This window comes from Lepisma saccharinum, chromosome 23, assembly GCF_977018435.1.
Source record: "Lepisma saccharinum chromosome 23, izLepSacc3.1, whole genome shotgun sequence".
Taxonomy (NCBI): Eukaryota; Metazoa; Arthropoda; class Insecta; order Zygentoma; family Lepismatidae; genus Lepisma; species Lepisma saccharinum.
Window position 1 is genome coordinate 33,772,894 of NC_139251.1, and position 121,896 is coordinate 33,894,789.

The 121,896-nt window shown below is 38.8% G+C and overlaps 2 protein-coding genes across 4 annotated transcripts; one reads left to right on the forward strand and one right to left on the reverse strand.

Annotated features, from left to right (window-relative positions):
* Positions 1–53,959: 53,959 nt before the first annotated feature.
* Positions 53,960–83,506, forward strand: LOC145977816 (uncharacterized). 2 transcript variants are annotated; one of them, XM_083110129.1, is made up of 6 exons: positions 53,960–54,027; positions 55,097–55,189; positions 62,599–62,655; positions 66,506–66,532; positions 75,951–76,093; positions 79,663–83,506. In XM_083110129.1, exons 1-6 carry the CDS (start codon positions 53,979–53,981, stop codon positions 79,864–79,866), a joined length of 573 nt encoding a protein of 190 aa, XP_082966255.1. In that variant the 5' UTR covers positions 53,960–53,978; the 3' UTR covers positions 79,867–83,506. The 2 variants fall into 2 exon arrangements, with proteins under 2 accessions (XP_082966255.1, XP_082966256.1); XM_083110130.1 differs by lacking the exon at positions 62,599–62,655.
* A 5,359-nt stretch (positions 83,507–88,865) lies between these two features.
* LOC146005327 (zinc carboxypeptidase-like) lies at positions 88,866–118,643 on the reverse strand. Of its 2 annotated transcripts, none has more exons than XM_083144492.1 (10): positions 118,537–118,643; positions 116,465–116,636; positions 104,535–104,665; positions 103,786–103,864; positions 101,653–101,803; positions 100,737–100,897; positions 98,968–99,058; positions 95,050–95,252; positions 91,494–91,578; positions 88,866–89,240 (listed from the first exon to the last, which is right to left on the reverse strand). In XM_083144492.1, the coding sequence occupies exons 2-10, from the start codon at positions 116,621–116,623 to the stop codon at positions 88,921–88,923; spliced, it is 1,380 nt and encodes a 459-aa protein (XP_083000618.1). In that variant the 5' UTR covers positions 116,624–116,636; positions 118,537–118,643; the 3' UTR covers positions 88,866–88,920. The 2 variants fall into 2 exon arrangements, with proteins under 2 accessions (XP_083000618.1, XP_083000619.1); XM_083144493.1 differs by lacking the exon at positions 118,537–118,643 and adding an exon at positions 117,345–117,398.
* Positions 118,644–121,896: the final 3,253 nt, after the last annotated feature.

The following is a 121,896-nucleotide window of genomic DNA, read 5'->3' on the forward strand; positions in this document are numbered from 1 at the left end:
CTTCTCCTCTTTTGCTCTTGTCTTCGGTTAAAGAATTGTGCTTGCTCAAGATTAATTTGTGTTTGCCTTGTGCGCCGGGACACGAACACAATTAAAGCGATGAAAAATCGCCTATTGTCCTGTTTAGCCTTTAGGCACTGAAGGAATGGATCCGACGTCAAAGGAAGGGTTTTGAAACAGGTTAAATTCAAGTAAAGTGGCCTTTTATTTTGCGTTCAAAATCGAGGGAAAAATTGACTTTGGCAAAGCAAGTGAAGGCTAGAACCACGTCAGGTGAAGGAGTGGCAGGAATCATCTTTGCTCTTTGACAGTGTAGTATTCACTTCAGAAATATGAAGCAATTAACTTTTGCGAACTAGTAAACTTATTAATTATATTCGTGCAGACATGAAGGAAAACTTCAAACATTCAAATTCCAAATTGCTACCATACCAGCCTTGTTTTGAATTCCAAAGTATCCTACGCTAGAATGAGATGGGTTTTATATAGTTTTGTACGGCTTTTAAAAGTTTGAATTCTTTTACCCTGTTTCATACTGTAGAAGATCATACATCAGTCACGTCTCGGTACACCCGCCTCACTTAGTGGTGCTGCATTTAGCTTTTTTATACAACATTGTTGTCCAAGGGACATTTCGACTGACATTGGACAAACGAATTATGGTACTACTGAGGCAAGTGTTATCCATGGCGATACACCCCAATTTGGACCTTCCTCTTTCTTCTATGCCTCTTCTTTTCAATTATCTACTCTTACGATTTCTTTTTCTGCTTCCTGCATTCTACATTTCCATCTGTGTCCTGGTCTCCCAACATCCTTGCTGTGTCCATTCGGGTTACCTGTCCTGCCCGTTGAAATTTTCTAATTTTCATATTTGATGCTACATCTATCTCTTTATACTCTTGATAAAGTTCCATATTGTATCTTATTCTCCATTCACTTCCTTCTTTTACTGCTCCATGTGTTTTTATCTAAAATGCGAACAATTTGTTTTCACTATTTTGTGTCAATGTCCCCTTCTCTATAACGTTAAATGTCAATGGTTTTCGTAAGCATTGTTTGCAATTTGAGAGCTCCGAGCTTGAGTTGTTCTTTCCTTCGCGACTACAGATGCCCTGGACAGAGCTGCGAATGGAGGGAGGAACAGACCTTGAACCAAGAGCGTGTTAATTTCGTACTGTGTGAAAGGAAGAGTTTTGTTTTTGGTTACTTGCCGTGCTACTTCTTTGTGTAATTGTAGTGTGAGTGTGTTGTGTGTAAGTGAGGCGATTGAAATGCGGAAGAAGAACTTTTGCGTGTGAATCAAAATTTCATCAAACGATGCCAGGAATGTGTGCATGTAGGTGGATATCACTTTGAACAACTTTTATAACTCAGGTTCGTGCTCGTTTTGCAATATTAATATAAATATCTGCATGATAAAGATACTCGTATGTCCATAACAATAAGCGGGACGTTACTGTTCGAAAATGTCGGCATCTCCGCTAGCGCCGCCCGCCACACTTCTACCGATCTCCCGGTCTCGCAAGGAGCTGGACGCACGGTAGTATACTTTATTTGCTAATTGCAACTGTCTTTGCATTTCTTTTTCTTTGTTCTTATTCGTTATTAATGTGCTCAGGGTGCGAAATCTCGGGGGGACAGGGGGATTCCCCCCCCCAGCCTCAAAAATCCCCCCACCAAAAATTTCCAGGTGGGAGAGATATTTTGTTGTAACACCAAAAGATAAGCAATTAGTTTTGACTTCAAATATACATTACTAAGGATAATATCGAAAACACACACACAAAAGTAATGTGTTTTTGAGTATTGAATGTTTTTCTCCCTCTCTAGATATCATTAACATCTCTACACCAATAACAATATGTGCACAATGAAAGTAAAACAAGAATGCAGGACAAAAATAACTGTGAAATCTAATTGTTTTATGTTAATTGAAAGCAGAAACTGGACAAAAACTTAAAAATAATAAAACTATTTCAACTATTTTGTAATCTATTAACATCTTTAACCAGTTAGTAAGGAAATTAGTTTGTTACTTTTTAAATGACTGACATACTTATACTTATAAAAGTAACAAATTTGTTCCTTTATATGTATTATTTAATAATAATAATAATGTATTTTCAATTATTTAGTAATTTTTACATGTAATAACATAAATATGTATATCATAATAATTTGTATATAGACTGATGATAAGAATGTAGCATTTGGTGTAAGCCAACCCCTGTTTACTGTCCCCAAATACCCTTTAGAAGAGCTTTGCATATTTAGATATTTCCGTATAGAAAATTAATGTCCAAAAAGAGAAGAAGTAAAGGCGTAAGGAAACGCACTGAAATGATCGGAATATCGTTTAAGCTGAGGGTAGGCCCGTAGAGATAGTTATGCTAACTCTGCGGTAAAGGAAGTGCCAATGGTGTAAGCCATAGGTTGATTTAGAGTTATGTTGATTTGGTCAATGCACGACACATATGGAAATGCTATGTAAATTATGTACATAAAAACAGCATATAATAAACCCATGTAATCCTACATAATAATGTTCTGATTTAACGAATTGACTCCAAGAACTATAGTAATGATATTTTACCAGATATTTATTCACTTTCTGTACTTCTTAAAGAACCTAGGAACTAAAAATATAAATGTTATGTGAACCCCCCCCCCCCCTTCGTAATTCCGGCGTTACTATAATCTGCTCGCCAGACACCCAGGGAGAGAGGTGTGGAAGGTGAGAGATAGAAAGGATTAAGATGGGAAGTAATCCAGAGGGCCGGAATTAAACCAGGGAAGCGGGGGCCGCTTAACAGACATACTATTTATGTATAAAGGGTGTCCCAGAAATATGTGGCATAACTTCAGGAGCGTGTTTCTTACATGTTAACAATGAAAAAAGTTTATATGAACATAGGTCCGGAGATGTTTGGTTTCTGAGTTATAGGCTGTCATAACATGTGCTCACTGGAATTTGTCTATCTTCCACAGGCGGTTTCCTGTAACACAACCAGCTATTTGATGAGTGGTACATGCTGAGTGGGCCTTGTTGAGACCATGTACACCAATCAGGAACGAGCAGATATGCACTTCATGTATGGTTTGGCAGATAGCAATGCTGTAGAGGCCCGTCGTTTGTACCACGAAAGGTGCCCACACCGAAGATGCCCAGGAAAGTTAGGAGTTGTAGCACATTGCTGCAAAAACCATTGGCAGAACACGACACGCGCAGGGTAATTTGCTGGTGACAATGCCTGTACACGTTGCAGATGGTAGGGATACAACTGTTGTTCTCGCAATACTCTCCAGATAGTGGAACGAGGAATATCCTCTTGCATTGCTAACCTTCGTGTGCTGATTTCAGAAGTTGCAGTCACAATATCCAGAATCTCCTCTTCTTGCACAGGAGTCGTAGATCGAGGTCGTCCTCTTCCAACAACACGAGGTGCAAAATTGCCAAATTCACACTGGCGGCGGTGGATACTCACAAATGTTTTTCTATCTGGGCATCTTCGATGTGGGTGCCTTTCGTGGTACAAACGACGGGCCTCTACAGCATTGCCATCTGCCAAACCATACATGAAGTGCATATCTGCTCGTTCCTGATTGGTGTACATGGTCTCAACAAGGCCCACTCAGCATGTACCACTCATCAAATAGCTGGTTGTGTTACAGGAAACCACCTGTGGAGGATAGACAAATTCCAGTGAGCACATGTTATGACTCGGAAACCAAATATTTCCGGACCTATGTTCATATAAACTTTTTTCATTGTTTACATGTAAGGAACACGCTCCTGAAGTTATGCCACCTATTTCTGGGACACCCTATATATATTTATATGTGTGTGTTTGTAGATTAAGATATCCTCCCGCCTCCTCTTCGCCAGTCTTCAAAGATTAGCACCCTGAATGTGCCTACGTATATAAAGTGGTCCACCTTCTCCAGATTTAATTGGAATTATTTTCCCTTTCTTTGTTTAGGTTACAGTGTATTTATTTGTATCACATGTGCCTGACTAATCGTATCTTTTCCTTCCTTACAGACAGCGCTGCACTGGGCTTCGAAGCACGGCAACCAGGACATCATCAAATTGGTAGCCGGCACTTACGGGGTGAAGGTCAACGTCAGAACGGTAAGTTATGTCTTTGCCTTACGTTTCTATTATTTTCAATGATTTTACGTCGCTCTTCTGCCTTAGAAGTTAACGTAAAATTGACAATATTGTATCGTTACAATTTAATGTTCCTTCTTTTCAAGTGGCAGTAACTGTAACAGTTACTTTCTAAAATGACGAACTGTAACTCGATTGCTGTTAAAAAGTAACTTTCCGGATACTTATTATGTACCAGGGACATAATTAAAACGCATGTAACAAGATGTCTACCAGTCTGGAAATCCTGGAAAAGTCATGGAAATGTCAGGGAAATTTACTGTGCTGGAAAAACCAAAGTATCTGTAGTAGTGCACAAAAAGTAGGTTTTCGAAGAAAGCAAAAAAAAGGGCAAGCAATACATTTTTAATTTGTTGCGGACAAAGTATACTTCACTTTGATGTAATGAACACTACCAGTAGTTACAGTAGAAATTGCACATTCAATACTCTGGGAAAGGGGTCATGTTTTGAACTTTTCAAGTAGAAGTGCTTTTGCCATTTACCACTTTCCAATTTTTGGCTTGTGTTTTGCTGATATTCGGATTAATACATATATCAGTACATTTTACTATAAATATGTATTATTTATGCTATAATGTTATTGTTTTTTTTTTAAAGAGAAATAATAATTTCTTTATCGTTAGTCAATACGTTTCAAGTATTATGTTATTATGTTAATCCTCACCCCTGACGCCTGTATCCAACAGTCAATTTATATTCAATTCCCCTTCTTGTTATTATTTTTAGCTTGTTTAAGTGGCATTCTAAGTGTCATGTTGTAACGCCTCGGCTACGGCTACTTATTTAACGTGCCTGACGTCGATCTGGTTCTACATTACATTGGTAATGTCAAACCCACAAAAACAATTAAACAAATAAACAAAAGGCAATCATTAATAACCTATTTACCTTTTGTCCCAGGGTAAGTGCCATCAGTCGGAGCCCAAGAGATTACATAGGGTAGAACAAATCACACCACAGGGTTAGTTCTATATATAATGTAATTTCTATAAAAGAGCACATGCATAAACATTACATCATTGCCCCTTTCACTCATACATTCACTCACGCATTCATATCTCGGCAATCCAATAGACATGAGTAATTAGTACAAAAATAGTTCGGCGGCATGTTTAAAGTTAGCTACATTGATTTAAACTGTTCTTAATTTGACATTTACTTTTGCTTTCCGGGAAAACCATGTTCCGGTAGGAGCTTAACCTGTACGACAAAACACTACTCCTTTTATGTTGTTGTAATTGAATGTTAATCTTTATATTGTTACTTTTTGCGGTGAACTTGGATCACTATTATATAATTATATTGACAATTTATAGCGTCGTACAATCTGAATGTTAAATACTTTGGATAATTGAATAAATGAAAGCTGTACGGTTTCACATGTTAAAAATATAGTTTATGCAATTTAATCACCGTAATAAGCAATGTCTTGGTAATATTTACGTAATTAGCGAGTTCATTGGATGTCACGACGGGGCTAACGAAGCTTATCCATTTTCACGTCCATTCCGGCTTACCTTTGTCGGCTCAGGCTAAAGTCCTCGTGGTGGAGTCGTGGATGTTTGCGGCGTGGTCAATAGATGGCTTCCGGGCGATAAGATTGGATCTCCGCATCTTCAAGGATTGGCAACTAGGTCGGACGCCCCCCCCCCCCCAGCAGGGCCTTTCTCTGTCTCTACTCCATCTTGATAGTAAACAGACACGTGCGAAATAAACACAACACGGAACGGTGCGACACACAAAGCGGATACTTTAAGCGGGTGGTTCGCGAGAGATTGTGCACGATAACACGTCGAAGAAAATCTGAGTAAAACTGTGTCTTCCGCTTCTCCGCTCGTCTATTTATTTGCGATTCAAAAGGTTCGTTACGGTACCCTCTCTGTCCCAGCGTTGGTAAATCGTCCTCAAGTCGTAGCCTCTTTTCCTGCTATCTTCACCCGTGTATTTGGAGTTCTTTGACCCTTCTCCAAAAGCACCTCGAAGAGAGGTTACCCAAAGACCGGGCCTATTGTAACCTGCACGTTCGTTCCGAAGACAGTGCCAGGGAGTCTGTAGTTATTGTTATCCAGTCTCGTTGCTTAATCTTTAATATCTGGCTTAATTTATCTCCTATCAAATTCTGCTTTTGGGATTTCGTCGATTATAATCTGCTGCTGGGCTGTCTTTAATTTCAGTTGAATCTGACCATTGGTAATAAAGTTGTATTTTTATATTTCTTTAACCGAGGCTCGGCCTCTTCTCTCGGGAAACAGGCTAGTCCTCCGCGCTCCGCCGTCCAACCCCCAGCAGGGCCTTTCTCTGTCTCTACTCCATCTTGATAGTAAACAGACACGTGCGAAATAAACACAACACGGAACGGTGCGACACACAAAGCGGATACTTTAAGCGGGTGGTTCGCGAGAGATTGTGCACGATAACACGTCGAAGAAAATCTGAGTAAAACTGTGTCTTCCGCTTCTCCGCTCGTCTATTTATTTGCGATTCAAAAGGTTCGTTACGGTACCCTCTCTGTCCCAGCGTTGGTAAATCGTCCTCAAGTCGTAGCCTCTTTTCCTGCTATCTTCACCCGTGTATTTGGAGTTCTTTGACCCTTCTCCAAAAGCACCTCGAAGAGAGGTTACCCAAAGACCGGGCCTATTGTAACCTGCACGTTCGTTCCGAAGACAGTGCCAGGGAGTCTGTAGTTATTGTTATCCAGTCTCGTTGCTTAATCTTTAATATCTGGCTTAATTTATCTCCTATCAAATTCTGCTTTTGGGATTTCGTCGATTATAATCTGCTGCTGGGCTGTCTTTAATTTCAGTTGAATCTGACCATTGGTAATAAAGTTGTATTTTTATATTTCTTTAACCGAGGCTCGGCCTCTTCTCTCGGGAAACAGGCTAGTCCTCCGCGCTCCGCCGTCCAACTCCCGGTGAACAGCCACAATACAATGCATATTATTGCTTATTACGATGATTAATTGATTTACCTGATAATTAGCAAGATTTTATCGTTATAATGTTTACCTAAAATGTAGTGATCTTGTGTGTAAGTAAATGAATTGCCCTATGACTTGGTCTGGATAACCTGAATAAGTCAGTGATTTTTGTTTTTGCGGAATTGTAGACATCCTGATATAAGTCTTCGTATATTTATTTTATTACAGATTAACAGTGGTTAAAAGACGAAACAAGTAAACACACAAACAGGATATTGGCATCTCTTAAAAATATACAAATGAAAATGCAATATAACGTTATGTTGATTATTAATTATGATGAATGCGGCGTTGCCACCTACCCAGACCTTGGAAACCGTTATTAGTGATTTAGATGTGACCTGGATCCCTCTTGTTGGGGAAACCCAGGCCATATTTCTCCCAGAGACCCACATTTGGATTCTGCAGGAACTTCCATTGTCCGGCAAAATTGTCTCGTCACGATTTTGGCACACTGCTTCGTTTATGGAGGGGACAGTGTAGTGTAATGAATACATTCATGGGTACGATAGGCACTTCAATGAGTTTTCCTATCGTCTGGTGCTGCAAGAAGCCCATGGTTACACTACTATACGGTTGGAACAGTTAGTGACATTTTGTATTGAATGTTGTTGAAAGTATGATAAGCAAACGTTCGTCACTCGAATGGATGGAAACGTGTAAGTGTATAGGGTGCACCTCGTTTACATCTTGGATGCAATTTCAGTTCAAGAACATGTAAACTCACCGGCACTTTTGGGTTGTAACAATCCCATTAACTTTGATTGAAATCTTCACAACTCAGTTACTTCATGCGCTTCAATGTTAAAAAAAAAACCTCTGATGTCTTGTAGAGCAACTTTTTCCAACTGCCGGACGCCGGTGTCGCTTCCAAAGGTCACGGATTCGAGGCTCGGGCTGGACATTGGTGTTCTTTGTGAATGTCCCTTCCTCACTTTCATCTAATCATCGCCTATTCTCATCGTCACGATTATCCAAAAGTGACAGAGAGGTGACGCCAGATAACAAAAATGTATACTTCCAACCTCCGCGGCCTGACATCAAATTATCTGGCAGAAGAGGATAGAGGGGAGAATTGACATGACTAGGAATGAGTGTGGCCGATTGGAATACAATATCAAAGAGAATATTTTGGCAGAATTGTCGTAAAATAGCCTTAAAATCAGCAATAATAATCAAGCGTCGGTGAGGAATAACTATGTGTAGTAAATGATAAATTATGATTTGCGCCTGGTTCGGACTGGGGGATGGACACAATCTAAGGCAAACGGGATGAGTACCTTGGAGGTGAGAGGGTACAGGCTGCCGGGGCGTGGTGCTGATCACATCGCCTCCACAATGGCCCATCTCGTGTATCTGGAGCCTCACCTCTGTGCCTTCACGGTACGATACAGTGAGCACTGGGTGAGTTTATCTATTCTTATTTTGAGATTCGACACGATTTTTTTTTTACTTCGCATTTCTGCCACTGTTGGCTAATCGCGAAGATGGGGATCAGGGATGATACGATGAAATTGATGAAGGGACACAAAGGGACGAAGGGATTCAAACTCGCGACCCCTGGCATCGTAGCACGCTGTGCTAACCACGGAGCCCGGCGAGAGTCGAGACGAGATCAAGCTTGTTTGTCCACTTTATGCACAGAAAGGCTAAACGGGACTAGACATAGTTTAAAATGAGATCCGAACCACTATAATGTGCCTCCACCGGGTATCGAATCCGGATCCCCCCCCGACACGAGATCGAGACTTAGAACTCGAGATAAGACCGAGAACAAGATGAGCTCTAAGCAAGGCTGCGCCATCTCTCGTCTCGCGAGCAACGATACTCGTAAATCCTTATGGAGGCCATCTTTCTCGCTGGTATCGAGATTGGCCTCCATTCCTCCAGTTTCGAAAGTGAGGCCCAGGAAGGGGGCACAAAAATGCAAATGAGCTTATCGGAGCTCTCCTGTCAGATGCTTAAACTCGGGCGCGGAGTTACATAACGACCCCCGTCCCTCTGTACCCAGTGATATGTCACGAGGAAATGTTTCAGGAGCTACGTCACACTATAAGCCCCGGATTTTTGAGCCCAGTGTAGAAAATCCTCTTACAGCAAGGCCCCCGTCATACACGCTGCTGAGATAACGGGGGGAAGGGGGGCTGGCTACACACGCTAATCGGTTTTTCGCCCCCCCGCTCCCAGCGCAGGCGGATACATGTGTCTCGTATGGGAGAAATCTTGAACGCGTTTAAACCCCATTCGCCTCTTCCCCAGTTTGTTTTCCCCCGTTCGCTGTTTAAGCCGGCTCCGAGTCTCGAGATAAAAACACAAAAACGCACTCCCGGATCCCCGGAATGATGTTGCAGATTACCGGAGCCGCTTAGCCACGCATATCTGAGCATCCGATCTGCAGATTCGACAAAAGTGGAGCAAATGCCTGGGATGTTTTACGCTCAGCTAATTTTCCTCTTCTCTCGCTTCGCACTTCATCGTTTGACAGTTTCGTGTCCGGAGCGTATGTCCTTGCTGCAAAACTAATTCTGATCCCATCGTGTTTTTTTTGTTGTTTTTTTTACCCGTGTATGTTTATGTCAGTGTGTGCTGGTGACGTACACGATTTAAGTTCACCATGACAATTAGTGCCGATTCCGAAAAGCATATACTGTATTTACCCGTGTGTACGCCGTACTTTTTGCCCTAACTTCCACAATACGGGGTGCAACTTATATTCGAGATAATTGAGACTTGAAGACTAAACCGGTACGGCGTTAGGGGTCCCGTGTTCGAATCCCGGCCCGGGCATGGCTTCTTTATGAGTGTCCCTTTCATCAGTTTCATCACATCAACGCTCTTTCTCATCGTCGCGATTAGCCAGAAGTGGCGGAGAGCGAAGTAAAATAAACCAAATCAATCATTAAAGCTAAACTCCATTGTGCAACTGCTCTCTCAGTCAGATAACGCAGGGTCAGCGCATCGAGGACCTCTGTTTTCTGGCTTTCGTGACCGCAGCCCGCTCCTTCTCTGCAAGTAGCTTCCCAGTTGTCCTCACGACGCCGGGTCGACGCCAAAATTTTGAAGGTTCCCAACGGAAATCGAACCCAGGACCGCTCGCACCAAAGGAGAGAGCGCTAACCTCTTAGATACGTTGGAGCCCAATTAACACAAACATCTTGCAAAAACTACCAGTACAATCAATATCCCCCTTTTTATACGAGGGGTGTAAGGGATGACCCTTTCAAGGTTGTCACCCAAATATCAACCTCTCTTCCACGTACTACACCGTGGATATCTTTTCGCAGACTAACGCGGCTGTGGCGACTGTACCTGCTGTCAGGATAATCATCTGTGGGGCTCGAGTTGTGTATTCCATAAATGTTTGTAATTGTCCGTTCTTCCATCTCATATTATAATTCATCGTAATCTTCGTATTAGCCAAAAGTGACAGAAGATCAAAGTAAAATAAACTATATCATATAAACTCAGAAAAATCATAGTGATTTCGTAACCACAGGGTGAGGCTAAAGTCAGGTTACATAGACGAATGGCCACCACTGTCGCCAGACTTATATTTTTTCTGTGGGGACACGCAAAGGCCATCGCGTACACCAAGGAAAGAGCGTGGACCACCTCAAAGAAAGGACCGCAAGCACCATCTTCCCCAGCACACTAGAAGCGTCGACTTGACTCATGAATTCAAACAGATTGTGCGCATATTGAACATGTACGTTAACTGTATCTGTATTTGTAATCAATCCTGTATGTTTGTATGCACGTATTTGTTTTCTGCTATGTAACCTCACTTTTTGCTCACCCTGTAATAGGCGACTAACTGTATAGAACAGAAAAAATGATTGGAACCTCATTCTTTTTTTGGGTGGTTGTAAAACAAAACGATTTATACTTTGGACGTGCCTATAGCTACAGAAAAGACAATGTGTTGTTGCAATTTGCACTGCAGCATAATAACCTTCCGTATACGAGGGGAGAGTGAAAAGTTTTGAGCCTCACAGGGAAGGGGTGTTTGAGCTACAGTTTCACATTATGATTTCTCTACATAATCACATAATCTCTATAATCACCCCGCAGATCAATGCACTTATGCATTCTGTGCTGCAATTTGTTTAGTCATCTGGTAGAATGATTTGTCCTGAGTCTCACACCACTGAATGACCCCGCCTTTGTTCGTGTGGAACTGACGTCCTCGAAGTGAATTCTTCATAGCAGGGAAAAGATGAAAATCTGACGGGGCAGGTCGGGGGAATAAGCAGCCTGTGCAGTGAGGCCTTGCCGACAGAGGTACCGAATCACAACCCTGTTGGCCACTCTCTTACACTTCATTCATTTTCAACCTGACAAAAAAAAAAATAGAAGAAAACATGTGAATTTCATAAAAGTTCGCACAGGGTGTCCTAAAACTCAAACCTTACATCCTCCAAAATTTTAACTACCTAGCATCACTCCTTCAATGTGAGGCTCAAAACTTTTCACTCTCCCCTCGTATATTCACTAATTTCTGTTATTATTAAAATTGAGATGAAAATGGGGCGTGCGAAAGGGGGTCCTGGCCTGATGTAAGGGGCCTTTCTGCAGCACCCTTGTGCCACCTATGTTTATACTACACCCTGTCCCTGGAATCTATGGAGCAGTAGCGAAGCGTAGTCTTACGAAGGAGGCAAGCAATGTTTCAGTACAACAAAACATGTAGTACAATGGCACGCCAAGAGGGGGATTAAAGGTTTATAGCCTCATTGGCCCGGTCGCTGGATTTGTCAAAATATCATAATAAAATGACGGTTCTAAAAAGAAACCATATGATCCTCAAACGTCACATTTACTTTCGAAATTCCAGGTAACGTTATTCGTATGGTAGTAAACGTCTTACATATGCGAACTTTCCGCATACGACTAAAGGGGTACGTAATTTCTTATTTATTTATTAGTACTTTTATTTGTTCATTATTTTTTAATGTAGGCAAACGGTGACCAAACGGATTTAGGTAAAATAACTCATTTATTTAATTTACACTGCGTGATTGTAATTTAGGATTTGTGGGCACCCTAAAAATCGCATTCGGAGTCAAACATTAAAATAAAAAGTTAAACACAAACTTTAAAAATTTCATTTCAAACCAAAGAAACACATGCATAGACGATGTACTCACCACAATAAATTCCAAACTCCTTTACATATATAGGAAATTTCCCGCTATCGAACAATTCAACAAATCTTAGGTCCTCAAGGTTCTCAAAACGTGAAGACACTCCCACGCTCTTTCCACAACTGGAAAGCATCCACGCAAGATCACTTTGGAAATCTCTGAAACGACCGAAAGTGATACCAACCTATTTCCTTAATTTTATTCATCATGGGAAGGAAAGATATATCAGTTTGGAGATAGAAATTAAGCGATGGAATCAGAATCATTACAGCAGAAAGAGTATATACATAATATTTAAGTAATAAAGTGAAATACAGAGGCGTGTCCGGGGCCGGGGGAGGGTTGGCCCCCCCTTTGGCCCAGTATTCCTATGGAAAGGAAAGTCAAAGGCAGGAAAAGATGACAAAATGAGGATACTACTACAAAAAATCCTGGGAGCACCACTTGTGTCATAATAATAAAACTTAAAACATGTTCTTGTGTTCATAATATGTACAATGTATACGATTTAATTGTACTGTGTAAATATCAGTAGAGAGTTCTTTTTAGATAGCTTTATTTTCACCCCAAGTTTTATTCAAAAGCAGTCAATTTATTGAATGTGGTTGTAAAATTTGTGAAACAGCTCACTTGAATTACTGTGTAAATAATTTGGCAGTTGCAAACACTGGTGCGGTCAACACTTTTGACGTAATTTGAGCTGGACCGAACTGGACACAGGGTACAGACCACGGTCCGTCGAATCTTCCCTCCCTCCCTGGGGAAACTCTTCACGAGGGTGCAGACATTTCACTTACTGGAAACACAAACCCCCGCCCTTTACCATCTCGCCCGAACTCCCAATATCCATTTTTTTACGCGTTTTACAATTCGCGAAATCTAAAATAAATTGTAATATAAAATGATATATATATATATATATATATATATATGGAATTTAGAACAATGATAATAACTTATTTTAGTTATTTTATGACTAAGAATTATTTTTATATTCGCGATCTTGTTTACGTGTTCATGAAGACAAATATTCTTTACTCGTAGTTTTTGGTGGCAATATATCCTTCTGCTTTCGGTTGAGCTCGGCTATTTTCGGGAATAACGCAAGCTCAGCAAGCAGAGCTTTTGGTGTAAGCGTTGTGGACGGGTTCCACTCGAATTTCATGCTTCGCCATGTGACTCCTTCGGGTGCGTTATTTTCCCGCAGAGCAGCCGCAAGCATTGAGGCTGGTGCTTGCTACAGAGCTGCTGAGGGAGTTTGCGGCCGTAATTTTTCGCGAAATCGAGTGCGATGGAAACGAAATAAGGCTAAAACATTAAGTACATTAAATGATATTCGAATAATGCAAGCAGTGCTTGCATTGCTTGTACTATATCTTCGCCTCTGCTATGGAGCAAATGAGAGAAAACAAGTCTCTGCGCAAGTAGTGACTCGAGAGGGCTCGTCCAATGAACGCGTGAGAGGTGAAGTGAGTGCATGGAGGGGAAATGCAGCTACCAGCAATTGCTTTGCTCCGCCCACTCGCTTTCTCCCCTTCCCTACCTTTATGCGCGACCTTGCTCGGCTAGACTGCACAATCGACCCTTGTGTTTTACAGTTTCCCCGTCAAATAAAAACTATGTTCACTCGTAGTACTCAATTCGTGCTTCGATTTGCCGCTGTGCATTTTTCAATTACAAGTTCCTGCACTGTGAAATAATATAAACTTGCTTACATTACTTACCATAGAGGCTTTCCTTTACCGTATTTCCATGTTGTAAACACACAGTATTGCCAGGTCGAACTTTGGTTTTTTAACGTGGATATGTATGCGAACTTCCACTAGGATTCAACTTCCTTTATTTCGCTTTTTCATCCGTATTTATGTTTTTCATTTTATTTTTGGATATTGAAGTTTCTATTTTTTAGTAGCTGTAATGTATTTTCGTTAATTTAAATTGTTTTTCTTCAATTTGTTTGGGAAATATATGTTTTTGGTGATTTTATTATTCAAGGTTGTCCAAGCGTTGTTTTATAAGGGAGACCCTGACTTCACTTGTCTCCCTTATCGCACAAAGTAAGGACAACCTTGCGTTGTGACGTCACTCGTGGAATGCCTACGTTGTTAGGTTAGGTCTTTTAGGTTTGGTCCTCTTAGCATAAATACACTGTAAATGTATTATTTATGCGAAGATAACTAAACCCAACAAGCCTAAAATAACAAATTATGCATCTAGCCTTACATCTGCATGTAAATTAGCATTATGTTTCATTTATAATGGAGGTTCCACAAACTTAATACTAGGTTTTTTTTCCACTTCCAATTGTTTCCTCACCCTAAATCCTACATTTCTGGAATCCCTTTCCAACGATGTATGATGCATGTTTCTATTGGGAAGGGTCTATTCGACATCCTTACCCCTTGCTCCATAGCTTCCCGAGACAGGGTGTATATACAAGGGATATTAAAATGAAAACCTTATTTTTTTATCTAGTAGATTTCTGCATGTAGGGTTGTACAGTCACGGACAATGCCGGCTTGTAATGAATACATTGACTTTCAATGGAATACTTACAAGCCGGCAGTGCCCCGTGACTGTACAAGTTTGCTGCATTTTAGCACAGACTTATTGTTGATCTACATCGCGCTGCGACGCCAAGGGTCCCGGGTTCGAATCCCGCTCGGGCTTGGATGTTTGCGAATGTCCATTCATAAATTTAATCATTTCATCACTCATCCCTATCTTCGCAAATTAGCCAAGAGGCACAAAACGGGAAGTAAAATAAACTAAATCAATCAATCAATCAGTTACGAGCCACTGCGAAGGCCTTTCCACCCATCTGCCTGCGAACTGAGGCCATTGTCGAACTTTCTCCTCCATTAGTAAACTTGCAGGTGGGGTAAGCATGCACAGAGATATTGAATATTCATTTGCCGAGAAATGTCTAAGTTTTAGGCTGACAGAGTGCAAGAAACCACTCCTCTTCACTGGTGCAAGTGTGTAGATGAGGCGCCATCTTTAAAACGACAATAATGGCGTTTTGAAACTCACGATGATTGTTACAGCCATGAGATTGTTGAGAGTCGAATTACTTTCGGAACATGTCCAGCGGACTACGCGAGTCTGTCTAGCGAGCCTAGTGGGCGTGTAGAGCTTGAGCAGGGGGCTTAGCGATAGGTTCTGGATTGAGATGACGTCAGCGGCTCGCTTCGTTGATTGGCTGCTTCGAGAGTTGTGACTCGTTCCAAAGTTTGAAATGCATAACAGTCAAATATGTTATGGAAATAGAGATTATGTCATGTGAATTTGAGTCTGTCCTCTAAGTCGGAATTTTAAGATTTTTATTTCACTCACGTAATTTTTCGATACCGAGAACGAGAGGCAATTACAACGCGAGACGAGACCCGAGACTCCCGATACCATCCATTGTATCCGGCGATATCCTGGCACAGGATAGGAGGGACCAAGTGGCGAGGCGGTACCGTTTGGCACTCTTTCCGCTAAATGCGTGGTCATTAGGTGTCCGTCGCTTAGAAACCAGAAACAATGATTTTGAAACCCGCACTCGTAAATCATCGCCGGCCGCAAACGAATAAATTAATTTTGAGCGGAACTTAGGGGGAAGGGGGGGGAGGGACTAAATTGAATGCCAGTATGTCACAAGTGGGGAAAAAATGCGGAGAAAAATCTCGATTGGTGGTTTTGCGTGATGGATGAATTGTTAACCGCATTTGTTTTATTGCTTTTTTATTGTTTCTTTCTTCGAACCGTAATCAGTGGGAAATGGCATATGTAGGGCATTACGGTAAACATAAAGACGAACAAAAATTGACATATTACAACAGGACGCACTTAATAACTGTTTTCAGAATAAGGGAGGGGTAATACAATTAAAATTGCTTTAAAATATTAAATAATTAAACCAGAATATAAGAGAAATACATGTCATGTAATCGCAAACTAAAGGTTTTCACATAATATTGGTACAAATCAATGGAAACTTGAAATTTTGCATAACTTCCAGGATAATTAGACTCCTCGAAAGTGTCTTGCGGACCTCGGGAACGATCAGAACGCCGGAAAAATATAGGGATCGCTATCGGCTCAGCCGGCTGCCCTGACAGGGGTGATTTCCCCTCACCAACAATTTTGACCTCAAAAATCACCCCCAACAAACAAATTCCCGGGGGGGGGGGGAGATTTTTCTTGTAACAACAAAATATAAGCAATTAGTATTTACTTCTTATGTACTTTACTAAGGATAATATCGAAAACACAAAATACTGAGTGCAGAATCCTTTCTCTCTTTTTCAAGAGATTATTACTCTGTCTACATCAATAACAATATGCGTGCAATAAAAGAAGAATGCAAGTCAAATATATCTAATTATAAATTATAATAGTTTTGTATTAATACAAAAACTAAACAAAAACTTGTACATAACAAAACTATTTCGTAATTTATTGATATCTTTAATCAGTTAGTAAGGAATTAATTTGTTACTTTACACATATCTGATATAGGCTATATAAAAGTAACGAATTAATTACTTTATGCGTTTTAAAAATATTTAGTAATTAATTGACTTTTATATTTAATAATATTATAAATATCCATATCGTAATAATTTATGTATGTATGTATATATGTGTGTGTGTGTGTGTATATATATATATATATATATATATATATATATATATATACATACACACACACACACACACACACACACACACACACACACACACACAGACACAGAAGTAGGAGTGTAGATTAAGATTTTCTCCCATCCCCCACCAGTCTTCAATTATTCGTACCCTGCTTGAAGTTGTTTGTCCACAAGGAAAGTATGTAATTCTATAAATAGTTCTTCATCATATTTTTTTACAGATCGTATGTGTACACGATTAAAAACCGCTTCCACTTGCAACATGGGGGAGAATTATAATATATTGTCCCGCATCGTGGCATCAGGCTTTGGGCTCGGGCTACGGGACGCGCGCAGGTTCGAGTCTCCTGGGAGAAGCTTAACAACTGGGAGTTCGTCGTGCTGACCACACGTCATCCTGTAACTTGTTGGATGATCTCCCACCTCGGCATACCTGTTGCGAAGTTGTCACTCTTCTCCTTAAGACGAGCTTTGAGACCCTTAGAGTGATTTATCTACTGACTACGTTTGTGCTCAAGATATGCTGCGGAATTTCCGGGTGCATTGCGTAGGAGAGAAGAACAAATTTTTTTCATCACAGTCTCGAGAATGGAACGAATTGTGATGATTCCACGATCACGTTGAGAAGGGTGAAACATAGAACCAAGGCATTCCTCCGTAGTGATTTGTCACTGGTCGTGATTTGTCACCGGAACTGGCCCCTCATCATTATACACGTCACAGCGACCACTGCTACCGGTTTCCACGATTTTTCCACATCAATCCGTATGTGGTCGACTATGACGTGGGTGGTCAAGAATTCAAATCCTTTACAGTGTCACGTTACCAGTAACTTTAAAAGTACTGGAAATGAAAGGTGTTTTTGTAGATCGCCCTCTGTGACGGAGCGTAACGCGCCACGAAAGAGAGGGTCCTAGGTTCGAATTTTCCGTATGGCAGGGATGTTTCATTGCTCTTTCCGTTTCATCAGTTCATCATTCATCATCATGTTTGTCTGTTTGATTGATTTACTGTTTTAAGTCCACTTTAAGCACAGAAAGGCAAATCGGTCTTGGACCTGCAGTTTAAAGTGGAATTTGAACCACTACATGCGTCCACCGGGTATCGAACCCGGGACCCTTTGATTACAATGCGATTGATATTCATGATGATGGCATTAAACTCTAATGGCAGAATGAGGTAAAAGTGACGAAAAATTCTAATTCATTATCGTTCAAGCAATAATATGTCTCTCTCCCTCCCTCCTTTGTATTAATTCATTTTTTATGTAAATTGTACAATAGTTTCTGTATAACACACACTCACATGTGTTACTCTATTGTAATGTGCAGAAAAGTCAGTTTCCTGCAGTTGTTTTTTGATTCAGTTAATTTTCTGCTGAAGTTACTTTGAATTCAGTAAAAAAAAATCAGTTACTTTTGATTCAATTATTTTTTGCAGGAGTTACTCTTGATTCAGTTAAATCTTTGCTGCAGTTACTATTGATTCAGTTAATATTTTATTGTAGTTTTACTGTAGTTAACTTTACATGGACTTCTACAAGATTTTTTCCAGGGAGGGGCATGCAAGACATCTTTTTCAGGAGCACAAACGGGGTATATTTCCACCATAATAGTGCTCCCCCTTCTCTCCGCATTCCTTACCGGAAGCCCTTTTATTTTTCTTCGGTTACATTTTCTGGAGTTAATTTTGATTCAGTTACATTTTTTCATTTAGTTAATATGTTCCCGGTCTCTTCTATTCATAAGGTGTAAACATTTTATTGTCAAATGTATACTAGTTTAGTTGTAATTTTAGGAAGGTTTTTACCGTTATCTTACTGTTTTGAGAAATCTTGTATTTTTTAACTAATTTGTTCGTTTCTCTTTTCTTTACATGTACGCTGTTGTGGACTCTTCAGCACGGGGTAAGTTCACAGTCTTGCTATTGTGTTTTGGTTTGGTTTGAGTTAGTGTTTTAAGTCCACTTAGTGTTTTAAGTGCACAGTAAGACTAATCGGGACTGGACCTACAGTTTAAAGAGAAATCCGAACCACTCCGTCCACCGGGTCTTGAACCCACGACCCATCGTGAGTGCCCTTCCTTAATGTAATCATATCATCACTAGCGCTGAGCCGGTACCGCTTTGAACCCATATTCTTACTGATACTTGAAAATTGTAATACAGTAAAACCTCGTTAATCCGGAATGAAGAGGGGGATAAGTTGACCGGTTTAACAAAAGTCCGGATTAACTGAAATAACCTAAAAGAACAGTAGAAAGAGCATTAAAACTCCGTTTATGGCAACAAAACACGTTTATTATGGTGTATTTAAAGGGCATAGGCCTAAATACACTATGCAGTACAGTACAAAGTCTGCGGGAACAGAATTTCATCAATGGTTGACTGCCTTTTCTTTGGGAAGTTCTGTTGTTGACTTCTATCTAGCCACATTTAAAACCTTGCATTCTGCTTTTTGCCTTTTGCCTGTCCGGATTAAGCGAAGTCCGGCTTATCGGGGTTCGGATTAACGAGGTTTTACTGTAATTAAAAAGTTTTTCAAAATATTGATCAGTATTAGTGTGTAATTATTCTACTCCAATTGATTGATTGATTTGCTTTATTTTACTTCGCTTTACGTGTCACTTTTTGTCTAATTTGCGAAGAGAGGGTTGAGTGATGATGTGATGAAATTGATGAATAGACACTCACAAACATCCATGCCCAGGCCGGGATTCGAACCCAGGACCTCTGCCGTCGTAGCGCGATGTGATAACCACTCTGCCACGGGGGCCGGCTCTACTCCAATTGTATGTATCAATTTACCAAGAATTTTGTTTTGAAATATTCAAGAATTACATCAGAATATTAAAATACATGTTACACGATGACAAAATCCATCTTTTCGCGTAAAACTGGTGCAAAATATTTTTTAAAGTTCAAATTTTGCATATTTTCTAGGATACTTCGACTCCGCGAAAGCGTCGCGCATCATTTTTGCTTATCCCGTAAAATACTACAAAGTCGGAAAAGTATCGGCTGGTATCGGTAAAAAAACAACTCCATGGGGCTTGGGGGGCTCGAGACACCCAATGTTAACGATGTGGGGGCCGAGCCCCCCAAATAATTTTGTTTTAAAGTATCTAATGTATTATTTTGCTTCTCTTATAAAGTTTACTCTGAATTGTGCCACATGAACTTAACTTTAAATACACATTTGAAATGTTCTAGACCATCAACTTTGGGGGGGCTGAGACCGCTAAACCATCAACTTTAGGGGGGGGGGCTAGGACCAGATACAGCAAATCACATGACTTATTACTGAAATATATTACAAGAGAAAAAAAGAATATATGTTATATAACAGTTGGGCTGAAAAGTTCGTAGGCTAACATAGTAAAAAATATTTTTTTGACAAAATTCGATTTTATTATTCAATATAGTTGCCTTTGAGGGCGATACAACGATTATAGCGGTCATACAATTTTTCGATGCCATTTTTATAGTACGATTTCTCTTTAGCCTCAAAATAGGCCTCCGTTTCGGCGATTACCTCTTCATCAGTGCTAAATTTCTTTCCAGCGAGCATTCTTTTAAGGTCTGCAAACAGGAAAAAGTCACTGGGGGCCAGATCTGGAGAATATGGTGGATGGGGAAGCAATTCGTAGTCTAATTCATATAATTTTGCCATCGTTTTCATTGATTTGTGACACAGTGCATTGTCTTGATGAAACAGCACTTTTTTCTTCTTCAAATGGGCCGTTTTTTCGTGATTTCATCCTTTAAACGCTCCAACAACGCTATGTAATAATCTCAGCCATCTCGATCAACTTCACTTTACGATCATTTAAAATTATTTTGTGGACTTTTTTGATGTTTTCGTCGGTAACAGCCTCTTTGGGGCGTCCACTGCGTGCATCGTCTTCGATGCTCATTTCGCCTCGTTTAAATTTAGCAAACCACTTCTCAACGGTTGATTTTCCTGGTGCAGAGTCCGAATAATGTTTATCAAGCCCAGCCTTGGCTTCAACAGTATTTTTTTTCGCCAAAAAGCAATGCTTTATTAACACACGAAATTATTTTTTTATCCATTTTTTTCACAATAACAAAAGCTGCTTCACTCACAATGCTATATCTCACGAACTAATTATCCGGCAGCTGTGAAATTTATACACGTATCTTTTGAAGGTTAGTACTAAGTAAAAATCACATGGATTTAATTCTAGTAACGCCATCTATGAGTCAGCCTACGAACTTTTCAGCCCAACTGTTATGTAAATCCTCAAATTACGGCGGTAAACAAACTGATAACTGTATACTAAGTATATAATTGTGAGTATCGTTAACATTTTTACTAAAAAGAGTTTAAAAAGAAGATGTGCATCAACTAGGAGAGTGGATGGGACGCTCGGGCTACAAATGGCTCCTACGTGCCATTCAGAACGAGATCATTGATATATAGCTAAGGGAGATCTGTTTTGCGCTTCGTGGTAGCAGATATTAAAAGTCGGGAATATTTTGCTATTATGGTTGACGAAACTTGTGACATATCCATCCGTGAACAATTGACATTCTGATCCGAACCGTAAATGAAAATTTTTAATATTTTTGAGGAATTCATGGGATTTTTCGAGATTCCGAACACTTGAGGCCAAAACTTAAAAAAAGGGAGTAATTTATTTCAGTGATCAGAGGCCCCCCCCCCAATAATTTTGACAAGTCGGCGCCCCTGAACCGATATCACTGGTATCGGTATCGGCTAAGCCCTAATCATCACTCATCCTCATCTTTGTGATTAGCCAAAAGTGGCCAAAAAAAAAAAAGCGAGTACCATTTTCTTTGTCGGATGGATAACATTTCCCTCTTTCGTATGGCTAGCACATTCCTTTGTCGCATCACACTTCACATTATTGTTTAAAGCAAATAACCAGTGGCGTGCCCAAGGGGGGGTTGGTGGGGGTTATAACCCCCCCCCCCCTTTTGGTCCAGTATTCCTAAAAAAAAGAACATCAAAGGTAGGAAAAGATGGCAAAATGAGAGCTGACTACCAGAAAAAGTGTACTTAACCCCTCCCTTTCGAAAATCCTGGGCACGCCACTGCAAATAACACTTGCTTCTGACTTAAGAATGGCATTTCCCTTTTGCCGTACGACAATTCGTTACCGCAGTGAATCTCTTGACGCGGCTTGCAGGCAAAAGTTCGACAATTACGTCTGCAGGAGTCGCCAGACGCTTTTCGGCGCCTGGACCAGGGACGGCGCCAGGGCTGGGCACGGGTGGGCAAGCGCCCACCCAAAAATTCCTGTGCCCACCCTATTGCCCACCCAATCAAATTCAATAAGTACATATACTTGGAGATATATGAATAATTCGATAATTAAGTGTATTCTGGTGTTCATAACATGTATATTTTACTTGTTAATATTATCTATGCTAGAAATATTCACATATTATCAATCCATAAAAAGCCAATTTTGTCATTAGGTGAAAGTAAATACTAGAGCTATTGAAACAAAAACTGTGATCAAATGAATACTTCCATGACTAAAAACAGCTAGTAGGCTTAGGATGCTCAAAATTATGCAGAGTATGATCAAGATTAGATCAGAATTTAGGGTGAACTTGAGAACTGCAGCTCCGGGCCTCCACATACGTATATAAATCCCGGCCTGGGTATGGTTAAAATTATCTCCAAATAAACAAATAAAATCATCATCTTAGCGTTACTTCCTCCGGCAACACAATACATTATTTTGACTTTTTAATTATTATTATTAGAATAATTTAATCAAGAAGACTTAGATGAGCTGGCCATGTGACATGAATGGCAGAGGAAAAAAGAGTTTACAGGATTCTTGTTGGGAAACCTGATGGTAAGAGACCAGTAGGAAGGCCAAGACGAGGATGGAGGGATAACGTTGAGATGGACCTAAAAGAAATCGTCAAGGATCGAAAAGATTGGATTGATCTTGCCCTGAATAGGGACAGATGGAAGGCTTCTGTTGCTGAAGCCATAAACATTCGGGTTTAATTATGCTAGAGAGTATAATATAGTTTTAATTAGCTCTGCATTAAAATTCCAGAAGTGTCCCTTTTTTTTATTTCATTACAATTTTTATATACTTGTTATCTTCAAATATCAATATGGTATGCGAAATATCAACTTTATATTCATTTTACTAATAAGAAGGAATCACAATAATCTCTTCCATACTGAATAAATTTTAATAAACCAGTTATGTATGGAAAAAGCTACAGAATTATTCAATTGCTAATGAGTGGCTTATCCTATTTAGAAATCCTCGTTCCATACATAAATTTTGCCACATGAATCAGCCGAAAATCTCAACAGAATCTGTAGATGCAGCTGAAGTAAAGAAAAAAAGTTATGTCACGAAGTATTCAGAAGACGATTTTATTAGTTAATTTTTAAATACACTTTTATGCTCAGATAGGCTAATCGGGACTAAACCTACAGTTTAACGTGGAACCAGTGTGCATTGTGCTTCCACCAGAGGAGGGTGGAGTCGAACATGGGACGTCTTCATTATAATGCGACAGCGTTATGCCTTTGGCGAAAAATATACAGAAAGAACTCGCACCAAACGTGGCATTTTATCACCACACAAGATGCATCCATTTTAGGAGGGTGATTGCCTGAGACAAATATTTGAGACTTTCGGAAAACAACATCATTGTTCACGGAATTAGCTGCCTTGACTTGATCCACTAATGAAACGCTGTGCAATCGAAACTACCATCTCAACTTTCTAAGAGGTATGAACTAATGCAACTCCCTTTTTAGAAGAGTAAGTTGTGGTTGAGTTGTTATATTTAACCTTTAAACAGCCAAGCCGGTTTTCGCAAATAACCTCGCTCACCAACGCCACCGCCTTTGCGCGCGTTTTTTAAATTTTTACACTTATTTCAGAAAAACGTTATATCTCTGAGACTATTTGAGCAATCTACTTCGGATAACTTTTGTTTAAACAAAAACATCGGAGCACGTGACCGTGTACAATTTAGAAAGCCCAATTGAAAAAACGGGGTTGGGAGGGGCCAAGTCCCCAAATTTCAATGAAAAAAATCTGGTGTTCGCCCCCTCTTCTCCCGTTATTTTGGAAAAAGTGCGCAAACTTTTGCATTGTTTTCAAAGAATAGACCTTTTGCAACAAAGTGAAACATGTTTCAAGTTCTAGTTCTCATACAAGCTGAAATATGACGCAATATGTACAATTTACATTTTGGCTAAAAATAGCTAATTTGCATATCAGAGAAAGGGGAGGGGGTGGGTTTTCTTCGACATGACATTTGAATGTCTTGTCTCAACATCTGTCAGCGTTTACAACCTGACATACAAGTATGAAGGTCCTAAAAGCACGTGAATGTTGTAATCTGCACCATGGGTCATATATGACCCATTGGCTGTTTAAAGGTTAAAATCATTTTTCTGCTAATTTTGATAATGGCGACGATAAGGTTCAATGGTGATTAGATTAAAGTTACGAAGGGGCGAAAACAAATACAAGCTGACACTCAAAATACAAACCCTCATAAATTATTACTTTGACAGTGGTTCCAAGCACCAGGGACTCGTTGCCTGAAAGAATCAAGTTTCCAGGGTGTGCTGCACAGGATAGAGGTTGACATTCTAGTGTGTTCGAAATGGTCACGCCATCCAACCCAAGTCACTATGAAAAATATATGAATTATTACTGGCACAGTGATCAACTTCGATGAAGTCCTTGTGTCCTAAATCATTTTGTTACCTTAAAAAATATGTTCATGTAACCAACCATACGTGTATTGCTTCTCCCGCATAAGTAACATGACAGTTCAGAAAATGAATAGCAACTTAGCTAATAATCTTTTCAATTCTGAACAGATTTTTCGATCTTACCTGTTTGTGAGTGATATTCAGTCAAAATAGCCTTTCATTAGCCTAGGAATACTTCATGGACAATGAACAAAGCATTTGATTTCCGTGTGTGTTTTAAATCATTCCTAATAAGACGTTCATTTTAATCCAAACATTCAGTGGCGGCGATTAGGAGGAGCGGGAAGTGGGGGTTGCAATTCCCCAGCCACTTTTTGCCCCCGCACTATGGCCTTTTTATGCTAAGCCTTTTCTACCAAGAAAAAGTATATTGTCCTTGCCCCTCAAATGTTGGCACCCAATCGCCGCTGCTATAAACATTCAGATAGATTTCTCAGCTGTACAAACCTTGTAAGCTAAGAAAAGTGACCCCTAAGGAGTAAGAAAACTCTTTCCGTTAAAAACTCATAGGATGAAAATACTATGCTCAGGAACATGTATTTAAATTACGAGAAACTTCACGATTATCTACCGTTGCACTATCTATCATTGTCTCCGAATACATAAAGGCAAGTATGTGCCTTGTATTTGCAACACAAGCTTAAACCTAATTCACATTTATTTCACTGTATTAACATGCATGAAAGAATGTGATTAGAATGTATGGCTAGGCATGGGTAAACAGTTACCTGAAATAATTGTGTCCATCAGAGACAAAGCGAAAGGAAATGGAACAAGATGCGAGAATAGATTAGAAAATAAAAAAGAGGAAAACAAGAAGAAAAAAAAGGAAAAGAAAGTAAGAGGACAATCGGGAGTGTAAGAGAGAGGGGGATACATACGTCTTACATACACATATATACTATATATCATGGTCTTACATTTATACTGCCCACCCTAATCTATCAATATGGAGCTCCTGCCCACCCGATCGAAAATTTCTGGCGCCGCCCCTGGCCTGGACCAAAACTACAGCGCCTTCCCTTCGACGTTCTATCTGCCAGGAGCATCCTCTACCCCCTCTTGCCCCCCCTCCAGAGGCTGTTTTCGCCCTCAAAACTTGTTCATGACTTTGCAAAACCGGCCGTTTTTCCTCACACGCCACAACTTCGGCGTTTATGAAACAGAAATCGCGTCAGCTTTCGAAAGAAAAATGGCGGGGAATAAGCCAGTCTTGCAATGTTTGATTAAATTTCCAGAAAGTTTCCGAGCAGATCTACCAGTGTAGGGCTACATGAGACTTGGGGAATGGGAAGATATTAGAAAGGCCATGGGGTGGGAGAAAAAGGATGAAGGGGGGGAAGAAAAATTGGAAAGTAATATGATCCCCCTTCTCGTCGGACGGAGAGAGGTTGGGGATTATGAAAATTTGATGACAAATTTTCAAATTAAACACTGTTGACATCTGCATAAGGCGCACCTGCTCCGACCATTAACCCTTCTTCTCAGTCCGGAATCGCTTCTCTCCAGTTTCAATTAAAGGGGCGTGCGGGGGGGCGGCGTAAGGAGCAGGGGGCTGAGGAGGGAGGTCCCGACGTAAGAAGGACAGGCGGCAGGAATGGCGCTATTATGAGCGCCCCGGTCCCTCGTCAGGGAGAGAATAAAATACATTCTACTTCTTAATAAACTCGGTTACACCGGCGGCGAACATAACAGGAAAATAAAGTGCCGTCAGGAGCAGAGGGTGCGACATTGGATGGAGGAGCAGAGGGGCGAGGAAGCGAACGGTTCTGGAGGGGGGTGAGTTGGGTTGCCAACTCTGGAGGAAAGTATCTAGATTTTTAATTTTTTCTGCAGGCTTCTCTAGGTCATGCATGCAGAAGGGTCCCTACTTTCAATTTTAAAAGGAGGAAGAGTGACTTGGACGTTACGAGGAACTGGTACTGTTATTGTTGTTGTTGTTGAATTCCTGCTTTAAGTCCACTTTATGCACAGGTAGACTAATCGCGACTGGACAGTTTAAAGTGTAATCCGAACCACTATGTACCTCCACCGGGTATCGAACTCGGGACGTTAGAACTGGTACTGAAGTAGCAGTATATTGTCATTGTGCATTCCAATTGTTACTGTTGCTGTTAAGGGACTCCCCCCCCCACATGATGGCGTAGTGGTAACATCGTTGTCTTGTAATGAAGGGGTCCTAGGCTCGATGCGCAGGTGTAGGCACATAATGGTTCGGATGCCATTTTAAACGCTAGATCCAGTCCCGATTAGCCTTTCTGTGCATAAAGTGGATGTAAAACCAAAGCCCAAAGAACTCAAGTTATTGCTGTTAAGTGATCGATTTTTGATTTCGCCACCGACATTCCCGGATTCTAATCACGTCCTGAACAGGGGTGTTCTTTGTGAGTGTACCTTCAGCAATTCCATCATATCGTCCGTCTTCCTTATCGTCACGGTTGTCCAAAAGAGGCAGGAAAGCGACGGAAAATATCAAAATTACAAGTAGACTTACTATTTTCATAAAATGCTTTAACTCACATTAGTTATTACGATTGGATATACTTTCAACCATACTTTTTGGCCGTTCAAAAGCATACCCTCTCCTACGCTGTGCATAACATAAATTGGTTGCTTGTGATTTGTTCCATTTTCAAATTGAATGTTTCTAGTCTAATTAAAATAAAAATATTGTTGAATATCGGCACTGTACGTATCAGAAACTGTTTGCAAACTTTCTCAATATTCCTATATAATTTTGGGAAGGGTCCGTCAGCCCATGATCGGTTACGCCAATGCATGCATGTCAAAGTTGCGACACTCGAGAGTTGGTGGGAGCCATACCCCCCGTCTCCCTTTCGCCCAGCAGTCCTGAAAAATAGGAGAAAGTCAAAGGAAGACAATGATGGGAAAATAAGGACTGACTACTAAAAAGGTACACGCAACCCCTTCTAAAATCCTGGGCACGCCACTGGTTGCACGTCGAAATAGATTCAGATTTGAACATCCCTCATGTGAAAAGTTGTCGAAATCACGGAAACACAAAATCGTAACTGTTGCGGGCTACGCGGAAATAAACAAAATCAACCACAGGTCAGTACATCAGAAGCAACACTGTCGGCGAACAAACGAGAAAATTTGTGCAAGGGATATTTGGTGATATTAAGAACTAACCGGTCGGCAACACTGCGAGAAACGTTGGAGAAGAACTGACAAGGAGCTTTTTGGGGAGGGGGCGAAGGCGTTGAAAGTCCATGGGTGAGAGATGAAGTTATTATTCATTCATGCATTCAACTTTACAGCCAACAGCTGTAAGAAGAACGGTTAATGAAACTGCTATATTAAACACCCATACTTTCCCAAAAAAATTGGGGGTTGAGGAAAGTCGAATCTGGGAAGGGGGCAACGAAGAATAGCTTCAGGATATAGGCGGGGATGAGGGATGAATTGGAATCGCCAAGTTGTGACTTCTCCGTGCCCCCTCCCCCCTCAGCACCCCTGTTTTCGTCTTAATGCTACCCTCTCTGCCCCCCCCCCCCCCCCGCTCGAAGTTCTTCCTCAACACATTTTGACACTTTGCCGATAAAATAAGCCGAGCATTACTGGCTGACGGGGGCTAATCTTCAGGATGGAAGGGAGACGGTCTGCGCATGCGCGTCTTCGCGAGGCCCCGGCATTGGATGTTGAGATCTTGATGGATTCTTTTGTTTTTTTATGAAAACTACAGTTTAATATCCTCCGACGGAGATTTCCCGGCATTCTCTGTATGTTTTCTAATCGCTGGAGTTTATTAGCGTCGCACTTGTTGCAGGTGTCGACATTTTATGGCGGGAAAAATGATCGGTTTATGTATGCGAAATTGCGCGTTAGAAACGTGGAATTTCTTAGCAATAATCGCAGAAATACAGGGTGGCTATAAAGTCCTCTTCTTTTTTTTTCTTACTTCACTTCTCCGTGCAAGATATATGGACATATTTATTCGATTTCGTTATGGGTGAAGAAGAAAGATACACCGAGCAATTTTAATAATACCAAGGAAGTTGTTCATCGATATTTGCATTACTTTTGTCATTTATGTATGTTTTTAAGTTACTGAATGTTCTGGAATTACCATGCTTTCGAAAAACCGCTATGGTTGATTTATTTTACTTCACTTTTCTGCCACTTTTGGCTAATCGCGACGACGAGGATGAGTAATGATGAAGAGACACCAACAAGGAACGCCCAGGCCGGGACTCGAACCCTTAGAGTTTTTTTATAGAAGAGTATTCAAGTAAATGTTCGTGTGGATTGCTTTCGCTGTTGTATAGTTATTTGCGTTAGTTTCGTGGACCGTAGACCTATTTTTTATCAACAGACCGCAGGACGATTCCCTTGAATACTTTAGAAGGAATTCTAAGCAGATGTAATTTTTCGGAATTTGAAACCTGATAGCGAAAGGAGAAAAAAAAATTCCAAACAGTCTTTTCTGTCGCACACCAAACGTCCAGCTACATTTTGATTATCTTATGCTCCGCTAGCCTACCTATACCCTATCCCAGCTAACTGTGGAGCTAGACCGCGCATAGCGTCAGAGAAGCGAGGTAATTTGAGTGGCCAGAGCGAAGGAGTACACGCTGCTGGGAAGTAAGTCGCTTTCCCCCACTCCACGCAATTCCGTTCCTCTCACGTGTTCATTGGTGGAGGCGTCTCCCGTCACTACTTGCGCAGATACTTGTTTACGTTTGCCTGCTACACAGTTAGCTGGGACAAAGTATATCTCTATGGCACAGCGCGCTAAGTAGCCAGGGCTCCCGGGTTCGAATCCCTGTCTGGTCATGAGTGTTCTCTGTCAATATCGCTTCATCAATTTCATCATATGCACTCATTCTTCTCTTCGTGATTAGCCAAAAGTTGCAGAAATGCGAAGTAAAATAAACCAAATCAAGATATTTCGCTGTAAAACAAAGACTTAGCACTGTTAGAACCAATGCGCAATGTCTGTCCACTGAGTATGAAACCAGGTAGTTCTTGATTACAAGGCGACAGAGTTACCATCACACAGACATCGATACCGTTCAAGACTTTGGTAATTGTGATGTTTATAAACCAAAATGAATTTACTATTACAGACATACCAAGCGGATATCGATCAGATTAATATCAATAGATAGGCCATATATTTTGATTACAGTATTTGCGAAGTTAATCCATTTGTGGCCACTGTGAACCTGTTCAACGTGGTTGCATACATTCTGGATTCTTAACGGCCTCTATACGTTCTGCAAGTTTGTGCGGTGGCACTATATATTGCTTGTACCATATATTCGAGACCGAGAACGAGAGAGGCTCGATGCGTCATAGAGAGAAGACGAGAAACTATCAAGTCTCGCTTCGTGACTATATCCCTAATTACAATTTACAGCGTATTTATGCCAATCTTTGTACAATAAGGGGGGAACCCCCGAATACAACCAAACCTCCACCCGTATGCATTCGAGGGCATACGCTTGTCCCAGTGCCTCTGCAATAAACTGGGACGTCTTTTGCTCGAATTACGGTTCCCCCGTTATCGTTGTGCACTACTATTTTATTGATAATTGCAGATACATAAGACTGAAAATAAAAAGAAAACAATACAAGATTAAATAACATAGTTAATAAATTGAGTTACATTACATTACATTTGTAGACAGTACAATGTTATACATTTTTCCACGTGAATAAGTATCTTCCGTTACTAGTGTTGCCCACGGGACGAGACGGGACAGGCTTTTAAATATTCGAGACGAGACGAGATTGACCATGTGTCATAAGACAAACGAATATTTTCGAGACGAGACAGCATTTCCACGAGACTCCACGAGACGAGACAGGCCAAAGTCTCGTCTCGTGGGCAACACTATCCGTTACATATTGTTTGTATTACAATTTTAGGTGATATGCTGTAATGTGTGGTGATCTAGCATGTACCGGATCCCGGGCTCCAGGATCTATGAATGAGAAGTTTTTGGAGCTCGCACGCCCTATACATTACATAATATTGTTTATGGATGCATCTTGCATCAGGAGCCGGCAACCGAGAGCGGGTGAGCTCTTGGTTTAAGACCACTTATTTTTACGTTTTGCAATTATTCTTGTCAAAGAATGCTCCACACCAGAGGCTAGGTGTTCCGATGTCGGTGTCCAGCCCCCATCTGGCCAATCTTTGTACAGTCTCGTAACCATTTATTTTTATCTTTTACCTTCATATAAATACAGTAAAACCTCGTTGATCCGAACCCCGATAAGCCGGACTTCGCTTAATCCGGACAGGCAAAATGCGGGGGAAAGAAAGGAGAATGCAAGGTTTTAAATATGGCTAGAAGTCAACAAGAGAACTTCCCAAACAAAAGGCAGTCAACCAGTGATGAAATTCTGTTTCCCGCAGACTTTGTACTGTACTGTAGCTATAGTGTATTTAGGCCTATGCCCTTTAAATACACCATAATAAACGTGTTTTGTTGCTATAAACGGAGTTTTAATGCACTTACTACTGTTATTTAAGTTAATCCGGACTTTCGTTAAACCGGTCAACTCCCCCTCCCCATTAGTCCGGATTAACAAGGTTTTACTGTATAGCTACTACAATACATAGATTAACTTTCCTGAAATAATACAAATCATCTGCAAATTACACTTAAGATATTTGGAAGTCAACTCAATTCAAAATGTTATTGGACTTACAGCTTTACATGTGGCTGTTTACGCCCATCATTCATATTTGGAAGTTCTACACCAAGAGTTCGCCTTTATCAACCCCAGAAAAAAATATTTGAAAGTTCTTCAAGACATTTTTCTCGGGTTGATAAATAAAGGTGAACTCTGGTTGTTAATGCACTGGTACATAATTACGTCATAGTTGAGTTTGTCTTGATAATTCTTGTATAACTACATTAAATGTTTAAATCTAATATTGTTCAAATGTACAAGGGCATAACATCAGCTGATTCATTGGAATCTTATTTCATTTCTTCAACCTCACACTTCGTCAAACAACGTGAATGAACATTTTTATGTGCAGTTTTCCTGGTATTATTTTTGCATTCATCTCTAGCCTCTCCCCAATCTCCCCCAGTACTTTTTCACACTACTTCGCTCCTGTACCATCTTAACTTCGTGCACCCTTGACAATATTCCTCAGCAACCCCATTTCCTTCACCCTCTTTAGCACGTCTTGACACTCCGATGATATTAAAAACGAGCACAGTGCTTTCTTTCCCGCTTCTATTTCCCCCCTCTTTTGCCAATTTTAAACTCCCTCGAAAGTGAAGTTTTTATTACATTTATTGTTATCAACTGCTGCCAACAGATGTCACTAGCTGATGAGTCCTCCCAACTGTCGCTTCCAGTTTAATTTAATGTGTGGTCTGTTTGCAGGGCGGCGACGTGTTGCAGCACATATTGAAAACTTAAATTATGCGAACTTTTCTTCCCCTCATCATTGTCTTTCATGCCAGCCTAATATTCGCCCCCCTCCTACTTTAAAAATGCGGAGGAGAGAAGTTTGTAAACGAGCCAGCGGATAACACGTGCTGACTACAGCTTTTCGACACGATATGAGCCAGTTTCGTCATCGCGATATGTACAGGGGCAAGTTGTTTTAGTCGATTTTGAAGATCCTTTCTGCGTTCATTTTTTTTTCGTCGAGGAGGGTTGGGGAATTCTTTCGTTACTTGCTGATAAGCCTTTTAAACAGCAGATGGCGTTGTTTAACAGTTGTAAGGCGGATAGTAGTCACTCTGGAAATGATGACGTTGCTGATTCGATAGTCATCTGTCTTCAAGATCTGGAAGGAGATTGAATGCCGAGTTTTGTGGAAGTTGGCGTGTAGGACTTGGACACACTGGAAAAAAAGGATCAGTTGGGAATTGATACTCGAATGCCAAGAACAGAGTTGCCAACCGTATTTCACCGTGGGATTTGTGACTCCCATGTTGCCAACTGTAGTGAATGATTGATTGAAACTAATATGTTAGCTGACTGAGCACCAAGGCTACTTTGTGTGTGTGTGTGTGTAGGAGGAGGGGTTTTATTTTCACTAACTCAAGATTAGCAAAAAATTTATACCAAAGCCGTTGTATTTTCCCTCGTGAACTGTACCCCTTTCACTTACACTGTTGCGTCACTGAGGAAAGTAAGCGACATGATTGGTCGCTTGCGGGGTAGCCTTTCCTACGCGTCATAACAGGCTCTCGAAACACCTAATCAAAAGCATGTTGAAATCCACCCATGCTATTGGAGGCCGGAAATAACGCCAGGCTCTCAGAACAGCCAATCAGACGAGCATGTTCTTTAAATCTGCCCGCGCTCTTACGCTATTAGAGGCCGGAAATAACGCCAGGCGCTCCAAACAGCCAATCAGATGAGCATGTTTTTTAAATCTGCCCGAGCTCTCAGGCTATTGGAGGCCGGGAAAACACCTGTTTTGATTTAGATTATGGTTAGAATTCAGAAGGTGCTAAGTGAATTTTTTTTCGGAACCTTGAATTCGATATAACCCGTTTTCCTTCAGTTAGAATCATAAAACACTGTTTCTATTTCCTTTTTTGTGCATTTTTTGGATGGCATTTGTTTCATTGATAATTGTTCAGTGCTTTTTTGAGTTTTCTACAGTAGTGGCATTAATTCTGGACACTTTTTGTAAAATGCTAATTTTTTTAGAATAACTCGAATGTAAAACTATATCCTGTATAGAAAAATTAAACAATTTAATTTACATCATTCAGTAACTTCAATAATGCATCTGAGTGCATTATTGTAGCCTGATTATTATTGTTATTGTTATTTTCATCCAACAGAACGCTTGTGTGTGATTCTTGTGTATTACATCAACTTTGAGCATCATTGTTGTACATCGTTCACTGACCTCAAGAATCGCTCGCACCTTACTGCAGCATTGTTATTTGATTATTGGTATATTTATTAGTATTGTTATTGGTATTTTTAACCAACTGAACTCTTTGTTTTCATTCTTTAAAGCACTTGGCAGCTGACTTTTGTGAAGTGAACATCGTTAGGTACTCTATGTAGTGGAGCGAGTTGAAAAGTGATACTGAAATTGCAATTAATGGCTCCTAACACAATAAAACGAGCTGATTGGTCACCAAGTAAAAGGAGTAAGGCAGTGACACTTCGTAATGAAGGTTATTCTTATGAAGAAATATCAAAAAGGTTGAGTGATGGTGCTACAAAGTCGGGCGTTAGAAAGGTTTGCAAGCGGTATGAAGCAACTGGGAACACAAAAACTGCTCCAAGAAGTGGCAGGAAACCAAAATTAACTGCTCAAGACTGTCGTAGAATCTGTTGCCTTTCTCTACAAGATCGCCGGCATACGGCAAAAGATGTTAATGAAATTTTGAGAACTTCTGGAGTAGTAGTTTCTGACCGAACAGTCAGACAAAAACTTTGTGAAAATGGTTTATGAGCGAGGCAAGAAAGAAGCCTTAACTCAACCAAAGCAGAGGAAAAAGCGTGTGCAATGGGCTTTAGCACACACGGAGTGGACACAAGAAGATTGCGGTAAAGTAATTTGGAGCAATGAAAGCAAGATCAGCATCTTTGGAAGTGATGGTATCACGTATGTGCGTCGCCGAAAAAGTGAAGACATGATATCTGAGTGCACCACCGCCACTATGAAGCATCCTATCAGTGTCATGGTGTGGGGAAGCATAGCAAGGCATGGTGTCGGGAGCCTAGCACTGTTAGAAGGCAACATTGGTGTCAAAAATTACCAAGAACAGGTCTTACAGGTAAATTGCTGCCCACAATTCGTGATTTGTTTGGGGGTAACGTTCAGCGGTGCATCTTTCAGCAGGATGGCGCGAGGTGTCACACCGCTGGAATCAATCAGCGATGGTTCAGGGACCATGGTATTACTATTCTGCCTTAGCCCGGGAACAGTCCCAACCTCAACCCGATTGAGAACTTGTGGTCAAGGCTGAAAGTTTTGGTGGCGCGTCGGAATCCCAGCAACAAGAGGGAGCTGTTAGAGGTCATCGTCCAATCATGGTTTAGGATGATAATACCGGAAGATCTCAAGTGTTTGGTGGACTCGATACCACGAAGAATCGAGGCAGTTATCAAATCAAAAGGATATCCCACAAAATATTAACACAACGCAGTTACAATAACCATAATGAGTGAGTCAAAATTTACTTTTTACTGAATGAACATTTTACAGGTGGTGTTATGCTAAGAACACTTACTTACATTTTCTCTATAATAATTATTATTATTACTATTAATTATAATTTAGTTTGCTCACTTTTTGAAACATTGAACATAAAGACATGTTTGATTATTTCCTGCAAATTTGACTTCAATAAAAACGTAAATTTAAATTAAAATCAAAACTTGAATGTGATTTTCATCATAATTCTCAAAAGTGTCCAGAATTAATGCCACTACTGTATATATTTCTGAGCTTTCATAATCAAATTTTACCTCTTCAATGTCGTTTCGTCCATTTTAGATGTATCAGAATAAACCTTCTGCTCGATAGAGTAGGAGACAGCAGGGTGCGAAATCATTGAAGACTGGTAGGGGGGGATCTTAATCTACACCCCCATATACGATATACGTGCGTGTGTGTGTGTGTGTGTGTACACACACAAACATATATACATACATAAATTATTATGATATGGATATTTATAATATTATTAACTATAAAAGTCAATTAATTACTAAATATTTTTAAAACAACATTATTCTTAAATACACATAGAGTAATTAATTAGTTACTTTTATATATATCAGATATGTGTAAAGTAGCAAATTAATTCCTTTACTAACTGGTTAAAGATGTCAATAAATTACGACATATGGAGGACATAGTGGTTCGGATTCCACTTTAAATTGTAGGTCCAGTCCCGATTAGCCTTACTGTGCATAAAGTGGACTTAAAAACACAAATTCAATCAATGAAAAAAAAATACGAAATAGTTTTGTTTTGTGCAAGGTTTTGTTTAGTTTTTGTATTAATACAAAACTATTATAATTTATAATTATGTTTGACTTGCATTCTTCTTTTATTGCACGCATATTGTTATTGGTGTAGACAGAGTAATAATCTCTTGAATCACTCACTATTTTGTGTGTTTTCCATATTATCCTTAGTAAGGTACATAAGAAGTAAATACTAATTGCTTATATTTTGTTGTTACAAGAGAAACTCTCCCCCCAGAAATGTTTGTTGGGGGGATTTTTGAGGTCAAGATTGTTGGTGGGGGGAATCCCCCCTGTCTCCCCCCAGGATTTCGCACCCTGGGAGACAGTGCTTCTTGTCTCCAAGTAAGCAAAATTGAAAATGTCAGCGGTGAAAGAAGATGAAGAAAGAGAAAAGGAACATACTAAGTTGGTGGTCCCTTAATTTACTATTTATCGCGGACGAGGCGGTCTAACCGTGGATATATATATTTAGTAAAGACAGGTGGAGAAGGGCGTGACGTTAACCGCCGATGATTTACGGCTGGGAATATGTGTAACTGCGAGGCTCCACTCGCTGTTAAAACTCCATCCTTCCCTTTACGCGCGGCTCCCAGAGCGGGCTGCCAATGCTCGGTTAGCGCGTAAATTAGCATTTGTCATCGCCGAGGTCCTTTCGACACGCGAGATCCAGGTGAGGTGCACCTATCCACTGTCGCATTGCCCTTGTGACGTCACACGAGGGCAGTTGCGTTGTTCTTGTCTAATTGCATGTTACCAGATCACTGTAGGGTTTTAGTCGGTATGTAAAATACAGGGTGTTGCCATGCAACATGGACAAACATAGAGACGAGCTACTTTTCTTGGTAACGTTTTCCGCGTTGACGCCTCGCGTGTGGAACGAAATGCAGTGTTGGTTTGATATCTGGCTATACAGCACACAAATGCCCAAAATACACCTATTGGATATGCCTTGGATGATTGGATCCCATGTTGGAAGTTCTGGATATCCAATAGACATTCATAGGATGTCTCCTGGATATTTACTTGTACGCATACGTGATATTCAAGGGATATCCAGAAAGGGATACGTTATGGACGTTTCTGGATCACTTTTGGACATGTTTTGGATATCAAGTGGGACGGACAAGATATCCAGAATTGAATGAGTTCTAGATATCCAGTTTTGGAGAAAATCTAGCTATGTATTGGTGTTCCAGAATTGAATGAGTTTTGGATATCCAGTTTTGGACAAGATAGATCTGTATTGGATGTCCAGAAGAGTGAAAGAGTTTTACATATCCAGTTTTGGACACAATGTGGCAACGTATTGGATATTCAGGTCATTTGTGAAGTGTGTACAAAAATACTTGGGAGAGTTGCTCGTTCTAAGGCCATCATAATTACGGCTGTCAGTTGTATCGCTTATCTGTAGTAAATTTCTCAAATGTTGACTTATGAATCACCCTGTATGCGTGTTGATTGATTTGGTTTATTTCACTTCGCTTTCCTGCCACTTTTGGCTAATCGCGAAGATGAGGATGAAGTTGATGAGACACTCACATATAACACCCAGGCCGGGATTCGAACCGGAGACCTCTGCCGTCGTAGCGCACTGTGTTAGCCATTCCGCCACGGAGGTTGGCCTTGTGTTTGTGTACTAAACCCATTTTATGCTCAGATAGGCTAACCGAAACTGGACCTTCAGTTTAAAGTGGGATTAGAAAGACTATGCTTCCACCGTTAGTCGAACCCGTGATCCCTCCTTTACAAGGCGACGGCTACCATTATACAATCGAGGAAGCCGCACGTACGATCTTTTCCACGCTCTCAAAAACGGCCGTAATAGCTTCTCCAACTCCCCCCTCCCTCTCTCCCCTGGGCCTCCAGTGCATTTCGTTTTAAGCAATTTTTACTACGCAAGACAAAACAGACCCATTTGTACCAAAGTTGCCTAATTACTCAATTAGAAGGGAGAGGAGAGGCGTTAATAACCGAATGTGCGGCCGCGCGGTGCCGTGCTGAAAAACACATCATTAGACCAAGCATTAACAAGTCATTATGGTTCCCCACTGACCGGAGCGTCGTCTGGCAAGAAACAAATAGGGCCCCGCGGGCCACGGCGAACTATAATATACTTTGCTGCAAAGAGCACATGAAACAGAAGCTCACGACGCGAGTTTTGTTGAAATTCGCAAGGTCGGCAGTGGTTTTTTCCACGCAAGAGTAAGACGTAATGTTTGATTTTAACCGGTAGGACGCGTATTCATGTGCACTAAACATGGTGAAATGAGCATGAAAATACCAATATTTGCGCAATATTCCTTGCATAAGTTATCCTGAAGACCAATAATGTTAAAGAGTCGCATCCGAGTCCGTGCGTCAGAAGTGGAGCGTCACCTTTCCAACAGTATAACCTACAGTAGTGCCGCTATAAGATCCGGCCTCCATTCACAGCGCAGAACTTTTTTTTTTAATATAAAATCCTCTTTTCCTGCTGGCTGCTCCCTGAGAAGGGGTCCTAAAGTTGCAGCTTCCTGCCCAAAAAAGGGCAACTGTATGCATAATTGGCTGTTTGATCGCAAGTTTCTTTGTGATAAACGCGCCAACAACCGGTCACTGCCATAAAGGCGGTCCCCGCCACGGGATTTAGCCTGGTCTCACTGTAGCATGATGAATGCTATTCCCTGTTGTGGTGATGTTTGGGCCACAAACGTGCAAACTTTCATCTTCTGCAAATTTTTCAGAACACCTCCCTACATTTTTTCTCGAAAGTCCAATTTATGGACATTTCGGTACTAAATTTAAATTTACACTTCTTAAAGGCGATGTAACACCACCAAAGATTAGAAATTGCGGATAAATTCTGGATTCCCCGTGTTTCGTAAACAAGATATTCAAAAATAAAATATAAAATCGCTAATTGCGAGGGTTTATCCAGAATTTTCTGTCAAAGGAGGTGTAAGTACTTTTTTAATGGGAATATAAAAGCAAGTGTAGGCTCTATTTAACAGTAAATAGACTTTAAATGCTTTGTTTGGAGTGTGTTCAAATCAAGGACTATGTAATTAAATGTAATTATTTTTGTTTGGTTCACATTTGATATGAGATTTGTGAAAATGGTTTAAGCTTCTGTTTTCATTAAACATTAACTTACACGTTTTTGCGTCTTTTATCTCAATTCCTACCAGCTGTGTTCGAATAGAAACGATAGACGAAGATCTAATTATTTCCCGTATTGATACTCTACTATAAGCAAAAATACAGATGTATCAGGCAATTGATAAAACTTGAATAGTATAAACAATAGCAATAATAATTATTATTATGCTCATGATAATTATTATGAAATTGTAAATATTATAAATTAATGAAAACCAAAATATTTTATTTCAAATTCTTCATCATCATCGCAATAATAATATAATCTTTGGAGAGGCTTGCTTTCCTACTCAATCCATCAAATAGTGAATATCCATCACAAGCCTGTTTCCTGTGGGTTTTTTAAACACATTTAGTGTAACAAAATGTGTAGTTATTCTATTTTATTGTTAACTTTTACACACCTCATTCAAAAAGAAAAGCTTTAAAAGTTTCTGAGAAAATTCTAACCATAGTGTTTCTCACATGAAACTAATTTATGGATTTTTTAAAAAACTGTGAAATTATTTATTCTTTGGTTTAAATGGCAGAAGACATAAACTGGTCCCTGTATTTTGCACTCATTTTTTCTATTTTTACTTCGATATTCTGTTCGAATAATAACTAACTAGACTGTACAAGCTTTCTTAGTTGTTTTTTTTTAAACTTGAAGTGAACAATGCCAATTTCCAGGAGGGGGTGTCTACTGACCTGTTCAACCCCCTTCTCCCGACGCCCATGCTCCCTGCAACGAACCAGGATAATTTTATTTCAGTAGTCTGGATGTAATATTGACAAGTTGTGTCAAATGCTTTATTTACTCACTGCTGTAGTTTACGAGAATTTTTTTTTCCAACGCTAAAAGGGCAGTCTGCTTTTTCACTGTCGGCGTTACTGCCCGAGGAACCCCCTCCCATTTTTTCAGGAAAATTTCCGAAACAGGGTGGGGGAGACGAAAAATGAGGGAGGGGTTTAAAAAAATACCGCAGCTCTGCCGGCGTGAATAATTCGTCGGTACAGCCACTGTAAATTCAACTATGTAGGAAGCACTAACGTCGCTTTGGGCGTGTCACGTCCCGTCACATCTTGTCATCAAGCTCTCGAGCGCGGCGGTGACCGCGGACAATACACCCCAGCAAACGTCGACACGGACCAATTAATAAAATTAACAAAAATATCGCGGCTTCTCCCTCCCATGGGAAATCTTCCGGTGGACATTATGGCCCCTGGATGGTTAGGCAAGATGAACGACGTGCGCGCATATTTTGTTGCATACGCGTGCAGGATCGCGGAAGGAGAAGCTGGTCGTTTTACCGCTTTTTTTTTTACCTCCGCGGTTTCAAGTAGACCTGACCACGCAAAGGGAGTCGGAATTCTCATGCTTTAAATGTGCCCAGCTGTCAGTACAGGATGACCAAGGATCCTAACCTGTGTACAGGAAGTCAGCAAACCAAGCATGATAAGTTAGAAACTCGCTGAAGGTTCCGGGATGTTGTGAACCTGTTCACTTTACTGAACGCTGTTTTTTTTTCTGACTCTCATACTCTTTCGGGAATCTGTGGAGCAAAGGGTAGAGAATATGGATAATTTTGATATCCGGATATTTGGATAATCTCTGTACCCTGCGTCTCTTGTTGGAATTAAACTGCAGCTACCAGCCGTTTGCAGTAGCGCGCACTGCTTTGTTCCATTCACTCGCTTTCTCCCCTTCTCTACTAAGGATTGCCACATAATCCGGATTCGGATATCCGAAATAACCGAATGTATGCATTATCCGGTCAGTTTACCCCTTTTGCTGGGTCTCCGCATATTCTTCTATTCGTCATGTTCGTATTTACACCGTACGGATTCTCTTGAAATCCTTAATCTGATCTATCTGTTCTTCCGTTTCACCGATTCTCCGCATATTTTTTAAATGATTACCTTTTTTTTGCCTGTTATAAATACACAAACAATTTTTACGCCATTGGGTAATTGCTCATTATATAAAGGGTTTTCCAATAAGGGCGGGTCGATGTTGAAATGGAATAAAACAAGCTGTGTGTGAGGTATGAACGAAATTCTTTTTTTATTTGAAAGGCCCATGTATGCCATTATATATGGAATATAACATCGTTCAAATGTCCGCCGCGGCTTCTCACGGTGGCACTTATCCGGGTGGTCCAATTTTCAATGACACTGCCGCATAGATCCGGCAATTTGAGCGATGGCCTGGGTGATGTTGACTTTAAGGGCATCGGTCGATTGCGGCTTATTGGCATAGACCTGCGACTTCAGGAAACCCCACAAGAAAAAGTCTAGCGGGGTCAAATCGCACGATCTTGGTGGCCAATTCACGTCACCTCTGCGAGAGATAATCATACCTTCAAATCGTTCATGCAGAATGTCCATCGTGGCGTCCGCTGTGTGGCACGTAGCGCCGTCCTGCTGGAACCACATGTCGTCTACGTCCATATCGTTCAATTTGGGCCAAAAGAAATCGGTTATCATCGTTCTGTAGCGCTCGCCGTTGACGGTGATGGCCTCACCAACGTCGTTTTCAAAAAAGGACGGACCAATGATGCCGCCGGCCCAAAATCCGCACTAAACAGTAACTTTTTGTGGATGCAATGCCACCTGGTGAACCTCGTGTGGGTTGGCGTCGTCCCATATACGGCAATTTTGCTTATTAACACAGCCATTCATCCAAAAATGCGCCTCGTCGCTAAAGATGATTTTTCGGCCAGAATTGGGGTCCTCTTCCAAACGCTCCGAAGCCCAGTCAGCGAACAAACGGCGTTGTCTATGGTCATTAACTTTGAGCTCCTGGGTCAGTTGGATCTTGTACGGGTGTAGGCCCAAGTCCCGATGCAAAATTCGCCAAGTTGAAGTCTGCGAAAGGCCGAGTTCTTGTGCACGGCGAGGAATTAACTGCCTCGGGTTCTCCTGCACACTTGCACAGACCGCGGCGATGTTCTCAGCCGATCTGGCGTTCCTTTGACGTACGGGTGTTGGCTGATTGTTTACCGAACCGGTCGTCTCGAATTTGGCCACCAAACGTTGGAGAGTCGACTTTGAAGGGCCACCGCGTCTGCCGTAAAATGGGCGCAACGCGCGCAACGTTTGCACTAACGAACACTCATTTTGATAATAAAGTTTTATCATTTGGACGTTCATCATTTATCATCGTGTAACTTGCCATGGTGATTTGGCATCAGTGCCTGAAAAGGAAACAACAGATTAGACAGACGCCACCAAAACAACATGGCCGCCACAGGCTGCCAACATCGACCCGCCCTTATTGGAAAACCCTTTACTATGCAACCTATTAAGAAGCAACTTCTGAACCAAATTATGTAAAGAACTTAAATACTGGTTTATGTGCGCCACTGATCGTTTTCCATCGCAGGTCGGTTCTACGAGAGTCACTATTTATATTTTGAGCCTAACAATGAAAAAACAGGAATTTGGCATTGAAAACTGCTTTATTGTTTTTCGAAGTATTCTCCTTTATGGTCAATACACTTTTGCATTCGTTCGAACCATTTGTCAAAGCAGTTTTTCCAATCTTCTTGAGACACCTCCATAATATGGTTTTTGAACGCATCAACGGCGTCTTCCGCCGACGAAAATAGTTGTCCACGCAATTTATTCTTGACATTCGGGAACAAGAAGAAGTCATTGGGTGCCAAATCAGGACTGTACGGCGGATGACCCATCAATTCTATTTTTTGACTGTTCATAAAGTCGGTTGTTAGACGAGATGTGTGACAGCTGGCATTGTCTTGATGAAGAATGATCCGACGGCGTTTGTTTGTTTTCCGTATTTGACCGAAGACCTCTGGCAAACAAATTGTTGTGTACCATTCAGAGTTGACCGTTCTACGTTCCTCTAAAGGCACAGTTGCCACATGACCAGTTTTCCCGAAAAAACAGGCGACCATTTGTTTCTTGTTTCGATGTGCTTCGAGCGCGAACAACTTTTGTTGGATTGGGTTCATCTTGAAACACCCATACAGTCGACTGCTGTTTACGTTCCGGCTCATATGCATATATCCATGATTCGTCACCTGTTACAATCTTATATACGTCTTTTGAAGCACCACGATTGTATTTATTGAGCATTTGTTTGCACCAATTGACGCGAGCGTCTTTTTGAGTTTTTGTCAAATTGTGTGGGATCCAACGAGAACTTACCTTTCTCACAGCTAAATGATCATGTAATATTTTATATGTGCTGGTGGAACTAATGCCTATGGTTGCCTCAATCTCACAGTATGTCACATGACGATCTTGTAGTATTAGGTTTTGCACAGCATCAATGTTTTCTTGAACAACAACTGATTTTGGACGACCTTCGCGAATCTCGTCGGTGAGCGAATGGCGGCCACGATTAAATTCGTTATACCAGCGTTTCACAGTGGCAAAGGATGGGGCTTCATCGCCAAATGTGGAAGTAAGTTGATCGATGCACTCTTGTCTTGATAATCCACGTCAAAAATCGTAAAAAATCATCGCACGAAAATGTTCACGAGTTAATTCTATTTTATTGTTGTCGCGCAATCTCCAAGGCAGATAATCCACGGCAAAAATCGTAAAAAATCATCGCACGAAAATGTTCACGAGTTAATTCCATTTTATTGTTGTCGCGCAATCTCCAAGGCAACATAAACAACACAAATGAAGCTATTGACAAAACGTTTGACGTATGTTATGGTCAATAATGCCAGACGATCCGTGCAAACGTCAAATCGCGCCTAACTTCAATCAGTGTTGCCAAGGCTCAAAATATAAATAGTGACCCTCGTATGGCTGGAAACAGCGAAAAGTGCTTGTTCCTTCCTGCTTTCTATGCCGCACTTGACAGAGGAATTTTTGCTACAATAATGGAAACTTCACTTTATGCAGAAGTCTAATTATAGGTAAAAGGAGAGATTTTATAAAAAAATATAGAAGTTGCCGGAAAATTTAAAGTGGTAGACTTCTGTTTTTGTTGTACTTGCATGCCTGCATTGGTGTTTTATTTCTAAGGTAGGTGAGCCAAATGTATCCCGTGTTCTTAAGGTGGCCCACATTACGAAAATCATATTAGTATTTAACGCAGCCAACAAATGCCACTACATTAATATACCCAGTCACCCTCAGGTGCACCATGCAGAAAACAAACTGTCTCGGGCTGCCAGCAGCCATTTTATTTAAGTTACTGTGGAATCCCTGGCGTCGTAGGGGCTGTGCAGACCAGTCCTCCACGGAGGTCTGCTATTCGTCGTTACTGTATATAATGCATGTCAACAATCAAAAGTTTGACACCAACAATTTTCTCTAATAAGATGTAGAAACGTGAATAAATATGTTTTTTTAGCACAAGCATCATTTTCTAAGCCAACTGTAAGTTGTGGGCCACCTTTGGGACCCATGGGCCATCTTGGAAACAGATGTAACGGTTTTGTAAATCTTTTTTTAAAAAAGAAGGTTGCAAGCAATGTTACAAAATATCCATTTAGTACACGTTGTTTATTAGTTATAGGAGTTATTTCTTTTAATTTAATAAATTTATCTCTCATTAGAGATTTGTAAATTGCCCTAGAAGCTTAACTAGGGCCACCTTGGGTTCACCTACCTTATTACATATAATTAATCTAGATGGGGTGCATAATAAATATATACAAAATAATGAGAATTGCGGTAAACCAGCACAAATTTTCAGAATACGCCACTGATATTGTTCAAGAATATGTCACCAATGGAATACCTATGTCAATTTCTGATTGAGCATGCAACGATTGTGCTGTAAACAAAGCTCCGACTTGTCAGCTATGAGAGAAGATTACAAGAATCTTGACTTTTGAGTACTTTCGCATTAAGGGGATACTAAATTCAATCTTTTGTTTTCGGAGACGTATTCCCTCCTGCCCCCTTTCCAAAAAGGTTAGTACCTCGCATGCACTTAGCTCCGTCTGCTAAGTGCACTTCCGGCACCCTTTCACGGCTCGTTTTACTGCCGGCGACGTCGTGTAACACGATTCCAATCACGGCGGCGTTGAAGAGCCAGGCGTCCTTTGTGTCCCCGGTGCGCGAGAGAGAGACATTTCTCGAGCGCCTGTTATTGTCGTCCCGAAAGAGACATCCCTAATGTAATCCCCATCTCTTGCTCGGTCGTCTGCTTCAAAGCGCTTTTGCCCTTTTTCAGCGTGTAAACAAACATCTCTGGCAGATGCTTATGTTGTATTCCTCTGATTTACGGCTGGTAGGTTGGGCCCCTCGGAACATTTGCTTTGCTTCTCCGCGCTCTTATTCGCGTTGTATAACAGGCCCTCTCCTCTTGTCGCCCGTGTACTCCCTTTCTTGTGTCACGTGTATATTTAGAGGACCTAATGCCTTATTATATTTTTTGCCTTTCTGTCAATGGATCGCTGGGAGAGGTTGCCAACTGATACACCCACAAAAGTGCCTGACAATGGAGAAATTCTTGTAATTTCATCAGTAACGTTTCCCAAACATTGAAGGATTTAAGGGGAGGGCAGAGGGCCCAATCACCATGTATTAATACAAGAGCAAAAGGTCAAGGAACAAAGTCCAAAATTAAGTCATTGTCTCCTCAGAGAATATGTGAAACTAATAAGAATGATTTGGGTGGAGCTCAAAATGTAAGAGAGAACGGTGAAGGTTTTGAAGAAGGTACAGAATCTAGTAGAGGACTGTGAAGGATTTGAAGGATCACAAAATTTAAAAGGAAGTGAAGGATTTAGGTGGGATGTAGGTTGAGAGGGCAGTGAAATATTTGAAGAGTCAGAGAATTTAGAAGGAAGTGAAGGATGTTGGAGAGGACAATGAAAGATTTGGAGATGTAGAAAATGTAGGAGAGGGCACTGAAGGATTTGAAGGTCGCAAAGAAGAAAGTATTTAGATAAGGTGCAGGTTGGAGATGGCAGTGAAGGATTTGGAGGATATTCAGAGTTTAGGAGAGTGAATCGAGGTATTTGAAAGGTGGCAAAGTGTGGGGCAGTTGGAAGAGGCGCAAGAAGTAGGAGAGGACAGTGAAGAATGTGAAGGGTCACGGGATTCACAAGGGCAGTGAGGGAGTTGGGGGAGGTACAAGATTTTGGAGGTTGCAGTGACGAATTTACTCGAACCACAGGATGTAGGAGAGTGCGATGAAGGTTACGGAAGAGGCACAGGATGTAAGAAAGGGCAGTTAGGAATTTGGATGATGCACAAGAGAGAGATGAAGTATTTGCATCATCACCTAATGCAATGGAGGGTTTATAGGAGATTCAGAATGTAGAAGAGGAGATTGAAGAATTTTCAAAAGTCACAGAATTTCGAATAAGGAGTGAAGGATTTAGTCGAGGTACACGATGTTGAAGAAAGTTGTGAAGCCACAGGGTGTAGGTGAGGACAGTGAAGCATGTGGAGAAGGTAGTACAGAAGCTAGGATAAGGCAATGAAAAAATAGAGGAAGTACAGAATTGAGGAGAGGCCAGTGAAGTATTTGAAGAAGATTGTACAGAAGATAGGAGAAGGTAATGAAAGGAATTAGAGGAAGTACAGATTTTAGGAGAGGGCAGTGAAGTATGTGGAGAAGGTAGTGCAGAAGATAGGAAAAGGTAATGAAACATTTAGAGAAAGTACAGAATTCAGAAGAGGGCAAAGTGAAGGAAATGAACGAAGAACAGCTCGCCACGACGCCAAGGGTCCTGGGTTCGAATCCCAAGCTAGGCGTGGGTGTTCTTTGTGAGTGTCCCTTCAAATTTCATATCCTTACTCATCCTTGCCGAAGATCGGCGGACACATCGAATTAACTCTACCTTAACTGTCACTACACAGTGATAATATTGTGCTGAAATGGTCGGTATGGAAGGCAAGCGGTGTCTCGCTTTTCATGAAAGATCTCGCTTATTGGAAGTAGTGTATACAAGTCATAGCATCTCTGTGGTTTTTACGAATAGCTTATGTGGTGAATGGTTTCAAGGTTCAATGAAACCGATGTTAATTTATGGAAGTCCGGACGTCCTCTTACATTATCATAACATGGCGTATGGTGCAGGCAGAGACAATGGCATATGCCACACTGCTCAGGACACTCACTGAAGAAGCAGAGGCACCGAGTGCAGAGCTTAACTACGACATAAAACGACATCTCCGTGCAGCAATGTCGCCTTTATTAGCTGGATTCACGCCTCCTCCAGGCGTTATTGATGTCTTCGCAAACACATGTTCATAACGGAGCGAGCGAGAGAAAGAGCATGCGTTGTAAACCGGTTTAGGACTTGTAAAACTTAACGCGGGAAGGTTTCTGCTCTCGCACCCCGTAAACCTGAAGTTGGGTGTGTAATGGCGAACAGGTGCTCCGGACTAAGAGGGCATTTTGGAGTTGTGCTTGGTGACGCGTCGTTGTCGATATCCGAGTTTTTACTCTTGTTCCACTTCATCGTTGCCGAATGACTTTTGGACAAAGGCTCCGTCGTAACATTTTGGTTATGCCTCCGCCATTTTTTCAGAGAGAAAGTGAGGGAAGGGGGAAATGGTGAATCTTCTCTAGGGCATTCGCGTTGCTCACAGGTACGGAGGGAGGAAATGATATTGTCAAGTCTTGGAGGTAAAATATGACGCTTGGCTCAGGTCGTGTGCGCTCTCTCTGTGTCATCGTAAAAAACATGTTTTAATGTGTATAAAAAGCAATGTCTTTTCCTTTCCGGTGTATATTAATTTTTTTATGTTCTCTGCACGGCGTCAAAGAGCGTCCCTTTTTTTGTGTAAGAGAGAGGGAAACTGAAGCAGGCAGTTGCGAATTGTGCAAACGTAAGGGCTGTTAATGGATTGTGCGCGGTTTTATAACATTCTGCTTCTTCCATTACTGTATCTCCCATTTTCGTGGACAGTCTTCATCCGCAAACAAGGAACAAGGAACATCAAGGGACTAGGGAGACACGAGAATATTTTCATTAATGTTATTGGCATTAGCGTAACCAGGCTGTGTATGTGTACTTCGTTGAAATTTAAATAAAATTATGTAGGCCCAATAAGGCCCTTGCGTAGGGTGATCATAATATTTTGTCTCAAAAACAGGACATCTCAAGGAGGTCAGTTTACCCCTGTGTAAAATCGGTTAGGCCTAATTATAAAATCATTATTACTAACGTATTATTATTTTATTATCAACAAGAGAACTTCCCAAAGAGATGGCAGTCAACCACTGGTGAATTCTGTTTCCCGCGACTTTGTACAGTACTGTATAGTGTATTTAGGCCTATGCCCTTCAAATACACCATAATGAACGTGTTTTGTTGCTATAAACGTAGTTTGAATGCACTTTCTACTAGTTTATTTAAGTTAATCCGGACTTTCGTTAAACCAGTCAACTTACCCCCCCCCCCCCATTAGTCCGGATTAACGAGGTTTTACTGTACTTGTAAAACGTCAATAAGCAGAGGGCAACATCCGCTTCGCTTCATCAGAATTCCATTCCTTAAAACAGCATAGGATGTACGTAGAATACAAGAGAATGAAAATAGTAATGGACAATTCACCTGCTATTATCTTTGCTGTTGGCTGTACTTCATCAGAGGAAAACTCGCACATTGATCAGAGGCATAAAAACATGGTACAACGTTTTCACTGTTGAAATAAAAGAAGGCAGCCCCCCCCCCTCTTACGGAATTTGTGCTCATGCCACTACCCACAGCCCCCTTTGTGGTCGGAAAAGGGGTAAATCGCCCCTCTGGTTATGGGAGTGTGGCCGTTCGCCTTCCGATGAGCCTGGGTCTCTCGCAGCTGCAGTTGCGGGACCAACCAGCGGTGGACCACAGCCACATCGGACGCCGCAGGACCACAGTGTGACGTCGTGCCAGCTTCAGTTACCGGCCCTGGGCGTCGGAAAGGACTGGTAGGAAAGGCAGTGTTCTGAAAGTTTATTTTTACAAGTAACTGAGTTCTTACAGTTACTTATTCTTGAAAAGAAAATGTAATCTACTTTTACAGCAGTGGCCTATTCTCAAAATTCAACCTGTTTTACCACAAAGTTTCCCAAAATAGTGTTTACATTCTTTGAATGTTAATAACAGAGAAACTATTAAAGATAACGTGACTGGAATTTTTATATTTGAAGCTGCAATATATACATTGAGTGTGTGTGTGTGTGAGCGTGTGTAGGCATTCTGTTGTTTTTAGTTCCATCACAGCCCACCATGCGGTGGACATTTGTGTATAGTCCGATTACTTTCAAAACATCTCCAGCTGCCTGTGCGAGTCCAGCAAGCGAGCCTACCAACAGTGTAGAGCGTGAGCGGGAGAGTTAGCTATAGGTGCTGGGTTGAGATGACGTCAGCGGCTCGCTTCTTGATTGGAGGCTTCGGTCCTTTTGACTCGCTCCCAAGCTGCAAATGCAGAACACCCAGAGATGTTACGAGCAGAGGTGAACACTTTTTTTCTTTTGAGCAATGTAAGAAGTGTCAAATAACCACCCAAATCTCCCAATTTAACACCCTTAGATTTCTACCTCTGGGAAACTGAAGAACAATCTGTATTCCGCAAAGCAATGGTCACCGGATGACACGAAATGTGCGAGTGACACTATCTGTGCTTCCCTTCCTGGGGAAACCATATCTGCTGTTTGTTGACTTGTCGATCTGTTCTAGAGCATTGCACACAAAGTATTTATGCCAATGAACATCTGTAACTTTAAGGTATGTGACACGCAAAAAAGTTCATACTTGCTGTTATTAGTGTTCCCACTATTTTGGGACACTGTATTTATCACACTCCATCTAGATTAATCCTAGCTTACCCATATAGACAGTTATACCGGGGTAGAGTATATATGCCTTCACCGGCTATCGAACCACTTGATTACAAAAGTCCACTTTTTGTAACTGAAAAAAGGTGGAACCCGAACCACGTGTGTGCCTTCACCGGATAAATACCGTGGAAATTATCTCTGCCATTACTAGAAGTGGCAAAATGCATTTTTTTCTGCTGCATTTATTGATAATTTTTTATATATATACATTTTTTATGTTGTTGCTAATGTTTTAGAAGCTTTTCAATTTTGCCTATTTTTAATTTTAATGTCATTTTTTGCCATTTTCAATTAAATTTTAGATTTTTTTAAAAAAATTGTATATAACTTATTTTTCTTTCAAAAACGTTATCTATTAGCACAAGGTGCTGTCAGAGACAATTACAAAGCTGGCATAAGGGGCGAAACTCTTATAGCATCCATGAAAATCTTCAAGGAATCCGTGCAGCAGCTGATGGAAGTGCCAGAAGAAAAAGTTAGATGTAGCAGAAGAATTCAAATATGTAATGAGTGGAACTGGAAAAATTGAAAACAATTTGTGATATTCTTAAAGCTGGAAATTCTTTTCTTGACGATATGAATCCATCTACAAAAGCCTGTTTCATTTATGGTCCAATTACTTCTGTCGAAGTAGAGAGATCATTTTCTGTTATGAAAAGCATTTTTTTTCTGACAGACGGCTGTCTATGAATATCAAAAACTTTTTAAAAAACAAAGAAAACACAAAAATGCTAATGGTTATGTGCAATGAATTCAATTATTTCCATGTAAATTTAAACCTTTTGATTGAAATTTTACGAGTAGATAGAAGTGATTTGGAATTTGCCACTTTTTTTTTCGGTTTATTGTGCCTATTTTCCACATTATAAATGCCCTTTTGCCTGCCTTTTTTAACCAAGATAAATGCCTGAACTTCCGGACTCTAGTCATTACATTTAATCATGATTGTCTTTCAGCATCTTCGTTACTTCGCCCATATCTCTGTCTGCCACTCGTCAACAGATTGGATGTGTGTCGATTATGAAGGAAATATGTCCTATGGTTGCTAATCATTATTCATTGGACGTCGAGACTGCGCGATTCGATTTCAAAAGGAGGCATTTTTTGCATGCCCCTTCTGCGTACCTGGAAACTTTTGAGTTTTGGATATTGTGGAAGTATCCTTCAGTTAAGCGACATTGAGTGATTGATTGTTTGCACCTAACTACCTGTCTTTGTTGTTGTTTTCGCCTTCATTGGTGTTTGCTTCTTAGATATACGCGAGAAAGTAAGTTAGTACAAAATCTTGATTCAACAGAGAGGCAATTGCCATCCTCGATTTCACCCTTCCAGTTGCCCTTGGCCGTCTGGAAGAAAAAATAAAGAAATATATGAAAAATTATTCCATCTTAAATATAATTTTGTCCTGCTACTCTTAGATTCATCTAGCCTTGCTTTTATTTTACTTCAGTGTTTGCCCCCTTGTCCCCCATAGAATTGATTTCCAAACAAGGTTGGGGGGATAATGCCTCCCTGCCCCCCTGCGGTTGCACCACTGGCTATTTTCCATCTGCCCCAGATGCTACGGTGTCAGGACAAAACGAGAAGTGCACGGCAACTTCATCTTTGTTAAATTCCTCTTCTGCGCACCATCCCCATCACGAACTGTAACATTTCTTGGCGAATTTTGGCCACCTCGACAAAGTCTGAAATGGTACTTTACTAAACATGTTACGTGGATCAGGTAGAACGTACTAACAGTTAAACTGCCCGTCACGATACTCGAGTTAAATAATTTCCCTTGCACGACCTGATGATATCTTGAAAGCACCTGAATTTTTTGGAGAAAAGAGGTACAACAAGTAGGCGGACAAGAAAACCGTTTAACAACAATGCCAAAGAAATAACTCACTGAGCTGTAGGCAAATATCGAAAAACACAAACAGGCCATTTAAAGCAAAAGAAGAACTGACGAAAGAAAAGACAGCGGCCTCTGATCTTTATAGAGACTGTCGACAGTAAGGTAAAATATATGCGGCTTCTATTTCGATGCTTGGCTGTTGTATACAATAACAGCGGTCTCACTAGAATACCTAACATTCGGGCGTTCAATGTGACTACAACATATGACACTGTAAGAGTTAATGTTTTCACGCGCCGCCCCTGCCGATTAGGAAAAAATAACTGTGCCTTATTTGATGGGTGGTCGCATTGAATGGCGCAGGGACGGGTGGTTGTACGGTCACGGACATTTCTGGCTTGTAACAATCCCATTAACTTTCGATGGAATTGTTACAATTTAGAAGTGTCCATGACTGTACATTGTGCCCCTTGCACTTCCCTCAAATTTGACAGACTCAAGACACTGTCGTTCAAATAATCCCGTAGCTAAACGCAAAAAGTTTTTTTTTTGTCTACATTGTCTCACTTTGCAAAAATAGCTTGGCCGATTGAACCAATCGAAACCCATTATTTACCTTGGTAACATGTGATGCCTCTTTTGTCAGTTTGTCCCCGAAAAGCGAGAAAAAGTGCCTTATCTGAGAGTTCCTCAGGCAAACTATGTAGGAAGAGGCGCCGACTTATGTCAACGAGATGTTTTTTTGTTCTGAGATTCCGACAATCGGGCTCGTATGTATCTCAGCAAGTTTGTTCAACTTCTTTGGCTCCCGCTTTCCTTTGTGCATTCTTCTCTTTCTTCCGTCCGGTTTTTGAGTTCTTGTTCCCGCCGGTTTAAAAATAGGGACGATGATTGTTAGCGCCGTGGTCCACATGTTTGGCGGGAAACTTCGCTGATAAGGGAGTCGTCACTATGCGGCGCTGGAATCTCTTGGTGGGAGGTATGTTCTGTCGTCTGTCTTCAGTGGCTTTGTAAATGCGCGTTTGCGGTTCTTTTGGCCCCAACCGAGAGAAACTACCATCTGGCCATGTTTGTGATCTTTCACTTCTAGAAATTCAGTATATGCAAACAGTGGCGGCGATGGGGGGGGGGCAACTTTTGCTTAACTAAACTATGCTAAACTTTATCTACCAAGGGTAGACTGTAAACTGTCCTTGCCCCCCCCCCCTCAGTTTTTGCACCTTATCTCTCAGTTTTGGAATCCAATCGCCGCCACGAGGCTATTGGCCTAGCCAGACGGCCTCACGGGTACCGGCTCTCCGAAAGTTTGTCACATGATTACAAGAAGTAGCAGGTTTTTTGCATATAGATTTTGAGATGCTGGTTTGAAAAGAAAACAAAGTGCATTCTGTTTATCCTCTTGCAAACAGTCCAATCAAACAAGTAGTTTCCTCTGAAAAGATATTGGTGTCATCATCGACGAAAATGTAAACTGTAATTAGCACATTACATATACTACTAAAAGAGCAATGTGTCTCCTTAGTCTTCTGTACAGGTGCACTGAAATCCAAAATCAATCATCCATTAGCATATTTTTCATATCTTTTATCTCTTCTATTCTTGAATGTTGCTCCCCCATTGAAACTAATCTTTCCAGAATTTATTCTGTCCACAACTTTTTCGTCGCCATTGCTTGCCATGATAGAATACCTTCCCTCAGACACAACCATGAAACAGATATTATGCCTGTTTTGAACCTGTTTTGAATATCCGGCCACCATACACTCGTCGTGAACTAAAAGACATGAATTTTTTTGCGTAAAATCATCAGTAGTGTAATTAAAACCCAATTCCTAGTCAATCAATTTAATCTACGAGTATCCACACAACCTGCAATATGAAGCTCTTCCACAATCCCCCACTACAAGGTTCCCTTCTACAAGGGTCTCTTTTCTATAGGCTTCCCTGCTTATATAATAACCTGCCTCCAAATGTTGACATTTTCTCACCAGAACTCAGTTTCCAACAATCTTTAAGAATGAATGTGTAACCTTTAATTTTTCTGTGCTATATTGTATTTTGGTCTTTCAGTACTGTATCGGAAACTTTAAGTAAATAAATAAATAAAATGGGGGTGAATTCATCAGAGGGAATATCAAGTCTAGTCTCTTTACCAGACCAGAAAATATTTAGACACAGCTCTGGGGAATCTCTGACATTGACCCTTTCGTTCCTATGCCTTATTCCTAAGTTACACATGGGCTTTCCAAAATAAATCAATACAATGCTTTTGTTTTGAACCACTTTGTTGATGTGGAATTTCCAAAACAAAAATATGGTACTGAAAGTGGATCTTTACCTTTATGAGAGCTTGTTTTTATTCTCACAATCTTTACATGCCTGCATCTCGAGATTGCTTAGTATAAATTAATAAAATTTTAAATATGTTTATCAATGTTGCAAAGGTACTAAGTATCTTTGCTAAGATGTATTTACTCATTCAAAATGCATCTTTGTAGATTGTAGAAATGATAGCTTATTACTTTTATCTGTATCCTGTATATCTTGCTTTCCTTTTTTCAGGGATATACACCACTTCACCTAGCAATGCAATTTGGACATGAGGATGTATTTAAGTTATTAGTGCAAGTTTATGGTGAGTTTGTTCACTTATATTTGTAAAATTATGTTATTAGTTCCAGAAAGATTGAATACTGTGATGCGTAAACTTTTTTATTACCATGAGGTAGGTTTAGTATCAATTTGAAACAGGATTTGCATAGAGCAGGAAAATGTTTTCCTGATGTAACCTTAAGGGCATACAGTTTCACGTAAAGTGAACATATATTTCAGTTCTGTTACATTCAAATAGTGAGCAGAACCTCCTATATATTGTAGATTATGTATTTCTCCTCGTGTGGTAATTGCAACTTGCAAGCAGCTGCTTAATTCAATTAATAAGCTAAATAAACTTTATAAAATTACCATGAGCAAATGTGTTTAGGGCCTCATGTATTATGGAGATGGAAACACTCACTCTCTAACTTAACGTTTTCAGTAATCAGAACATTGTTTTGGAATTTTTTGGTCTGGGGTAGTATCCACATCCTCCCCCCCCCCCCCAATCCATGTGTTTTGTGTATTTTATTAAGTAGTATAATGTTTGGCCATTAGAACATTTTATTTCGAGCTCATGACAGTAGCATGTTTCTTGTATACTTAAAACAAGTATCCTTGTTTGAACCCATATAACATCTTAGCATCCCTCCAACATCAGTTCTCATAGATCTGCCGCTTTTTTTGGCTCCTCAGGCTGCAGAAAGGAGACTGTGTTCCTTGCCCTTAATTTTTATTATTTAACAGCCTATTGTATTGATTATGAAACTTCAAATTTTAAGTTATTATTTATTTATATAATCTAGAACAAATAGAAGAACCATACAATTTCTAAAACACTGATTCAACTTAAAATTATACAATTGTGTTGTGGGATAAACATCTTATTCAAACAGAAACTCAGTTGATAATTATGGGCTTGTGTATGTGTCGAACACATTTTCTTGGCAGGAAAATTCCAGTAGAAAGTAACTGGTAACTGTAACTGAGTTACTTTTTAAAGTTAGTAACTGTAACTCTGTTATTTTTTTAAGCAAGTAACTGTACTAGTTACCTTTTAAAAAGTAACTTTCCGAACACTCCATTACTTGTTTGCATGTACATTTCAGGTGCCGACCCCAACATGCGAGATTGGAGTGGTAAGAAACCTCGCCAGTATCAAATAAGCCAGGACACTTCTGTATCGGCAGACACCTTCCGGAGTGAGTACACGAGTTCATCACATTCAAACGCACCAGACTCATCCTCTAACACTGCAGACTTGCATGATGTTGAACTAAGGCGTCACTCCAAGGGCAGGGTGTCCTTGCGCCAGAGCTTTCTTAGGGCGAGCATGATGAAGCCTTCAAAGCACAGGAAACATTTGTAGTTTTAACACCGCAGTGGGCATACTCGTGTAGATTTGTGCATGCATTATGATTGATGGTATTCTGTTCTTGGGTTCATTGGTTAAGTGGCTATTGTTGTAACTAAGTTCTTCTTCAAGGTTCGGCGATGTTTTTCCCTGGTTTCCCAGAACTTTGTCGAGCCAAAATAACCACACACAAAACCTTAGATGACTAGTTACTCTACACTTCTCTACACAATCTACACTGGAAGGGTCTCTACACACTCTACACTGGAAGGGTGACTAGTTACGTAAGGTTGTGTGTTTGATTATCTTTACCTGAAAAAGTTCAGTAAACCAGAACGAAATGCCCCACGAATTATTTTTTTTTTAAACAAAACTTAAAACAATCGCATATTATTTTGCATCTATTGGGAAAGACTGCAGACTATTTGTGCATTGTTCTAGAGATGCAGAAAGATAGTTGTGAAGTGCTGGATACAATGAAAAGACTGTATCAAGCATAACTTGCAACGTTCTTATTTCAAATGCAATATGTTTTATTGATTCAGAGGCATTCCAGTGAGAGAAGTCGTCATGAATTCTGTTGCCAGTTTTTTACTATCCGTTTTTCTTTCAAATGAATACTTTTGATTACTACTTTCCATCCTGAATAACATGGGAATGTATAGGTTATAATTCAACAGCCCAAATTACTACACTTCATACTATCTAGAATAAAGTCTACATGCCAACAAATGAGAAGTTCTTACCTGGACATATTCTTCAATTTATTTGCACTATATTTCATCATGCTCACATCATGTGGACATGTGGGCATTTATACCTTCAGTAAAATACACTCAGCAGGTCCCTATTGTCTTTGTCACAACAGCTTGACACAGTGCATGTAGTGCTTTTTTTCACAGATGTAGTTGAAATGAAAAAAAATTAAAGATTTGCACATGTTTTTGCTGTCAGAAGATATAGGGTGAAAAGGCCAGTCACAATCCATTTTTAAGTTACATAGCTTTAGGATAAAAAAATGTAGCATTATTATTTAACAAGCTAGGCTGGTGAAGATAATACATAAAATACATAAAATGTCCACGGAAAACTATACTCATATCATGTGTTAGTGTATATTCTTTATTTTAGATTTTTCTCACTATTCACAAATCTGGAAACCACATGCATTTCATATATTTTAATGAGAAAAAACACTATTTTACTTTTGAAACATTAACATGACATTCCGTGTCATGTGCAGTGTCAGTTTTTCTAAATATGCTCAGTGACTGTTCCATAAATTTCCCTGAATCATTATTTGTAATATGAGTCTGAACCACTTGAAAACTGAATCCAAGGTCAGAATATAATTCAAATAGGCATTGTGAAGGGGTGCATGATTATGTGTTCTAGCCCGTTGAACAACTAACTTCTAACTAGCATATATTCTTTCTAAAATGTATCTTTTTATTCCTAGTAGACAATTTTTCTAAAAACAAAACTTGATGCTAGTCAGTGATCAACCGACAGGACTGGTATAGAAGGTATTGTCATATTAGCTAGAAATGTAGATGAATATTATTACAGTATCTTTGTTGCTGCTGGTATACAGTAAAGATATGAGATTAATGTTTTGACTAAAAATGGTTCTTTTGTAATTTGGGGCACTGATATTTTTGTACCAGAAATTTCTAATAACATTGATTATTTTATAAAGATTTCTAATAAAATCTGAAAATTTGGTGGAATCTTTTATATTTATGGTGATCTGATTGTCATGACAAAAAATTACAGCACAGTACAAGGTGATTCAAAAGTCCTTTAACATCCCCTATAAAATATAAAGGACTTATGCTGGGTACAAATGGTCATGATAGAAACAGGTTAGACCTAGGGGGAACCACATTGGTGTGTTCCAAGCGAAAGTCCGCCATATTGAATTCAACTCAAAATATTTAAATGGAAAGGGGGTGATGTGATATATCAAATCAGGCTAGAATTTCATGAGAAATGCAATGGTGAAGGTTTTTCGATGTATCCTTAATCAGTAAAAAGTCACGACTGCATGATTGTAACAAATGTCTCATTTTCTAAGTGTGAGAAAACAGTGCCATAATGCTTGCATGTGACAGTTGCACAATTACTACAAAAGTTCCTGGAGACAGGATCAGTCAACGACAGGTGACGATGGAATCTCCTAACTCAGTAGGAGCATTCTGGCACTGTTTTCTCACACCTGGAAAATGAGACATTTGTTATAATCATAATCATAACCTTTTACTGGTTAAAGATAAGTTGGAAAAAACTTCACCATTGCATTTCTCATGAAATTCTAGCCTGATTTGATGTATCACATCACCCCCTTCCCATTTAAATATTTAAGTTGAATTCAATATGGCGGACAGCCGCTTGGAACACACCAGTAGGGTTCCCACAAGTCTAACCTGTTTCTACCATGACCATTTGTACCCAGCATAATTCCTTTACATTTTATAGGTGTGTTAAGCAACTTTTGAATCACCCTGTATAATTAATATTATCATTAAAAAAATGGAAGGGCTTTAAATTTTTGCATTTAGTGGGATGAAAAATAAAATGGGCCAGTAAAGTAAGCATCAAAAGTAATAAAGACAATAAGATAGACATGATCATTGAGTTTGTCATGTGTCTGGAAAACATGTTTTTATATCAATGGGTAGATAGACAGGATCGGGACAGACATTTTTTTCCTGATCCCGGTATAGACTTTTTGGGGTCCTGCACACCTCTGCTTGGTGGCATGCACAGAGTTGCAGGAGATTGGTGTGATGCCATAAAGAAGTGTTGAATGCAGGAACTTATAGTGAAGATAGGAATGACTGTTAAAATATTGAAGATGTGACTCCACACACAAAATTCATGAACATGCCACTAAAGTTGGTCTAATTGCAAAAATTGTATTTTTGTCTGCGTATACAACAAGATATTGTTGAAATCTAAGTCGATAACTTGATAGAATGGCGAAACAGAATAGGAGTGTGTGTATGTGTGTCACATACGAATGAGCATTTGTTAATCTTCATATAATTACCAACAACAATAACTTGTCTGGTGGGTGGTAGCTTCAAGAAGCTGTCTTTGCACTTGTCTCCACCCTCAGAATTGCCATAATGGGTTTCTCTAAATAATCTTTTTTAGTGCTAATTCTAGCTGGAGAGATTTTTGGTTGAGCTTTGGAGTCAGCTGGGATATGATCCTATGATTTAACATGGCAATAAGGCAGTTGAGGGGGATACTTTGTGAAAATTTTGCTAACCGGGGGATACCATCCGCCCAACACACCCCTTCCTTCGAGTGCTGATCCTTTAACTTATGAGTTAAACCTACTTTTACATTCCAGTCCTTTTCACATGTTCTGAAATGTTTCCAAAATTAACATTTCTTTGTTGTAATATATTTAACAAACAAATCTATAATAGTTGGAAATAACAACAAAGCTGCACCTTTGTGCTAACCATGTAATTAAGTAATAAATGTATTCAAATGTGCAAATCAAATGGCCTCGTTACTAACAACTTTAGTTTATCAGTACACATACTGTTCTGAACAAAACTAATTGTGGTTCCACAAATTAATTATTTATATTACAATATTCATTGTTATTTTTTTTGTGTACTTTTCCATGTAATGTGTAACTTTGTGTGCGATCAAAGTAGTTTTAAATAATGAAATGAATATATTGTAATACTGTTTTAAAGATTTGAAGTAAAAGGTTCATCATGCACATGATTGCAGACAACACTGTATATACAAAGAAAAATCTAATGTATGCAAAGTAAAGATCATTATGAAGTTGAAAAAAAATTAAAAATAATAAAGTAGCATGAAAATTGTGAACCAAATTATTATTTTTTCATTATTTCAAAAGAATTATTTTCCTTATAGCTAATCTTCGAGCTGAGTTTGAAAGGTAAAGTAAACATGTACCAGATTGCATGACATTTTTTGCTCATTATGCAAATGTGTGTTGTCCTATCTATGTGCAGTTTGTCTTTGCATTATACAATGTAAATATCCATGTAATTAACATTTCATATTGTTCCATCATTGCGTATGATTTTTTACTTCAAATTCTGACATATTTCGTCATCATAAATTCAGTTGTGACAACACAAAGTTCACAAATTAAGATATAATATAAATTTCAATATTTTAGTTTACAGTGATAACAAGCATTTAAACATGATTTTTGATGTTACATTTTGGGAGAGCATGCACTCCTTTCATGGATTGTAATTTATCTTGTTATAAGTGTAACATTGATCAAACTATAAGTAAATGTCTCATGAAGCATCTGTTCTCCTGAAGTGTAACATAAAAAAATGTGGCTAAGAGCATGCAGGAAAGTCTTCACGGGGATCTTCCCAAGTTCATCCCCCATGGCAGTGTTGCCAACTTAGGTCTCTTGGAGTCAAGTCTGGCTCTTTCGTGCACTTGTTTGGCTGTGAACTGGGGTGCCTGCCCTCATGCTCCACTATGATGCCATCACTGGATCCGGCCCACATAGACCAACTTTTGCCATTATTATACATTTTGCACGTGATGTGATATTGTTATATTTGCTGCATCGTGCCACCCCTCTTATATCCCCAGCTACTTTTTTTTTTTATAGCGCTGTGTTGATGTGAAATTGACATAATATTGTTATCAGGGAATCCTTTATTTTCGATTTCATATGATCATGAGATAGCTGATGCTGCCGGATCTAGATGGTGAAAACTAAGAATAAATTGTCATCAATTTAGAGTAAATGGTAATAGCAGCACCCCACCCCTTTAACAACTAACATTACTCTAGGAAGCACTTCGTAAATCTAGCTTCTTGAAAGTCAGTTTTAACTTCATCCAAGGTGAAATTTAGCTCTGTTATGCACATCAGGTTTGGCAATACTGCCAGGATGCCCATAGGAGGCAAGGAGAAATGCATTGGGCTTATGGGAGTATCATTTGATTTTTTTTCTTGGAAATATCAAACTTCCAATGGAATAGAAAATTATATCAATGGAGAGAGGGCAGTTTGAAGATGTGTTTGGCAAGCGGAAATCAACATAGAAAAACGCTTCCACGTGCAACATGGATAGAAATTCATACTCTTGATACACCCAAGTTATTTTTAGTAGCAGTGCCCATTCGGGTGAAATAAATGAACAATTGGTGCGTAACTGCACCTCCTTTCCTTAAAAGTAACATACTTAAACTGAAAGAATTATTCTACAGTACATACATGCAAGAAAAATGTCAGTATGTAGAAGAATCAGTCAATTGTACAAAAGTGATATATATGGAATAGATGTGGTAAATCTCACCAAATAGAAAAATATAAGAATGTTTTAAAATGCAGTACTTTTACAAACCGAATAGTGATAATAAGCCCTCACCAGAAAGGGTATTTGAGGCAATAGAGAATTGTAGACAAAACAAAATTACTAGTTTTATTTCTTATTTGACTGGGGATGAGAATATATGGAAGAGCTACCATATTGCTCTCTTTTGAATCTTCATTTCTAAATTAGATATTTGACAAAGTGTAATTACCTTAATTGTTTTTTCATGAAAGGTTCGAAATACCAACTCAATTTTCACACTGGGATTTTCAAATAGTGTCTTGTATCACATCCCGCATTGCTTTTCGAAACAGTTTTAAATTGATTTTGATTTATTTTCGTTCATACGATCATTTGTTGTACATTGTACAATCATGATGGACAAGTCATTACACTACATTCTATATTAGAAATATAGTACATTGCAATTAGACAAATTATACATATACGTATTGCAGCAGCATATACAATCATACATACTGCTCAACATAACAATAAAATATGCCATCAATATATATATATATATATGCACATATAAACAGAAGGTTCTTTGGTATCAAAGTAAATAAATATGATTTTATAACATACAATTATACCTAACAATTAAAATAAAACTCTGCATTGTGGCTGTGTGGTTTAAGGCATCAGGTTTGGGCTCAGGCTGTGGGACATGTGCCGGTTCGAGTCTCCTGGGGAGAAGCATAACAACTTTTCTCCTGAGATTTCAGCTAGTATATGGGGGGACCAGTGGCCACTCACTATCATGAAGCAATTGGGGAGCTATGAATAAGTAGCGTAACCCAGTTATGGAAAAACCTCGAACAACGACGAGGTTTTGTCATGCTGACCACACGTCACCTCGTAACTTGTTGGATGATTTCCCACCTCGGCAGGTGGGAGTGAGGCCGGCAGTCGATAGGTAAACCTTGGTTCTCAAAGGCTTTTGCACCATGAGTTACATTATATTAATTAAAATTACAATGCAAATTTTCCAGCTTAATGAGATATATATTCAGGAACATAGGCTGAAATTATTATGATCAGTGGATGTAGGACTATACCTATTAACTGATAACTAACATTGTCCTGCATTTAATGAAAGATATTTTTCGAGTTAATATTAAACCTACTAAAAATAACATTATTATTATTTCTCATAGTCTTCCAGCAATCACTAAGTGCTTGGTGAAAGGTAATGCTGATTTTCTTTCCTTTAGCGTAGAACTAGTGTAATTTGGCATGTTTATCAATTTTTTCTTAGTGTGAAACATTAAAGTAATTGGTAAGTAATGCAGGGTGGCACATATTGTATCTACCAATTTGAGTTGGCAACCCTGCCAGAATGCACGTACACTTGTGTGGCATACCTACATCCGTGGAGAGTTGGGGATTCAGGCAATTAGTATACCGGTACAGATGTGGATTGCGTCAGTGGAAGCCTTCATCCAATCAGGCACCGGGCACTGCGGCGGAACAATGAAGTTCGCCATGCACCTGTTCTAGACACACACAGCATTCTGAGGTGGGTTAGACAGTGGAGAGCCGTGGGCAATGTTGTGAACCGTCAGTCGCCGTGAAGTATGCGGTATTTCACAGAACATGTTGAGACGCGCGTCATGAAAGCCTTTCCGCATCACCTCAAGGAGTCCATGCAAGCAGAAGGAGGACATTAAGAGGACAATATTTTCAAGATGCACTGATGTATGTATTGTTCATATTATACACTGTATTAAATGTTTATGTGTATAATTTTATTTCATAACCATATAAGGTTATTACAAGCACTCACAGTCTTTCCATTGTCTTTTCACTTGGTAAATACAATATGCGCCACTCTATATTAAAGAATGATTTTTCTTTTTATGTTGCATGTTAACACTGCCTTGTTATGCATGTATATTTCTCTACAATAGACATTGCTTGGAATAATGTTCGCTTTGGTGAAGGACCTGGACTAGATATATTGCCAGGTATGCTTTTTTTTTCACATCTAACCTATAACTGTAATAAGATTTTGTTAATGCTATGTCCAGATTTTGTAATAATTAAAAGTGGGAAAACACAGGATAATGTTGATCTCCATATCACATATATTCAACAAATACATATGTACAGTCAGGTGAAAAATTGCTGTTAATGATACTGAAATTTCTACAACTTGCACCCTATTCTGAAAAACAACCTAGTGTTGTTGCCTCTTGATTTTTACCATTACCTGCCTTGTCTTCTGAAAAGAAACATAAATTATAGAAATTAGATGGTATCTTTTAATGATTTCAAAATTCCTAACTGTACATATGTAAGATGTTCTCTTTTAAATGTCTCATTAATTTTTTTTGTTTAAGAATTAATCTATGAAACCAGATCCAATCATTTTGTCCAAAAAATAATTTTGCAATGGTATGCTCCTTGACAGTTATTTTTCATCTCTAAGGCAGACTTTAGACGAAAGCATTTCCTTTAACATTGTTGCTAGCATAAATGCTATGTAAATGCTTCCAAGAATCTTATAACAGATAGTACTTTAAACGAAAGCATTTTATGGAACATTTCGGTTAGCTTTAGCAATTACAATGTATAATACATACAGCACGAAAGGCACATCGAGTTACACCATCTATGGTGAGTGCACGGTGTTTAAAATTGAAAAAACTAAAATATTCTTCCAAGCACGTACAGTAAACGCTATAAAGTTTGTATTTAAGCAGCGCCATTGTTTTATACCTAAAACTATTTAATACGAAACGTTATTCCTCTCGGTTGAATAGTTATCGCCTTTTGAAAATGTGAAATGATACATTGTTTACATCTCACTTGGCCACCATTACATATTCACTTGTGACCTAGAGGTCGCATCTGATTGGTTATGCTACGAAAATGCTAGGGAAATAGGGCCGATCCTATCCTTGAGAAATGCCATGAAATATGCCATGGCATCTGAAATGCCATAAAATTTCTCACTTTACGCAGTATCATTTTAGTCATGGCATAAATGTTACGAAAAATTATAAGAAAAATGCTTTCATCTAAAGCTGGCATAAGATCATTCAGAGAGCATGTCCAGATAGTTTGCGCATGTGCGCTATCAGTATGGGAACAGCTCTACACAGAAATAATATAGACAGACATTCCAACTGTTTCACTTTATTATTTGAATAGATGCATTAGTGAAGCCAGGTGTGGGCCTACCGTTTCCTGTCCCTATCAAAATTTTGCAAAATTATTCTTGTCTACAGACACAAAAGTAGTTTGTTTTTTTCTCCATATTTTGGAGTGTTTTGAAAATGACATCATCTGTTTTGATTGCCTTATACTAATTTTCATGCTATACAAGGGAATGTAATTGGTACTTTCCTCAATTTTTATATCATAATCCCTATATTTAAGGACTTTATTTTTTGCATTCGTAATAATACCAAAAGTGTTAATCGTTGCCCAAAATTGTTCATAAAGTGGATAAAATTATGTACTTAACGCATGCTCTCATTCATAGTAAGTGGATAAATAACCCAAATGTAGCATTTTACATCATTGTTGGCCCTTTTCACAAATTTTACCTCATTTTTGCACATATTCTGTAAAAGTACACTGAATCGAAAACTTTCTCATATGTGAATTTGATAATTTTGTTATTTGTTGTTTGTTTGTATCAGGTTCCCATTCATTTTGGGAAATAATTTTTCAGTCGATTAACATTAAAAATTACATGTGCACTTTTTCTATGTCTTATATGTATTATGGGCAGTTAACATTCTGTAATAATGTATGTTTCCCCCACAAATTATTGTGAAAATTTTGTAATTTCCTCAGTGTATTTTGCAGGTGTGAATCCACAGGGAGAGCGATAGGGGCGATCACCCCTCTTAACTGCTAAGTTATTGGATATATTATTATTATGCTTAATATTTTTTTATCTCAAATGTTCTGTCTTTTATCACTAAGTTTAACAGGTTCGAGAATGAAATCGAAATTGAGACCCCTTGAGATATTAGGTTTTTGTTTCTTTGTTTATTCATTTTAATTCTCATATCTGATTGTTCAGTTCACCATGGCAGTGGGAGGAATTATGATAACAGCATACAATAGACCTAATAACCATCAATTCCAGCCCTGGACCCCAATTTTTGTGCAAAAAAAAAAAAGAGGTTATTTTTTAGAGAAATTCACTCCCCTCAACTATAATTTCTGGATCCGCCACTGGTATTTTGTTCATGAATGTCGTTTAAAAGTTCTTTGAATTTGTCCAATCTCCATTATATTATAATGCAAAATAATGTATGTAAATTCCGATTTAATAGTGATCGGAGTGGTTAGCACATCGCGTTACGATGCCAGGAGTCCCAGGTTCAAATCCCTGCCTGAGCATGGATGTTTGTGAGTGTCCATTCATCAATTTCATCATGTCTTCAGTCATCCCCATCTTTGCAAATTAGCCAAAAGTGGACCAAAAAGCAAAGTAAAATAAAACAAATCAATCAATCAATAGTGTTCTCTTATAATGTTATTGGACAAAACTGCAGATACTTAAATATTTGTCCATACTCATTATCAGTTTCTACCGTCTGCACTGAAGTGTGAACTATACAGGGTGTCTCAAAAGTAATAGCGCAAACTGACACAGGTGAAAGTACACGATAATAAAAGCAAAAAAGTCTCAGTAAACATGGGTCTGCAAACGATTCGTTTTTGAGATAATCGCGAATGTGTGATTACAAGCCGCCACTGACTTTATTGTTTGTAAATGTCGTCCTAGTTGGCAAAATGGTAATAATGTGTGCGAATGTGTGGGTACAAGCCGTCACTGATTGCATTTTGTAAACACAAGAGTGCTTTACTCCTTGAGCGTTCGGAGGTTTGCTCTTTGTTTACAAAACAGAACATTTCCGACAGGTGACATTGTAATCAAACAGGATGGATACAGTCAGTACACAGTCTAATCGTACTGTAGGAGTCACGTCAGTTGTGCTGTACTGTGTAGTGAAAACAGAACCTTACAGCAATGAAGAGTACATTTTACCAACTAGGACAACGTTTGCAAACAATGAAATCAGTGGCAGCTTATAATCACACATTCCCGATTATCTCAAAAATGGCTCGTTTGCAGACCCACCTTTACTGAGACTTTTTTGCTTTTATTATCGTGAACTTTAACCTGTATCAGTTTGCGCTATTACTTACGATACACCCTGTATATTCACAATCAACTCAAAGAAAGCATTTGCTAATGGCATAGGATAAAATATCATTTGAGAGCTATGTAATTTTTAAAATGTTGGATGTACAAGCACAAACAACTTCAAAAGGCACATTTGGAACAAAACGTAAATTACACATTTTTAAATCAACATCATGATTTCACTAAACCAGTAATTTTGTCGCCCGACCCTGTGGCCGAGTGGTTAGCACATCGCGCTGCGACGCCAAGGGTCCCGGGTTCGAATCCCGGTAGGGTATGGTTGTTTTTGAATGTCCATTTTCATCCATTTCATCACTCATCCCCATCTTCGCAAATTAGCCAAGAGGCACAAAACGCGAAGTAAAATAAACTAAATCAATCAATCAGTAATTTTGTCATGTACCTCGAACACACTTTCGCCACACTTCACTTTTGCATACTTACTTTTTTTTTATTATGTACATTTTCATTATACATTGTTGTTAAGCAGTTTGTATTGTACCTGGGGGGGGGGATGTTTTTTAATGTTTGCTAATGTTTCTGTGTCATATATTATATATTGCCCATATTTATTGTCACCTGTAAAATTTCAATCCTGATTGTTATTGTGTATTAATATACTTTTAATTTCTTTCCACTTCCAGAGATCAAAGCAAGGAAAAAACATGCAGGTATGTCCATTTCAAGTTATTTTCCTGTTGTAGCCATAATCGGAAACCTTGATTTTCACAGTAGTGATAATTCTACAATTTTAAGGTGGTCCAATTAGGGGCTTATGTTGTAATAATTTAACACTATGAGCAAAGTTGTTGAGGATATTTGAATTGAAGAGTATATTTAATTTTGTGTCAACTGAAATTTTATGTGGTGTGTGTACTTATTTGTAATACACAAATTCTAGTTTCTTTAAAAATAGTGTGCATTCTAATACAATTTACTAATCCATACTTAGATAAGGGACTTCTAATTTTTAAAAACAGGATAAAATCACATGTACCTTGTTTTCCTTTCAAATTTTTGGACAACCTTAATCCTTCTTCAGGGATGGGAGAAAAGAATGTCATGGAAGGGTTAAAACATTGCAACAAGGAAGTAACAATACTTTAACCAGAGCGTATAGAAGAAATAGTGTGCGCACTCCCTGAGTTGCCGTGGTCCACCGCCTAGATGGCAGTGGTGACGTTTGAGAGGGCGCGGAAGATGCTCGCGTTGCTTACATAACTAACTACATAAGAAACAAAAATGCATGTTACTTAAGTTTGGATAAAAGCTCAGTAGCTGGATAGTTTGGAGAATTTCCGAGATGATTTTGCTGTCTTCGAGGCACTTAATTCCTTTCTTATCTCCTTGGTGCAGAAGAAAAATCGACATTTCAGATAGTGAAATACGAGTTTAGGTAGCGTACGCAGCACATGATCTTCACTTGCGAAGTTTTTACAACAATTATATTTAAATTGTCCAAACACTCAAAAAATATATCACCCCATAAACTATTAGCACATGATATTTTTTCTGCAACAAATTCTTCCACTCGTAACAGAACATCATAAACACTTTTCGATGCATATGTAAGGTATTTACAGCCGTCGCCCGAACCAGTCTTGGATTAGCGTAAGTGAGGCAGGTACATTAGTTGGTTCCTCGTGCAGAAAAGTTGTACACAGTTTACAATCCGTCACTTTGGAAATATACCGCACTATGTATCCTGCCAAATGATACACCAAGTATTCTTTACCAACACTTTGTTCGTTTAAGTTTGGTATGTTGTTTTCCCAGTCCGGTATTTGAATTTCATCTTCAACAATGGAAATGGTTTCCCTTATTTTATTTTCAGCTTGCTTCTTCACCGAAAGATTTTTATTTTCGGTTGATCTTGCCAGAGTTCGCATTTGATTAACAAAAGACGTCAGAGGAGATTCAGTCCTGTATTCACAGTTTCCGCCCGAAAATAAAACAAGTTTTACTGGTACGTAAATTGATTGCAGCATACGTAATTGCAGAAAATCCACAGTGGAGGGATGATCATCACAAGTGAACGACCGCAATATACCAAAATGGCGTTCTAGGGGATCTTGATTAAATTTTCCTGTCAAAACGTACTTGTAATTGTTCTTCCACAAATATTCGGACACTTCTAAAGTACATTCTAAAGTCACTCTTAAGGACTCTAGAGTTTTTTTTCTGAAGCGAAGGAATTTCGATTATCTCTAAGGACAGCATTCCATTTTATTAAAGTTGTATGTACTTCTGATCCTTTATATATTGCCTGTGCAGGAGTGAATGAATTTAATGCGTCAACCAGGCAGTTTAGGTCCCTTGTGACATTTTCCGTTGTTTCACTGCCTTCTAACCCCTCTGATTTTCACTGTTCATAGATTGGGTAGCGCATGAAATTAACATGGACCAGGATTCTATCCCATGTATAGGAGTGCAAAGTATACCAGTCCTTATGTATGCAGACGACATAGTCATCTTGTCCGAGACAATAGAGGGTCTTCAAAGGGGCATAGATAGCATATATGAGGGGTGCATCAAATATAAAATGAAGGTAAACATTAAAAAGACAAAAATTATTGCTTACAAAAATGGCTACATATTTAGCAGACAAGAGACATGGACATACGGGGGAGAGTTAATCGAGCGGGTTAAAAACTTCACATACCTGGGGGCAACGCTCTCCATGACAGGGAGTTGGACACACCACATAAGGGCAAGAAAAACTAAAACAAAATTTGCAATAGAACAAGTCATAAGGATAATAAATAAGGCACCTCAAATGCCTTTCCCGGTCATTCAAAACCTCTATTCATCAGTAGTGTTAGGTACATTAAACTATGGAATAGAACTGTGGGGGTTAAGGGGGGACAACACAATAATTGGCATACAAACAGAATTTTATAAGAGAGTAATGGGCGTAAGCAGAGGCACGGCCAACTGTGGGATTCTTAAGGAATTGGGACTGAACAGAGACGCGGTACAAGCACGGATGAGGGTTGTTAAATATTGGATGCGATTATCACAAGAGGGCCAAACTACACTGAGGGGACAATGTTTGGAAATACAGACAAGAGAGCATAACGTTTACAGCTGGGGCCTGGAAGTGAAAAATCTCTTATATAATAGCGGAATGGGTTGGGTATGGGAAGAGGGAGGAAGGGGGGGCATCTCAACAGAAAATCAAATCAGGGACAGGTTTCTCGACATAGACAGGCAAGAAATAATAGCAGACTGCCAAACAAAGACCTCAATCAGGGAACAGCTAAGAGTAAGAGAATGGGGGAAAGCGAAATATATCCAGGTGGTGGGAAAAAATGAAAGAGGCGCGCTGGCATGGTTCAGATTAGGGGGATGGAAACAACTAAGAAAGAGAAACGAAGCAGGGGAAACGATATGTCCTTTGTGCGATGGGGAGGAGACGGACGAGCATATCCTACTGCACTGCCCTTCTACACGTGACCTAAGGGACAAATGGATGAAAAACTTAACAGGCAGGGAGATGATAGAAGTGGTAGACGACAGAATAAAGATAAAGGAAGCGGCGCAGCAAGTGGGGAAATACCTGGGAGAGGTAAGAGAACGGCGGGGGAAAGCTATTAGAGAAGGTAGCGAAATGAGTGATCATGCTCCAGACGAGCCATCTTTATAGTGTAAGTGTGTGTAAAGCAACATGTATGGGTGTTTTGGTGAGAGTGCAGGAAAAGAGAAGTTAGGAGAAAGACTGAAAGAAGAACTGTCGAGGGAGGGGAAGAATGTGTATATAGGGAACAAAGTAAGAGACAGCTTAAACGAAGACTAAATGTAACAAAATAGTGTAGAAAAATCAAAAATATGTAGTGCGTACAGCCTATGGCTCGCACAAAAAGAAAATAAATCTAATCTAATCTAATAAGATCTGCTGAACAGCTGCGGTGCGAGTCTTACATTCATTCGTTGGAATGAATTAGGATCCAAATAAGCAGAGGTTACTTTGTAGCAAGCTTTCATACCGGAAAATTCAGGAGATGAATCATGTTCATGCACTTTTCTATAAAATGAATAATCAACAATATCACCATTATAGTACACCTGCACTTTATCATAGAAGTTATTCCTTATGCATTTAAATATATGTGGTGCGTCTGAAAATGCCCAAAGCTTTCTATTATAGTCAGCTGGATTGGATATAGAGCACTTAAGATTGTTTCTGTTTCCGGAAATTCCTAAGCATTTCCTTAACTTTTTGTTAGATTCGCTACCGTCAGATGTAAAACCAATAATTCTGACCCCTGCTTTTTCCAAATGTATGATTACCTGAATAAGTATTTTTGTGAGAATGTCACCAGGGATGGCATTCCTGCTAGCATATACTGCTATGGGTTGAATCCAATTATACAGAAAAGGAACAAACATAAAAACTAGAGCATGATTTGCTAATTGATTCTTGCTTTCGTCTGGAGTAAGATTTCCCAAATCAATAAAGCCGTCTATTTTTAAGGAATTCGAGTTAAACTGAATTGCTTCCCTAAGTTTAACTTCATCAAAAATCAGCATTCCGCTAAGCTCATTCTCATTCTTTTCACTAAAAAAATGTGTTATAGCGTCGATGGCATGGGAATTTACGCCGTAAGGACATTTAAGACCCTTCACCAATTTTCTCAAGTGAGCTTCAGAAGGCAAAGATAGCAAATGGTGATGCAAACAGTGTCTATACCCCTTGGGGGACTTAATTGTTAATAGAAGAGAATCCAGTATAAACTCAGAACTGTATCTTATTCCTGTCTTACTTTTTAGTTGGCATTTCTTTAAGATTGTATCAATTACATTTTTTTGATTTTTGCTAAGAGACGCGAACTGTTTTGACTGTGTGACCGTTGTCTTTAATTTAGCATCTTTAACGCCTTTTTCAAGCAAATTTATTTTAGCCTGTACGACCTTTAGTTTATTCTGCGTTCTAATTAAATTGCGTTTCTGATTCTTAACTTTTTTCTTTAGCAATGCTATTGTATTGCTAGCATCCGCAGTGTGAAGCAAATCATCCTTTACTGATAAGCTTAATAATACATTGTGACGAGTATTTACTTTATTATCATCTGTCCGCAAGGATTGCCTTTTCATGGGAGATTTTCGCTTCTTAACTGTCTTAGTGAGGTATTTATATTTGGGCAGATTAGGAAATATATGAGGAACTGCTTCTGGTTTTAATTTCCACCTTTGTCGTGGAATTTCTACTGTATCGCCATCCACTATGAACGAATCCACTTTCACTAAAAGGTCAGTGGAAAAATGAATATCACACACATAGCAATTATGACTTAGTTTTTTTATCTTTTCTAGGGATGGCACTCTCCCATTTTGAGAGACCATTACTGTCTTTAGGTGGCCTAAAATAATGTCTACTGCCTGAAGAATAGTGGTCATATCCAGATCTACAGCCGAGTACGAAACACGTAGGCATGTTGTAGTTTTCGCTCGCTGCTGTCTCAAACACAATAATAATGCGTTGAACACAACACAAACTAGTCACAACGGATCAATCACAAATCTAACGACACTAAACTGAATAACGTAACAACGTTGTCATTAATAAAAGTACACAATGTTATTCTAGCACAACAAAACACAACGCTCTACGTAAAGCGCGGCCGCACCGCAAGCAGAAGACGCTCGCAAGCGAAGGTGCTGCCAGTGTTTCGGTGGGGCACCGCTCTATTCACTTGGCTTACGGGAAGAAAACGAAGTGCACACACTTTCTCTTCTATACGCTCTGCTTTAACCTTGTTCACCATGCCCAACCATAAAATTATTAAAATTGTGTTAAAATGGATAGGAAGCATAAAAACATGTTGTCCTGATCATGTTGTTGAAGTCTGAAATGACTTGTCATTTTGTATTGATTTTAAAATGTTAATGACACATAATATGAAATGCCATTTTTTTAATAGTTTTTATTTTTTCATTCACACACATATGAAAATATTTACTTTCATGTAAGCACCATGCTTCCAATTTTTCACTAATTGTTGCTGTAGTTGGGAAAATATTTAGGTAGGGATTGTTGTATGTATTTCTCATAGGACATCATTAACTTCTAAATACCGTCTGGTACTTACAGGTTAATGATGTCCATTTGACTGTGAATATTCAATTATGTAGATAATCAAATAATCCACACAATCAGAAAATCAAAATAATCCAACATTATGTGTATATTTGAGTGATGGATACACATGATAATCCAATATATATCTTTGTAAGATGTTGCTAAGAAATTATCTGATACTTAGATAAAATGTTATTTGTATTTCCATATCCATAGATATGAACAATGTTCCCTTTACCTTTATAGTTTTCACTTATCAACCATCTGACTTTTCACTATTATGTGTGTGTGTGGGGGGGGGGGGGGGGTTGCGTGCATGCTTGTGCACCCACACATGTATGAGAGAGGGATTCATTTTCCCTGCAATCACATAAAAAAACAGCACAGGGCTTTTGAAATTAACTACGAGGGATAGTCGGGAAAAAGTTTCCCTACTATTCTGCCATCTGCAGAGAGTTGTATTCTGGAGAAAGAACATGACATGAGCAGGGCCGGACTGGGACTGCCAACAGGGTGCCCCATGGAATCATTGATTGTAATGACCTAGCATCGATTGAGTTCCAAAACTAGGATTGGGGGGGGGGGGGGGGGCAAAGGACAGTTTACTTTCCCTTGGTACATAAGGTTTAGAATAGTGCAGGTGCAAAGTATCAAAAGGTTGGGAGGGCAACTGCCCCCCCCCCCCCTATTTGCCGCTACTGTGGCCTATCATTACAGTAATGTCTGAATTGTTTATAATATTCGTTCACAATTGATAAGGAAGAGTGCTGAAAGTTATCACTGGATAGACTATTACATAGTCTTGTTTTATTATCTTTAATTTGGAAAATGCTCTTTCGAAACTTACTTGTGTAAGTGAAATTGTAAGGAGATTGTTGTAAACTTTGCCACACTTCCTTTTACCTGATCCTTTCTTCAAATATCACTGGAATATCACATGAAATCTCAAGTCATGTAAGTCCAACTGCTATTGATAATTATAGTAAAATAAAAGGCATAAAATTCATTGTAACAGAAGGTATAAGCTATTAAATAAGATTAACAAGAGGGTATATGGCGTATAGTGCTGTGTACCCTCGCCTACAGCCCTGCGTGGGAGAGCACTATACTCGACCGACCCTCGCTTATCTCAGACCTGCGAGTGTCATTGAAAAAGGAAAACCAATGATGGTGCCAGAGGATGAACAAGGTGGTAGGGGGACGGAGCAGTGGTGGCTAAAGATAATATCTTCATCCGGGCAAGATGGATTTTTAGCATCCTCCCTGCTTTCCACCCTGCTCATTCCCATCTTTTCTACCCTGTTCCCCCAACTTCCCACCTTTCTCCAATAAAAAAAAGTAACGCTATACTATGCGGTTTTAATGACAACAATAAAAGCCTTATTTGTAAATACTTTAGGGTTACTGTTAAAGAGCACTTTTATTGTAGGTTTGTGTTTATTTAATACCTACATAATGACATCAAAATAATAGTAATGTCTTAGCTTAGATTTCTTCATGTTTTTGCACTATACTTAATACATTATGTAGCAGAGGCTTCAATTAATCCAACTATTTTAGCCACATATCAGGTGGAGGAACATAGTGGTTCGGATCCCACTTTAAACATATAGGCCCAGCCCCAGTTAGCTTTTCTGTGCATAAAGTGGACTTAAAAATAATCTCAAACTAACAACCAAATAGCCACACTTATGTAATCAGAAATAAGGTTTCGGCGCTTATGAAATTGGGTCTTCCTGGTTTTGTGCCCCCGAGGGGAGCTCCCGATCAGTCGCTCAGATCGCTCTCTCCTTAAGCAGCCCCTGTTGAAGTCCACGAGGGAACAGAAAATAGAAGTTGTTTTTTTTACCACTGCTATATCTGTCTCCGATTGTGAGCAGTAGAAGAAAAGGCACCCAAATTTTTATTTGGGAAAGGGCACTGGGATTTTGCCCAGAGTCCCGGTGGGCCAGTCCAGCACTGGACATGACCAGAAAGAGGAATCATTTCACTATTTTATAACATAGTCCCCAGGGGCATCCAGGTATTTGTCATAATGCTTCACACGTTTCAAGAAACCTGTTTGTAAAACTGCATGCCCTGTTTACGGATGAAGAGACTTCGGTACAATGTTGAGAAAAATGAAATATTTTGTTTCCATTTCTTTTATTTGTCCACCACATGACATGCTGGAAGTCCCACCTGTTCGTAGTGAAGAACAGTTCGCACTTTATCCTTTGTCCACGACTGCAACACACCTCTGTTTTCCATGCCAGCCGGGCACACATTTCCCAACTCTTCCTGTCTCTTCTACAAGGAAAAGGTTGTGTGGCACACAAGGATGTTGCCTGTATAACCACAAGATATTACCAACTCAAAATCTCCATGGTTTCTGGAAATACACATATGGGAAACTTTTTTTCCTGACTATCCCACGTATATTCAGTTGTTTCATTTGAAAAAGTTTCTTTCTTCCACCCATGTCTTTTGGGACGTTTTTCATGGATATTGTAATTGCATATGTCAGTGGCGTATGCCGAGTCCAATAACCGGACTATAGTGTTTCAACCTTAAAAGTCAGTCTGGAAGTAAATGGAGTACTTCCCTCTCTCTCTAATACATGAGTTTTGCCAATAGCTCTGTCCTTCTCTACCACTGCTGCATTGTCAGATGTTACAAAATTTACAAAATGTAAAAGTTATAAATTTCAAACAGTGAAATCATTATGCTGTAGAGTTTTTTATGCTCTATTTAATGACGACATTATATAACCTGTCACAAATTCATGTGATCTGAAATTTCCATAATTATGCAATTTTGCAAAATGCTTAATTTTTTTCTAGTAAATACTTCAAAAGCCATAAATATCAAACTGCATGAACAACTTCGCCAGTTTTTTTTCTATGGGATCTATGTTGTTTGTAGATATGATATTCTTCGCCGGAGTGAATTAATTTGCTTACGAGGAGAGTTATATATATATATACGTTGGATATTTTGTATAAATCATCAGACCGTAACACGAAAAAGTTGATTAGCGAGAAACTTTTCGGTTTGTCGCGATACACATGCAGACCAAGCGAGAAAAGTGTTGACAATTGTTTGAAGTTATTTTTAGAATGCATTGTTACTCCACATCACCGTTATTTATTCTGCAATCGTAGTTTATTTATGTTGGCTATCTCACGTATGAAATTCATTGCATGCCACCTAGGTTACAATTCAGTTGCAGGCAGGTGCCCCGGTTCGTAGGAAGTGCAGTGTGCTTTATTTTCCGTAAAAATATATCTTAATGTTTGTTTTTGCATTTATTTAATTCTGTTTATATAAAGGATACAACATTAAATGAAAGAAGTAACAATAGTTGTGTGTATTACACATATAATGCAAATGTAAAATAGTAAATAGTTGCGTTGAAATAAACATTTACATGCAAATCTTGAGGTAACTATCATTTTTTTTCTTTTTCCAAAATACATCAAATACATAGATTTTGAAGATTTCCTATATGATATTAAGGAAGTAAATTTGTCGCAATCATTAGTTATTAACAGCAACTCGATGCGCCTCCGTTTGCTGATCTGGCAACGCCATGCTCCATTTAACCCATACTGACTTTTAAGGTTGAGAAGCTCTATAGCTCACTATGGCACGTGGTCCTAGGCAATGGAGGAAGAGAGAAGACTATAGGCTTGCATAAACATTTGGTGTAAGTGGTCAGACATGCCCATTTTGCTCGCTCTTCACCATCCCAAAGGCAGCCAGATTGCAAACTTCTAAGAATTTGGTTGCCAACTCCTAATTCAGGTTGCCAACTTCAGAATCACCATTATTTTCTATTTGAAATGAGTAAATTTATTCACACTTTGTAATCGATTCTTCTTCTGTATTTTACTCTCTAGGCTTCACGCTTCGCAAATAGCCTAACTAGCCTAGAATATACACTCCTGGCATATATCCTTTGTCTCATGACTATGTCTTTATTTTCTGTATGTCTTTGTATTATAAGAGCCTTATCGATTTCTTTTCAGAAAAAGATTCTGGGTTTTTGAGGATAGGTTCCTTCAATGTGAAGGTCAAGAAGACCACAGAAGCCTTCAGCAACTTCCTTGGCGTTGGACAAAGTAGCGAGAAGATTCACAAGGTGTGGGGCTCGGCTGACAACATTCAAGAAGTAAGTTTTGGATATTATCATTTTCTTCATTGGGATGATTCTCATTTCAAATACTCTGGAGCATTTTGACAGAATTTAAATAAATGTGCAACACTGTACCTCATACCCTTAAGGTGCTAGCAAAATTTTCAAAAATTATTCCCCTTTGTAAAACCACTATGATATTCCAAATTCCGAGAAATTCTGCTTAGAGTTCCTTCTAGAGCATTGTACTGAATCTTCCTGTGATTTGCTTTCACTATTGTCTAAATAGAGCTGTTGAGGTCTGCTTCGTAGGGTGTCTTGACCGCTACATGGGAGACCCGGGTTCGATTCCCACGATGGGTGATTTAAGGTCGGAATTTCTCCTGCCTTATCCCCACATAAAGCAGCTCTGAGGCTCACCCAGCCTCAAATCAATGGGTACCTGGGGGGTAAAAGTGGCCAGAGCATGGTGCTGATCACATCACCTCTAAAATGGCCGAGAATGTGTGGGGTCCTACCCTCACATCCCTTAAATGTGCCTTCATGGTACGGTGCTATATGCATGGGGAACTTTACCTTTACGTAGATATAGGATTATGATGCCATTAAACTGTTACAATATCCCTCGTGGCGGAATGGTTAGCACATCGTGCTACAATGCCAAGGGTTCCAGGTTCGAATCCTGGCCTGAGCATGGATTTGTGAGTGTTCATTCATCAATTTCATCATGTCATCACTCATCCCCATCTTCGCAAATAGCCAAAAATGGCACAAGAAGCGAAGTAAAATAAAGCAAATCAATCAAGCAATCAATCATTAGAGTGCTCTAGAAGGAATTCTAAATGAATGTACTTTTCCAGAATTTGAAATATTGCAGCGGCTTTTTTTTGAAGGATCAGAATTTTTGAAAATGACTTTCACTCGTTCAGGCCAAAGGTTCAGCATGACCTTAAGAGATATTTATGTTTCTCAGTGGTGGATTGGTTTTAAAACCCATTGTAATACAGTTCATGGGCCAGTGAAGAATGCCTGGTGATTTTCTGAACACAATTCAGCTGAAATAGCGTTCAGCACACAAAGGTTGTTGTATGTTGAACTTACTGAAAAGTTATGTGAAACTTGTCATTCAGCCATCAATCCAACTTGTTTCATTCCTATTCCAGACCAATGCTCCACTACTGACCTACCAGTCCAAACTGTGGCTTCACAGTCATTTCCATGATATAACTTTTCAGTAAGTTACAAACCTTTTAGTTAATTGTCCGTTAGCTCATAAACTTGTCTTTACTTGGAGTGGATGAGTAATGTGACTTCTTTGTATTTTTTGCTGCCTTAAGAGGAGGAAAAGAAAATCATTCTGACGCTAAGGTAAGACGTTGTGTCTCATTTTATTATTTTTGGTCAATAAAAATTCTGCAAACTATGATATGCGGTAAGAACTGAGTAAATAGATAGGCGACGTACCATTTTGAAATGTTTTCTGTTGTAGCCTTGGATGTTTTGCTTGATGCAGCATGCTGTTGTTTATTTATTAACATTAGGGCTGTGCCAATACTTTTGCCGATCTATCGGTTGGATTTTATTTACCAATACCAGTCGATACTTTTCCGGTGTTTTGATCTTTCACAGGATCTGAAAAAATGCCGTGTGATACTTTCACGAAGTCTAATTATCCTGAACGTTATGCAACATTCGAAGTTTCCTTTGATTATGTACCAATATCATGTGAAAAAATGTATTTTGTGATTCCATAGTAGGTATTTTTATATTCTGCTGTAATTTTAAAGCAAAACTCTGGTAAATTGCTGCTTATAATTGAATTGGAATATTCAACCACTAATACTCTGTATTAATCAGTATTTTGAAAAACTTTTAATTGTTACAATTTTCAAGCATCGGTATCTGGAAATAAATAAGGATATCAGTATTGGTATCGGTTCAAAGTGGTGGTATCAGCTCAGCTCTACATACCAACAGAGAATATATTTTCTCAAATTACAGTGGCAGAAATAAATGGAATAACAGTAAAACCTCATTAATCCGGACTAATGGGATGATATTTTGACCGGTTTAACGAAAGTCCAGATTAACTGAAATAACCTAAAGGAACAGTAGAAAGTGCATTAAAAAACTGTTTGTAGCAACAAGACACATTTATTATGGTGTATTTAAAGGGCATAGGCCTAAATACACTATACAGTACAGTACAAAGTCTGTGGAAAACAGAATTTCATCAGTGGTTGACTGCCTTTTCTTTGGGAAGTTATGTTGTTGACTTCTAGCCACATTTAAAACCTTGCATTCTGTGTTTTTTTGGGCCTGTCCGGATTAAGCGAAGTCCGGCTTATTGGGGTCCGGATTAACAAGTTTTTTCTGTATATCAGTAGTTTGTATCAGTACTGTGTTCCCCAGGAGAGAGTGGGTTATAAACTCCCCTTTGCTTTTGGCCTAGAATAGAATGCAAAATACATGAAAATGTGGTAAAATATTAGGTGCATCCAGAAAGTAAGTTTCCGACTTGCCCATAGGTGGCAGGCCATGCGTATTGAAACTGGTTTTGCGCATGCATGAGAGGCACATGCCCTGGCTAGTGGATGTCCTAGAAGATGCCTCCCGAAAGTCCTCAGTAGCATCGCAGCAGCAATGAAACATGCCTGCTCTTATTCCATCTCTCGCCCCATGCGAGGTTTGTTCGGTGATCAAGTTCTTGAATGCACAAAACATACAGGTTCGGTGCCCAGGCGGCGGACTTCTACAACGCAGGTATACAGAAGTTGACCCCACGCTATGACAAGTGCCTGAATTCTGGCGGGAATTATGTTGACAAGTAACTGGACAAGTGCTGTATCTGTGGCAATAAATCATTGAATGAAATAATGTTTGTGCAAGACCCCAGGGAAACTTACTTTCTGAATGCGCCTAATATGACGCTGACAATTAACAAACCATATCTTGGTAATAACACTGACTTGTACCTCATATGATGCCTCAAATTCTTCTTTTGTTTGGGGTATATTATTTACTGTGAATGATAAATACAGTGGTGCCTTGCATAACATTGGAAATGCTAGAAATTTACTAATTTATAAGTTATAGAAAATACAGTACAGCACAAATACAATACAGTTATACAGTATGTATGTATGTATGTACAGTGTCTCATTCATTGTATTTTTGTGGATGCCACTTTAAACTGTAGGTCCAGTCCCGATTAGTCTTTCTATGCATAAAGTGGACTTAAAACAAAAAATCAGAATGATTGTCATTTTGACTTTCCATGCTTTGGTAGGTCTTTCATTTAGTTCAATTATAACATAACAATCAGTTTTTTACATGAATTGTAGCCAGGCCACTGCTTGTGTATAAAGCAGTATCCCCCATGCCTGCTCATGTAAGATAATGAGGTGCACCTGCTGAGGGGTTAATCATATCTGACGATATTCACATGCAGTTTGTCATGTGGGACTTTCTTTGTACGAGGCATTCATTATGTGAAGCACCACTGTATTTTGGTAAAGTGCATCACAATGATCTGGCAACCGTGCATTTTCCAGGATAAAAGTTGAAAATTTCATTGTAAATAATGGCTCCTTGTCTCTTCCCAGGTCGACAGGAGGATGATGCCACCGCCAAAGTTTGTGCCCATCAAGAAGCGGAAGTCAAAGAGGCCGCAAGATTTCGGAATCAGCCAGAGCACTCCCAGCACACCGTCACAGCCACGCTCCTTGCCTGCGCAGGATACGGGGGGAGGGGATTCAGACTCGGACACGGCATGCGGGTTTGGATCAAATTGGCAAAGTTTAGTGTAGGATTTTAGGAAACTAAGTTTACACTCTAGTTTGAAGATCTGGTACAATGTTTTCTGAAAATGCCATTTTAAGATGCTTTTTAGTTGAAAAGTTTTTCTATTGTTGTATATTCTGGTGCATTGTTATGATTCTTGTGTTTTGTTATTGGAGAACTGAAAGCTGCAAGTTCAACCATCAGTGTGGGAAATGGCAGTCTTTGGTACACTTTATGTTTTGTTTCAATGAAGTTATACATATCATTTGTTTTATGTAAAAGTGAAAACTCTACAAAGCAGCGCGAGTGATCCAAAGTGCAATAGGATTCATGTTTCCTAAGACATCTTGAAGTATAATTGGTATTTCAATGCTAGTAATGTTTTGTTTTGTTTCTGCATTACCCACTACTCGCTACCCTACGCTGTTGCCTCTTCAGTATTGCGAAGCCAGTGCTTCATGTAGTGTTCGTTACTCCTGTTGGAAATGGGTTTCATGTTACATTGGTCTGTTCTGATTTTTTGTATTCTTCTGCCTATATTTATCTATCAATTATATATGTATATAATACTTCATTCTTGTAGGGCTAGAATTTCAGATTTTCATCCATTGTATTTTATTTGCGTACAATATTTCATCCTGTCATGAGTTAAATTTTTGCTGTATGGAATGCATGTCCATAGTCCCCCTTTAGACGATTAAATGTCGATACCTTTCCCAGAAACTTTCATTTAGCTTTAGACATTGCTTCTTACCCTGTGGATGGTACCATAGGTGTGAGCAGGAGTTCTTCCAGGAGGAGACTGGTGGGGTAACATGTCATTTACCCCCAATGCTGCTTCAAATTGATATATAATTTTAGGCTGACTTTCATTTTCCAGGAGTGGATGCAACAGCCCCCTTATCCCCTCCCTTCTATATGTCCATGTCACATCACATACTTTTAATTCTTTCCCTATGAAGATCTGCTAGAAAATAGTTCATAGTATCAGTTCGAAACGTACTTTCGTAATTTACATTAAAATTATTTAGAAGACGTAACTGAGTACTAGACTGATTTCCGCAAAACTTACTTGTACATGTTATATTAATTTCGGTGGCCTGCCACCATCCACTTGAGGAAACTCGAAGCTTTACTGTTGGCTTGACTTCCGGCTCCTGTTGTTTCCTCGCTTACTGCTAGGGGCGCTGGTGTATCCAGTTTGTCTGCTGCGTGTGATAGGTTTGAGTTGTTGCAAGAGCGGGAGCCAAACATGATGTGCCTGGCCACTGTCAATATTCAGCTCGTGCGGAAAGTGCATAATTGAGTGCATCTCTTTAATTTTTGTGTCAATCATTGTGTTCGCTGCATGCTTAACTGAAACTTTTTGGATCCTTTGTTTGTTAAACTTGAAGTGCTTTGACAGTCAGGTAGTTGGTTGGGATTTTTTTGCATCGGATAAGTGCTGTTGTATACGTTCGTTGATGGATCTGCCAATGTAATGCGAGTTGCACTCACACTGGGCATCATATACTCCCAGGTTGTCAAGTGGTGAAAGGAAAGATCTCTTATGTTTGCTTAGGACACAACAACTCAAACCATTCACATGCAGCAGACGAACTGGTTACACCAGCGCCCCTAGCGGTAAATGAGGAAACAACAGCAGCCGGAAGTCAACCCAACAGTGAAGCTTTGAGTTTCCCAAGTGGATGGTGGCAGAGGCCACCGAAATTAATTGAACATTTTCAAGTAAGTTTCGCGGAAATCAGTCTAGTCCTCACGTCTTCTAATTATATCAACCGCGTTTTTTATTCCCTCTTAACATGAATTAAAATTATGTTGTACATTCATTGTAATTAATTATATTTATTGATGGGAGTTTCAACAAAGGAGTATGCTGTGTTTTGTAAGTCACCAAATGGAGATCTGAAGAGTTGGTGGGTCACCCAATGATAAAAACTGAGAAGAATTGTAATAACATAAGAGGGTACTACACGAGTTCTTAACAGGAGGTAACTCAACCAACACTTGAGATTTCTCTTCAACGTTTTTTGTAACATGTGGCCAGTCACCATACAGCAACTGCCTTGAGAAAGTATGAGTGGTTCTTTCAAGAGCGTTCCTTCATCAGTTCCATATAATTACCATGCATCCTCATCATTGTGATCAACCAAACGCAGCAATTAAAGAATATAATCTAAGAAAATTTCAAGATACGTTCTTTCCATGTTCTGTGAATGCATCTTCACAATGGTAAAGGAAGGAGAAGGTCTAGTGTATGCAAATTTGAAATACGTAACATGTCAGTTTTATTATTTACTGTTTCTTGAGTTTTATTGTTCTATACAAAATAAAAATGTAAGTGGCATCTTAAACCACAATCTTCACCTCCCCACCTGCCGTTGTCCATGTATTTATGTACAAGAGACATGACTCTTATCAGGGAAGAGTAAAAGTGTACATAATTATTTTAATATGTATTGAGACAGTTGAGGGTATCCATTTTTTTATTCTCTAGTGCAAGATCTGAAATGGGGCTGGTGTTACAGGCAGATCCCTTTCCCCCGTTATATTTTTTCCCCTTTCGTTCTAGTTCTGAAGTTACATTTAGTGCTGTAAAATTTGCAGAAAGTTAATTTATTTAGTACTTAGGTACCTTAGGAGAATTGCAAGTTACCAGGATTATTTGTACAAGGGTGTATTTTGCTCCAAGCTCGCTGTGTCATATTGAAAAAGATGGTAACAGAGAGTGACTGTACATAAATATGGTATCTTGTTTTATTGAAAGTTTTGTTTAGAGTAACCTGCTATGTTTTTCATAACTGTGTTATGTAATTTTGTGCATTTACTTTGCAGCTTTTAAACAAATATATGTTTAAATTTTTTGTGGGGGAGGGAAGAAAGTTACAAATTGTAAATATTAGGGTGGATCAAATGAAAATGGAACAGGGACCACAGAATGAAATTAAGAAGGTTTATTTCAATTGTAATCTCCAAAGTTACACAAGCACTTGTCCCACTGTTTCACCAAGTGGTGAGAACTCCTTTGGCTGAGATTGGAACCAGTTGCGAACATTGTCTATGACTTCATTGTCCGAGTGGAAGAGCTGACCTTTCAATGTCTTTTTCAAGGGACCAAAGATATGGTAGTCCCATGAGGATAGATCAGGGCTATATGGTGGGTGTTCCAACACTGTCCACCCAAACATCGCCAACGTGTTCTTTGTAACAGCTGACGTATGTGGCCACACATTTTCATGCAGCAAAAACACTCCAGAGGACAACAGGCTGGGCCATTTGGCCTTGTGCTGCTCGAACGATACTGCTGCCCGACCGTCTGAGCATATCATTCTCTCGCGCGACTATCTAGGGCAAGTCCATCATGCAGTAGGGGTTTCCTTCCTTACCTCCCGCTCTACCTTTACACCGGGTTGTCGCCACACACATACATAAATCTAATCCAATACATCCACTGTTACGTTTTCATTTGATCCACCCTCATACTTTAAACATGCATTGAAGGAGGAGCTGTTGGCTGTGATTTTAAACAGTGTCTAGAGAAAAGGTTATATATTTCGACTAAACTATTTGCAGTTTTTTTTGCAAGAGATTTAGCCATTAGTGTAGCATATCAATTGTAATGTAATTGATCTCGTAGAATTGTAATAATAAGAAGTTCAAACTGTCCTTTTGCATATTATTTTTTTCTTTTATTAGTGAATACTACAACTTCTAGTTGATGACGTGCTATTGTTGATGTAGGTGAAATGTTCATAACATCTATGATATGCCTCTATATGTTTAATTTTTATGGGATACATTTTGGTATTAAAGCTTGGTCCATGCCATGTGCCAGCATTATTATAATAGATTCTCACCTTGACATGCTGTGAATTGTAGTCCAATAATTTGCTGATCATTTGGTTTGTTGGGGTTTAATTTTTTTTAGAAACAGGGCCTCTTACGTTTTGTAGACTGCAGCATTAAATATATATACATACAAACTGGGCCATACTACCAAAGGAACACCAAGTTTTTTTAACCTTCACCTTTGACATTTAGTGTTGACATCCTAAGGACATCTGCCCGATTATGTGGCGCAACAGCTCTTGAGGGCCATTGCCTAACTACCGACTACTGGCCTCGCTCCCTCATGCCTAAGCAGGGGTGGACAATCATCCAAGTTAGGAGTGACGTGTGGTCAGCACAATGAACCCCCAGTTGTTGTAGGTTTGCATGAACGGGTTACGCTACTCGTCCGTAGTTCTCTAAAGCCCCTATCACACGGAACTGGATTTCTAGTAGGAATGCCCTAGTTGGCGCTGAACTAACTTTCTAGGTAGCAATCATGGCCGCCTAGCTGACTGCTTGACTGGTTTGGAGAAATAGGACATGTTCTAATTGCTACTTGCTTTCCTCGACTGGATTCTGTGGAACAGTCAATCAGAGCAAAGTTTCACCATGTGAAGATAATCTGTGAGTGTGCAAATGAGCACTTTTGTCTGTGGTTTCCGAGAGTTACTCCAGCAATGTATAACGTATACAGCATGATAGGCACGTTGAGTTACACCATCTATGCTGAGTGCACGGTGTTTACATTTGAAACAACTAAAATATTCTTCCATACGTGTACTGTAAACGTTGTAAAGTATGTATTTAAGCAGCACCATTGTTTTGTACCTAATAACGTTTTATACGAAACGTTATTCCTCTCGGTTGAATAGTTATCGACTTTTAAAAATGTGAAGTGATACATTGTTTACATCTCACACGGCAGCCATTACAACTTCCCTCGTATGGGAACCAAAGTCTATCGACAAGTACGCTGATAAGTATCATGTGAGGCGAAAACTAGCAAATTGGTAGCCAGTCCAGCGCCAAGGGCATATCTACTGGCAATGCAGTTCCATGTGATGCGGGCTTAATTTTCCCACGATGATGGGTGGCCACTCGTCCCATATACAGGCCAAAATCTCAGGAGAAAAGTTGTTACGCTTCGTCCAGGAGACTCAAACGTGTTCACGTCCTGTAGCCAGAGCCCAAAGCATAACGCCTTGGACTGCACAGCCACAGTGCAGGAGTATGAACACCTGTTTTATGTTGTTTTTTTTCTATTTAATGCTGCAGTCTACAAAATATAAATGCTACTATTTCAAAAAAGATATCCCTGAAGAAGCCAAGTGATCTTGGCAAAATATTAGACTAGTTTTTACAACATGAAAGTTGCTATTGAGGCCCTGGTGCCTAGACCCACATTTGGTATAAACCTTTCTTGGGTTGTGCATTATCCTGTGTTTTATCCATACAGTGCTCCCGAGTTCTCTTATACAGCCTGAGCTTTTATCAAAGTAGTTTTGGTGTCTAGATGTGTCTTGCTTTGTTCTTGACAAGAAATTCATGTCCATAATGGTTGTTTTAGTTGAAACTTTTGTTTTTGTGTACTTGATGTACCGTATTTCTGCATTACTATTATTTTTGTTTGTCTCGGTTATTTTCGAAGGACCAGCCTTCATTAACGAAGGTACAGTGTCTGAGATGGAGATGGTAGTGTGTCACTGCTTTGTTTGTCCTTGGGTGGTGGATTCTCCCATCTGGCGGTGCTGATTGGTCATGGTTTGAGTTGTTTGCTGTGCTTTCTGTTGCCAGTAGTTCATGGTTAGGTTAGATTATCTGCTGCTTAGTGCAGTGTGGTTTGCAGTCCTTGTAAACATGACTCGTGGAAACATGTATCATATGGAACCAGTGGTGAAGCATGGTGTCGCTGGAAGGATTGGCACAGGCATGTGGAAAGGGCAAGGGGGTGAGTTCATATGGTTATGACTGATTTTTTTAGAAGCAGCAATGTTTTATACGTATGTTAAGATATGAACAATATAGCCTACAAAATAACAGACACCATATTGCCTCAATCTCATCGACTGCTGTTCGAAAAAAGTCAGGACAAGAATTAGGAGGAAAGGATAGTACAGAGGTTGTTTCCGATCTATGATGACGAAATTGCACACCTTGTGCAGTTACCTCTTGCTTCTTTTGCCTGGAAATAGGCATACACATATTTACACAATTTTCTGTTCATTCAAGGACAAACATTTGCCTTTTAGTTTGTTCTTGTTACATTCCGGAGAAATACAAGTTATTATTCCCCATGCTCACTTCATGCATTTAACATTTATATATTTTTCCAAAATATACGTGAAAAATTTTACACCTTAAATGCACCATATTTAATCCATTAGATGAAGAAAAGACATTGTTTAAGGGTATTTTTGAAAGGGGGGAGCGAGAAATATCCAACTCTTACATATTAGGCATTGACACGTGCATTCTGGGGTGGGGGATTCTGAATTAAACTTTGGGGTGTACAGTATCCAACTCTAGGTCTTAGATTATGGCGGGTATTTTAGTTAGAGGGGGATTGAGCATTAAGTTGAGGGGGAGGTATCCAATTCTTGTGTATTACTATTGTGTCGGACTGTTGCGGAAATTCTGGTGTTTAGACCGAGAATTAATTTTTTGGAGAAGGTAATATCTACTCTTCAATGTAAACAGTAAGTGTAAAATTGGCATGGAAATTTTGGTGGTAGTGTGAGTATTAAAATTATAGGAGTAGATAGGAAGCTCTTGATAGTGTGTTAAATCTTAGATTGTCAAGGGATTTTTGTAGTGGAGAGAGAGTTCGAACATTAAAGTTTAGAGACTGTATTTAGCCATATGGTATCCACACGTTTTCGACCCCAAACTTGCCAGAAGAGAAGCTGGAAACAACTAAATATCTCGGTATTCTAAGAAAGTATCGACATCCCATAAAATTAATATTCTTGAAAGCCTGCAAAGAAATGGATGTAAAAATTCTCTTGCTCGCTTCGCTCGCAATGGTGTCTTGCGACAATGCGTGTTTGGTGCTTTACTGAGGTGAATGTGAAGTTCTATACTATAGCTCCATTTGCAAGACATAAGCGATATTCATTAATAACATCACTTCTTAAAATATAATGCTTAGTGTTGGTGTACTGCTTACTTTATAGTAGGTGCATCATTTTTAACAAAAATATACTGCTGGACAATGAAAACCTGATACTTTAATATTTGACATCTGAATTGCAATAACAGCTCGCAGGTATATTACAGAATGTTCGGCAGATCATGTAGTACCATATGCACCATTCATAGGCTCGGACTTTGTTTATGCATTCGTACTTAATTCAGTTTCTGCAACATTTAGTTAGCCCTTGTACCAGAGCTTTTATCGACCCATTGCGTTATCACAAAAAATGCAAGTGTCCGGTTTTTTTTGTCCAGCACTATATATTGAATCCACATTTTTAACTTCTTGTCACAGGAAAATTTTACTTCAACAAGTTAAATTTGCACTGAAGATAAAATTCACTTAACTCTTGTTATGTTATTATTTTCCTGTAATTTACGGTTAATACAAGCATAATAAAACAGTTTTTCATGTGACGTTTCAGTAGAACACACGCTCCCTTCATCAGACATTTATTTTAATTTTGACTAAAGATACAGTTATAACAATGGTTAGCAATTTTTTAAACAAAAAGAATCCCTTATATAATGTTACATTGTTGTAATATAGCAACCTAACTGTGAAAAGAAGCAGTCTGTTTTATTTTTATTTCAGATAATTTTTTTTATCACATTATTTTTTATTTAAAATTATGAATCCAAAATATCATGTAAAAACAATGACGACTTTGAATTACCTGATGATATTTGGGATTCATAATTTTTAATAAAAAATAATGTGATCAAAAAAAAATATCTGAAATAAAAATAAAACAGACTGCTTCTTTTCACAGTTAGGTTGCTATATTACAACAATGTAACATTGACAACATCCATTATATAATGGATTCTTTTTGTTTAAAAAATTGCTAACCATTGTTATAACTGTACCTTTAGTCAAAATGAAAATAAATGTCTGATGAAGGGAGCATGTGTTCTCCTGAAACGTCACAACGAAAAACTGTTTTCTTATGCTTGTAATAACCGTAAACTACAGGAAAATAATTCTACAATGCAAGCAATGCGTACATACAAGAAAAACTATTGTTATGGGTTACTAAAATAATATATCTACCCCAAGAAAATTGGGGGGAGGGGAGTGAGTTCCTTGAAAGAGGAACCATATTATATTATTGCCCTGAGCGTAAGCATTTCTAGCTAGGTTCTGTAATGTCTCGTGAAACAATAATTGAATCTGTCATACAGCTGGAGCATGTTATTTGGTTTGCCAAGGTTGAATTTTCTATCTTTATCTTAAGTTGTGTATCGATTTGTGTTAAATACTCAAATTGTGAGTTTTAGAAACCCACTCATAAACACTACATTTAATGAAGCTTTAAGTTCTTTCTAAAATCGAACAATTAAAAAATATGGACAGTTTAACATGGTATTTCATTCAAATAGACATCAATTATTACGTATTCATCCAAACTATTTTTGGGGGATTATGATGAAGGATTTTAGGTGGGTCTTGAGTGATGGGCTCTCTGTTTAGGGAGGAGGGGCAGATCAAGTATAGTGTTCAGTAAAGCTAAGAAAAAGTTAATTTCGGTAGACACGCTATCGTAATTAATTACTTTGTGGAGATTACGATATGGTTTGAGGGCACGAATGATATGATTTGGAGAGGATGCATGATATGATTTAGGGGGATGCATGACATGCTTTTGGGGGGATGTGTTCCCCCCCTGAGCATGAGTCTGCAATACCTTCACACCAATACTGGGAAATACATCTGTATCAACCCGGTCTCGGAAATCTCCTATAACGGCTGGGGGTTCGATGTGTTGATCCCACGTCACCCCAATACTGATTGAAGATCTCCACACCTCTAGGTAGGATTGTGGGAGGGAGACTGGCAGTCGGGAGATCTTCCTAAGCCATTCAAGGGCTGTCAAGCCACGAATTATTTTATTACATCTGTATCATTGTTGACATGATAATCCATGTATTCCTACATTTGGATCAGAACAGAAAGAGAAGAGTTCAATCTTATATTTATTTTTCCATTGTTAGTCAATCACATTTAGTTTTGTACACATTTTTCATTCTAGCAATTTCATTAGCATCATGACATCTTAAAATTTATTAACCTTCCATGTATAATGAAAATTAAATACAAAACCGAACAGCAAAGGCCATAAGGCAAAATAACATTTTGCGGTAGATGCTGCACTGGCATCTTTTGCACTTTTATCAGATCCCATTTTCCTTGGCTTTTTCTCCGCGTAGTCGATTATGGCAAGGATGGAATCGAAGGTCTCCTCCGCTGTGGGGATGATCTGTTTGGATGGAAGCAAGAACCCGGTGGCACCTTTGTCTCTCAGCTCATACATGAATGCTAATCTAACATTCAGATTTTGGTAGACCCAGTCCATGCTTGTACCGGTGATAATGGCTGAAATTACATTACGAAATATTACAAATATATGCAATGAGTAGAAAAGTCAGAAGTTGTGTGACTTCTCACTCATTCAAGTACTATCTTAAGAACAACCAACAAGGGTCAGTCAATGCAAAACAGGCCATCATGTATATCTTGACATGTAGATGCCGTGGCTCCACGAAACTCCTGCCACTGGAAGGGGGTTCCGTTGTCGCCCGGTAGATGGCACTCGCTTCACAGGCTTGTGTGTAGCAGTGTGAGTGTGAGCCGTGTGAAGTCCAGACGTGCAGGGATTTTCACGAAGGAAGAACGCCCCTGCAGAACGATCCACAACCTGGACCAACAATGTTCCCCATCCACTGCCGTCATTAACAGTAAATGTTTCACGTTCTAGCGCCTTCTGTCACCAGGAAACGCACAACTGCTCGCTGTCCATCATGATATGCCAGACGGCAGTGGAGTTCTGGAGGGGGCAGTGGAGGCCTGGCCCCCCCAACTTAAAAAAAAAGATTAAAAAATTAAGTTCAGTTACTACATTTTTGTTATGAAGCCATACCACAAATCTCGACGTTTGACATGTTAGCATGTGTGGTAATTGCGCAGCAATAGCGGGTCTTTGACGATTTGAATGATGTGTACAGTTTGAAGAAAGAAAAACGTAAAAAACGTGTTGAGTCAACAGTTACTGCTGGGGCATCAAAAGAACTTTTCAATTTAATTTTTCTAAAATTTCTGAAGCTTACTATTGTACCGTAACTTTTTTAAAGTAATTCGAGTATTGTATCAATATAAATTTAATGAAATGCAAAATGCATTAATCGTACTGTTTTGCTTATTTTAAAACTGACAAGCAATATACTAATTAATATTTGTTTACTTAAGCGAGAAAATTTAACATTTTCAAATCTAAAAGACCTAAAACTAAGTGTTTTTAAGTTGTTTTTTTTTTAAATTTTTGGGGGAAGGCCTCCGAACCCCTTATAAACTAGGGGATATTCAATAACCCTCAGGTACATCATATGCTTCTCCCAAAGTCTGGCCCACCCAAAGCAAAAGCTCAAATTCCGCCCATGCATGCCATCTGCATGTCAAGATATACGAGATGGCCTATTTTGCACTGACTGACCCTTATATTATATACTCTCTCTGTCCCATAATTATAGTCCGGTATGCCAAAATGGTAGTACAGAAATGACAGACGAAGAGGCAGATGGAAAGCACAATTTGTACTAATCCTTGAGTAGTAAAGTTGTATGATTCGTTCCCTTGTTTCGTGTTCTTCTTCTGTATACACCAATGTCACAGTTTGAATATAGGGCAATTATTATGAGACAACAAACAAAGGTGTACCGGACAATAATTATGGGACAGAGGGAGTAATTAACACAAAATGTTTACTAAACTGATGAGAAGGGGTTCGTACACCGTAAACAATGACTGAGCCAGTACCAAGAATGAGGTATCAGTATCGAAGGTTTGGTAGGAGTTTATTCAATGATGGTGGCCGATGCTTTTCTGGAGTTTGGATATTTCACAAGTTCTGCAAAAATTCAATGCAACTCTTTCTGGTGTTTGACTGCTCTGGAAAATATTCATAGTTTGAAGTTTACATTTATTTTGCATGAAAAATGAATTTTTGAAAATGATTTTAATATTCCAATGCAATTCTTGAATATTTTCAAACAGAACTGGTAAATGGAGGCATATATAGTTGAATGCTTATATATTAATATCAACTCAATATTTTGAACAACTTTTAATTGTTACAGCTGGCCCCCATGGCAGAGTGGTTAGCACATCATGCTACGATGCCCAGTTTTAAATCCAGGCTTGGGCATGGATTTTTGTGAGTGTACATTCATCAATTTCATCGTGTCATCACTGATCCACATCTTCGCAAATTAGCCAAAAGTGGCACAAAAAGCGAAGTAAAATAAAGCGAATCAATCAATTTTAATTGTTACAGTTTTTCAAGCATCAGTATCGGTGAGAATCAGGAAGATTATCTCCTTTGGTTCAACTCTACTTTAGCTCACATATCAATTGTGACCATGGTCTCAATGTCACGATCAAAATCATCTGTAGATCTGCTTGTAATGCAGAAAAGCCTGCTCTTGAGAGCATAGTTGAAGTGGCAATTCCCTTTTGAGGAATTTTTGATTTATATTGAGAAGAAAGAGAAAACTGCAAAGTTATTCTTTACAATTAGTTCTCTAGAATATAAGATGGCAAAGTTTGAAGTAAAGGAACAGTAACTGTACGTACATTCCATATATCCAGCACTGGAGCATGCATAGGAAGTACCATGTCTCTTTGCCAGCTCCTCTATTGCCCTTTCGCAGGCTGCTACCTACAAAGGAGAAGACGAGCATGAAATGAAAATGACATGAAAGTAATACAGTATATAGAACTAAACTAAATTAATCTCTTTAGTGCAACAGTACTTTGAGGTCAAGGTCTACCAGGTGGCTTTTCATTGCGTAAAGCATGGTCTGTGCTTCAAGTCCCAGCTTTTCAAACATGAGTCCGCAACTATTGCATTCAAGTAGCTCCTCAATTTTACACAATTTTGGGCCACCACTGAGATTTTGGAGCTTCTAGTGAGAATCAAATATAGAACTACTTGCACTAAAGGCAAGAGTGCTATGTGGAACAGTGATGAATTCAGCAGGTGGCCCAGGCAGGAAAATCTCTCCCCCCCAAAAAAAAAATTCAACGACATGGCAGAATATTTTGATAATAGCAAAGAAATTTGGCAACCATGTTCACTTTGGCTTTTTTCAGTCACTTTATGTAACATAGAGCATATACTTTTTCTGGGATCGTAATGATAAGCACTGTTTTAGTCCCCTTTATAATTCAAAGTCAAAATAATGAACGAATTTAAAGTGTGGTCCATTTTGATAACTGCTAACTAGTAATATATCGGGTGATTCCTTCACTAAGGCTTCAAACTTTTGTCTATAAAAGTACCATTTACTTAAAGTTTTGTCTTGAAATTTTGTATGCACATACCTTGAACAATGTAAAACAGGATCTAACCCCGTGCAATAGGTTTGGACTCTTCCAGTGACCTTCATTTGTTTTGTTCCGCGACAATGCATCTCGGTAGTGTTGGCTCGAATGTATAGGGATTACAATGTACACAACTAAAGAGCGTGATTTACTCGTGGCAAACTGGTTCATTTAAAGCATGTCAAAGGGCATTTCAGACTGAATTTTGTGTGAGACGTGTACCTTCAAAGTGTTGTATCCAGAAATTGGTAAGAAAATTAGAGACAACGGGAAGTCTTGTCACACAGCATTCAGGACAGGAAGCAGGAAAATGTCTGAAGTGACAAGACAGGATGTAAAGGAGGGATTACTGGCATCACCATCAAGATCATTGCAAAGACTTTCCCAAGAAACTAATCTCCCATATTTCACGTGTCAAAAAGCTGCAAAAAAAAATTAAAACTATCGCACAATCGCAGCCATGAAAGAAGCTATACGTCAAGAGATTGAAGCCATTACCGACGCCACTTTAAGAAAAATATTCCAGAATTTGGACGTGTACAAGAGTGCTTGCATGTGGAAGGGGACCATTTTCAGCATCGGATTTGAGCAGATCCTGTTTTACATTGTTCAAGGTATGTGCATGTAAATTTTCAATACAAACTTAAGTAAATGGCGGTTTTGTAGACAAAAGTTGGGGGCCTCTAGTGAGGGAATCACCCTGTACAATAAAATACCATTTCATTGAAATTTAACAATGGACACATGTAGAGTGGAGGGCTGGTGTAATGTAAGCTTCTATTGTTGTAACAAGTTTCAACTTCTTACAGCTATTTTAATGGATAAGAGTAGTGAGTCAACAGTTTGCTGAGGAATGGTCTTGTGCAGTTTTATCGAAATGTACACTTTATTTTAGTACATATTAGGGATAAGGAGCAATTTTACAATATTAGTATTGGTTTTATTAGTATTATAATTTGTTGCCTATGGACATCCCCCCCTCCTGGGAACTTTGATATCCCTCCCGGAGAAAAGTGGCTGGATTCAATACTGATGTGGAAGCTTTAAGATAATAATCCACAAGGGCGATGGAACTATTCCTCTCTATCTGTTGATGATGGTGTGAAATCCCAGGGAGGATCCCCCCACCAACGATTTTGTCTTGAAATTCTCCACCCCCACCAAACTTTTCTGGGGGGGAAGAGTTTTTGTTCTAACAACAAACATAAACAATTAGTTTGGGAGTCGAATATACTTTACTGGAATAATATCGAAAACATACACAAAGAATGGAAAACAAAGAGCCTCCTCTCTAAGGACACTGAACCCATCAATCCCCAGAACTCAGAAATTAGTCGGACTTGTAATTTCTTCTCCATTTTTTATTGCGTTCTTTCAGCTACCGCAAAGTATATAAATGTGTTAATAAAACATGTAATAGTATTTACTGTAGATGTGAATTGTATGTAGGAAACTATTATCTTCTTAATATTTTGTAATTTTTACCCCTCCCCCCTTAGTTGCACAAATCATTGTTCATGTTCATAGCATTAAAATCTTCAATTTGCAATCAAATTTTATATGAAGGACAGCGGATATAATATATTATACAGTAAAACGTCTCCTAACGGATACCTCTGAACAGCGGACACCTCTAAATTACGGACATTTTTAAATTCCCAGCAGTAATACATGGGGTTTAATGGCAATATTACTTCTTAATAACGGACGTGGACACTGAAAACTATCTTCCAAATGCAAATAAAACTTCTTAATAACGGACAGCCTGAACGAAAACTGTCACAATTCCTGGAACTCGACACAACAATGGCCAGTATTTCGAACTAGCGTGCATTGTTTCATGTTACACCAAACGTATTTCATTTTAAAAGTCCAGACAGCAGACAGTATTCTTTGTGGTTATCTTGAGAAGTGTGTGTCACTTCTGCTACGATGTTGCAGAAACGCAAACGACTGACTGTAAAGGAAAAAGTTGAAGTCATCAACATCTACGAAAAGACAATTGTAAAGAACTTTAAGATTCAGAAAAATATAGATGATTATTTTGGACAATCCGGGTCTGGCCAGAAGTAGTTATAGCCTATTGAAAATGAAAGAGCACTTTGAATGCAGTAATTTAACAAAGGATTACACTACGTGTAATTTCATTTTTGAAATTTGTAATATATGTAAGGATACTTTAGTAAATTTAAATTCACCATATGCAGTACAGTATTTTGTTCCTTGAATGTAGGAAGAAAAAAACATTATGTTCATAAAGTACCTACTGTAATATGCCTATCCTATTGTGTAACATTCTACACTTTTTTCTGAATAGCAGGCACTTCTTAATAACGGACATTTATTTTTCCCCCAGGCCTGTCCATTATTGAGAAGTTTTACTGTATATTTTATAATATCATTTGATTATTTAATAATTGACACATATTTAATGACATTATAATACATACGAATTTTATATATATGGATATCTAGATAGATTGATAGATAGTGTGTGTGTGTGTGTGTGTGTGTCTCCCTCTCTTTATCTATCTATCCTCCTCATTCTCCCTCCCCCCTCTCACTCACTCTTCTCTCCATTAGCCAAAAGTGGCAGAAAACAGAAAAGTGAAGTTAAACAAAACAAATCAATCAGTCAAATCTTTTCCCTTCGTGATATGCATATCGTTACTAATATATATGTACAGGATGATTCAAAATGAATATATCAAAACATAAATGTTTTTGCAGTGGAGAGAGTGGCTCTTCGTAATACTTTACTGGAAGTAAACCGCTAATACCAACAAAAAAGATAAAACGTGCTTACATAGAATTGTTTCTCTGAGATTTCTTCATCACTCATGGCATAGGGATACAACAGCATCTGTCCGTATGCGTGAAGGCTGATGTAATACTGAAGGTGTCCCTTGATTGATTTAAGGAATTTGGAAATCGCCTGGGTCTCCAGTTCGGAAAAGGGCTTGCGGCCTGCGTAAACCTCGTTGCAAGAATTATTGCTACTACCTCTTCCTGAAACAACAAAAATAAAATAATTAGACACTTCTAATGAGTTCATAATTGCCAGGCATCTAAATTATTCTGGCCTTACCTTCTATACTGGAAAGTTATCTTTATTATTATTATTATTATTATTATTATATTAAGAAAATGATACCTGTGTTAATTACTGTTGAATAAAGCTGTTGCATATCCTGGATGATTCATCGTGATTTTATGCTCTCATATCCTAGGTGTTTTAAAATAAATACACTTGTAGCTCATTCAATGGTAATTTTGATATTTTCTTAAAAACTCATTTTTGTCAACTCAGCCATTCTTCCAAGCAAGCTTTTGATTTAAAATCTTTGAAGAAAATTTTCTTCCATGTGAAACCATAAGGTAACTAAAAAGTAATATTTATTTTCATAACTCGTTGACTGAAAAGCAACTGATGTTACTTTTGCTGGCCTGAGAAGTAACAGTTAATGTCACTGTTACTTTTATTTACCTGAAAAGTAACTGGGTTACCTGAAAAAGTAATTAGTTTGCTGTTATATTGGCTCACTTGAAAAGTAATTCAGGTACTCACATTTTCCACGAAGCTGTTTTAAGTAATTTGCTATTAATTTCAAAATCTACTGCCACCATCCTCGTAGGAATGCGCTGTGTCATTGCTTGGCACGTTTCTGCTCTTTCTTCCTAAGTCGCCACTAGGTGTGCTGTTGTTGCCTGTATGTCTGTTTATGTGTCGTCTGCTGTTCACCGGTGTTAGTTGCTGCAGTAACGAAAGCCAGGCGTGGTGTGTTCATGGTTGTAGTGCATGATAGCGTGTGTTTCTTTGATTTTTGTGTCTATGAGAGTGTGTGCTTTGTATTTGACATTTACTTTTTCGATTTTATGGTTATGGAATTTGATATGCTTTGTAAGTCCGATGGTGGGTTGGGCCATTTTTTGCCTTTGGCCTGGCTTCCCTTACTGCAACAACTAACAGGGGCGCCGACTTGTCAAAATTATTGGGGGGGGGGGGGGCTCTGATCACTGAAATAAATTAATGAATAACTCCCTCCCTCCCTTTTTAAAGTTTTGGCCTCAGTGTTCGGAATCTCGTAAAAGCCCATGAATTCCTCAAAAATATTAAAAATGTTATTTACAGTTCGAATGCAAAATGTCAATTGTTCACGGATGGATATGTCACAAGTTTCGTCAACCATAATAGCAAAATATTCCCGACTTTTAATATCTGCTATCACGGAGCGCAAAACAGATCTCTCTAATATATCAATTATCTCGTTCTGAATGTCATGTGAGAGCCAGCCATTTGTAGCCTGAACGTCTCATCCACTCTCCTAGTTCATGCACATCTTCTTTTGAAACTCTTTTTAGTAAAAATGTTAACAGTACTCATAATTATATACTTAGTATATAGTAATAAGTCATGTGTTTTGCTGTCTCTGGTCATAGCCCCCCCCCCTCAAAGTTGATGGTCTATAACATTTCAAATGTATATTTAAAGTTAAGTTAATTTGGCACAATTCAGAGTAAACTTTACAAGAGAAGCAAAATAGTATATTAGATCCTCTTAAGCAAAATTATTTGGGGGCTCTGCCCCCACATCGTTAACATTGGGGGGGCTCGAGCCCCCCAAAGCCCCATGGAGTCGGCGCCTATGGCAACTAATACTGGTGAACAGGGGACGACACATAAACAGACATACAGGAAACAACAGCACACCTAGCGTCCACTTAGGAAGAAACAGCAGAAACGTGCCAAGGAACAACACAACAAATTCCAATGAGGATGGTGGCAGTGGCTTCCGAAATTAATAGAAAATGACTTAAAACAGCTTCATGGAAAACGTGAGTACCTGAATTATCTACTACCGCATCTCTCATTCCAATAATATGAATGGAAAAGTAATTAACTGAGTTATGTTACTTTTGCTTACCTGAAGAAGTACTTACCTAAAAAGAAACTGACTTATGTTACTTTTGCTTATGTGAAAAGTGAGTGAATTGCTGTTACTTTTGCTTAACTGAAAAAAGTGACTGTTACAGTTACTATTTAGAAATCAAAAGTAACTTGTAACATCATTACAAATACCTTGATATTTATAAATGCTGTTTAAAAGTCAAAACAAAAGGCCATGTAGGGCTAAAGTACTGTGTAGTTAGCTTCATGCAAGAAAACTAATCAGCTTTGTACTCTGACAGGAAACTGAAAACTTGGCCATATAAAATTACAAAAGAGAGTTCAGGTATACAAGAATGTTGATGCTTTGGACGACCACTTTACTTCAAAAAAGTTCCGACAGATCAGTTTTCCCTCTAAGAACAACATGTCAGGCCCACGTGGAGTCCAATAAATCGTCCCCTGAAACCTTTCCCACCAATAGCGTCCGTCCAAGAAATGACAGAACTTGTCATGTGCACATAGAGTAAATCAGATGTTGCCAATTCAGTTTCTTTAGAGATTTCTGAACGTGAGGTTGCGGTTGCCTTATCTTGGGTAGGTTGTGTTATTGTATTGTATTTTTTTATAAAATATAAAGACCTTGAGAGTATAACGTTACAGTGAATGAATGGATGTCTAAACACTGCAGGCAAAAGTGACAACAGCGCTTCTTCGAAAAACAGGTGGTGGCTTCAAACCAGATACTTATCCGGTCGGCTTCCTCTGGGGGTTGTGTCAAAGATACCGAACTGGCGTTGCTTCCAAAACTAGCACTATATACAACAGGGTGCGAAATCACTGCAGATTGGTGGGAGGGAAGGAGCAGAGAGACAGCCAGATACACATACACACATATATATATATATATATATATATATATATATATATATATATATATATAATGCCGTTATATATGTGTCAATTATTAAATAATCAAATTATTTTATAAACTATACAATATATTATATCGATTGTATTTCATTCAAAATGTAATTGCAAATTAAAGGTTTTGATGTACTAATGATACTATGAACAATGATTTGCATAAGGGAGGAGGGACAAAAGTTAAGAGACATTAAGAAGATAATACGAGTAGTTTCCTTATTATGTGTTTTATTAATATATTTATATACTTTGTGGTTGCTAATGAAAGGTGATGAGAAATGGAGAAGAAATAAGTCAGTCAAATTTCTGTGTTCTGGGGATTGCTGGCTGGATTCAGTTTTCTAAGAGATGAGGCTCTTTGTTGTCCGTTATGTTATCGATATTATTCCTGTCAAGTATATTCGAATCCCAAACTAATTGAAGACCCAGGGGAAAAAACGATGAATGTCGATTTTTCGCCCATTTTGAGATCGCAGCGCCATCTGATAGCTCTGAATCTGTACTATAAGAATGAGAACGGCCTTGGTTGGGAAACGGTCAGAAGTGCCTGAAAAACGCATTATTATTTTTGGATATATATTCACGTATATATGAATAGAAATATTTGTTTTTCATTTCCTGGCAAATCGTCTCGAATGAACATTCATCGTTTTTCCCCCTGGCCCTTCAATTGTTTATGATCGTTGTTAAAACAAAAACTCTCCCTCCCCCCTCCCCAGAAGAGTTTGGTGGGGGGAATTCTCCCCACCCCCTGGGATTTCACACCCTGATATACAAGAACGTTCATGCTTAGCATTAAAAAAAAATGTGGTATTAAGTAATAAACTGCATGTCTAGCTTACAACATCTCAGTGACAAGTTACATTTGTTATTTACTGAAGGTCCGATACAAGTGCAAAATAACACTCACCACTCCATTGTACATCCCAGTTTCTGTCCATGTCAACACCAACACAGTTGGAATAGCCATCATCAGAACTTGTCTTTCTCCACAACCTGTCCTGGAAAATGAATTGCAAGGATTAATACTAGGGCTGAGCCAATACCACATTGAACCGATACCGATACTCTTACCGATTCTCACCGATATAGACACTTGAAAATTTCAATAATTAAAATTTGTTCAAGATATTGATCAATATTGGTGTGTAAATATTCTTCTCCAATTATATGATTCAATTTACCAATAAATTTGCTTTAGAATATTCAATAATTACAATCAGAATATTAAAATAAATGTTATGTAATCACAAAATATAATTTTTCATGCAAAAAATGTGCAAAATAAAAATACATTTTGAATATTGCATAATGTCCAGGATAAGTACACTCCACGAAAGTGTCGCGTGGCATCCTTGCAAACCCCAGAATGACCAAAATACCGGAAAAGTATCGGCTGGTATCGGTAGATGAATTCCAACCAATACTTTCCGATAGTGATACATTAGCATCAGTATCGACTCAGCGCTAATTAATATACTAGCTCTTTCCAAACAGGCATGGAGCTTTTGATATATTTGCAACATACTAATTCCCTTCACTATTTTTACAACGTTTATCAAGCTCTGCAAATTACTTAAAATAACATTCCCATCTTGCAAATACTTTCCACATTCTTCAGTACACTTTGAAAAAATCATCTATAGCAGTGGTTCCCAAAGTGTGCATCGTGGCACCCTTGGGCACCGTGGCTGGCTTACCAGGGCACCCTGAAATGCAGTACCGGCTCGTGCCTAAAATAACAGGTGAAGAAGTACATTTATAGGCAATGAAAAACAAATAGTAAGTGTCAGTGGGCCCCCCACAATTTAAAACGTCTTTTTTGTCTTCATCCGTCCATCTGGAAAATGGTGTCTGCAACAAATTACACACTAAGTCATTTACTGGGTTCATTGTAGAAACCACAGCTCAACACATGAACACAACACACGATAGGAAACGCGAAATACACACGCGGTACATGATCTTGCGAGAACGGAACGATTTTGCCACAACCACTGGATGCAATGTTTTCTGTCGACGAGAGAACTGCTGCACCTAGATGACGACACCCATTCAATTCCAACGCTAGGTGACATCACCGTTGCCATGACAACCAGCTAAAGTCTTCCGCAACCTGGCGGCATCTGCTCTTGGTTTGTTTATGCTACGACGAACTCTTCACATGCGTAGCGCCGAGCGGCGTATTATTTGAGTATTATGGTGTGCGTTCTGCTGGGAAATAGTTTAATTTAACAAGCAAATGAAAAATGTCAATATTAATTTGAAAAGTAGGTGAAAACATCTGCACTTGTTGCACTTGGCCATCTGCCACTGCTGAAATGTTCCAATATTTTTGCTGAAATTACACTTATTCATAATATGTGCATATTTAGTACTTTTTACACAAAATGTTTCTGAATTTGAAATATAAGTTTATTTTTTAACTTAAGGTAAGCATCCTAACAACACTAACTGAGCATTGCAAGTGTTAGATAGGCCTACATTCTGACTTGGTCACCATGGAAAGATCTTGAAACACCGAGGGCACTGTGAAACGATAAAGTTTGGGAACCCCTGAGCTAGAGTATGAAAGTCGGCCATTCTTGTTAAAAATTGGTAACTTGAACATCAAATTAAGCACATGTTTCAAACATGTAATATACAGTCTTACCCATTTAGGCCTGTCATTATGCTTACCACTGTGCAACTGTAGTCGTACCCATCAGGATTTGCAACAGGCAGGATGTACCAAATATAATTATCCACAACTTTTCTAATGGCTGCTTCCTCACTTGTAAGTAGCCCGTTTACTATCCACAGAGCAACTGCTTGACTTATCCACTCATGTCCATGAAAGCCTGGAATAAAAGTCAGAAAGTCAAGCAGACGAAAACAAAAGTGTATTTTTCTGTTGCTTCAACTTGTTCACACTTTGACAACAGCTTCTTATAATGTATAGAGAGTAATTGTGACTACCCTACTGAAAATTCTGTCTACTGTTTTCAGTAAATCAATGGGTGTTTTGAAACATCTACTGTTTTCAGTAGCTGAACTGTAGTGCTACTCTATTCTACTGTTTTCAGTAGCCAAACTATAGCTACTGTTTTCAGTAGCTGAACTTGTCATGTCAGTATACTCTAATGGAACTTAACTTACCTTTCACCTGCTACTAGAAATACATAGCATGCGATTGCCTTCAATTTTGCATCAACAAAATATTTTTTTGCTTCCCAGTGCTTTACTCAAGTATTATGTACTCATTTGAAACTGAAGGCAATTCTCAATTGAGACGTTTCGTAAAAGGTGAATCCAGAGCACTCAACATTTGGAGAGGAGTTGAGTAGCAATAATATGAATGCAGTCTTCAGTGGAAAAAGCTTCCTGTGCCAAATAATTGGAGAGCTTCAAAAATGAATAATAACAGACTGCATCGACAAACCCACACTGCAGTGTGCTTACATTGCAAGAAAAAAACTGACTTACAAAATTATTTCTGCAAGAAACTTTACAAAGAACATGAGTTATTGTTTACATCACAATGTATTTAGCCTCGAAATTTTAAAGCCCTGGAATTGTACTGGAATTTGGTTTTGTCGCTAGAGTAATATCATACCTGCATCAATCCAAATTGCTGGTTTTGCTTCCTCACGGTGTGGCGAAATTCTCATAAGCTTAATGTCCCTTCCTTCACTCGAAGTTCCAATTGTTATCACAGTTAGCAGATCTTGATGCTTTGCGTCCATTAAGTTCATCCAGTTATAAATCTGTGAAGAACAATATGTCTGTTCTGAATACAAACAAACAAAAAATGGAAAACCATAAAATTCCCATGAAAACATAGAATTCCAATGGAAAGTTTTATTTCCCTATTTCACCAGTAAGCAGGAAAATATATAATGAAGACAGTAAAATCCAGTGATAAAAAATTTGACATCTATCATAGGGGCTGGCTGACCATGTTAAAATTGACATAACAAACTATGTACGAGGAGGCGTATTTGGAAAGTAAGTACCGAAAGGGTGTAAGAAATAAAGTAAAATAGTTTTTTACCTTTTTTTATTTGCATTGCATTCTACAGACCTTAAACTACTTTTCTATGTAGTTTCCACCATTTTTCAAGCATTTGTCATAGCGTGGCACTGGTTTTTGTATCCCATCGTCATAGAATGTTCCCACCTGTGATGAAAGCCATCCATGCACTCCTGCTTTGACATCATCATCCTCGTCAAAATGCTGACCACAATTTTCGATATTCCAGGCGACCTGTCACAATTTCATAGAGGACTGTTTTCTTGAAATTTGTGGAAATTCCATGGAAAGCGACGACATTGTGAAGCGTCTGTTTTCATGAATTTACGCGTCAACAGCATGCACCAAATCCTCGGTCACAACAGATTGTCGACCGCTCCTTGGCTCATCGTGAACTGTCTCACGACCTTCTTTAAACATCAAAAATAAAGTCCTCTCTCAGTTGACGGTGGATGTCTGGATGTCTACCAGTTTCACGTTTCATGCATTGAGAAAACGAATCACAGACCGGACTTCACAGTCGGCGGGCCGATTGATTTTCTTGAACATTTCAAATCTTCAGAAAACTACGAAGAAAAAGCATGACCTGCTCCCACGACTGCCTGTGGCTTACTAACGGATGAAGAACGTCAGCGAGAACTCACACGGTCGTAACTGCAGCGCTACAGCGGCAATATTTACAAACGGTACTTACTTTATGAATATGCCTCGTAATACACAATACAAGTGTTTTTCTTCCTATTCCATTGGGTGTGATGTTGCAAACATGAAGTTTGTTGTAAACCGTCACTTGTTAAAGAATATTCAATGTGCTGTGTAAATATTTAGTGAATTACAATGTGCAGTATATTATTTTTCACATCTTTTTGTGGGATTTCTAAAATTATAATGAGTGTATCATCATTGAGATTATTGACACCGTTCACCTAACAACTAGTGCTCCAAGTGGAAATTTCTAGCTTGGGTGGGGATGGAAAGAGGTTGGGTTGACCTTAGAGAGCTTTGTAAGCTCCATTTTCATGGAATATCTTGAAAAAAATACTTGGAATAGGTGCCAGAAAAAATAATATGTTTTTGCAAATGATAGAATACTCGGGAGGACATTAAAAGAATTATATGTAGCATCATCACTATGATGATGATAAAAGAAAAGTGGCACAACAGCCCGTGGGTGCTAGAGCCTACCTACCTGTCAGCCTCTCTCTCATTCGCCAAGGTAGGAGATCACCCAACCAGTTACAGGGTGACATGTGGTCAGCACAATAAACCTACAGTCATTGTTTTACGTTTTCCATGACCAGACTACACTACTCATTCAGAGCTCCCCAATTTCCTCACAATGGTGGATGGCTACCGGTCCCATACACCGGCCGAAATCTGAGGAGAAAAGTTATGTTTCCCCCCAGGAGACTCGAACCTGTGTGCATCCCGTAGCCGGAGCGGTGTAAGGGGTAACCCATGTAGTAGACTAACGAGACTGTGGTATCTGGACCTGCAGCCAGTGTAATCTTCTGTTGGACATGTGTTGTCGGATATGTTTGTGCTTCTTCTTTCATCCATCTCATCACATCAACATTCATCGCGATTAGCAAAAAGTGGCAGAGAAGCAACTTAAAATAACTCAATTCAATCCATAGCCGAAGCCCAAAGCATGACGCCTTATGCCGCATTATCATTAGAACCCATGAAGTGAAAATAGAAAAAATGGGAACTTACTGTTTTCAAGTTGTGGTAATTCCTCCAATCCATGAACCCGATATTTGTCTTGTGTAATACTTGGGACTTGTCAACTAACCTAAAAGAAAGTTATTGATGTAAGCAAACAAAGAAATATATATTTTTATTTGGCCAAACACAGTCATCATATCAGATTTTGAGAATCAAGCAAACCCCTCTTCTAAAAATGAAAATAATTACTTCAGAAATGTTAGCAACTCATGATCATGCCACCAAAGGTTCTGGGTTCGAATCCCAGTCTGAGCTTGCTTGTGTTCATTTGTGAGTGCCCGCCCCTTCATCGACTTCAACTAATCATCAATCATACTCATCATAATGACTGTCCGAAAGTGACAAAAAAATCAATGCAAAATAAGATTGATTGATTTGGTGTTTTAAGTCCACTTTAGGCTAATCGGGACTGGACCTACAGTTTAAAGTGGGATCCGAACCACTATGTGACTCCACCGGATATCGAACCCGAGATCCTTTGATTACAAGGCATTTACACTACCACCACCATTGTGGAGGCTGCAAAATAATAAAAAGAAAAATTTGCTCAGAAATTGAATTTTAGAAGTCATTTTTTATACATACAATAGCAATTTTTTCTATGTGAGACTTCTGTCCTGCGATGAACAAGTAAATTAACCAAAGAATGAAAATTACAATATTAATTGTTGCATTGATCCTGTATGATAAAAATTTTATATACATTGTTTGCATGTCATCTGCCATAAAATACTTACTGTTGAACATCCTGTATTGAAATATTGTACTGGAACATGCCATTGTCAAGGTGGTCTGTGAAAGTTGAGTAAGCAGGTGAAATCATTATGTTTCCAGGTCTACCGAAAGAAGCTCGTGTCCAAAAGCCAAACTAAAAAATAAGAATTATACTTCCATGATTTATTTCATATTATAAACAAGACTTATACAGTGCCTTTCACTGTTGAGTCTTCCGAGAAGCGGCGGCTAACATGCCAGGTGGTGGGAAGGTGTCTGCTGGCATTTAGACCCACAGTTTTATGCTGACCTTGTCACTGGACGCGTCAGTGCTTCAGTATCCAAATAGCTGGTCTCCAGTTTGCACATGTTTGTGAAGTGTTAAGGTGTTAACAAGTGTTTTAGACTGTTTTATTTTACATATTGCTGGTGCTATTCTGCAGTCTAATAATGCTATGCTATGCATACAATTTAAAACAAGGGAGTTCTATGTAAGACTCTTGCGTCATTACGAATTCTTGTAGGGATGTCATAAGGCGTTTGGCAGCAGAATCCCCAGATGTCCCTGTTCCACACAGACACAATGTTCGAGAACTCATGAGCAAATTTAGGAAAACAGGGTCTGTTCTTGATGAGAAGTGAAGGGCGAAATGGCGTGTACTTACTAAGGAGAAACTAGACGACGTTGGAGCATGATTGGTACACACTTTTCAAATAACCCTCCGGCGCCTTGCACAAGAAGCAGACATTTGCATGATGTCTGCATGGCGAGCTATCAAGCTTTGAAACCTGAAGCCATACTTTAGAAGAATTAAAAGAACACATCAGGAGAGAATTTGAAGTAATTTTGGAAGAGGACCACGTGTGTTACTGAGAATTTCCTAAAAACATGCCGTAAATGTGTGGATGTAGGACATCATTGCCAACAGCTCTTGTAACAAGGTATCATGGGCGTCCGGAAGGGAGGGGGGCAAGGGGGTGCCATGCCCCCCCCTGGAAAATGAAAGGCAACCAAAAATTATGTATTTCACACATATACTTTCATTTTAGCCACAATAATATGTGTTAATTATTGCATGAACATCATAAATTCAAATTTAAGCAATTTTTTTTAGGGAACAACACTTTTGTTGGAGAAAATGTGCCTTGTTTGCCCCCCCCTCCTAAAAAAATACCTTCCTTGCCCCTTTCTGGAAAAAATCCTGCGGACGTCCATGCAAGGTATGTACTCATTTTAATTTTAACTGTCTGTGTAATTGTACGAGCTTGTTTAATTATATAGCTAGTAGTTCCATTTACACAGATGTTGCATGCAGTTTGCCAGCAGACACGCTCTCTCTGCCCGGTGTAATAGCTGCCGCTCCGCAGAAGTTGTAGGCCTAATGTATATTGTGGTCAAGTTTCCTACAAACATATAAAGTTTTTAGGAAGGGACATACAGAAGACAACCTCATTTATTAAACAAAGTACCATTATTTTTATTATTTTACAGTTAAACAACTCTATGGGATGATTAAATTGAAATTGTGAAATTCTATTTAACGAATATTTATTGTTAAATTAATATTACCACTTTGCCAGTTGTTTAATTATTATTTAATTTTACAATACAATCAGGCTCTTTGTCAAATTTAAACTAGGGGTGAGCCGATATCATTGCCTCTTCTTGATTGTCACTAACACCAATAATGGTGCTTTAATATTGTAACAAAAGTTGTTTCAAGTGTCACACCATGGCCCTGTGGTCTAAAGCATCAGGCTTTGGGCTTGGGCTACAGGATATATATGCTGGTTTGAGTGTCCTTGGGGAAGTGTAACAACTTTCCTCGTGACATTTCGGCCAGTGTATGGAACCGGTGGTCACCCACCATTCTGAGGAAATTGGGGAGCTACAAATGAGTAGCGTAACCTGGTCATGTAAAAACCTACAATAACGACTGGTGGTTCGCCATGCTGACCATACGTTACCCCTTAACTGGTTGGGTGATCGCCCACCTCTGCTGAGCAATGTGGGAATGAAGCCAGCAGTCGGAAGGTAGGCCCTAGCTCTCATTGCAAGTGTTCCACTGTGAAGTGGTGAGCGATGGGAAAAATAGTGATGTGGTGAAAAATGGAAAAGTTTGTGAATTGGTGAATGATGAAAAAAGTAGTGAAGTGGTGGTTGAAGGGAAATGTAGTGAAATAGAAAATAACGAAAAGGATAGTGATGGGAGAATTGAAAAAGGTAAGGAAGTGAAAGTGGCCAAATTAAAGAAAAACAAAAATAAATTTTTGTAAGAACATCAGATAGAATTAGGAATGTTCCAGACAAACTTAAAAATGATTTATTATGGTAAACCATAAAGATGCAAGTAAAATTAAAGCTGTAATAGATATTAATACACAATTTACAACAATGGTAAACAATCAATCTAAACCAGTAAAATGCAGGGTACACAAAGATGTAAAAATAAACTGTATGGGCAGGGAAAGGAGTGACAGTGTCTATGAATATTTTTCACCAAAACATCCAAGGTATAAACAATGACAAAAAACTAGAGGTAGAATCACTGTTAACAGACAAACTAGCAGACATAGACATAGTCTGCTTCACAGAACATTGGCTAAACTCAGGAGAAATTTCCTTCATAAACTTTCCAGACTTTTACCTAGCTTCAAACTACTCAAGATGCATCGTGGGGAGAGGAGGAGCATGTATATACATAAAAAAGAACATAGTGGCAAATGAATGCAAAAAAATTGATATATCTCAATATTGAAAAACATTTCGAATCTTGCATAATTGAACTACCTTTCTTTAAAATAACAATAATATGCATTTACCCCGATAGCATTTTGAATATATTTATCAATAATGTAGAAAACATTCTGAACCACTACCAACAAACCAATAAAAAAGGTAGCATTAATGGATGACTTAAATATTGATTTTCTGAAAAAGAATGTACACCATAGATTCAGCATGCTTTAAAACACCTTCAGAGTATCACTATGCCATATATATTTCAAACACCGACCAGAGTGACAAAAAAAACTCCAAAACTGCTCTGGATCAAATACTTTTAAACACGCTACATTTTCAATGTTCACTAGAGGTTTACGATGCAGGTTTTTCTGATCACTTTGCACAATCTCTTAAAATTTCTATTCCTTTTTCTCACAAAAGAAATGGAACTGAAGCCACAACTAAATACATAAAGAAAAGAATTTTTAATGACAATAATTATGTCTAGTTCAACCACTTACTTAGTAAAGAAAACTGGATAGATATATATGAGTCAGGCGCGGCTCGTGCATAATTTTCCTGGGGGTTCACCAAAATTATGCAAAGTGGACTTATCTAAACCTTTTGAGACACTACACGCTTTGGTTCGTAGAGATAGTACTGGGAAAATTATCAAATTTTTGCCGGTAGATTACTGACAAAGTTAATTTGCTTTATGTTCAGATAACAGTGACAGCACCAAGGAGTGTGTAAGTAGGGGGCGATCATTTTAATTTAAGATTAGTATGGTATTGTATTTAGGGGTATCTCAGAATTCAGAAAATATTCTAGCCTCAATTTTGCCTCTTCCACTCTTGCCAACTCTTTTCTGGTCCCACCACTGTCAAATAGACTATATTATTGGAACTGGATCCTGAACCTACAGTTAACACTATAACGATGGCTACAATGACTATACGTTATTGTCGGATCGGGTCTATTTGACCCGGGGAAATATTATACTATTTTTCAGGCGTTCAAATTTTCTAATTTATATCAATGACTGAAAATAATGTTTCAGGTTATTTATTAATGACATTTAACCATTTAAATGTTTAAAACATGTATGTAACATGTTTTACAAAAGAAATTTAAACATTGAATAACATATGTTATAAAGAAACCCTTGAGTTTTGATTATAATAGTTTTCTTACATTTGGAACATTTTTATCATACGTCCAGTTATCTATCATTAATGACTTGTAAGAATTTACATATTTTTGTTATCTGCTTTTTGTCGAGAATAACTTACAACACCGATTAACATGTGTTACATAGAACACGTGAATGTTGAGTGCAAACGTTTGCATACATTTCGAGCACACTGTTCTTGTTATTCGATCGATTTTTGATGGACAAGTTTAGCACCTACTTCTGGATTGCTTCTGTACACCTTGCTCTTCATTTGAACATCCGTTGGTTTGCTAGTCCATTGCTAGTTTGCCACTGAGCTCCTTTCCCAGGTACTGCAAGAACCTTCTACGTCTACCCGATTTGGCTCCCAATTCCTACGGATGTACTGTTTGGTACAAAACAAATGCATTTATTGCACTGAAGTCGATCATGTCATGAAATATAACCATGGCCATCTCCGAGCTTTTCGTTTTACACTGTAGTTTCGTACCATTTTGTGTTATTAGCTGTGCTGTGAAAGCGTCGATTTTCCGCTGTTCATGGAACATAGAAAGTAGAATCACCACCTTGTTCTTCTTGGGGCAATATGATGCTATCATTAGATCATCTTGAAATCCAAAAAAAGTGGAGCAACACACTCGCTGTTTTGTGGCAGTATACTCTGGCGGCAGTTCTCCTTTGTTCTTTTGCATCGTGCCGACCAGAGTAAGTTTCTTGGCAAGTAAATCCAGCGGCGTATACTCTGGGTCATCTAGGTAATCGCAGATGACCCGGCTGTATTTCTTTCTTTTTTTTAAAAAAAATATATATATACATTTCTTCGCAATATTCTTCCAAACCAATTTCGATGCATATATTTCTTTGCTTCCAGCACGCCGCGAATGCTTCCAACCGTTTGCCGCTGAATGTCCGGGAACCTTTCTCCAGCCGGTGGAATGACGTTAGGGAATCTCACCCTGACGTCATTCCACCCGCTTCCTTTACAACCCTTGGCGAGAAGAGAAAGAAAAGAGGGGGGAGGAAACTCTGCTTCTCAGGCGCGGCGATTCCGTGGCCAGGGTAAGTTCCTTCTGGTGAGAATCCACCGGTCTCAACCCCTAGAGTTTGCCTTTCCCTCCGCTGGCGACCATTGACCTCCTACAACCCTCCTCCACAATTCTCTCCCGAAGGCTATGTCGTCGCACATAGAAACTGTGTTTTTTATGGCAGGGACATTTCTCAGGAACGGGAATCTTGGGTTCACAAATTGCCTTCTGTAAGGGAAATAGGGAAAACATACCCGGTAAAGTGCGAAGAACAGGAAAATATGAATAACATAGGCAAACCAATTCTACGCTAATTTTCACTATACATTTACTTCTGTCTTGCTGATGTCTGTTACAAAAGGAAAAAGCTTAAATATTGAAGATGAAGCAAACTAAATTAAAATTCAAAACTTAAGCAATTAATGCACCTATAAGCTGACTCCCCCCATTCTTGTATTTGCAAAAATAGTGATGGTTTCTTCTCTCTAATCTTCAAAAGCAGCGAGAGTACTTCCTTCACGGAACTGAATATTTTTTAAAGGTAAAAAAGGTAAAGTGCTCCCCTGTGCATAGCACCATGCCATGAAGGCGTATAGGGGGTGTGGGGTAACGCCCCACACTTTCTTGATCCGGTCGTTAGTGGAGATGATGTGATCAGCATCACGCCCCTGACCGCCTTTACCCCCCAGGGTTTCCCCCAGGTACCCATGTTATTCGACGCTGGGTGGGCGCCGGGGCCGCTTCCATCGTTAGAAAAGTTCCCGGATTTGAACCGGCCGGGGATCGAACCCGAGACCTTTAGCATGGTAGTCAGACGCGTCACCGATTGAGCCACCGCGGCCACACGAATATTTTTTAAAGGAAAAGATATAAATAAATTACATATATTTTAGTTTATTTAAGTTACTATTCCACCTTTTTAGATTAATAGTGATGAAGATGAACGACTAAAACATATAAGGAACAAACACATCAGGCACGTAGCCAGGTGGAGGACTCGGGGAGCTGAAATCCCCTCCCCGAAATCATTCATATATCTAATTTAAAAAGTGTATAGTGGTAATTAATTTTACTTCATTTGCAGATTAAACACCTTGCATAATACGTTGTAATTATCTGAGATTTATCTTCAGAACTTCTACCCCCACTTTTTCAACTTTATGATGCGGCTGGTAATAAGGGATGAGTACCCTCCTCTCCACCCCACCCCGAAATAAATTTCTGGCTCAGGCCTGCACTGATTCGAACTTTTAAAACCTGTCATCGCAGGGAATTTGGAGCTCGGAAAGGGAATTTTTTTTTATCATTCATAGGGAATTTCATTCTGAGTCCTGGAGTAAGTTGAATTTTGCACTTAAATTAATAATGAGGGTTTCTATTTCACTAGTGCATGTCTTTCATTTTATATTTCACAGTTTTTTTTTTATTTTGCTTTATAATACTGTCTTGTTTTATTATTTGAAATTCTACACTTATATTAAACTGCAATAATGAGAATTAATTGATTGTGGTCGCCACAATAAGACAAACATTCCCACAAAATATTCCTAAATCCCATATGGATCCTGATATAAAATGCACGGAAACATTTATTAGTTTGATGATCAAGGGTCGGAGATTACCCACTCATTAGAACCAGCATACGCCACTGAGTAAATCCCTTGCAAGAGATACACTCGTGAAGAAATTATGGCACGTGATGTTTCTTCCACTACCTTCGATTTCCTTCAGTAAGTCCTTCACTACTCTCTCTACTTGATTTTTCTCCCTATTGACTCCAGCTTTCTTTCCTTTGTAGTTTTCAGCCTTCAAAACAGAAGCTGTTTGAGAATCTCAAATCAGCCACAGCTTGATTCCGTGTTGACCAAATTTCGACGGCATGCACTGTCTAAAAGGGCATTGCCCTCTAAAATTGACCAGTTGTTAGTATACAGTCATGATGCAATCAGGAATGTACGCTTTTCGGAAGTAAACAGTCCATCTCGAATACATCTCTTATAGGTTCAAGCTTACCTGGAGACGAGACACGAGACCTAAGCTTTCGTGTATTTGGTACGCGAGCCATTGCATTTCTTCAATTATATACAAGAACTCGTGAGAACGAACAAATTCGTCGTCCAAACTACACAGATGCTCTGCACCAAACAAAGTGTGCATGCAGATTCGTTCAGAAAGTTCCGGAAAGTTGCGGTACCTGCGCTTTGAAACCAAAAAACTGAAATAACCAACAATAGTTATGCAGATTATTGTCGACAAACAAAAAAATCCTTTTCTGCAGTATCCATCAGCAACTTAGAATATTTGTTTTTCCTGGGTAAACTGAATAGGCAAAGGGTACTGTATACGATTTCAATTGATTGATTCGTTTTATTTTACATCGTGGTTTGTGCCTCTTGGCTAATTCGCGAAGATGGAGATCAGTGATGAAATGATGAAATTGATGAATGGACATTTACAAAGAACCTTGCCGAGGGGGATTCGAACCCGGGACCATTGACGTCACAGTGCGATGTGCTAACCACTCAGCCACGGGGTCCAGGAATACGCTTTTCAAGGTTGTGACTATCCTTGAAAAGTCACATAGACGAAGAGGGATATTTCTGCAGTAGAAAAAATAGGCCTATATATTTAAAAATGAAAATCGGGCCTAAAGGACCCGACCGTCCGCAACGCGAGAAATACATTTTCTGACCAAACTTAAAAAATAACCGAAGATTACAATAAATGATTTCAAAGGCCTTCGAAATTGACGAAAATTCACGGAAGGAGAACACATTCATTTGCAGCATTAAAATATTAGACAGGTATAAAAATTGAAACCGGGCCTAAAAGACCCGTCCGTCGTTACAGTGTTAAAAAATACAAATCTCTGCCTGCTAAAATGAGTATGTATCAGTAATCGAACCCAAGACCCCTTGATTACAAGATAATTCTTATATAACTATTCGAAAGTATATCGCTAAATCAAAACGATTAGATTCTATTCTATGCAATATGTTAACTTCTCGCACAGCAACAACTACACTCCTTCCAATACACAATCCACCTCACTTCACTCAATGTATCACTATGCCATATATATTTCAATAACCAGCCATGCACTTCAAAACAAACTAACAAGTATGGAGACAATGACACGTAACAAAGTTAAATGCACACGTCCCTTCAAACACCCTCTCGCGCTAGAGTATAACTGATCGCACAAAACCCAAACAACTTTTTGGTCGTCTTCTGACGTAAGTGCGAAATGCCTTAATTGTTAGGTTAGGCTTGAATAAATAGTAAATATTACATTTTTGGTCAAGCACGGTAAGCCCCGAAAATTGAGTGTATATATTCTAAGACAACTAAACCTAAAAAGCCTAACATGTTAACGAAAGCATTTAGTCTGGCGTAAGAAGACCAAAAGGTTGTTTAAGTCTTGTCCGATAAGCGACCTCTCGCCCTCACGCTATTTTTGACTTTTCGGCTCCTTCCACCTGAAGTGTTTCCATCTTAAAGATGAAAACTCTGAATGTGTAGGCAAGTTGTTTTCTATCATATTTATCTTATTTGTCCCATCATGTTTACTTCTAGCTTTTGTTTGGGGTCACCTCTATATTTATATTACACCCTCTTGATTAATCTAATAAGTCTTGTAAAATATAAAAATACAAAGAGAATGCCAAATGAATTCAAATTGAAACACATAGTGCAACACTGAAAGAGAGAAGAGCGTGGTTGACTCCAGCTCACTGGTGATCCTACGAACTGCGCATGTCCGTTTTGACGAGACGACCTTCCTGGAGTATCCGACTGCATGTATTTTCGCCATATGTATGCATCGAGCTTCTGCTAGCCGCCCTAAGCTTTTAGCATGGTAGGGGTTGGCTTGCGGAGGTTCAGCGGAGGCTTTGCACGAAACGGAACTAGAGGGGAGCTGAGTGGTTGTGGCCCGCGGTTTCTCCTTCTCACTAAGAGAATTTGGCACTCTACGCTTATGAACTTCTCAGTTATTGTTTATTTTGTATATTACTGGGGGTTCACTGCACATTTGCGCTATACAGCCAACCACACCTGATATGAGTGCAGTACAGTAAACCAGGCATTTGATAAATTCCATAATACCTTTTCCTACTATTATGATATAGCTTTTCCAAAACAACGAGTTAAGAAATAAAAACATAAAGACAAATCATGGATCACAATATTTCAGTAAATTTAAATCAATATATAGAAAAGTGATCGAAGCAGCAAAACATATGCACAATGACAAATTAATATCAAACAACTCTAACAAATCCAAAGCTATGTGGGATGTAATAAACAAAGAATTAGGCAGAAACAACAGAGTACAAGAGAACATCACACTGCAGCACAATGGGTTAACCATAAAAGACCCCCAGACAGTGGCAAACATGTTCAACAAGTACCTCACTGAATTAGAGATAAACCACATCAAACCTATTCACAAATAAAGGTAAAATCCTGTAGCACATCAATGTACCTACAACCAGTCACTGAAAAAGAAATGGGAAACATCATTTCAAATATGAAAGTAAATGGTCCAACAGTCTGGATGATATACCTTCGACAGTCCTAAAGAAAAGTCTTACCCACATCCTCTATTGTGCTATCTAGTCAACCTATCCTTCTCCACGTGCGTTTTCCCTGACAAATTAAAGGTGGCAAAAATTAAACCAATATACAAAAAGGGGGATAAGCACAACATAAGTAACTACAGACCCATAGCATTACTCTCCCCCTTCTCTAAAATCATATAAACTGCAATGAACAAACAATTGACAACCTTTTTAAAAAGGAACAACATAATCTCAAATTCACAACATGGCTTTTGGAAAGTCAAATCCATAAATACAGCAATATTTGAATACATAGAACATGTCAGAACACTCTTAGACAATAGAGAACAATGCGTTGGACTATTTCTAGACTTAACAAATGCTTTTGACACAGTATCTATCACATGACCAACTCACAAATAAACTAAACCACTATGGTATAAGGGGGTTGGTAAACTCATGGTTTAAGTCCTATTTACAAAAACCACAGTCAAATCGTGGAAATCTTACATACAAAAAACACTTCTGTATCTGCCTGCCTTTCTAAACCTTGTAAAGTATCATGTGGAGTCCCCCAAGGCTCGATCCTGGGACCAATTCTATTTATTATATACATAAATGACTTGTCATCAAACTTAGAGCCAACCAAAACAACTTTATATGCTGATGACACAAGTATAGTGCTGACTGGCAAAAAATGTGCAAACACTTCATTCTAACATCAAACACACAACAGACAGAATTTCAGAGTGGTTCAGCAGCAACAAACTAACAGTAAATAAAAACAAAACAGTAGCAATAAAATTCCACCACCCAAGAAATAAAAGCAACAACATATCAACTGTAAACATAGACAATGAAGACATAAAATTTGAAAATTCCCCAAAATTTCTGGGCATATGGATACAAGAAAATCTCAATTGGACCAAAGGTCCCGGGTTTGATCCCTGGCAGGTTCAAATCCAGGAACTTTTCCGACGGAAGCAGCCTTGGCAGCCACCCAGCATCGAATGACGTGGGTACCTGGGGGAAACCTGGGGCAGGGGGGTAAAGATGGTCAGGGCATGATGCTGATCACATCACCCCCACTCATGACTAGATCAAGAAAGTGTGGGGCGTTACCCCCACAACACCTATATGCCTTCATGGTGTGGTGCTAAGCACAGGGGAGCACTTTACCTTTTTTTACCTATATTAACTATCTAGCAGAATCATATATGGCATAAGAATCATGAAAGATATTACAAAAAAGAGCACAATAAAAACCCTATATTTCAGTGTGTTCCAATCGCAACTAACATACGGCATTATATTCTGGGGAAATCCAACAAACGGCACAAAAGTATTTAATCATCAGAAAAAAAGTATTAAGTTGTATAATAGGAAAGAAATGGAAGGAACCATGTAGGGAAATCTTCAGGGAACTTTGCATTCTACCACTACCCTGCCTCTATATACTTAATTTATTATGGCATGTAAAAATGGATCTGTCCAAATTATCCAAATACAACAAGGAAGTATATCATTACAACACGAGGAACAACTCCAATCTTGCAGTTCCAATGCATAACACATCACTATTGAAAAAGGTCCAAAATCCACCTATACAACAAGTTACCAGATCATTGAACCAGTAGCCAAATTAAAAAAGGAATTAAGAAATCATCTGTTGTATCATTGCTATTACTCGGTGAGTGAATTTTTGGACATGTAACTCATCAACTCAGTTGTAGGTTGATGAATTGGAGGTATATGGATTCATCCACAAGAGTGCTGGATCCAATCTTACATGTTGTATCTGTTATATCACATGAGTGCAAATTTAGTATCATATTATAATGTCATTAGTCTTACCTTTATATTATCTCTCAATATTTAATGTTTTAATCCATTGCAGAATATTATTTTTATATTGTAACTTTAACATGTCTTACTGGTGTTACTTTTATGTATAGACAATAAACTATCTGTATATAAATCTGTAGTGAGATCATTTCAGTGTACGTATATTACATTATTATATTTCATTGTGTTAGTATATTGTAATGTTTGACTGACATGTCCCATATCACATCACAGCATGAAAATGCAAATGTGATTCATGGATGAAACAAATCTAAATCTAAATCTATACATCGATTTACCAGTGTTTTGCTTAAAGTATTCAAGAATTACATCTGAATATTAAAATGGCTGACATTTTAATCACAAAATCTGTAAAGCTTGTGCAAAATAAATTAAAATGTTGAATTTTGAATAATTTCCAGGATAATAGGACTCTCCGAAAGTGTTGTGTGGAATTTTTGCAGACTCTGAGATATACTCAAATTTCCAAAAAGTTCTGCTATGGATACCACTTGTATTGGTTGATTCTGATACGTCAACATCAGTTTCATCTAAGACCTAGTTTAAATATTTTTGTTAAAACACATTAAATTGTGTACTTCCACACATAAATAGACCTTACTCCTGGTTTTCCCTCTTGCAATTGATTAAGTGCATCTCGCTGGAACTCTGTGTCCACTGCAATGCTCAAAACTTTGTAACCTTCATAATTTGCTTCTTCTGCAGCGTGGCTGTATCTGATCACCAGAAGAAAGATGACAATGTTCATCAGAATCTTCATTCCGAAAGGTCACCTAACATGGAAGAAAAGAGAGAACTTTTAGAATGGGCACATCATCAATCATAATGGGTGTGTATGTTTGATTTGTATACAAAATCATAACGAGTTGTTGCATTGTGAGAACTAGGGATGGACGATATTGATATTGCGATATATCATCAAGAAAATATCATCACAGATGATAAGATATGATATTTTTTCCATATCGTAATATTGCTGATATTGTCTCCACGATATATATCACCAAATATTGTGACGATATATCGCCAACACAATATCGCTAAAACATCGTGACGATATCGCCAACATGATATATACTGCCAAATATCATGGCGAATATCGCCGACGACATATATATCGCTAAAATATCATAATGATAACACTAACATGATATATATATCACCAAATATCATGACAATATATCACCAAATGTCATGATATATTGCCGACATGATATATATCGCCAAAAGTCATGACAATATATCATCTATTTGATATCGCCTGGATGATATTTTTTTTCAATATCACAATATATCGTCTGGATGTTTTATTGCCCAACACTAGTGCTAACTGTATAAAATCATTTGTAAGTTACAGCCGCTAACTTTTAACAAGGCCACCATAATTTGATGTCACTAAATGCAACGGAAGAGATTTAGTAATTTTTCCTGCATAAGAAATGTTTCCAAATTTGGAGAATTCGGTATTGGAAAAATCATACAAGCCATAATTGTCCTGTTGCACAAAGGTTAGTGGCCGAGTGGTTAGCACAGCATGCTGTTGTCAGGGATCCCTGATTCGGATTCCAGCCTGGGCATGGGTGTTCTTTGATAGTGTCCCTTCATTAATTTCATCACTCATCCTCATCTTCATGATTAGCCAAAAGTGGCAGAAGAGCAAAGTAATATAAGCAAAATCAATCAATCCATCACGAAAAGGTTAGGATCATGTATGGACATTTTTTTCACGCTAAGTATCTGAAAAGTATAATATGTTATGTGATCTGATTTGATATGTTGGAGTAGGGTAACTTGAAACATATAGAGCCTTTGTACAACATCAAAATATCTTTACAATCAACATTGGCAGTTGAAAAAAAAGGTAGGGAATAAAGAGAACACAATGTGATTTTCATAAAAATCTACTGATGTTATTGCCTTATGATCAAAAGCGTCCTTGGTTTGTTTCCTGGTGGAGGCACATTTAACAATAGTTTGGATTCCACTTTGAAAGTCCAGTCCTGATTAGTTTATCTGACCACAAGTTGGACCTAAAATGAACCCTTGTTTGTTTTGATGTGAATATTATATATATTTTTTGTGCCTCTTCCCAAAAAAATCTACTGTCGGATTAAAAATTATAGAAACTCGAGTTCGGACTCCAATTAAAAATTAACCAGTAGACCTATATAAAAATTTAGAAGCAAAGAGCTTCAAAACAAGACCAATAATGTATTGTAGAACTACCCAATATTGAAAACATTATTTTGCAAAATTGTTAAAAACGGGGTTTTGACAGATTTTGAAACCCTGAAAATTAATAATTGTGTTTAAAACCTTTCTGCCTGCACGCTATTAAAATTTCATAACGATCGAACAAACTGTTTTGGTTTTTACAAAATTTCAGAGAGCAAATGTTTGCAAAATTCAACTTTTTTGTTCTCAATAATATATGTCATACTTGAAAAAAAGATTAGTTAGCATAGATTAACACAGAATTGAATAAGCTAAATTTTGATGTAACTCTTTTTAATGTAGGTCTACTGGTTAATTCTTAATTGGAGTCCAAACTCGAGTATCTATAATTTTTAATCTGATAATAGATCCAACTATGCTTGATATTTTACAATAGTTTCTTTTAAGTCCCAGCAAATTTTCACTTCATGAAATAAGCCACCTATTTTTAATACTTACAAAGAACTAAAATAATGTATGTACTTGAGAGAGCCTGCCTCAATGTGCACAGTTTAGACTGGTTACTTGGAATGAATACCACAATACTGTCTGCACTGCTATTGACAAAGCACCAAGGAATTTTTCCAGCTGTGGAGTCATTGTGAATAGGTATGAGTCAACAAGCCACAGAGAACAATGCAAAGTAAAGAACATGAACAATGTTTCTAATTCCTTTTCTTTCCTCATTGTTTTCATTGAATGCATGAAGTGAATCAACAGCATGCTTAGAGAGAATTCAGGGCAATTTCCCCTTATGTGTATAAAGCATCTTACCCAGCAAGGTGCGAAATCATTGAAGACTGGTGGCAGGGGGAGGGAGAAATCTACGCACAACACACATACAAATATACAGGGTGATTCAAAAGTCCCATGACACCCTTTTCTCTCTGAAACGAATGTGGTAATGGAAGATCCAATTTCACCAGGGTACGGTGGGGTAAGGGCCCCATGTGTGAGGGTGCTTCCAGAACATGGCCGCGATCTTGAAGTCCACCATATTGGATCAAGATCAAATTTTTCAAATCTGTGTGTGTAAATTATTGTATGATACACACATTTAGAATGTTGTTAAATATAAAAAATAAATTGTTAAATATTTAAAATTGATTAATATTAAATACATATAAAGGAAAAAATTAAAAAGGAATTAATTTGTTACTTTTACATACAGTATATATCAGATATTTATAAAGTAGCAAAATAATTCTACTAAGTGGTTAAAGATGTCAATATATTAGAAAATAGTTGAAATTGTTTGTTGTGTAAGCTTTTTTCGGTTTTTGCTTATTAATATAAATCAATGAGATTTCTAGTTATATTGTCTTGCATTCTTATTTTACTTTTATTGTGCATTTATTGTTATTTCTGTTAATGATCTCTTGAAAAAGAGAGAGAGAGAGAGAGAGAGAGAGAGAGAGAGAGAGAGAAAGCACACACAACCACACTACTTTGTGTATGTGTGTGTGTGTGTTTTCGATACTATCATTAGTAAAGTTTATCTAAAGACAAAACTAGTTGCTAACCTATGTTCTTATGACAAAACTCTCCTCCCAGAAATTTTTGGTGAGGAGGATTTTTGAGGACAAGATTGTTGGTGGGGGGAAATCCCTCTGTCCCGCCCCAGGATTTCACACCCTGTTGCCCAAGAATGTTGAAAAGGGAAAATGGCTTCCTTTTATTATATCAGAATTCTACATTTGACCCTTTTTCTTAAATATAAACTTCAGCAGGAACAGGGGGATGCGGGGAAAGTTACTCCCTGCAAGTTGCAACCAACCCTTGGAAAATCATATACATTTATAAAAGTTCCTAAAAATATCAAGCACTAGCAGCAATTTGGTGCTAAACCTGGGGGTCAAGGACAGTTTACTTTCTCTTGATAGACAAGGCTTGTCATTAAGAGACCATAGTGCAGGGGCAAAAGTGGGGGAGGGACACTGACCAACCCCACTCCTCCCTAATTGCCACCACTGCTAACAAGTATTGCAATAAACTCATGCGTGATGTATATTCACAAGAAAATTGCAGTTTTTAGGGACATGCAGACATTCTTACACCCCATCCTGAAAAGCAACCTTGTAATGTGTCTCACTTGTGCCAGTAGCATACCCAGTTTTCAAAAGGTGGGTTACGTATATTCTTTTTAGTAGACAGTCCTCATTTTGCCATCTTTTTCTGCCTTTGATGTTCTTTTTTTTAATACTGGGCCAAAGGGGTGGTTATGACCCCAACCAATCCCCCTTTGGGCATGCCACTGATTCATGCATATGTGTAGGAACAAACAATTGCCATTCTTATTACTAAAAAAGTACATTGTAGCCAGTGGCGTGCCCAGGATTTTCAAAAGGGAGGGGTTATGTATACTTTTTCTTGGTAGTCTTCCCTCATTTTGTCATATTTTCCTACCTTTGACATTCTTTTTTAGGAATGCTGGGCGAAAGGGGGGTTAAAACCTCCATCAACCTCCCCTTGGGCACGCCACTGATTGTAGGTTAGTTCAGTAATTTACACTTATACATTAGGTAGGATGGGGCATATTTTTAGTGGGGTCCTTTCTCACATACCAATTCAATTTCATTCAAATTAAAAATTTGGCTTTATTCATATTTGAATTGGAAAACAACTCCAGAATTTATATTGAAACTTGATCATTCATACAAATGAAAAGTTTTAAATTTCAGATTGGGACATATACATGTAAAATTTTTCTCCAGCAAAGAAACCATAATACAATAGACGTAAAAACTGATTATCCATACAGTATGGATCATCAATATTAACACTTGCTTCCTACCTGTTTCTGGGGAACCATAGCATTTGCATTGTTGATATTGCTTTGTTGATTTTTTTTTTTACTTCAATTTCTGTGACACTTTTGGCTAATGTGCAAAGATGGGGATGAGTGATGATGTGTTGAATGAACCCTCACAAACATTCATGCCTAGGCCAGGATTCGAACCCGAGACCCCTGGCATCGTAGCACGATGTGTGCTAACCACTCTGCCATGGGAGCCGGCGATATTGCTTTGTAACAATAGATTGATAATAAATAGTTAATAAGAATGCTAGCAGAACTCTGAAGATATAATCACCATTCAAGATTCAACATTCATGCTGGTGGAGTAGCGCCATCCGCTCCTTCACTGCAGAAAAAAACAAGCTTGCCAATCAAATTGCCTTTCAAAAACTTGTACGTTTTGTGGTGTTGTTGCAGTGTGATATCCGCTATCAACAGGTTGTGAAAAAACATTTTCTAGCTTACGACAAATCAAGTGTTGTCTTCTTAATGAAATTTGTTATGAGAGGTTGAGTTCTCTGTCTATTCTGATCATTTAGAAAAAGTTTTAAAATGTTTGGACTTAAGCAAGGTTGTTGTTAAGTTTGCAGCTGCTCACAAAGACAGACATATCTTATTGTAATTTCTTGCTGTGGTTCATTTCCTCATTTCAGCAAAATATTATTCACACTCTTTACATAACAATAACTAGTGTTAGACTTTGTATTTATACATATGTCCAGAGAGCAAGGACCTATTTAGAGGGGAGATCCGGACCTCCCCCCCCCCCCGAAAGACTAAGTACAAAAATTAGGTAATGAAATAATAAAATAATTAAAATTAAATAATAAAAATACACTTGTTCTTTAATCAAGGGTTATTAATTTCCGTCAAACTCACTGGAAGGCAGGGATTATATTTTTATCATATGACTTTGAATGACAGTAATAAAGAAGATTTATGCAAGATTTACTCCTTTAAACTTAAAAGAAAATGCTGTAGTTTGAAGTTAACATGGTCCTGAAACGTTCTTGCAATAATTA

Bases quoted from the DNA above. Each gene is read 5' to 3' on its own strand.
- LOC145977816 (XM_083110129.1), top strand. From the start codon at position 53,979: ATGCAATTTGGACATGAGGATGTATTTAAGTTATTAGTGCAAGTTTAT. The intron at 55,190-62,598 runs GTGAGTACACGA...TCTCTACAATAG, and splicing joins ATCGGCAGACACCTTCCGGA to ACATTGCTTGGAATAATGTT. The intron at 76,094-79,662 runs GTAAGTTTTGGA...GTCTCTTCCCAG, and splicing joins CGGCTGACAACATTCAAGAA to GTCGACAGGAGGATGATGCC.
- LOC146005327 (XM_083144492.1), bottom strand. From the start codon at position 116,623: ATGAAGATTCTGATGAACATTGTCATCTTTCTTCTGGTGATCAGATAC. The intron at 104,666-116,464 runs GTAAGGTCTATT...CTTATTTTTTAG, and splicing joins TGCAAGAGGGAAAACCAGGA to TTTGGCTTTTGGACACGAGC. The intron at 101,804-103,785 runs GTAAGTTCCCAT...TGTTCTTCACAG, and splicing joins ATTACCACAACTTGAAAACA to ATTTATAACTGGATGAACTT.